The 144,179-nt window shown below is 42.9% G+C and overlaps 2 protein-coding genes and 1 long non-coding RNA gene across 13 annotated transcripts; 1 reads left to right on the forward strand and 2 right to left on the reverse strand.

The window, feature by feature from the left end:
• Positions 1-563: 563 nt before the first annotated feature.
• Positions 564-30,244, forward strand: RDX (radixin). Of its 4 annotated transcripts, XM_083736813.1 has the most exons (16): positions 2,440-2,543; positions 3,725-3,841; positions 7,058-7,135; positions 13,288-13,371; positions 13,989-14,084; positions 15,944-15,981; positions 17,040-17,314; positions 18,181-18,264; positions 18,773-18,919; positions 19,199-19,295; positions 19,867-20,030; positions 21,241-21,371; positions 24,124-24,284; positions 25,142-25,234; positions 25,944-26,192; positions 27,620-30,244. In XM_083736813.1, exons 6-16 carry the CDS (start codon positions 15,979-15,981, stop codon positions 27,782-27,784), a joined length of 1,569 nt encoding a protein of 522 aa, XP_083592939.1. In that variant the 5' UTR covers positions 2,440-2,543; positions 3,725-3,841; positions 7,058-7,135; positions 13,288-13,371; positions 13,989-14,084; positions 15,944-15,978; the 3' UTR covers positions 27,785-30,244. The 4 variants fall into 4 exon arrangements, with proteins under 4 accessions (XP_083592936.1, XP_083592938.1, XP_083592939.1 ...); XM_083736812.1 differs by lacking the exons at positions 2,440-2,543; positions 3,725-3,841 and adding an exon at positions 609-961; XM_083736811.1 differs by lacking the exon at positions 15,944-15,981.
• LOC310844037 lies at positions 28,222-35,421 on the reverse strand. The gene is made up of 2 exons (XR_014563904.1): positions 31,795-35,421; positions 28,222-31,188 (listed from the first exon to the last, which is right to left on the reverse strand). It is a non-coding gene; the product is annotated as an uncharacterized lncRNA (long non-coding RNA).
• A 3,776-nt stretch (positions 35,422-39,197) lies between these two features.
• Positions 39,198-91,150, reverse strand: ZC3H12C (zinc finger CCCH-type containing 12C). Of its 8 annotated transcripts, none has more exons than XM_083734985.1 (7): positions 90,626-91,150; positions 83,175-83,337; positions 55,614-56,377; positions 46,756-46,895; positions 45,384-45,618; positions 44,103-44,209; positions 39,198-43,469 (listed from the first exon to the last, which is right to left on the reverse strand). In XM_083734985.1, the coding sequence occupies exons 3-7, from the start codon at positions 56,303-56,305 to the stop codon at positions 42,073-42,075; spliced, it is 2,571 nt and encodes an 856-aa protein (XP_083591111.1). In that variant the 5' UTR covers positions 56,306-56,377; positions 83,175-83,337; positions 90,626-91,150; the 3' UTR covers positions 39,198-42,072. The 8 variants fall into 8 exon arrangements, with proteins under 8 accessions (XP_083591111.1, XP_083591112.1, XP_083591113.1 ...); XM_083734986.1 differs by lacking the exon at positions 90,626-91,150 and adding an exon at positions 90,296-90,361; XM_083734987.1 differs by lacking the exon at positions 90,626-91,150 and adding an exon at positions 90,042-90,226.
• Between the last annotated feature and the right edge of the window lie 53,029 nt (positions 91,151-144,179).

Here is a 144,179-nt window from a genome sequence, read left to right on the forward strand (position 1 = left end):
GCAACCCCAGAGTCGGCCACAACTGGACCTAATGGTCAGGTGTCCCTTTACCTTTATGCGTGTGTCCCTTAACGAAACATACAAGCTTTGCTTCTTGACTCTCCACAATGTTAGCCAAATCTTAGCACCCTGTAGCTTCCTGGACCAGCAGGTTAAGGAAGGCCAGGCCCCCCTCCTCGGCTCCAGCAATTCAAGCACCGAGTTCTTCCCAACTAGGGCTCCAACTTATCCACCGGTTACTTGGAAGCAATTCCCATTTAACCACGTGGGACTTAGCTCCTGAGTAAACATGCACAGGATCCTAGATGCATTGGTGTGTAGGTGGCTGCAGCCTTACAAAGCTGGACCCAAGACCCGCTTCCACGTGACTCTGAGCAACGGTCCTTCTCGCGCGCCGACCTTTACCGCCAGCCGTTACTCACACCATCCCTCCCCCCGTCGCGCGCGCGCCTCCTCTTCTCCCAAATTCAGCTCAGGGAAGACCAGCGGCTTCACCCTCGGAAGGCGCATGCTCCCCCGCCTCCGTCCGCGCATGCCCGGTAGGGAAGCGGAGGCGCCAAGAACTCTGATAGGATGGGGAGGGGGAGGGAAAAGGAAAATTCTAAACCGACTGCCGCCGCCATATTGCGGACCTGTCAGCGGCCACTTTCTGGCGCGTCTCCGGCAGCGAAGCTGTAGCAGCACCAGCGAGGCCCTGACGGAGAGGAGGAGGGACAGGAGCGAGAGCGCGCACGGGTGCGCGCCCCTCAGCCACGCTCGGAGCTGCCCTGCAGCGCCTCCTGGCCGGCTGCGGAGGGGGCTGCGCGGGCGCCGTCGTGGTGGTGGTGCGTGTGTGGCTCTCCGTCTCCCACCTCCGGCCCCACTTGGGACCCAATCCTCTTTCCTGGAAGCAGAGAAGAGGAGGAAGAGGAAAGCGAAGAGCTCGCCGCCCCCGGGCTGCCTCAGCCTCCGCCGCCGCCAGGTGAGGGAGAAAAGCGGGCTACTTTTCGGCCGACCCCGGCGGTGCTGCTTTGCCAGGCCTCGCCCTTTCCCTCTCGCGCTCCCTGGCTTCATCTTCACGCCTCACACCTGGGGGGCAGAAGCTCAACCCCCCCCGGCGCGCACTAGCGGCTCCTGCGCAAGCTTAACGGGGATGTGGGCGGTGGGGATTGTAGTTCCGGAATACTGTTTATGTATGTATCTGAGGGGGAGAGAAACTCTTCGCTTCCCTTCGCCCCCCTCAGCAGCGATTATTCCTCGTCTCTCTCGCCCCCCCCCACCCGACGGCGATCCAACTCACTCCCCGCCCCCCCCAAAAGGTATTTCCTTCCGTGGGGACTCCCGACTCCCTCCCCGCTTCTCCGTCTTTTTCTTCTCCACCCGCCCACTCCCCTCAGCCCCTGAGGAAGGAAGGAAGGAAGGAAGGGCTGGTGTGAGAGGGTCACTGGTCCGGGAAGGCGTAATTGTTATATATAAGCGTGTTTACATGTGTATGCATGTATATGTCTTTATATGCATATATATGCGCGCGTGTGCGTATGTACACACACACGGTTAGTGTCATATGCTGCAGGCTGCCTCTAATGTTTACATTTCCAACTAACGGCATTTTACAAGACCACCTTCGCTGCTGATGATTTATTTCCTTTGTTAGCAAAAAAAAAAAGAAAAAAGAAAAAAAAAGGGAAAGGGCAGGCAGAGCGGGGGCTCTAACGGCAGCAGCCCGGAGCGTGTTTACTCTCTAGTAACCTCCCGCTCCCACAAACGCACGCAATCTCAATAGGGTTTACGATCACTGCCTACTTAGCGCTGGCTTGAGGGTTGCGACCGAACAACCTGAACTTAAGCACGTTTGCGTGGAATTAATTTTGGTTGGATATGCTTGGCTTAAGGGCAGGCTGTACAATCCGGAGCTGGGGAGAAAGTTGCATCTCGGAAGTCGGTTGTGGGATCGGGCTGCAAGTCTTTTAACACCCCAGGCTTAATGCACATCTGCTTGTAAGGAAGCTCTGTTGGAATTATTTGCGGGGCTTATTTCCCAGTTAAGCTTGTTTAGCAAATTGCTGTACTAGAAGAATCGAGTGTCGTCGCCGTCGCCGTCCCCCCCCCCCCCGCATGTGTAGTAATACTGGTCGGTATTATTGGGGAGAGAATAGAAGAGATGGGGCGGAAATGGGGATTGAACTTGAAGCTTCTTCTGTCATGCGGCTCAGCTACTTGTTGCGAACGGGGACGAGTACATTTTTAACACGTTCCTCATGTCAGCAGCTGCCAAACTTCTACCCAACCCATTGCCTGTCACCGTTTCAGGAGGAGGGGGAAAGTCCATAGAAGCATGCAGCAGCTGAAGGAAATGGTGACTGCTGGAGCGCTGCAGAGTCAGAAATGATCACCAGGCTCCATATGCCCTCCTTTGCCCCCCCCCCCTTATTCTTCCCATTCTTCCTGGTACAAGTTCAAATTTGGATCCTAGAATCAGACCTCAGCTAGCTGCCAGTAGACCAAGAATCTAGAGAACTTGAAAGTATTCCAGATTGAAGTGGGGATGATGAAGCATTTAAAAAGTAATTAAATGCAAAAGTTCTGCAAAATCCAACACAAGCAGAATTTTAGCCACAGTATAGCTCACCCATGCGCCAATCGTGTTCATGATAAAAGCACCCATAATAGACAAATAAAGAATGACATCATATGAAACTGATCCAGAGACTGATGCTGTCCATTGTTGAAAACAAATCTACTTTTTCGTGTTTTTTGGCTTTTTAATGTATTGATTTACATAACGAGCACAATAATTGTATTGTGAGTTATTTGGGTCAGTGTTTTATGCAAATCTCCCTTATGGTGGTAAGCTTATGAACAAAGTAATTAAAGTTAAAAGTTAAGGCTTGAGAACTTTGGCTGTAATTCTCCACATAGGCGTCCTAAGTCCCTTTGACTTCAGCGGGATATATGCAGCCTCTATGCTTGCAGTGCTGAAGAGCTTTAAGACTACAATTCCCGTATTAAGAACAAGTGAGAATCAGTACTGGATCAGATCATGGGCCAAAGTAGATGATATGGTGGCGCTGTGGGTTAAACCACAGAGGCTAGGACTTGCCGATCAGAAGGTTGGCGGTTCGAATCCCCACAACGAGATGAGCTCCCGTTGCTCGGTCCCTGCTCCTGCCAACCTAGCAGTCCGAAAGCACGTCAAAGTGCAAGTAGATAAATAGGTATCGCTCCGGCGGGAAGGTAAACGGGATTTCCATGCGCTGCTCTGGTTCTCCAAAAGCGGCTTAGTCATGCTGGCCACATGACCCGGAAGCTGTACGCCAGCTCCCTTGGCAATAAAGCGTGATGAGCACCGCAACCCCAGAGTCGGCCACGACTGGACCTAATGGTCAGGGGCCCCTTTACCTTTACTATATAGTGCACCTGCTTTTTGTTATTTAAATAGCAGTTGGGAGGAGTGTAAGGATTGGTAAGTAAGCATGGAGTTTAAACCCCTTCCCCCTGTATCATGCCCCCCAGCCCCTTCAACTGCTGTTGATACTTACCTTGATTTATTTGTGAAGACCCCAGTTCAGATCCCATTAGTGGTTAGTGTATTTTACCCCAGTTCACCTCACTTTACAAATTGTTTTGCTATTTTGTTGCCCATTCACCCAGCTTGAAAAGATTGTTTTGGAGGTCCTCACTGACTGCTTGGTCTTCACTGTCCTGAGTTATTTGTTTTCACCTATAAATCTCTGTTTTCAAATAGCTTATGAATTTCTTAAATAGCACCAGTTCCAGTGCTTCTTGGGAGACCCCAGTGCTTGCTTCACTCCATTGTCTGATTTTTCCTGCCTTTGCTCTGAAGTTTACAAAGGCATCTTTGGTGAGAAACTTCAAAGCTTTGTAGCAGTCTTATAGTCATGTTTACAAGACTACTCCTGGTCCCATGTTATTTATTATACTTCTTGCCTGCCCTTCACTGTGAGGTCCCAGGGCAAGTTACAGCAATTTAACAACAGGATATTAAAAACAGCTAAAACAAATAACAGAAGAACAGTAAAAAGAATAAGGGTGGATCTTAAAGTAGACATATTGGATTTCAAAGGCCCAGGTAGACATACTCAAAGTATTCTAAAAGTCTGTCAGGCAGTGATTTTATTTGCAGAAAGCTGATCCTTGTCAGTGTAATAAAGGTTTCTTCAGGGCACTTTGCATGTGGTGCCTCTGTAGAAGGTCTTAACAATTTTTTTCTACACACCGTATTTACTCAAATCTAATGCTCACCTTTTTTTGGTCAAATTATGTTGCAAAAATCAAGGTGTGCATTAGATTTGATGGCACATTTACTTTTGCCAGCAAATACGGTACTTTTATGGGTTTCAAAGTTCAGAAAATTGAGGTAAAATTGGGAATATAAAATATTTTTCTTATTCTGGTTAAGAAAACATAGTTTGTAGGAGTCCAGAGTAAGGAATTGAAGAAAATGAGCTACCAGCACTAATTTGCTGAGTAGCCAAGTGATGCAGTCTTTATATGCTTAACCTTCTTCATTCATAAACAGAACCTGGTTTATAATTTTATATTATGTAACAGATTTTAAGGGACGCAGGTGGCGCTGTGGGTTAAAGCCTCAGCGCCTAGGGCTTGCCGATCGAAAGGTCGGCGGTTCGAATCCCTGCGGCGGGGTGCGCTCCCGCTGCTCGGTCCCAGCGCCTGCCAACCTAGCAGTTCGAAAGCACCTCCGGGTGCAAGTAGATAAATAGGGACCGCTTACCAGCGGGAAGGTAAACGGCGTTTCCGTGTGCGGCTCTGGCTCGCCAGAGCAGCGATGTCACGCTGGCCACGTGACCCGGAAGTGTCTCCGGACAGCGCTGGCCCCTGGCCTCTTAAGTGAGATGGGCGCACAACCCCAGAGTCTGTCAAGACTGGCCCGTACGGGCAGGGATACCTTTACCTTTACCTTTAACAGATTTTAATGAGCCTTTTGTGAAGTACTTTATCAATCTGAAGCTGGTTTGGAGAACCTTTTTCAACTTGAATGCTGCTTTGAGGGGGACATGGGGGGGGGGGAGGGTGAGAGCTGCATTCCTGTGGTAGGTTTAGTCCGAGAGGTGAAAGTGGATGCAGCAATGGATGTGAGTCTGACCTTTGTACAGTAGACCATCCTACAGGCAGGCATTGGCCAGAGGTTTATACACACCCTTAAGACAAAAAAAAAAGGGGGGGGGATTGCGGGCAAGGGTTCCCTTCCTGTGTACCTGGATTTATTTTATAGAATAAATACTAAAATAGAGAAGAAAACCATTTTGGTCTAGTTCTTGGTTCTGATCCTGCCCATTTGTGACAGTGAGTGAGATTTACTGGATGTGTGTTATCTGCTTTTTGAACCCAAGTCTGTAGCATGAGACAGAGCATCTTTCTAGTCCTTCCTGGAGACAAGTTAGCAAAGTTTGCTGATGATACCAAGTTGTTTGGGGTAGTTGCAATCCTCCAAATACCACAAATTGCAAAAAGAACAAAATAAATTCTCTACATAAAGTTGTTCTCAAGTTTTTAAAATACAGGTTTTGACAAACTACCCCCTCTGATTGAGTAAAAGAGGTTTGGTTTTTTTCCTTTTGCTAGAATGAAACTGCAGTCACATCTCTTCTAGACTGCTTTTCCAGTGCATCTTCAGCTAGATCCCCCATCTTGGTTGTTTTTTTAAGCACCTATAAAAATAATAATAACAATAATTTTATTATTTATACTCCCTACATTGGGTGGTTCCTAACCGGATATTAAAAACCACGATAAAACATAGACATATTGTGGTGACCATTTGGTTCCTAGCTTTTATATCTCAGTTTCTAACATTGATTGTCATTTTTATGGCAGGCAGTGCAACATCCATTTTTTAATGTTGTGTTTATTGTAGGTATGTGGTTTTTTTTGCTTAAGATATTGTATGTTGCTTTGAGTTGCCATGACAAAAAAGTGATTAATAACTTTAATAAATAATAATACTAAAACAATTTATTAGCTTTCCCATGCGCATGAATATGTAAGATAAAAACAGATTCAACAGACACAAAAAGGTTATATTTTATAAATAATAGGCTTTTGGCAAACATTATGTGGAAATGTCTATTAAAAATAGCATTTTCTGTAGTTTGTAAAATGACGGCTGATGAAGAGTTCAAGGGCAGAGGAATGGATTTTCTGCCTTGATTATAAGATGCTGCAGTCTTACATCCACAATGTAAGACACCACAGTGTAGTGGACTGAATACATATAATGTAGGTCAGCCTTCCCCCAACCTGGTGCCCTCCTGATATGTTGGTCTATAGTGACCATCAGCACCCCCGTCAGCATGGCCATTGGGTAGGAATAATGGGAGTTGTAGATCAAAGCATCTTGCAGACATTAGGTTGTGGAAGGCTGAGGTAGAGCAAGGCACATTGTACAAGCTGGATATAGACACTTGAATATGATGATGCACTAACTCAACAGTTTATTCACATCACTTTTAATACAGCTAAGACTGGGGTTGGGATGGGTGTGGTGAGGGAAGAAATCTGCTTCTATAGCCTGTCTGGCATAGTGGGTGTCAAAGTGTTTGGTATTGGATTTGTTTTGTTTTTATTAACATTAATTTGGAAGCTCCCTGTGTGATTTTCAAAACTGAAAGATGACATATAAATGTTCTAAATAAATGCTATTATACTTAAGTAATAAGTAGATAGTGTAGATTTCCTGAAATACCATAGAATTCTTCCAGTAGCCTTCCAGTAATCTTTACGTGGATCTGTCCAGCTTCAAACAAAGAAATAATAATGTTTTTTGTTTTGGTGCTCACAAGCAAAATGTTAGGACCAAGTGCCAACTGTAAAGACTAGAATTTTCTCTTTGTACATGTCTAATTAAGCACAGTCTTCTGAAATTTTCATGCACCAATTAGTTCTGCTCCTTCCATGTAAAATCAATGTAGCTATGCAAAGCAGATGCATATGTATGTACTTAACAGCATATTGAACATTTATAGTATTAATGGGCCAGTTATCTTATTAGTGAAATGTGAACTGCATGTAGTTATAAATAATTACTTTGTTTCAACAGAAAAGTACAAAGATTGTGGTATAGCAGATGATTTAACTGAACCAGAAACACAGAAAAGGGGGGAAAATGCCGAAACCAGTAAGTAATCTATTTCTTGTACTTGATTGGCTTTCAGCTCATTGTGTTGTCTGCTACTCGTAGCAGATGTTTTTGTAAGGTAATAATCAGTGGTATTTTTCTAGAAACAGAGGTGTCGGAACTCACAATGAACACCTCCCTTGTTCTATTATATAGTGGTACCTCTGGTTGCAAACGGGATCCATTCCGGAGGTCCATTCACAACGTGAAAAGCCCGCAACCTGAAGCGCCATATCTGCGCAGGTGCACGGTGCGATTTGGCGCTTGCGCAAAGCGCGATTTAGCATTACTGCGCATGCATGAGCAGCGAAACCTGGAAGTACCCCTTTCCGGTACTTCCGGGTCTCCTCAAGACGCAACCTGAAAAAACGTAACATGAAGCAAACGTAACATGAGGTATGACTGTATTGGCAATGGCACCCACCTGAGAAGTGCTAGAACTCAGCTTCAGTGAGTTCCGGGTGAAAAAAAGCCCTGCTAATAATTACTATTAATTATTGCTGCTGATATCTTTTCTCTCAGTTGATATATAGAAACATAGGAGACTTCCAAAGGGAGGCTGTAATCACAGAATTGTAGAATTGGAAGGTACCCTGAAGGTATGCACTCCAACCTGCTACAATGCAGGAATCTCAGCTAGATCATACATGACAGATGGCTGCCAAACCTCTACTTAAAAAGCTCCATGGAAGGAGAGTCCACTACCTCTTGTGGGAATCTGTTACATGGTTGAACAGCTCTTACTGTCAGAAAGTTCTTCTTGATGTTTAATCGGAATCTCCTTTCTTGAAAACTTGAATCCATTGATTTAGGTCCTAGCTTCTGGAGCAGGAGAAGCAGGAGAAAACAAGTTTGCTCCATCTTCCATGTGACAAACCCTATAGATATAGGAGAAGAGCTATCATAGCTCCTCTCAGTCTCCTCTTTACAATGCTAAACATGCAGTCACAAACCAGATGACTATGGGAAGCCTGCGAGAAGGCACTGAACTTAATGATGCAAGGATCTGTGTATGTTTTGTTTGGTTTTCTAAATGATTAGTTCTTGGTCAAGATTTGTGTATGTGTGAGAGGGAAAATTATTATTTATTGAGACATAATTTTCTGTAGCTGTGGGGTGGTGGTCAATTAAATCTTACTTAGGTCCATTAATTTCACTAGGTATACAGTACTAACTTAGTCACACTCATTTACTTTAATATGTCTGCCCCATGTAAAACTTATTTTAATACCACACTGTGTAATCTGATGAAAAACTACTTGGTATATTGCAACTACTTCCTATGAGTGCTGCTTCTTGGCATTGTTTCTGATACCTATTTTTTGTTTCTACGTTTGCTTACGTGCAAGTCTGGTTTGATAATATTCTTCCATGCCTATGGCCTTGAATAACCCATTCTGACTGCAGCTTCATTTTCTATATATTTAAAAGGCAGTTGATCAATATTATTGTCTGGGTGCCATAAAGGCACCTTTGTTCTAATCTGTAGCTATAAAGGAGTCTTGCTGTTGTGTAGAGTACAGTCTTGTTTTGTTTTCCTTATTTAAGCGTATATCCAAATATAGTGAGCTAGTTTAGAAAGACTTGTATTCAACCCGATGAACTGTAGTGATGATGCATGGATCTCTGATGAAGATTACTGCAGAAAATGCGTAGCTTAGAGAGTAACACTAGTAGCACTGCCAGAGTGCAATGAAGTGTGCAGCTTTCATGAGTATGGTGGGTTGTAACAGCTGCACATTTGATAATCTTTTACAGTTTGTGTGTGCCTGCATAAGATACAATCTTTTCCTGATCTGCTTTCCTACCTAGCATCATTTAGAGCTGGAGTGGGGAATCTCTTTTGGCCTGAGCGTTGTATTCCCTTGTGGTCAACCATTCAGGGAGGGGGCCCATGCCAGTGGTAGGTGGGACAAAAAGCAAGAGCAGGTTAACTTTGTACTGTAGGCAGTGGTGATTGCTAACATTCTGACTTGGCAGGGCTGCAGTTTTTAACCTTGCTGTTTTCATCACAATAATTTTCAGACAAGAGTAACTCCATGCCTCTTGTTTAAAAATTAAGCATACCACATAACATCAGTTTTTTGATTCATGTATTGATTATACCTACACATCCATTGTAAAAAACAATAACACCTAAACACATCAATATGTTAAAAATGTGAGGAGCGCTTGCTTTCAGTTGCATTCGGTTTCCTCCTAGTTAATTTAAGTTTTTATAATCTTAAACAGTTTCCCTCTAGATTAAAATAACAACTCTTCTCTAAATTAAAAGATCAAAGTATTAAATTAATAGACAAAAATGATGTGTTTCATTTGAGCCAGTGTACATAAGAATGTACCCTGTAATGCATGGCTCAGTTTTGAAAATTTGAAGTAATAATCTCTGTTCAAGTGCCAAGTACATCACACCAGAGTAATCATGATCAGCCTCTTATATCTGACATTAGGGAGAATATCTACCAGGTTTAGGAAATGAAGTGAAGTCAGTGTGGTATCCAGAGAGGCATAGAGCCCAAACCTTTCATTTTAGAAATACAGTGGTACCTCGGGTTACATACGCTTTAGGTTACATATGCTTCAGGTTACAGACTCTGCTAACCCAGAAATAGTACCTCGGGTTAAGAACTTTGCTTCAGGAACAGAAATCGTGCTCTGGCGGCACGGCAGCAGCAGGAGGCCCCATTAGCTAAAGTGGTGCTTCAGGTTAAGAACGGTTTCAGGTTAAGAACGGATCTCCGGAACAAATTAAGTACTTAACCCGAGGTACCACTGTACACTGACAAACCCACAAAAAGCAAGCAAGTAATAATAGCAGCAGCATTTTATTTCATTCTACATTCAAGTACATTTGTAATTATTGACAAATAATGTTTCTATTGCTATTAAAGGAGTATCAGGATTGAGGCTTGAAGGGCTCAATCTTACCTGGCACTATAAGTTAAATAAGTACTTCTGCATTTTCCAATGGCTTATACTATTCAGTACATAACTTTTCTGTACTAATTCAAAGCAGAATGTTCAGAATCTCAATGTCCTACCACGTGTCTGCATTTTGTGTTTTGTCTGGTATGTTAATCATTTCCGTTTGAGTCTCAACCATACACAAAAAGAATATTTAAAGTGCCTTCTGGAATGCATGCATTTAAAATGAGTGTGCAGCTTTCATGAGTGCAAGCTTTCAGCTTGCATGCTCCTTAAATACATGCTAATTAAGTCAAACAACCCAGTTATTAAAATTAAAACTCCTTTTCAGCTTTAGCAGTGCATCTGTTTCCAAATACTATGTTACTTGTGCACATTAGATAAGTGTTTATATCAAAAAGCATTGCAATTAATGTAAGCCAACAATTAAATGCATCAGTTAATCTAGGATTTCTTATGAATCCTGAAGACAAAATATCACTCTTTGATAAAGTAAATTGTCCTAGAAAGCAATAGTGCCAAATATGAAAGATTATTTCATGTTATAAATATTAGCACACAAGTGTTCAAGGGAGAATCATTGGCCTGATTAACACATAAGTATGGTTTATTAAGCAGTGAGTAAGAGTTATGTCTCAGGCTAGCAGTTTAACTATGGTTTATTAACTATGGTTAAAGGACACTCATTAATCAAGGTTTGTAATTGTGTTATAAACCTTAGTTAAATTTAACAGTAACTTATTGTTATGTTTGAATACATCCCACCTCTTAACTATGGTTAAGGAGTCATCAGCGTTCCAAAGCTACAGAGCCGCAAGTGAAGGGTGACAAAGAATTCAAACCACTCTCAAGGTTCAGCTGCTCTTGTTGTTGCTTTTAACTTTTCTGTGACACAATGAACCAAGGTTTAACTGATCATCTGTCAGATACCTCAGCTTTAACTATGGTTTCTGCAGTTGTCAATCTTTTTGTATCAATGGGCACATTTTGAATTTTGAGAGCATGCTGTTGGCACTAGTCACAGAATGACTGGCCCAGAGGCATGTGATAACACAAAATAGCTGTCATGGTGGGCATGACATAAAACAAAATTAGAGAGTATAGTCATTGGGGAGTTTTCGGCTTAACTATTTCATGCTAGAAAGGGCTTTCCTTTTTGAATTTCTTACTTCACTTACAGAAGGGAGCAGCTAGCCTACCTCATTTAATATAGATTACTTATAAGGATACATGCACATTCTGTTTTGTAACCTTTTTAGGAGGTCTAGATACTTATTATTATTATTTTAAAATGAAAGCTCAGTGTCTGGGGGCCCCCTACCCAGGGTTGCCAAGGGAGATCAACACAAGCCATGGTGCTTGTGGGTACTGCATTGGTGACCCTTGGTGTATATTAACTACAGGCGGTGACTATTTTAGGTGTGTCCAATTGACACACAATCTCTGACATGTGGGTCCTTTTGGACACAGAAGAGGGCAGAACGGGGGTGTAATGGGGCATAACAGAGGCGGGGCTCAGTGGGGTGAGTGAAGTGCTAAGTGAGATCCACAGCCACTCACTGTCTTAATTTGCACAGAGGCAGTTGCTCAATTTTAGTAGGTTGCAGGTGCAGTGTACTGGGCCCAGAAAATACTGTTGACACCTCATAGCTGTAAGCCCTGACTGCCAGTTTTATTTCCACCCCCCTCTGAACATTTGCCCAAATTTGAATCTATATATGTATATTAGCTTAGCACATGAAAAAGTTTTTGTCATAGGTCTATGCTCCAAATGTGTTAGAAACAGCAATGCTTCTGTAAAGAGTTCAGAATGGGAGAGCACAGTAGGGCTTTTCTGTGCCCTACCACTGACCTTTGAATGCAGCCTATGGCCTCTGATACATACAGCAAGAGGGTTGTAGTTAAACCCATGAAGGCTCTGAGGTATGCACAAGAAAAGGTGTCTTTGGGTCCTGGTAGCATTACTGCTGGGTATTATAAGGTCAGCAAGAAATTCCTATGCTCCTGTCAGAATAGAACAAAATATTTATATCCTCATGACTGTTGTGAGACATTCTGTCGGGAAAGACAGTCAGCTTACAAAGCTTATGCTAGTCTGCTAAATTAAGTATGACATTTCTGTGGTTGTCACTGAAGGAAACCTATTCCGATAACAACAACTGAGAATCATATTGGAGGCTGGGCTTCAAAACCCCCAACATGTTGCCATAGTTCAAAGAGACAATGTACGTACAGTGCATACATGCACCCTGCTAGATCATTAGAGACAAAGGCATCTAATTTACAATGGGGGCAGAACCTTGATGCTCTTTGTACAACACAAATGATCTGTTTAAGGCAAGCTTCTTTGACTTCTGCTCCTAGAAAGCAAGTCATCATTCTCAGCTAACTCTGAGGAAGCTAATCCTGGAGTGCAGCAAACTTGGACTGTGCCACTTCTCTCTAGTCATTTACCACTCCATTATCCTTACTATTTTAACTCATTCACTGAATTGCCATTTTAACTAAAATGCATGGCTTGTGTATTTGCCTGTTTTTCAAGGTATAGAATGTCCCTTTTTAAAGATATCTTTAAAATCTAAGCATCTTTCCCCAGATACTTTCTTGGGCTGCCATCTATCTCTTCAGAGATTAAAATTGGCTGTAAATTAATCCCTCAGAACGCAAAACAGAGATATTTTTCACAATTTTTAAACTCTTCCAAGCATAAGATTTTGTGTTCAGTGCTTGTTGGAGTACCAGGGTTAATATCCCAAATGAATTTATGATACAGCAATCTAGTTTATTGTCTAGATTCTTTCAAGCTTAATTTCAGTGGTGGGAGGGGTGAGCAACCTGCAGGGAAGCTTTCAATGGGTACATTTGTGCCTACAAGAGCTGAGTTAGTGACCCGTGGCACAGAAGATGTTCATTGCAAATCTGAAAGAGTTGGGGCTATCCTTTAGAATGAGTTTGGATAGATCAAATAGATACAGTAAGTTTCCTGGTGACAATGGAATTTAATTGTTGCATATCAGGTTGCAATTTTTAACTCCTGGCAAAAGTCACAAAACTCTGTGTTGTTTTTAAAAAACCTTTCGTTCTTACCAGTTCTTAGTTTGGTTGTTTAACCTTTTGTTTAGTTACATGGAATGTGTAAGATGTTGTGTCAGTTTATAATTTGGCACGGTAATGCTGATCAAAGCATGAAAATCTATTTAGACTTAATACCTTCTTGTTCTATGCAGATTAATGTAAGAGTCACCACAATGGATGCAGAGCTGGAGTTTGCCATCCAGCCCAACACAACAGGAAAACAGCTTTTTGATCAGGTAATCGTCTTACTATGGGCTGATTCAGACATGACATAGCAAACTGTGACTTACGCTTAGAATGAAGAGGTAAAAACCTCTGACCTACGTCGTACATACAGCTTCATGATTCCAAGCAGCCATTGTTCCACTTAAACCAGCTTGCCTGTTCCATCATGTACAGCATCGGTGTACTAGCACTTATAGCACTTATTGTACAGCTACTCATGGATCCTTGGCTGATAATGCTGCACCTGTAGGTACTAGTGTCCTGGTTTAGACATGGAAGGCTTTTACAATGGGAAGTTGGGGGTCACATTTTAACCAGCACTTGCTGTTGCTATCTGCAACAAAATGGCTTACTGCTGTGGTCATTCTAGCCCTTTAAGAACCATATTGCTGTTAAGTTGGCCAGCCATTTGCTTATTTAGCTGTGGCAGACCTTACTACCACCCACCCCCGTACTTGAGATTCCCTTAATCTTAGCTTAGTCTCATATATAACTGGGGTTTTTCCCTTGACGTAAGAGATGGTAAGTCCAGGGAATCATAGGGTGTCTAGCTTTCCCTGATAATACAATGAAGGGTTAATAATGAAGCTTTATGTGACTAGTATTGATGTTATTCTTCTTTTTTAAGGTTGTAAAAACAGTTGGCCTACGGGAAGTTTGGTTTTTTGGACTACAGTACGTAGACAGCAAAGGATACTCAACTTGGTTGAAGTTGAACAAAAAGGTAATGTATAATTTGTTTTATTTAAAATAAATCAATTTGCAATGAAGGAATGGTAGGTGGTGTTTAAAAAGTATTCTAGTTTAGATTTCACTTTCATTAGAAGAAAGATGCATGTACGTGCTGTGATGTTAGTTGACCAATTTGACATCTTCAGTTTAGATTTATTTTTTATATTTTTTCTTCAGTAGAATAAAGATTTTTAGTGATTGAACTGATGGACTCTGTGAAGGCCATTTTACAAGTCAGGTTACCATATTTTTCACCCCATAGGGCGCACCGGCCCATAGGACACCTAGTTTTTTGGGGGGTAAATAAAGGGGAAATTTTTTTCCCCCCCAGGCGCGGGGCTGGGGTGGGGGAAGCCCAAGCTTCCCCTGACCCCAGCCCCCAGAACAGGCAGCTCTCCGCGAGCCTTGGGAGACCAGCGCGATTTCCCACCGGGCTCCCACGCCTTGTGGATATCTGCCTGAAGCCCAAACCAGGTCGGGGAACAGCGGGATGGCGGCACTCCGCCTCCCTGCTGTCCCCCGAACTTGTGGGGCTGGCGGCAGGGAGAAGCGTGCTTCTCCCCGCCGCCAGCCTCCAAACCAGGTTGGGGAACTGAAGCCCGGGGTGCGCTGTGCAGCGCGCCCCAGGCATCAAGATGCAGGCTGCTATCCGCAAGCCTAGGGAGCCCGACGGAAACTTCCGCTGGCTCCCAAGGCTTGCGGAGAGCTTCCTGAAGCCTGGAGAGCGAGAGGGGTCAGTGCGCATCGACCCCTCTCGCTCTCCAGGCTTCAACGAAAGCCTGCATTCGCCACATAGGATGCACACACGTTTCCCCTTCATTTTTGGAGGGGGAAAAGTACGTCCTACAGGGCAAAAAATACGGTAATTTTGATATGAAGTCAGATGCCCATTTTCTTTTCATTCTTTTTATGGTGGCCGACTATAAAGAAGCCCTGCTCTGAACGATTACATTTCTAAACTAATTGATCCAATTTCTTCTGTTTATATGGAGAATTTAGTTCATACTTGAAATCTTAAGAGGTTTCTGGATTTGTTTCCCATAGGGTGGTATTAATATTTGTGATGATGCACAACAGGGAATCAGTGTTAGAAACTGAGATATGAACGTTTAGAGCTAAATGGCACCTGAAACCTAGGTTATGGACGCAACAACGGAATGTCTAGGCACACTTTTTATAACAAGAATACAAAGCTGAAAATGAATGAACTGCAGCTAAAATATTACATTCATTTTTCACATGGTCTAGTCCTTCCCTTGCCCACCCCGCTAATATTCTTAAGAGGGTCTCTTCTCCAGTCTTCAGAGAGTAGCTGGAAGTGGCGAGGCAGAAAAAGATCCTCCTTTCCTTCTACTCTGCAGTTTTAACTTGAAATCTTAGGTGCAGTACTGCGCCCACAGCTCAGAAACAGCTCGTGCTAATGAAATTCCCTGTCACAAAATGTGTCTAGAACAATGGGAGTTTCGAACACTGCATGGAATACATTGGAAGTGGAGAAGTTATAGAACCTGCTTTCTTTGTCTTCTGTAGAAATGTTTTCATTCAGATCTTAATCTTGCTGAGACTGATCCTGGGAATTTATCAGAGAGGGTCTTACATTGGTGCAGCTTCACATCTGCCTGATGTGTCTCTGCAATCTGGAAGAGCTATGTTCTAATAAGTGTGGGATCAGTTTAATCAAATATTTCTCCCTGCAGTCAGAGAAGCTGAGGGTGGAAACAGAGTTCGGACAGGGATCTCCTGTGGGTGTGTTTGAAGCCAGGTAGAATAACGTCTGTTCAGTTTCTCTGAGTTCTTTCTACTTTGCTCTAAGGCAATAATTCTAGTTGTTTTTGTCTTTCAACTCATTAGTTCTTTTGAGGCACTTGAGATGGGGTGCAGCAAAAATGGTAAGAGAAGGGTTTGACATTCTTCTCTCATACGTTGCAAATTATTCTAATGCAAACATAACTGGTTAGTGCTGACAGGATTGCAGCCCTGTGCAGGGGCTTCTACAGGATTTTTTTTATAGAGGGAGGGGCAAACTGGCTGGTTTCTCACAGAAAATAAGAAGAATAGCTCCAGTACATTTTATCACATGCCAGGTACAAGTTGCTCTTTTTAAATGAAAGCAGAGAAATGTGAGGTGATAGCTCATTAGGTGTGTGGGGGGGGGGGACATTCCCCCTTGCTCCCCTCTAAAGATGAGCACTCTACTGAGAAAAACAGGATGGGAGGCATCCACTAGTTTGGAAGAACCCCAAAGTTTGCCATAGTTTTTTTTAAAGGAAAAGTTTGAACCGAGAACCCACTGATTGTCTTTTTTTTGGGGGGGGGGGGGTTAGTGGAATGGGAAATCCTGATGTGCTATTTATGAAAAAGCAGACCGCTTGAATATATACTGCAACTATTATTCCTTTTCTTGCATTGTTATCAAACATTAGGATTTAAAAAATCTTTTTGTGCAGTTCTTGGTAAACCTCTCAGATACACACACACACACACACACACACACACACACACACGGAAGCTTGCCAGATACCAATTAGTGCACTTTACTTGAGAAATCTGGTGTACATGATGCTCATTAGCTCATCAATATCTGGCAATCCTGTGCAAGAGACTTTTTGCGGATAAACTTTTAAAACCACTGCTATGTTGTGTACATCTTTGAATGCAAGGTTGATTTTCCTAAATCAGCCTGCTGTGTAGGTCTTCAGAACTGAATTTGTATAATGAAAATTGGAGTAACACAGGGATACAATAAGGACTTTAAATGGCTTTATGTAGCCTCTGAAAGCTGTCATGTTTTCCTAATTCACAATTAATTATTTAGATGTCTGTGTGAATCACAAGTCCTTCAATGTTGTGCTTCCTAGAGTTGAATTACAGTATGTAACAACTGGTGACTAGATTGCTTTCCCAATACTCTCATATTCTCTTTACCATTCTGCAAACTCCTTTTCAGGTAACACAGCAAGATGTAAGGAAAGAAAATCCTCTTCAGTTCAAATTCAGGGCAAAGTTTTTTCCTGAGGATGTGTCTGAAGAGTTGATTCAAGAAATAACCCAGAGACTGTTTTTTCTGCAAGTAAAAGAAGCCATCTTAAATGATGAAATCTATTGTCCTCCTGAAACTGCTGTTCTGCTAGCTTCTTATGCTGTTCAAGCCAAGTATGGAGATTACAATAAAGAGATACATAAGCTAGGATATTTGGCCAATGACAGACTTCTTCCCCAGCGGTAAGAAACTGATATGGTGCATCAAAAGTCTGGCAGATTCTATGGGTACAGCATATAACTTTAATATGAAAGCTTGTCTAGTGGCCTACACCATTGGTCTTCAATTTGGAAATTTAAAAAATGCATCTCCATCCCAGAAACTGTGGGCAGTTTCCAACTAAAGACTTCTGCTACTGTAAGGAATGTTGGCTGAGCCGTGGATGTTTCCCTTCTTCTCATCTCCCTGTGTGGCCTCTAAATATGTTCCTGGGGTTCTTATGACAATCCCGAGCACATTTATGGGGTGTACAGGGAGAGGAGAGAGCAGGGAAATTGCACAGCTGAAACTCCTCACAATAGTGGAACTTGTTGCACTAGTTAGATACTACCTGATTTTCTTAACTAGCTTGACTAGTAGCTTAAGTCAAAGTCCTGCCAAGCCAGTTCTCAGATGGGCAAGCCCCATTCTAGCATCCACACCTTAAGTACAGAGTTTATGATTTCTTTTGTTGTTGAAATTTGTTGGCATTTTTCAAGGAGTTGAATACAATTGGTGATACACACATTGTTCTGGTTTACTGTTGCTGTTTATAATTAGTTTTGTTTCATTGTGGTCTTCAGTTTAGTATTTTAATTTACTTAATTGTTTTTTTAAAGTTGTAAGCTTCCCTGCAGGCTGTGAATACAGTGAAAGGGCAGGGTATTGCAACGTATTCGAATTTACTTATTGTAAACCACGTAGAGGTTTTACTACAATCAAGTGGTGTATAAATTTTGTTAAATAAAAATAAATTTAAATCTAGAAAGGTGCCGCTGATTGTAACTTTTGTGTAAAAATAAAATAAATAGTAGGGTACTCTTTTCATGATTATTCTTTATTTTGACAGCGTTTTGGAACAGCATAAATTGACAAAAGAGCAGTGGGAAGAAAGAATACAAAACTGGCATGAAGAACACAGAGGGATGTTAAGGTAAGTTCCCCGGTATAGTTAGCCCGCCTCTTTTGAATTTAGCTTGCTTTTAATTAATTAATATATCCTACGGACAGAATAAGTGCTGGTAACTGAAACATATTACTCCAATGAGCCATTTTAGCTTACTTCTGTACATAACTAGCTTAACTTTTTGCTACTTTTCCCTGCTTCTGTTTTAAATCTATCATAAAACTATAAATAAAAACACAGTGGGTCCAATCTATTATTTAGTAATTGGCCTCTGTTAGGGCTACAGTTCTATCTGCATATACTTAGGGGTATGTCCCATTGAAATTGGTGGGAGATCCAAATTATAATGCATAGAATTGGGCTGTAAATCCGTTTGGAATCAATGGATGAAAGTGCACAGTTAACCCACTTAAGACTTAGTTTCAGGATACAATTGGTAAGATTGGGTGCATGATCCTTACTACTTCTGCCTATACAGTGACTATAGAAGTTTGCATTTTATCTGTTTTTCAATTATGTTCTTTTCATTGATCAGGGAGGATTCTATGATGGAGTACCTCAAAATTGCACAAGATTTGGAAATGTATGGAGTCAACTATTTTGAAATAAAGAACAAAAAGGGAACTGAATTATGGCTTGGTGTCGATGCTTTGGGTTTAAATATTTATGAACATGATGATAAGTAAGTAATATTAAAACTGTTTCAGTATTCCTGAAGAACTGTTCATGGATCATCCTCCTTAATAGAGTTTGATGTACATTGTTTTTAATTGTGTGCTCTTCGGAAATGAGCTGTAGATGTTATTGTGGGTAGAGAAAAACCTGTTAAATGAGTGGTCCTGCCTGTTGGACAGAGGTAGATAAAACTGCACACTGTCCTTTCACCCTATAACTTAAGTTTGTTTTACTGTGGTTGTTCACAAAGTGTGTGTGACTAAGGATTCTTTTGTGTTTGCTAAAGGTTGACTCCCAAGATCGGCTTTCCTTGGAGTGAAATCAGAAATATTTCATTTAATGACAAAAAGTTTGTGATAAAACCCATTGACAAAAAGGCCCCTGTGAGTAAATCTTTTTAATTCCTTTTTTTAGACCTGAACTATCAATATAGGACACATCTGTAACCCCTTCCTCTCTAGCTCTTAACTCTCCAAAGAGTTTTCTTGCTTAACTAATGTAACTTTTGCTAATATTTGTGTTGGAATTTCTCACTTACTTTGTTTAATTGTTCGCTGTAGGGTTGGTGCTAATCCATGCCTGGAATTTTCTTTTCCCCGCCTCCAAAGTACATAACTTTCAAAATCCTGTTTGAGTTTCCTCTGCCAGCCTGTTAAAGTCACCAAGTTCAAAGAACCTTTTAGAGTTTTTCCCTCTTTCATTGGGATTTAATCATTCTTAATGCTTTGGTGTCAGTTCTTTCACTGATCACACCTAATTCCAAGTCATTTATTGATCTCTTCTGGAACAGCTAATGACTAGTCCCAAAGATTGCTTCATTGGAAGTGAAAGTGTTACGCTATCTATTTAAGAAGTTAGAATCTCATTAAGAAGAAGCTAAGAGTGTCCGTATTCATAACAAGCATTTGTTTCTAGAACATAAATGGGATTTCAATAACTTATTTTTTTTATTAGGATTTTGTGTTTTATGCACCACGTCTGAGAATTAATAAGCGGATATTGGCACTGTGTATGGGAAATCACGAGCTGTACATGAGGAGGAGAAAGCCAGACACAATTGAAGTTCAACAGATGAAGGCCCAGGCTAGGGAAGAAAAACACCAAAAACAGATGGAGAGGTATGATGTTGACAACTGGGTATGAACAGTAGTTGGAATTCTTTTGTCATTCATAACTTCAGACAAACAAACAAAAACACTCTAGCACATGTGACCTAGAGGTAGACTTAAGGCAGAAAAAGTATTAAGTTCTATTTTTGCCCTCATGGACAGAATTCTCTAAAAACAGATATTATTCCTATTAAATCAGTGCCAGTAGTGGAAACTGTTGTTGTCTTGGTATCGTACTTAACACATGGATGCACAGCAGTTCTAAGCAATGACAAATTGGTTTCATGAATTATATATAGAGAAAGAAAGGGTGTTTGTCAAAACCCCTGGTTTTCTTTAGCCCTGGGCAGTGTCTAGGAAAGCTCATGTCCTTATCCAGCTTTGTGTCACAATTGGATTTGTCCTCCGGCAAAGTGCACTGACAGCAGGCTGCCTGCTTAATTGGACTCTGCTAGAGTACTGATGCTTTGGGGAAAAACAAGCGGCATGTACTGGCATGTTTACCGCATGTTTCCACAGTGATTTCAGAAGATTTGCACTAAGTAAACTAAATAGTAAAACTGCAGCTGCTGTTAGTGAGTGCAGACAAATATGTAATTGCCACTTGGAAGTTACCATGAGTTAGCTACTATATACTGCCAGTGTGCAAAGTGTCTAGGTAGAGGTGAGGAGCAGATACCTAAGCATCACAGTTTTGGGTCGGATTGTTTGTTGTCTTTTAAATTGTTTTGTGAGGTACCTAATATTGTGTTATCCTATGGGTTACTACCTGATAGATTGAAGTTTTGTAGGTACTTGATTGACGTGTAGAACATAAGCACCCTGGTGGATCAGACCAATGACTCCTCTAGCCCAGCATTATGTACTCACAGTGGCCAACCAGACGCTCATGAGAAGCCTGCAGTTTAGAAGCACCATCTTCCCCTACTTGATGCTGATCTTTAGCTAGATTGTTTGCCTATTTTGTTTCATTCCAGCTTTCACCTTGTTTTTTTTAGATACTTAGGATACAACTTTGAGATCATCTGCCAGAACAAACCTTTTATTTTTATTATTATTATTGCTGCAGGGCTTCCACCCAGCATATCATGTTGTGACTTTTATTGTGAGAATAAATTTGGCATGTTTGGGTAAATGGATTTTGATGGATCCACTGTAAACTCAGAATGAAAATCACTTCCTCCTCTGCTATGTTGATGCTGGCATTTATTTAATTTAGGGCACAGCTAGAAAATGAGAAAAGGAAAAGGGAAATAGCAGAAAAAGAGAAGGAAAGAATAGAGCGTGAAAAGGAAGAGTTGATGGAACGGCTACGACAAATTGAAGAACAGACGATGAAGGCCCAAAAAGGTGAGCATGTTCATCACATCTATTTCCTTTAATAAATATTAAGTTTGTGTGTCTGTTAGGTTTATTATGTTACATTGCTTATCACATCATGTAAGGAAGTTAGCAGCTAGTTTAACTAATTTAACTTGCATCATATTTTAAACTTCAGGCAACTCTCAAAATACATGATTTTATGAAGCCAAAACCATGTATAGTCAAGACACATTGGGTTCCGTGGCGGGTGGGATTGCCAAAGTCTTTTTTTCCTGGATTCCCCCCCCCCCCCCAAAAAAAAAAAAAACCATTGGCAAGCACATAAAGCTGAATGCAGGCAATACCTGTACATTGTTGTGTCCCTTTTTCCTTTTGTTCCTTTTTGCTTGAGTGCAATTTATGGACAGTGGCACACAGACCTTATGTGATATTGTGAAAAGTACAAATTTGCAGTGTCTAAACCTTATTGCAGACAGTCACTTTATAAGAAATAGCAGCTTAGATTAAAATCAAATTCAGTTATGTAGTGGTAAACCATTTATATTCTGCCACTAGGTGTGCAGTAACCTTTAGTTTCAGAACTAGCTGTTGACTCTGTCAGGGAAAACAGATAAAGGAAATGAAGGGAAGAAGCATGTCAAAAATGTAATAGATATAAACCCACTTCCATAGTGAGGTGCTCTATTTTACAGTCTGCTAGAAAAGTACAGTTAAATTGGATTTACTTCAGATGTGTTTCTGCTCTTTAAGGTTAAAGTCTTTATATCATTAAACATAATAGCTTTTGCAGGATTTTGCATAGATTTCTCTAGTGCAGCCAATTACTCTTTTTGTGCTTGACTTTCTGAATCATAGCACAGCTATTGAATGGAGTGACTTCTTGCAGCTCCTAACATTTTAATGTTCTTTCATCTCTTTTAATAGTTTGCATTAAGACACTGAAGGCAGTAATTCCCACACTGGGTGCTTTGTGAGAACTGCAGTGTGCTGCAACAAATAAATGATGTAGTGAATGCACCTGGGAACCCAAAGAACTCACCCACAAAAGCCAAATGCATGCTATGGATGTGCCAAAACGATGTTGGGGAGGGGATCTGAGTGCCTAAGGCTTATACTTTGCACAGTGCAAGTCAGAATACTTGGGAAGATTACAAAAACTTAAGTCTCCCCAAAAAATGTAAATGAGAAGACCCCCAAATATCTTAAAGCTTTTTTCCAGAAGCATGTGCAAATCTAGGGCCTTTGAAATTAGACACAGATGCCTGAGAATGGGAAGAGTTTTTGAAAACCTTGACAGAAATATGAGAAGCAACTTTTTTCACGCCAGACTAACTGTTCATTTAGTCTAGTGCTGTGTATTTTGACTGATAATGGCACTCCAATATCCCAGAAAGAGGCCTTATCATATGCTTCATATAACTGGGGTTGCCTGGGATTGACCCAGGGACCTTCTTGTGTGCAAAGCATGTTCTCTGAGCTTTCGTCCTTACTGCTATGGTTTGTGTGCCTACTCAGCTATCACGGCTGCCATGTATTTGGGAAACTGGCTTGCATTTGAGCTTTCTTTGGCTTTTATACCTGATGCTTTTATAATTCCTCCTGAGAAAAATGTGAACAGTTTTGACGGTTAGTGGATTTGTATGAGAGCCAGTTCTTTTTGCAGTCTGGGCAGTAAAGTATTGCTCTCTTCTCTTGAATATCTATAAAAAAAATTAAGTGAAATGTATCCTTTTGCATCCTTTCACAAGAGTAAGTTCCTGCCAACACGGTCAAGTGGAGAAAACATTGGAATATTCCATTACAGTGGTACCTCCACTTGCGGACGGGATCCGTTCCGGAGCTCTGGTTGGGTCCCGAGGTTTCTGCAACTGGAGGTGCTGCTTCTGCGCATGCTCACGGTGTGTAGAGCGCTTCTGCGCATGTGCGCGCAGTGAAATCTGGGAAAATACTTTCGGGTTTGCCACGTACATATCCTGAAGGAGGTGAACGCAAGTAGAGGTACCACTGTACAATGTAAAATTGACATTAGATTATAATCTGATGTGTTGGATGGCCATCTTACATGTATGTTTTAGTTGAGATTCCTGCATTGCAGAGGGTTGGACTAGTTTACCCCCGGGGTACCTTCCAACTTTACAATTCGATGATTCTGTAATTCTGTGTATGATTTGCGGTGTAAAACAAGTTGGAAGACATGTAATCCTAGGTCTGTTGAACTTGGCAGAAATCAGGATTGAACTCCCCTCTCCATTGGCTTATGGGAATTCATTCCTGCTTGGTTACTACCTCCCCCAAACTCTGCTGCGAACTGCCTCTCAGAGCTGATCCATGGGGTTTAAGATGAAGATCTGCCCACTGGGTCAAAAAGGTTTCCCATCCTTGTCCTAGGCAATCTCCATTGAAAGCAATTGAGACCTTCTATTCTTGCTCTTAGAAGAATAACAGAGAACTCTTTAATATTCAGTGTTGGAAATATTTAGTTTTACAGTGGTACCTCAGGTTACATACGCTTCAGGTTACAGACTCCGCCAACCCAGAAATAGTATCTCGGGTTAAGAACTTTGCTTCAGGATGAGAACAGAAATTGTGCTCCAGCGGCGCGGCAGCAACAGGAGGCCCTATTAGCTAAAGTGGTGCTTCAGGTTAAGAACAGTTTCATGTTAAGAACGGACCTCCGGAACGAATTAAGTATTTAACCCGAGGTACCACTCTATTGACTCGGTGTAACACAGTCTGGCTGCCTTTTAGTTCATCTGATCTCTTCTAAACTTCTGCATAGAATTGGAAGAGCAGACGAGAAGAGCCCTAGAGCTGGATCAGGAGAGGAAGAAAGCAAAAGAGGAAGCAGAGCGCCTGGAAAAGGATCGGAGAGCTGCAGAAGAGGCAAAAGCTGCCCTGGCGAAGCAGGCTGCTGACCAAATGAAAAATCAGGAGCAGCTGGTAAGACGTTACATGTGCCTGATTATGTTAGGATGTATTGTTTTCAATGAGTTTGTTAAAATTCTGGCATCCAAAGAGGAAACGGTATTAAGAAAACCATGCAGGTTCATAATTGCATGATGTCATCTAAGTACAAAAAAAGGTAGATGCATGTACTTCCTCTCCCCATATAGTTATGTACTGTGCTGTGAGGAGAGAAAGGTGTATGTTGCATTTTGAATCAACAATCCACTAGGTTGCATCCAAACCAAAGCACACATAACAGGGCGTGTAGAAGCTGACTTCTCTCCACTCACCAAGGTTGCCTCTCTCATTTTGGGGATCCCCTCAACCCCTCTTGCTATAGCCCACCACTTTTGGCAAAGTACCCCAACCTTAGGGGAACCTCTCCGACCAGGTTGGGGGGGGGGCTGAGGAAATCTGTTTCCACCACCTCCATTACATGTCTCTGGATCCATTCTACCATCTTGTTAATATTAAGTTCAGATATTCCTTATACAACCACCATTCAAATGGTGGCACTATCCTTATGAAATACTTTCTCCAAAGGATGCCCTCATGACTCTCCCCCCCCCCCCCAAGTTTTGGAGTCACATGATAACCAGGCTCAATTAAAAAATTTTTTTTTATTATATTGCTATTGGTGAATTAACTGGTCAGTATTAAAGGAATATTAAGTGGCTTTATAGTTTGGTTATTTTCTTATTCGTCTAGCTATTTTATTTTTGAACGGTTGCCTGTTCATTTATACGAAGCTTATGAAAAGGTAACTAAGATTTCTTTACAGCTTCATCTTTAATGCAGACCAATACATGATGTTGCCTTAGAGCTAATAACTTTTTCTTCCTACTTCCTAGGCGGCAGAACTTGCAGAATTCACAGCTAAGATTGCACTTTTGGAGGAGGCCAAGAAGAAGAAAGAAGAAGAAGCTTCAGAATGGCAGCACAAAGTAATTATTTTTAATGTACTAAAGCTGGGATTTGTGAATGGGCAAAGCATTCTGAACTGCACGCCAGAGCTGAGAACAAGACATTTCCCAGCATCGGGTGTCAAATTCTCTGCTGGAAAATGCTTTTTAAAATCTTCTGCCAAGCTTACAGTACTCCTTGCCCCAATGTGAGATGAGAGCAATACTTGGACTTGCATATGTCCTGTGCTTTCTACTTTCTCTGGCTAGAAGGCAGATTGACTTGATGGAATATAGATTCATCCAACCCCAGGAGGGAAACAGATGTCTTCATGAGCTTATCTGTACCTACTTCTTATGCTTTTCTGAAATCTCATCCTAAATAGGTATCCTACTTTTCTCCTAGAGACAGGGAAAGCTGTTAAGAATCTTCTGAAAATGCTGTTTGGGCTAATCATTTTAATGAGTAGTTGGGGTCTAGGGATGTATCACAGTTCCTTTGTATTAGTTGACTGCAGCTGACTTGGTATTCAGAAAGGTGTGCGGAGCTGCTTGAGTTGACTTCTGGTCTGCTCTTGAGATTTTCAAAGTAATTTTAAGTATATATTCTGTGGCCCGTAAACATGTTAAAGGAACGACAGGCTAAATTGGTTCAATCTCATTGACACCAATCTCATTAAAGTATAAGGCTGGGAGATTTTGGTTGTTTGTGGAGCGTAAGTGTTGACTAATCCTCATTACTACCTTTTAGGCCTTTGCAGCCCAAGAAGATCTGGAAAAGACCAAAGAAGAGCTAAAGACTGTGATGTCTGCTCCTCCTCCGCCACCTCCTCCGCCTCCCCCTGTAATTCCTCCCACAGAAAATGAACACGATGAACAGGATGAGAATAATGCAGAGGCCAGTGCTGAATTGGCTTCTGATGGCGTTGTGAATCACAGGAGCGAGGAAGAGCGTGTAACAGAAACGCAAAAGAATGAACGTGTAAAGAAACAGCTCCAGGTAATGAAGGATTACAGAGGCACGTAATATAGGCCAAAACCCAAAAACCTCTCTGCTGGTTGAGCATGCTCAACTTTGCTTTGCACAGTAGTCCCCTGCAAAGCTTTTGAAATGACTCCTATCGATCCCATCTTGGTGTGGGTGTGAGGGGACGTTTCTGCTCAACTTGCAGAGGAAGTCATTTGGTTCAGTGGGCCCTGGGCACAGTACATACTGCTTTGCAAAAATTCATAATATATCCTTCCACACATCTAGACAGTCTCCTTCCGATTAAAAGAAACATATTTTCGTGATGTGGCCTATATTTTGGAAAATGCAGTCGGGAGAACAGTGTCGTTCGGTTTGTCTCTTGTGCTGCTTTACAAATTTTGTGTGAGAACTAGGTACTGCAGCCCCATGAGAAAATAACAAAATGTTCGTAATGCCCAACACAAGCAAGTTCCTTTATATGAAAATTCATACCACAGAGTGCAAATGTTGCTTTTATTTTCTTTGGATTTTGAGCATTAAGCTAGTTAACTCAGCATTTTGAAAGCTAAGATCAGATTCCGACTTAATTGAAGCTCTTGGAGGGGGCCATTCTGCTGAGCTTCCTTTCCAGCAGCCTTTAGGCCCCTTTAATAATGCATGAAGAGACACCATTTACTTTGGAAGGCAATCAGAACCAGTGAGTTTCCTGGCAATGCTGTTGTACAAATCATCATTCTGAAGGATAAATCCTTACAATACAGAAGCAGATGATTCCTTCATCTGATAGGTAAATAAGTTAGTTTAGTAGAGCATGATGGGTAGTCAACTAAGGTGTCCCATCAGAGCAAGAATTTCTCCTTCTGTAACAAGACTCCCTCCCCCCCCCTTTGCAGTCTCCCTTCCCAAATTTGTGCAGAGAATATGGGGTACTTCTAGAACAGATTTCAGGGCACACAGGAGGATGGGGGGAATGCTTTGTTGTGCAAGTAGAAATCTTTGCACTAACAGAATGTTCACTAAACCCAATGTAATTAAAAAAAAATAAAAAATCTTAACCTGCCTATGTTTTGCTGTATCATAGGTTGGCCTGAGCAGTGAATCTGGCAAACAGTGAACACAAAAGTTAATACAATATGTCTGCTTCTCTGCACCACGTTATGTCCCCTTCTGTTGCAATTCTTTCTAAGAATATGTGATTGAGGAGCTATACATGAGAGACTGATAACTGTTCTCCAGAAAAAAAATATTCCAAACCTTGTTTTAAGTTGAATTTACTGAAAATAGTCCACTAAAGGAACAAGAATATATCATCTCCCCTTCTGCACATGTATACCCCTTTGTTTTATGTATGTATACGTTCTGGCTGTTTGGTTGGAAGATTAATCCTGTACCGCAAATGAAACATTGAACTTGACAGAACTGGCAGCGTCTAAACTGGCAATGCTTTTGTTCCACAGGCCCTGAGTTCCGAGCTGGCCCAAGCCAGAGACGACACCAAGAAGACCCAGAACGATGTCCTTCATGCGGAGAATGTTAAAGCCGGCCGCGATAAATACAAGACTCTTCGACAGATCCGGCAAGGCAATACGAAGCAGCGCATTGATGAATTTGAAGCAATGTGAGAGCTGTTACTTTGCATATATGTTCTTCATTAAGCTTGAACCACCAGCAGAGAAATGCAGGCCTTTCTGAAAGGAACACACCCCACCTTGCCAAAGCATTTATACCAGTTTGTGGTTAAAACTCATTTCATGAAAGCCGTTCAACAATAAGGCAGCCTGTCCGCTCTGGCGCTCTGGGAGAGGTGGTGTGGCCACATCTCCATGATCTCATATCACTTTTTTTTTTATTCTTTGTCCTCTGGAGGAGTAGCACCATCTTATACTGACAAAGCTGTTAACCTAAACAGGAATGATTTGAAAGAAGACTAGCTTTTACCTTATAACTGGCCACAGTTTTTGGCATGGGTGCACTTTGGATTTTTCTTTTCTTTTTTCATTTTAGTGGATTTGCAAGAACTTGCTTAATTTATCAGGGGTTACGGGGTGTTGTTTTTCTTCTGTTAGGTGGAGTTCTTTGGTGTTTCACCTCCTGTCATCATTTATGGTTTTCTTTGCCTGCCTGTTCACAAAGGTCTAGATGACAGGTAGCTGTTCCAGCATACCTCCCCCCCTTTTTTTTAAGTGGAACATTAACCTGTAGAAAGTCTTTTGCTTATACGTCTGTTTTACTGAAGTCATCAGTTCTTCAGATAAAAGTAGGAAAAAGAGACACTCTTTAAGGCAGGGATAGGTAACCTTTGGCCCTCCAGATGAACTACAACTCCCATCAGCCCCAGCAAGCATGGCTAGGAAAGCATGGGAGCTGCTTAGTTCAATAACATCTGGAGGGCTCAGGTCCCCACCCCTGCTCTGGGTTCTCCTTCCCTTGCATTTTGTTAGCTGTCATATGAATTGCAATGTGGGAAACCTGGGCCTTTCTGGCAAGGGAGCATATGAAAACATCAGTCCCACGGAGGGGACAATAGCCTACCTCACTACGATATGCATGATGACTGGTCTTTCAAACACCATATAGAAGCGCAAACTGCATTATGCTAGGTTTCTGCATAGCTAAACACTACACAAATCTAGGAGCCTTTACTCTTTAAACAATTTGTTCTATTGCAGCATAGATTTGTAGTATTCAAACAGTGTTCAGCTGCCTTTTTGTTGAGTAAAATTCTACACCATGTATCTTCCATTTATTTTATTTTTTAAAATGTAACCTGGAACTGGTATACGATCCACTGAGAGGGGTGTGAAACATTTGAGCATGTTTTCTGGGTCTTGGGTTCCTTTGTCCTAAATTAATGTTGCTCTGAGGCTCATTTCTTAATGAAGTCTGCATAAAACAATGCTGCCTTGTACTTGCTTTGAGGGCCCACTTACACATCAAGGTTGTTCCTTCCATGATAACTGAAGATGCAAGGGAATTGCGCATGCATATATATATATATATATATATATATATATATATATATGGGCTTTTCAGGGAGTCCAGTCACAGGAATTGTGACAGAACAGGGGCAAATGAGTTGTATGAACAAACCTTTAGGCTGAAGTTCAGCATACAGTCAGGTAATATTGAATGTATGTTTAGAACCATTGCTGAATCACCCTTATCTAATGCTCTTTGGGATGATTAGTTGGCATGTTGACTTTTGAGGACCATGTTTATGAATGAAATTACGCACCGTTTTTATAACTCTTTAATTAGTAGTTGGGAGAAAGCCCTGCTTTCCCTGAGGATGGTTCAGCTAACCTTTTGGTATTATGCACTCAAAATTTACACTTCCCTATTAAAATTGCCATTTTATTAAATATCCTTTAATAAGGATTCCTTATTGAACCTTCTTGAAGGTTGTCCCCCACCCCACCCTTAAATTTAAGGGAGATCTTGGAGAGAGGACATCATGAAAGGAACACAGACACACTGGTAGCTGATTTTCCTTGCACGGGTGTGCAAAAGCTGTGCACATGCTCAAATGTTTGCCCTGGGCACTTTTGCTTGCAGTCAGAGAAATTGGGCAGATGCCTTGCACATTTTCATGCAGCAAATCATGAGACCTATATGTCCAAAGTGTTCAAAATATTTTGCCATAGCAAATGGAATGCAGTGTATGGCTCTTCCCTGAAATGTGTGTTCGTGCATTGACAATGCCAGACTATCAGTGTAAGGGGGGGAAATACGAGTTAGATTTGCTGTTCATAATATACAATGTATAGATTAGAGTTTAAAATGGATCTAATCCATATATAAAACTGTGTGACTTTTTTCTAAGCAACCAGGAATTAACATCTGTAATGAGGTTTTTCACTGTGAACAAAGTGATGGTGATGGTTGTCACCAACTGTTGAGGAAACACATATTGATGCAGAGGCATTAAGAAAATAACTTGGTGAAGGAATTTTCAACACGCTTCCCCTCTTCTTCCCCCTCCCCTCCTTAGCATCTTTTGTGTTGTAAAATTAAGCTACAGTTAATAACACCTATTATTTTGGATAACATTCATTGGCTAACAATAAAGAGACTACAGTTCATTCTTCTGAGATCCATTGTTGTTATTTAATCTCATCTTTCCCAAGCAAAATTGTTCGGTTTTGCTGGAAAAAAAATATCACAATTTGCTTAAGACTAGTGAATGGATGTCTGGAACACAGCTGACAAATCTTGTAATGGGAATTCATTTAAAATGTAAGCAGAAATGACACTCCTATGGAGGGAGGGGGCACTAACTGCTCACTACAGATACAAGGAAAAAGGGTAATTGCAGGTTCGAAAAAGAGGAATCACTGGCACAGAATTGCTGTTGAGGACGAAGAGCTTATTTAGGCAGCAGGTGTTCATATGACAAAAATTGAGGTTTTTTCCTTGATGTATGCTCCATGTATGTGACATGGAGTTGCATGAGTAGCATAAGAGCTCACTGCTAGCATCACACACAGATTTGAGAGGGAGCTCATTTGAACATCATTGACTTAATGTTGCATATAAAATGGGACTTCACTTGTTCGTGTGTTTTTTTAAGCTATGTAATTTGAGAAATCAAGAATGCCCAAAATATTTTTTCCTTTTCATATATGCAAGCCAGTCTGGAACATAGGAAATTGCCTTCTACTTACTCTGACCATTGGTCCATCCTGTTCAGTATTTTCTACATTGGCTTTGCAGAGCACTGTCCTAGTTGGAGATTGAACTTGGAACCTTCTGCATGCAAAGCAGATGCTCTGTCACTGATGCGTGTCCTGTCTCATGCTCGTCTGTTTTGTAATACATCAACAATTCTCAAGTCCTTGCAGTCCGAGTGCACAAATTAAAGCCGTTCACCATAGTTGTGACTTGATTCTGTTCCCCAGGTAGTGTGCAGGAGGACTCCAAAATAGAACTTTTCCACTGCCTAGGAGATGCAAGGGGAGCACAGGATGTAAAGCTGAATACTGGGAAGTTCCCTAAGGCTGCTCCAGTCCCATCCCCGCCCCCCTTGCTTGTGCGCTGGTCCCGTGGGCCAACCGAGAGGCAAGGTCCGAGTCCAGTCCAAGGTCGAAGGTGCAATATGGAGGCAGTCCATAAAAGCTGGAGCTGGGTGCAGGGCAGGGAGTCGGGTGAGTTCAGGAGCTCCGGCAGGAAAGCAGGACAGGGTTCAGGCAGGAACTGACAACCAACGATGTTGCTCCCGCAACTTGGGACTGGGGCTGGCTGGCTTTTATCTGCCCCTAGGCACAGGGCGGCCCCGATCCTCAGGTGACTCGCCTTTCCTGGCCTGGAGGCGAGCACTCCTCCTGTGGGAACTTAGTTCCCTCCGCCTCTCTGCCCTGAGCCTCTGCAGCTCAGGAGAGGCTGGAGGGTTACCCGACCCAAAGGCAACCTCAGCTTCCCCTGACGGGGCTGAGAGTGGAGCACCCGCAGGCAATGGGTCCTCCATCACCTCAGGGGCCAGAGCAGTCTCAGCTGGTGCCTGCACCTGAGGATCCAGCACAGGTGAGGACCCTTCAGGCTCAAGCCTCTGCCCCGGCTCAGCTGGTTCTGGAGGCGGGGAATCCTGGGCAGGCTGGGATTCTTCAGGTTCAGCATCCGAATCCCAGGCCATCACAGCTTGTTTGCAGAACAAGCAGTCCATTTGGCTGTCCTGCACTGATCATTGAGTTAGCCAAGGCATTGGCTTTTATAGCTGATACTCATCTTGGATTCATTGTAGTTCACTGCCAGGGTCCCGGCTGGTGGCCAGCTGTAGCAAGGCAACTATTTGGCTCAGTCAATGGACAACAGAGAAGAAATAAATGAGGCTGAGGATGATGATGATGATGATGGAGGTTGTAGCACTAGACTAGATTTTCCACAGACCATCTTCAAACAGAAAATCACTACACATACAAAACAGGCATGCATACATTTCTATGGCCCTTTGTGCAATGTATTTGTTGTTTATCATTGTGGACTGTTGTGTGTAGGTTTTCGTTGTTCAGATCCTGGCTCCTCAACCATGCACTGCATTTCACACACGTTTTCCACCTAATGGGATAAGATGCATGTTCTCCGCCTCCCCCTTTCCTCGCCGAAATAGAATCAAGGTAAGGCTGAAGAAACGTCCAATGTATATTTTATGTTCTGAGTTTCAGAAGCCCTTTCTTTGGGCGGAATAAATATTCTGAATCCACCAGGCTCTTTCCTACTGTTAATGTGACTTTTCCACCTCAAAATATAAAGATGACTTCTCCCACTATTCCCAGGGGGAAGCAAAAAAAGAGGGCAGGCGATGTCAATTCATTACCAGGAGAAGACAAGAGGTGAAATAAAATGATTCCTTCATAAAACAACGCTGATTTTCTGTTTTGCCTGGTGTGTGCAGTTGGTTACTCGTAGTTGCTTTGCTGGAGAGGGATATGCAAAATAACCTGTGGGCAAAGCATACATCCCACTCCATTTTCAGTCCTGCCAGTTCTGTGTTGGACCTCTGTTCTGTTTTCCCTTGGGGGCCATTTCTTGCAGTGTGGATGTGCTTTCACAAAGCCCCTTGCCTTATTGAAAGCAGCAGGGCTCGGCTTTGTCTTCAGTGTCCCTTTTATCTCCATAATGATGCCCACCCCATGCATCATTTGTCTTCTTTTTTTTGCCATCGTACAGAGACACACCTGCTTTTCAGTCCACAGGATGCCTTGTTGCAACACTCGGCATCCATGACATCATTTTTAGCCCTCAATATATAGTAGGTCTTTCAGGAGAGAGACATTAAAGTGAAGCAGCAATATGCAGCTCTCTACGCGTAATATAAATATAACCATACTTTCCACCTATTTAAGTGTGCACAGTCCACCTTTGATGCTAGCAGTGTTTCCATACAGCTGCTACAGTGTTTAAGAGGAAACACAGCAAACGATAACCAGCAGATATTCAGCCCCACCACTAAGGAGGAAAAATCCTTTTCACATTCAGGAGGTCTCCAATGTGTTGCTTCCACGTGCCAGGATACTAGTGTTAAGAGACGGGGGTTCTTCAAAATGCCCTTTTAAAATCACTTTTCATAGGGCTTTTAGGAAAGCGGAAGTGTTCTTGTAGGGCTGTGTCCAAGAGATGTTCTGCAGACAAAATGGAGCTCTGGACAGGGCATAGTGATCAGTACATTGGTATGACTGATAGGGTGCTGATGTCATGAACTAGCACCAGAAGCTGGTATATCTTGGTGCCCCTTTACCAGCCAATTGCTGCCATCAACAGAAACAGCAGAGCTTTTGAGAAACAGGGCAGAGTCGACAATGATCTGATTGTCAAACTGAACTTTTTTTTAGGCAATAAGGCAAGTGGAAAACAAAAGGGTGAGTACTAAAAGAATAGTTATGGAAGGCCTCAAAACTTACCAGTGGATATTTCCAAGACTGTCATATTTAGCTTTTTGCCTGTCCATAGCTTGATCAGTGTTTTTGTTGCATTTATAAGGTTCGAGGTACAATCTGTGTTCTGCCTTTTTTAAAAAAGGGTTTTGAAAACTGGAAAATACCTCGAATAACCACTGTCAGCATACCAAACTGCTAGCTAACCTTCGAGGCACTTTAAATATTTGGCAAGGATAGTCAACGGTTGGTATGTATGCTAGCATAGCACCCTATTCAGGTTTTCCCGAAACTTTTGGAGGGGGTCCAGGGCTGTAAGTGCCCACCCCACCCCCAAATCCCCATTGGCTCTGCTGCCAACTGTTGCACATTGAGGTCAAAGTGATTGGTCTTTGAGCGTGTTTGAACTCCTCTGCAACAGAGTTTTCTGCATCACTGGGGCCCTGATCTTCGGGAGGCTTCTAAGTGCATTTTCCTGAATGCTTGAAGAATCCCCTTTGAGACCTTTGGATTCAACTCACAAAGGTTAGAGGTGAAGCTGGTGCGTCCTTTGAACATGCGAGTAGGGCTTATGGTAGCTCCTTGCGCTCACTAGGCTAGTCAAAGCGTAGGAGAGCCTTCCAAAAGTCACACTTTTATTGTTAGTAGTATTGCTGATGTTTGGCTGCATGCCAAGTCAATGCACATTTTAGCTGGAACGCAGTGTCCATTTATGAGCTCTGACACCCTCTTGATTTCAACGGGACGCCCAAGTGCATGCAGAGTTGCCACTGCTGCCAGATAGGCTTCAGAGTCTAAACTTCTTCACACTTCTTTTGAAAAGCAAATTTTGAACTTCTTTTGGAAACAACCCATCTCTTTTCATTCTAGGCGCTTCTGCAGATATAAATGTGGTGGGTGTGGCTCTTTTCTGTTTCCTTATTTAATTTGCTTCTTCTGTGTCTTTGTGCAGGTTACAAAAGTACGATCTCTTGCAACCCTTAGGATAGAAACTTATTCAGGAACAGCAGAAGAACCGGAGGTCTATCCAGGCCTGCCTCTGTGCTTCTGTTTTTTGGGAAAGTTTACAATCCTTTAAACACACAAGAGGTGCAAAGTATATGTCAACTTTCTTGATGGAGAGCAACTCATGCTTTGGAGATCTCTTGGTTCAGTTCTCGTAACTGGGTTTTTCCCTAAGCGTTGGATCGGGGGCATGTTTCCCCCCCAAAAAAATATGGCTGTGACTATTTCCTCAAAGGCTGAAGAATCAGAACCTTTGTTTACTATGCAGCTACAATGGAAATCAATATAGCAGATGGCAAGCTGTTCTTTAAAAGTGGGATCTTTTAAATATTCTCTGCATGAACCGTGGCAGAATCAGAAATGTAAAAGTAACTGCTGTTTCTCTTGCCTTTACATTATTCATTTTTACACATTTTATATTAAGCCTTGATGGCATATAAAAACCTAAATCAACATAATTTGTCACAGGCAAGTGAATCTTCCTCTTAAGGTGCTACAGCCGATTGATTCCCCTCCTCACTATCGCTCAAATGGGCATTATATGCATATAATGCAAATTGTCTCTACCTATGTACTTGAATAAATGCATCTTTGATGCTTGTGTGTCTGCTTGGTGACTTTAATTCTTCCTTATCTGTAGCTGTTGTGCCAGGAGTGGGAAACCTACAGCCCTTCAGATGTTGTGCCCCAACTCCCACCGGTCCTAGCCAGGGATGTGGGGTTCGTTCATCAACATTGAGAAGGCCCCACGTGACCCATTCCTGTTACGCAGTTGCTGGAAACCTTGCTGTGTATAATTGTCTGAACCTCAGCAAGCGACAAGAGGCAAGGAGATGACTCAGCTTGTAACATTTACTTTTGGCCTTTGCTTGTGAATGGTCTGCCCCTACGCGAAGGAGTACAATTACATGAGAGCCAGAGCGGTGCAGCAGCGTAGAGATTGAAATGGCTTTTTGAGCAGAAATCTCTGGCCTGCCAATCTCTCTAGATAGTGAATCATTTGTCTTCAGCTTTGTTTCCTCCAGTATGAATACCTCGGCATCCTTCAGGCAAGTTAGAGGCACAACCGCAGTTCTAGAATATATTCCAGCCACACAAGAACACTGGGTGGCCGGCGGTGTGTGTGTGTGTGTTAAGGAGCAAGGCTGCAGAGGATGTAGGGAGAATCCTCAGGCCACTGGGCCTCAGATTCCTCACCCTTGCTGAAGAAAAGGCATAGTTTGCTCCAAGGTCACACAATGAGTCCATGATATAGTGTACTTCATATATGACAGCAGCACACAGGAATGAAAAAGTGATCTCTCTAGCCTAAGGTGCTCATATAGGATCTCCTACTGCATGGTTCACCTCTCATTTGAAATGCCAGGATATACTTTTTGCTCCTAAAGAAGGGATGGGGTGGGGAGACACGGAGTGAAAGTGTCAAAGAATTTGACCTTAAAATGATCCAGATTTCTACTAATATCATGCAAAGTGTTCAAAATCCTTTTAGCTCTGTGGAATTTCCTTGAGACAACTCAAGCAAACAGTTCCAGAACAGATTTCATGCTGTTCTGGAGAGAGCATCAGTATGAAATAAGGAGAGTCTAACCATAAAGGGAGGGGGAACCTAATAATTTTTTATATTTTTGTAGAATCCATATACATGCTTTTTTGTCCAAGAATAGAATCCATGTACATGCTTTATTTGTTTTTGTAATGCCCATGTACTGCTTTATTTGATGTGAATAGCCACAACTTAAGAACAGCCAGTGAAGAGTACACAATTGCTGCACCAAACTTTTCATAGACATGTTTGATCCTCTTTTTTTTTTTTTTACAGATATGAGTTTCCAAATAGACAAGATCCCACCAGTTCAAATTGAAGGGAATATGCAGGGACGACAATGACGATGACCCCCACCCAAAAAACCCCCTTAAGAACACTTGTAACTAAAACATCTCATCACCACCAGAAGCAATTCCTTACATTTAGCTCCAGGATAATTGCAAAATGCCCATCCAACTAGGAATACAAGTAGATGGAAAGAAAATTCAAACTACTGCTATAGCACATAGTTAAGTATTTTAAAGCTGTACAAGTACAAAACTTCAGTAAGTTTGAAGGCTATTATTTTGTAATCTTGGGGAGCTTTGTTGGGCTTTCTTCTAAACATTATTTCCCCCCCACAGGCACACAACATGTACATTCCTAAGGTCACAAAATGTTCTCCCATAAGCGCACGCTATAGCCAATGCCCCAAATGTGAATACTGTTGATAATTGTGAAGGAATTCTGATAAATATCACATGCCTCTGAAAGTCCAGTAAATGTTGGTAAACATCCAAAGGTCTCGAGTTATCAACACCTCAGCAGTGCAATTCCATAATTTTGAACGACGATGTTTCAAGTCTAATTAAAGCTCTATTATCAAGCAAAGTTTCATTTAGAACTGATGAATGCAGATCAATCTGCACTCAGAATAAGGTGTGTGTGTGTGTGTGTGTGAACTCATGAACATTTCTGTCATTTACAAAGCATGAAAAATGCAAATCACTTTTTGGATTTTAACCCTTTTAAGATGTATGGCCAAAAAGGTTTGTTTTAAAACCGTCTATTAAAATACGTACTTCCTTTCTGCTCTTCCCCCAATTTTAAAACAGAAGATCAAGTTCTCCTATTATTCTCCCTCAAAATGTTAGGATCAATAAATTTCCCAAATAAATATACGCAATATATCAAAATAAATATTCCCCCAAGCTATTTTTAAAATACAGATGAACAATCCGATTAACATACTGGATAGTTACCATTCCAATACTACTAAGCAATATCCACTCAGATTTATCCAGATATTTTCAAAAACTTAAACTGTATCTTCTCTAGGAAGATGTCGGGTTCAGAGGCCACAGCAGTGGTTGGCTTGGGGAAAAGCAGGGAATACTCTATTTGAGACGCAAAGGGGCAGAAAGATCTCCCAAGAGAGGATGGATGCGGGGCAAAAAGAAAGTCAAATCCTTACGGGAAGCAGGCACTAAGATGCAGCAAAAAAGAATGTGGAAAGACTGAAAAGGAAAACAGAGGAATGAAAAGTCTGAGAGTAATAAAAACAGCAAAAGCCATAAAGACAGAGAAGCAGCAGGAGGTGAAAGAAATGGTAGGAAGGGGGAAATTTAAATAAAAGGCAGAATAAAGGCACACAAGGAATGAGTCCTTAATCACGTTCCATTTTAATTTACACTTAAAATGCAATATAACACATACAACCTTTGCGTTGTCTCTCAGAAGAGACTTGGGAAGGATTTAAACCTGCTGACTCACCAGGAGGTGTAATCATGGATGCTGCAGAAATTGCCAGAGTCTCCAAAGATGCTACAAACCCCCTTATTTTGAAAATTCACATAGTGTATATTCTCATTTCTTCTGAAAAAACAAACTACTGTCTTTTAGACTGGGAGAGGACAGGAGGACTGGAAAGTGAAGAGCTCCGCTTTCAGAAATGAAGCCTCATAATGTCAGAATTTGCTAAACACGCACACGCAAAATCTAATGGAGTTAAACTCTCAAAACTTTGGAGTCATATTAGAAGGTAAAAAAAAAATAGCCAGAAGTTCCAAACATGTTAATGAGATGCATGCACAAAATGGCAATGAGTTTAACCTTGCCATCATATGTAGATCTAAAAGGGGCTTCTATGTGGTTGAGCATGATATAAGTACACTGTATAATTGCATACATGCACACATATGATTTTGTCCATAAATCCAAAACCCTGAAATGTTTCCAGGTAAATTTTCCATCCCTTCTGTTAAGTACTTCCAAACAATAGTGATGATAACAATGGCATAAAACTCAGCTCAAATTTCAAAGTTGGAACTGAGCGCACCAATGTCTGTATGTTGCAATAAATTAAAACAAAGCAGGTATTTGACCTCCTAAGATCATATATCACATATTTTAACTTCACAGTTATAACACCCTCTGCACATGGGTGCTCTGCTTGCTTTCCAGTTCCATCACCATCCCCTCAAGACGCCTTCCCCAAAGAACAAAATGCCTCTGCCAATTTTGTCCCTTCCACCATATACGAGTAGGCATGCTTTTTCACTTACACTTGGTGTGCAAATTTGGATCCAACCCAAAAGTTGCATCAATAAATTGGCATAAAACAAACCTGACATCTTCCTAGCATTTCCCTTTTCTATGTTGTCCTACAGTTGCTGCAAACTTTTACCATATATATTCTACAGAAAGCCATCCCGGGAGGAGGGGGGTTGCAGCGGGTCCCGAGTTTTGGAACGTCAAAGGAGAAAGAGAGCAACTTAGAAGAGCCAAGGTTCACAGGAGGTGGTGTGCATAAAGAAATGTGGTTAAAATGCAAAGCAGCCATGCTGCTGCCTGCTGGCAAGAGCTGCCCAATGACTCCAGTTCTTTTGGTGTGTGCAAAACAACATGCTGCTCCCTGGAGAAGCAGATAAGAAGTTTCTGAATCCAGAAAAGCTTGCTACCGGTCATAGTCAAATCAATGGAGACAGTTGAGTATCCGCTTCAGAGATGGCACAGCTGTGGATATACCTGGCCAACCATTTGCTTTCAGGGAAAGGGCATACGGAGGACAGGAGCTTTGAGTCCTTCAAAGCCTGGGAGCTCCTTGTAAGGTAAAAAAGCACACATGCAAAGTTCTTGCAGCAGAAAACAGTGTGTTTTTGTTTTTTTACACCAGCTTTTAATGGAGCCCAAGGAAGTCCACAATAACAAAAGACCAGATATCAACACTGAAGGAAGATGCTTCCAGGAGTTCTGGGATCTTTAGCCCAGCAAAAGTCACAAGCTGCATCACACATTCACGGAAGACGCTCACTTCACATTGTAGTATACAGTGCAGGATCAGGCTCCACGACGCAGTCAGACATAAGCATGTAAAATACGGTAAGCCGGCCAACAATAAATACGAAATGGTGCCATTCCAGAAGACAGGAGTTCTGCATTCTGCAGACACTGGGTCAGGAAGCCACCGATACTTCAGGAGGAATATAGAAAGTCAATACAAGTTCAAGGTTACAGTATAAGCTATAAACAACACACAAATTGCATGTGGAAACTGTCCACCGGAAGCCCACCGCGATGAACGAGACCTGCTTTGATGCAAACCACATTCGTTTAATGGAGGGCTTACACAGGAAGAGGTATGCAGCGTACAACCATCTCCATTTAAAAGACATTCCATATAGACAAGAAACAGTGAAGCCGAGAAGAAAGAAAACAGACAGGGCAAGAAGTTCTCCCCAAGGGGAGACAGAGGGAGTGTTAAGACAGTACCCAGAGGAGGGCAGCTGAATTGACAGAACTGAGATCCTGTCTCACTAGTCAACAGTGAAAGCTGTGTAGAAGAACAGTTCCTGAATTAAAGTAGCTGAACATGGTTCAGATTATTGGATACATCTATAAGCACAATGCTTTGCAGGAGCATTTACTGTATACCAAAATCCTACTTCTTGCAACACACGGTGTTGCACGAGTAGTGAAAAATGTTTTCCTATTCAAAAGGTGCTTGGATATTCTTTTCAGGCAGCATTTTATCATTATTTTTTATATATATGATCTCATTCAACGTGGTTTAAAAGGAGAAGGAGAAGGAGAAGGAGAAAGAGAAGAAGGAGAAGAAGAGGTATATTTAAATAGGTGGGTGGGGGAGAGAGAATATTGTTTACAATAAGAACCCAACTAATTGCCTATATGACTGTTTAGGATTTGAAAGCTACAGGGGTTTTTCTCTCTCATTTAAATAAGGAATAAAATGTTGCCCAAAGTCTAAAATTATCTTTACACATTTGTGCGTGGTTTTTCCTTTTCCTTTTTTTTTTAAAGTTAGATCTATAAATCAAAATAATTATCATAGTTAAAGATACAATTTGTATCAACAGTAAAAGGTAACTTTCTGGTTCTATAGGGTCTTCAAGTTGCAGCTGTGCACCTGGTTTATCAGAAATAAGATGATCAACTAGAGCAGCCTTTGCAAAGATGGCGCCTTCCAGATGTTTTGGACGTGCTGGCTGGGGCTGGAAGTACAAAACATCTGGAAGGAGCCAGCTTGCTGAAGGCTCAAGTAGGGAAACATCACATTAGGTCACTCTGCAGGGAATCCTAGTGTGTAAGATTACGCTCACTATGTATAAGTTACTGTCTGCAAGATCTAGTACTATTCTATCTATGCAAGATTACATTTTAGAAGAGCTAGCAGAACCCACGACTTAAAAACCAGAAATCTCCCTTACTAATACTAGAAGAGACGGTTCTGTCTGCTTCTAAATCTATGTTGTTTGCAGAAAGAGCCATGCCTGCACAATACAGCAGGCCAGACAAACTAACTTTGAGAACATCTACAGTATTTTACAAAAAGGATGGACTGTTCTCAGTTACAATGCTATATTATACTATAGTGCAGTTTATAAAAAAATGTTGCATATCGTCAACACAACATAAAACCTTCTCAGGCCAGCCTTGATAAATAGCATGAAAAATACACAGTATCTTATATACAAAAAAAAAATTGCATTGAGAACAATTAGTTTCATTTAAAAACAGGTATAAAAAACCCACACATTTTGTCCAGTATACCTGCGTATTAATTAGAGGAGCAAGAGACACAACAAAAACAAATCTCAGTTTCTGACTCATGAAGGTGTGGATAGGTTGCCTAAACTGATATATTGGTAGCCTAATTCTAGACAGTGTGAGTCGGATGAGCGCAACATCTTCAAAATCTGCATCTAAGGCTTTTGCCTTCTACATAATAAATTAATCATGGCAGATTTCTCCATCAGTGATTGCTTTTGCGTGCACCAAAAATTAACAGTGATAAACAAATAATGTCACTTAAAACCAAAAACCAACAAAAAAGTGCCATACTATAAAGTACTAATAACACACTGTTACCCATTTCAACATTAAAACTGGTAACTCAAAACTTGTTTAAAAAAATAGTCAGTGCTGTAAAAGACCTTTGTTTTCTATAAATAAAATGATTATAGCAAAAAGATCACACAATAAAATAACTTAATTGCAATTTTTAAAAAGTTCATAGTAAGCTTAGCTTGGGGAAAAAAACCATTTGCTGGGTGCATAAAATCCTCTTTAGTTTTCTGCAGCTTTTTTTTTTTTAAGAAAACTTTTGTTGCACTCTGAAGGACAAAAACACCCATTAATTTAATAAACACGTAACGACGTTATAAAAAGTGCTGCATATAAAACCCCCCGATGCACCAAAGAAACGTATTAAGAGACCACAGATATAATAATATATTAAACTGGAAAGATTCTTATCCAGTCATGAAATATTCTTCAAAAATAAAAAATAAAATCCAAGTGAGAATTTAAATTTCCAATGCACGGGGTTGCACATACAGATTCCATGGCACAGTTATTTCACATAAATGGATTACTATATAACCTCCTTGCTGAGAAGGAGATCACACATGCTATTGTAGCAAACCTCCCTCAGCGTTACAGCTGAAACGGAACTATTAAGACACCGCAAAGATGCATCATCCTCATGTCCTCAATAACCGAGCTGAGATTTCTCCACCAAAATGGCGGCAGCGAGTTGCTGAGCGTCCGTCATGTGAGGGTTCCTTTTCATGACAATTCTCACAAGATCGGGAGGGAAAATGTTGCACAGGTTGATGTAGACCTTCTCTCGGTTATCCTGGTACCGCGGCGGGTCCGGGGGGATCCCACAGTAAGGGATCCGCCAAGGCTGATCCTGCTGCTCAGGCAAGCTTTGGAAGGCAAACTGCTCATAACACGGCTGGCTGGGATTGGTGGGCAAGGAGTAAGTTTGGCGGTAGCCGTACGCGTCAACCCCGTAGGCTTGCCTGTCCCAGCTGCTGAGTCCGTCCTGGCCGGAGTACGTTTTCCGTTGCCTCAGCGGGGAATTATCGTACAGACGCGAGTCCGATATGCTGTCTACTCGGGTGGACACGAGGGCTCTCCCCAGATGCCTGCCCTTGGAGCAGGGTGAGCTCTGGGGAGCCGGGTAATCGCCGGGGCAACTGGACCGAGCGCCAACGGCGGGATGCTGGAGGTGGACCGCCATGTAGGGGAGCGGAGATTTGTGGTGGTGCTTTGGTTCTTCGTGACCGTAGCTCTGCACCCTGGTCAGCGTCTCGTGGTAGCCCTGCAGGAAGGGCTGCGAGCTCAGGTGGCCGTGGGGGTGCATGTGCTGGCACTTCAAGTTCTCTTCCAGCTGCGGGTCGGGAGAGCTGACGTAAGACCGGTCGCTGTAGCCCATGTAGGAATCGCTACTGCCGCAGCTGGTGCTCCCTTCGCTGCTGCAGTCGGAAGCTACCGAGCTAATCCTGTAGTCGGTGTCCAAAGAGAAACGCCTTTCGGGACTTCGTGGGCCAGAGATGCTTAGGTTGGAGTATGCGTTCAGCATGGAGTAGTAGCCGGCGTCCACAGGGGAGTCACATTTGGGATACTGCTCATAAGGCATTGGCGTTCCGTGGTTTTTGGTTGCCATCAACACTGGAGGATACGCCCCCTGCGCTCTTTGATCCTGAGGTGAGAAATGAACTCCGGAGGGAAGGCCGTTGCTCAAAGGTGCAGTACTTTGGGGTTTTGCAGCAGCAGAGTTCGGTATACTAACTAGGGAAGGTACAGACCTGGTTTCCAACTTGTTTTTGGTGGGAAGCTTTTCCTCCAAGTCTTGGTAGACCTGAGTCCTTATGCTAGGATCCGACTGCCTCTTTGGAGTGGTTCGCTTGAGATCCGAAGTGCTATCTATCTTAGTGCTGCAAGGGACGCTGTTGCTCTTCACCAGACCTCCTTCGCTAGCAGCTTTGGCAGCTGTGCTCCTGGACATGGCGCGAAGCTCGTCCGCTACTGACCTCTGAGGCTGATTTCCTCTTTCCGGATGGTAGTATTTGCATTTGTGTCCATAAGTGCATTTCTTCCCTGCAAATTTGTCGTTTGGAGATTTAAGTGAGCGAAGGGAGGGGGGGGGGGAGAAAGAGATAATGTGATTCTACAGCAGCATGAAGACAAAAGGGACTGAAAATAACACTGAATCACAGGTCAAGGATGCTTTCAGGATAGTTAAACGTTCTGCAGTTAGAGAAGATGTGGCATCAGTAATACCAGCTGAACATAGAGAGAGAGTGTGTGTGTATGTTTATACACACATGTACACAATTTCACAGCAGCACAATAAAGCATATGCTGGTCTGTTTGCTGTTTATCATTCTGATTTCTATGTAGCCGCTATATTGCAGGCTACTATTATTCTCTCATTTTCAAAATGAGGAACTCATGCTGTCTTCATCAGGCAGGTATTTAAATTTAGGTCTGGGGAATATTATACGCTCATGATCACAATGGTTTTGTGAACCACAGTTCCAGAAATATGCATTCCAACTCTGGGAATGTCTTTCAGCAAAGCCAACAGGACAAGAACCTATTATTGAAAGGAAGTTGTAACAAAATTCCGCAGCAACGTTTTACAAAGACACATTTTACAGAGACCCAAACAAGCAATCAGGCCTTGTTTATTAGAATATAATTAGTGTTTAGTAAGGAAAAAAAGGTTACCATATGGACATGGTTGCTTCTTATGTTCTGGTACAATAGGTTTCTTCCTCAGAAAATTATCCAGGCTTGGGCCATGGCGGCCAAGGGGGTCATCAGGAGGCATAAATCTATCAAGATATATACATATATAATAATTAAATGAACAAGGCATTCAGTAACCCACATTCTCGGTCTTAACATCTGAAAAGAATACCACTTTCTATTTCTAAATAGGATATTAAGTATTCCCAGATTATTTCAGATGCATTCCATATATTGTTCTGGAAAACAAAACAGCCTTGTAAACTAAAGCTGCAATCCTAACTCAATTTACCCGAGAGTAAGCCACACTGAACTCATAGGACTTATTTCTGGGTAGACATGATTAAGACTATGTTTTAAGACTGAAACTCTAGCCTCACTCAATTAATTCACAAAGCCAGGCTACTCTAGCTGCTAGTGTCATAGCATTACATATTTCCCCCTTAAACTCAGTTCCGGCTTGTGGATCTCTACACAGAAGACTTTTCAAACCAAATGTCAAGGTTGGCGGTTTACTTAAAACCTAACCAGTCAGCACTATTTAGAAATCTTTACAACAGAGGAAGCAGTACTTGACTCGAATGTCATAGCAATCTACATTCATGAAGACTCAGAAGTTTAAAAGGTCTCATCAGTTCGAGAAATTGTTTTCCAAGACAGCCTTTGCTAACTTGGTGCAGTCCACATTTTTTGGTCTGGAGGGCGAGGCTGGCAAAGGGTGTTCTCAGACATTGATCCTATCTTTGTTTTGAGAAGCAGCCATGAACATAGAGTCATACAACTAACATTTACACTGTAGACCCATTGAAATTAATGGACCTAGTGTAGTTACATTCATTAATTTCAATGGGTCTGTTCTAAGCATGTAATCGTTGAATACACACATGCAACTATTTGCCAGGGGGAAAAGGCTGCTTTGGTTCATGTACCGAAAGACCACTTGCACATACCACAGTAAAGAAGTGATTTGTCTCTGAATAGGTGAAGATTACACTAGAGCTGCAACTCTGTATGTAGCTACAAGAATTTTCAATGGGGCATGGGTCTCATAAATGCTCTGCATGAAAGGAGAGCAGGCTGCATTTTTATTATTGCAAAAAGCTGACCACCAACGAAGCACAAGATCCATTAAGCTTATTGCATGCGCAGAAATGTTACCAGGTGTGTATGTGTGCCTATAAAATCCAGTATATGCTCCAAGACCTGCAGCCAATTATTTTCCAGCAAGATTGTTTTTTTAATAAAAAAACTACAACTTACTTGTCATTGACAAATGAATACATCAGCAGCCGTTCATCAATGAACTTCTTCCATTCTGGCTTTTCATTTGCAAGATCCCTGTAGTTATCGTTTGACACAATTATGCCATCCGACTCAAAGGCCAACTTCACTATGAACCGGTCGTCATAGCACACCACCCTTCTCCCCTGAACACGGCGGGATGGGGTGAACACCAAAATTTTCTCTTTCTCTAATTTACGCAGGATTTCTTGGTCTAGATATAGTAAAGTGGGGGGAAGCAGAGCACTGAGGTCAGTACTTTATTCGGCCTGCAACTGAGCTCTGTTACAAGAGAGCAGATGTTCAGAGAAGAATGACTTAACCAAAGCACATTCTGAGTCTGCTGGAAGAAGATGACTAATATTCAGCAACGCATTAAAAATATACAAACATAAATTACATTTGCCAGAATCTACAGCCATGCTTACACTTAGGAGCAAGGACTACTGAAGTTAATTCTAGTAACACATATTAAACAGGGGTTCTTGATTTCAAAGATACTTAACAGAAGAACAGAAAAAAGTTTCCCATTTAAAATATAATTAAGCACAAGCTATGTTTTTAAAACACATAATTAAGCACAATCTATGTTTTTAAACCAAATGTCTATCAAAATCAGGATTTCAGCATCTTCCCTCTCCCAATGATACAATCTTCCCAGAAAAATGCACACTAAAGAAGCTTTGCTCACCTCATGTATACTGAGTGTTAAAGGGAGGAGTCTAAAATTTAATGGCATTATGTGCATACCCTTTTCCAAGGATTTATGATTCATAATCATTATTTAGTAAAACTCAAATACAAGAAACAGAATAGAATCCTAGGACTGGAATATAAGGCTTTCCATTAAAACTTTGGAAGCAAATAAGATGAAAAATAAGATGAAAATAAGATGTTCTAACCCTGAAAAAAGTTCAAAAGGGCCTTACATAATTAACAAGCAGCTTTTGAGAGGCTCTACAATCCTGCACAGACTCATTCATATGAATTTTTCTCTGTACAAGCAATATGTTACAACCATAAGGAGAATGAATTATTGGCCACTTTACATGTTTATTTATTAGTCTCACAGTACTTTAGCGGGGAGGCAAATCACAGGATCAGAAGCAAGGTAGTGATATTATTTCATATGGTGTCTGGATTATAACTCGCTGCTCTATGGCAAAATGTATGAGGCCAGCCTGATGTGTATTCCATGCAAAATACTGTGCACTCTGGAGTCCCATAGCATTGCACCCAACTTTTACTCAGAACAGACTCACTGAAATTAATGGATACTCTACTCTGAGTAAAAGCTGGTTGACCAGCAACCCTTTTCAAATCAAGCTGTTGAAGGCAGAGCAAAGTATACCTGTGATGAGAGCATCCGGTCGGGACTGTTCTTTCCTCCATGCTGGCACAAACACTGTGACATCTTTGTGGCCTCTTTCCAAAAACCAGTCCACCGCCAGTTTGATCCCCCGACAAGAGAATACTTCTTTGTTTCCATGGCTGAAATAAACACCCCCAAAATCACCATCCTCCTGCATTACAACCTTCACTTTTCCCATGCGAGTATGAATGGAATATACCAAATACACTGGATTATTACGTTTGTTTTATTAATTTAAGAATCACCTTTTGCTTAAGTCCCAAGGGGATTTGCAACCATACAATAGTACCATCTAAGAATAGGTTTAAGAACTGTATAAAGAACCACCCAAGGCATAGAACGTCCAGATGGAAGAGCCTGATGAAACAAAAATGTTTCCAGTTGCTTCTGGAAATTATAAACAGTGGCTGCATTTTGTATCTGTTAGAAGAAAGCAGGGGCAGCCACAATGCAGGTCCTGTTCCAAGATGCAGTGGAGGACACTCCTGCTGAAAGCAGTGACCTCTTGGATACTTAAAGGATAAGGTGGGTCTCTCAAGTAGCCCAGCCACAAGCTGTATCAAACCTGTACAAGACAGCTGAATGGCTCTTGTCAAACCAAAGCGAATAATAAGTAGTGTACATACTGCACAGCCAATAATATTAACCCGTAACAACTGGCCTTTTCATTTCATGTGTCTCTCCCAAAAGCAGCGCAATTATCTAATAAAGACTATGCTACTTACACAACAGATACCAAAGCTCTGAATGTCAGCATATGCAGAGCCCAAATCACCTCGACTAGCCACAAATATCTGAAAATGGGACACATTTACCTCTCACGTTAAACCAGAAACATGAAGCCTATTTCACACCAGCTGGTAACAACTCAAAAGGGAGCAAACCAAGCCACACACATGCAACAGTGCACTTGAGTTTGGGAGTTCCTCTCACACACAGCTGCACCAACTTGGAATTAAAACAGAAAGCAGGGAGTCCGGCGGCAGCCAGGAACATACATATGCTTGCAGAACAAACTATATTTATTAGAATCCAATAAAATTTATTTTGATCTTATGTCCTCAACATTCAAATCTGAAAAGATGACATCTGAGTGTTGCACAAAGTTACATTTACCTCATGGTACATCCATAGCTTTTGTAAACTGCAGCCAAGACTTGGCAACTCTCACAGAAAGGGCAGAAGTGCTGTGTAGCTGCAAACCCCTGCAACAGTTTTATCAGGATATTCCCCTATGATCACATATTTCAATATGGCTAAAATCTGGTTTGGATACTTCCAAGTGACTATGCAAGTTTGTCCTAATAAAACCTGGGGTACAGCTATATTAGAACTATTTATAAGTGGGTTTTGGGTTGCCCGATTGAAAACTTGGGAGAATACTGTGCCCTTGGGGGGGGGAAAATGTCTTGCTAGTACGAAAGAGAGCCAGTGCAGTGTAGTGGTTAGAGTGTTGGACTAGGACCTGCCAAACCAGGGTTTGAATCCTCACTTGGCCACCAAGCTCACAGGGTGACCTTGGGCCAGTCGCTGCCTCTTAGCCTAACAAACTTCATAGGGCTGATGCGAGGATAAAAACAGGGAGGAGAACAATGTGTATCACCTTGAGCTCCTTGGAGGAAAGAGGGGCTAGAAATGTGATTAATAGTAAATAAATGAATACTAACACCTTGGTGGCCCCTTTTCCAGAGCCAGCTCACCGGCAGTTTCATATCCCAACAGGATAATTCCTCATTTCCAGGGACGAAATATTTACAAGAGTCTTTCCGTGACCCGGCTGCCATCTTTCACCTCCCTCAAGGAAGAGTGTGGCTTCCCCCTCAGCACCAGAAGTCAAGGAGCAGGCCTCAACAAGTTAAGAGAAAGGGCTGCAGCTTACTGGTACAGCGGACGCATTGAATGAGGAAAGGCCCAGGTTCAGTGGCTCCAGACAGGGCTTGGAGACTGAAATATACTCAGAGTCGAGAGTTCTGAATCCTATTGTTCTAGGACCAACCAGACTGCTGCATTCTGAATCCTATTGTTCTAGGACCAATCAGACTGCTGCATTCTGAATCCTATTGTTTTAGGACCAATCAGACTGCTGCATTTTGGATCCTATTGTTCTAGGACCAACCAGACTGCTGCATTCTGAATCCTATTGTTTTAGGACTAACCAGACTGCTGCATTCTAAATCCTATTGTTCTAGGACCAACCAGACTGCTGCATTTTGGATCCTATTCAACCCAGTACATCTCTGGATGCAGAAATAGTCCCTGTGTTACCACAAAAATAGTAAAGGTGGCATTTTCAAGAGTTGCTTATATGCACTTTTGTCTTTGGACAGCTCAAAGAGCAAATAATGGAATATATACTACCTGTGCATGTTTCTGAGAGAAGACTCGCATACCTCAGAACAGCTCCTCTTTGAAGCAGGTGTGCACTTCACAACTCCAATATTTCATATACTTCTTCAGAAACAACCATGCTTACCAGAAGCACACGTCTATCCTTGGAAAGTGAACATGAGGAGCATCCTTGCAAACAGTGGTTCTTACGGATTTGAGCGTTTTGGAAAAAATAGCAGGATGTAATACACAGAATTCCTTGTTAAGACAACATTCAGCCAGCATATGGAAGACAATCTTACTCGGCTACGAGTGATCGCCGAAGAAGAAGGAGGAGGAGGAGGAGGAGGAGGAGGAGGCTTAAGCGCTCTGTTCCCTTACAAAGTATTTACTCAGGCTTCAGTTAATTTCCTCTTTCTAGTTTAATGACACATCAGTTTAAATGATCTCACTTTCATATCGTCAAATCTTAGTGCTTCTTAATCCAGGAACACCCTGTTGAATTTCATATTGGTATTTTCTGACTAGCACTTTCTCCTTAATGCATAACTGTTGAAGTCACTTTCCAGTCCACGCATAAAATTCTGATGTCGGGAATAGTGGTGGGATTGAGTTCCTTGATGTGGGGGCCACACATCATTAGAAAAAGTCAGAAGTATATAAAAAGTTATTTATCAAGACAACACCAACAATACATTCCCAAAAGCAACCATGCTTTAAGTTTGGAAACATCTTTAGTGAATACAGAACAGGGATGTTGTTTTAATCCCTTTGTAAGTTTATTCATTTCAACCAACATATCAGAAAAGAGAACTCAGCAAGCCAATTGCTAATAACTGCTAGCAGGATATCTCAAATGTTATTCATGCTACCCTGGCTCTTCAAAAGGAAACTTCCCATTGAAATTATGGGTCCAGAAAAAAGCTGGGATGTGTGCTAACTTTAAAGCACCTGGCCAAAGTAGTTAGAAAGGTACTAACTTAAAATCCTAAAAGATCTGTTCTGAAATGTAGTCTATGATCATCCCAATATGTGCTAATATATGTCTACTTTATATTGACCATAAAGTTCTCATTTGGGAGGAGTTCAAGCAATATCAGCTATGCAAGACTTCGGCAAACTCCAAAGAATAAGGGACTAAGGTGGCTTTTTTATCATTTGAAACGGAAGTTTTATTTTCAAGGAATCATCAGATAGTTCTATGCTGGAATACATGGAGCAACTATACCATTTGCACACCAGAGAAGCCCATGTCCCTATTTCAGTGTAGTGCTGTATAGTATATTACCAACATGGTATTTTTTTATTTGCAGACTTTTCAAAATGAGAGCAAAAGCATCAAGTGATATTGAGTACAATCCTAGCTGTGATCCAGAATCGCCTTTCAACAGAGTGCTGGAGAATATCTTGACTATTCTTCTACAGTTCTCCATGCCGTGTTGTTGTGAACAAGGATTTTCAACTCTTGACAAATATGAAAGATCAGAAAAGAGAAAGGTTCCTTTGTGTTGATGAGGTGAATTTGTTTGTCTCAAATTAGACCTAATATAAATGAGATTACCCACCAAAAGCAAGCTCACGCCTCTCATTTGAGTTTATGTGCATACTTAAGGGACACATGTAAGAGGCTTGTTTATAATTTTATTTCTGGAATGAATATTGTAGCTGCATTGTTTTATACTTCCTGGATGCCCCACGATCACATTATAAAGCAGTTGTGTTCTATGTTACCAATCAAGCACTGCATTATCAGTAAGAAATTTGGTGTGGGGTGAGCAAATTGTTATTCTGAAAGCGCGGCTCAGAGGGAAAAGTTTGAGAATCACTGCTGAAAAGCCTTGCTGGCTTAGAGCTGGAACTGAAGTCAAGGCTCTTGCAAAAATCACATCAGTGATGAGTCACCCTCGTTCTTTGTATCCAGCAAAATGCACAATTACTTTGAATTCATGCAATTAAGTGTCAGTCATCTGCTGCTGTAAAGAGAAAGTATACCTGAACGGTGAGCAGCTTAGCTCTGAAATATATTGCCACTAATTTTATAACTGTGTTTTCCCCATGACTTGTAGCTATGAGATGTTACAGCAAAGTCACGATTATTTGGGCGGGGGGCGGGGAGTTATTCTTTTGGCAGCAATGGGAACAAAAGGCACTTCTCTGTACCCTGAGCTAGGAAAACAAATATCATGGGGATGTAAAAGTCGATTACTTTAGCCACCAGCAGCTTCTTGGAAATGGGAACATGTCACTTGACATAATTGGATGTACTTTTAAAAACAAGCTTAGCATGGTTCAGTCCTCTGAAGGCAGCTATAAGGTCAGCTCAACGAAAGCCTGATTCCATTAAAGGCAGTGGGGAGTCTGCAATTACCTTCACTAGGATTTTAAGATCAGTTCTTTATCCTTACTATAGGGCTTACTAAAAAAATAATTTGGTTGTATCAGCTTCAGCATTCCGGCTAAATGTCAACTATTTAATTACATTCTATTCACACAAAATTGTCCTTTTAGCAGATAAAAGATATTGGGTTATATTCGGGAGTGGTTCTGCATGTTGGAGTACCCAATTTATGCCAGTTCTCCTCAACTAGTTAAGCTTCCCTCCCAAGGCTGTTCTGGGGGCAGGGAGTAAAATGCCAAACAGCTTTTCCCAACATGCTGCCCTCAGATGTTTTAGCTTACAACTTCCAGTATGGCTGATCATCAGATAAGGGAGACTGCAATCCAGGCATCTGAAAAGGACCAAGTTGAAGAAGGATACTCCAGAACATAACGGGAGAGTCACAGTGGAGAGTTACAGCAGGTAGGTGGGAGCGGTGGAAACTGGGTGCCCCAACTTGCCAAAGCACTTTCCATCTGGGCAAATCCACCAGTGGATGCCACCCAATATTTCATTTGTGGTTCTTTGAGTTGTTCCAATAAAATAAGAGGCAGGCTAGATCAATTTGATGGTGGGAGGGGAGAAGTGAAGTTATCTAGTTATACGTAGCTTTTCAGAAAGAGTGTCAATTAGCATTCTGCCTCATCTACCAGATCCTGGAATTCCTTAGGGAACTGTGCATAGTCAAGGTTGCCATGCTACAGGGTGAAGAAACCTGAATTAAGCACCAGAGGGGCTGGGGGGAACGACCTATATGAAACCAGGAGTTGGTGTCTGAACATTTGGATTCTAAAACACGATACGCTTCGGCATAATGTCTATATCTGCCAGTGTATTATGGGACAAAATTACTATGAGAAGTGCTGTAGGCCAATATACCTGCTTGGGAAGGGTAAAGGTAAAGGGTAAAGGGACCCCTGGACCATTAGTTCCAGTTGTGACCGACTCTGGGGTTGTGGCGCTCATCTTGCTTTATTGGCCAAGGGAGCCGGCGTACAGCTTCCGGGTCATGTGGCCAGCATGACTAAGCCGCTTCTGGCGAACCAGAGCAGCGCACGGAAACACCATTTACCTTCCCGCCGGAGAGGTACCTATTTATCTACTTGCACTTTGATGTAATTTCGAACTGCTAGGTTGGCAGGAGCAGGGACCGAGCAACGGGAGCTCACCCCGTTGTGGGAATTCGAACCGCCGACCTTCTGATTGGCAAGTCCTAGGCTCCGTGGTTTAACCCACAGCGCCACCCGCGTCCCTTTGGCTTGGGAAGGGTAGATGGAGATAAATCTCCAAGTTTCCGAAGCTGTCCTGCTTGTGCTAACCTCTTGATGTTCCTTCAGTGTTAGACATGCAGCTGCTGACCTGACCTCACTGCCTCTTTTCCTTCATGCCTCCCTCGAGACAGAATGCACTCTCAAATCTCTCTTCATCTGAGCTGCAAGAGCAAGCATGGCTCAAGCCATCTCCACCTTAGTTAGAAGGAACTGGGGATGTTTCCTATCAATCACATATTTGCCAGTAATAAACGTAGTTTTCCCATTTTACCAAGTCAGAATCTCAGTTTGATTGTCAAGCATGCTCTTCCTGCAGGAACTCTGCACCAAGCTCATCTCTGCTAAGCTTTGAAACGCCAAATAACATCCAAGAAGAATATGAAAACAGTCACAAGTGATTAGTTCAGTACAGTCTAATATAATACTTTGAATACATTATATGTCATAAAAACAGACTGGGGACACTTTTGTGATGTATAAATTGGATCTGCTATATTCATCTATCATCCTATCTTCCTATTTCCTGACATTTCACATTCTGTTTTGCACATCCCAATAGTGGTAGAAGGAGCTTTGTTGAGCCAACATGGTTAGCTCAATATTTATATGTGCGCACGTGCATTTACCCTTCTGTATTCCCCCTTGCAGTACTGTTAGTGTTACTGAATATCTGCCATTACTTTGGATAATCTTGCGCATGCAAAGAATCTTAGTTCGGTTTTCATTCTGCTCTCACGGTTAAAATACAGAAAACCCCACACGGAACGTGAGACAAGTCTGCTGAGTCAAGCAAACAGCCCATCTTGCTCAGCATCCTGTTCTCAAAGGGGCCAATCAGATGCCTGTAGGAAGTCTGCAAAGCTGGACATGAGTGAAACGGCCCTACACCCAACTGCAATTTCCAAACTTGTATTAAGAGACATATTGCCTCTGACGGTGGAGGCAGAACATAGCCATCGTGGCTAGTAAATGTTGATAGCTGATAGCCTGTCCTCTTTGAATTTGCCTACTCCTCTTTTGAAGCATTCGAGTTGGGAGCAAGTTCATAGCTTAAGGTGCACTGTGTACAGAAGTACACAATTTTATCTTTCTAATAATAATAATAATAATTTTTATTTATATTTATATTCCACCCTCCCCAGCTGAAGCCGGGCTCAGGGAGGCTAACAACAATCAAATAATCCAACATTCTAAAAACATTTCATTATAAAAATTAATTAAAATCAAATTGATTGCAACCATTAAGCTAAAGTTCTGTGAAGATTGCCAAAGGAGGGAGTCAGGCTGTGCCCAGACCAAAGGCCTGTCTTGCAGGCCCTGCGGAAAGATGTCAGGTCCCGCAGGGCCCTAGTCTCTCGTGACAGAGCGTTCCACCAGATTGGAGCTGTAGCCGAAAAAGCCATGGCTCTAGTTGAGGCCAGCCTAACCTCTCTGTGGCCTGGGACCTTCAGGATGTTTTTATTTGCTGACCGTAAGTTCCTCTGTGGGACATACCATCTTAAGTTGTCCAACAGTCTTCATTGAATGCCCAAGAGTTCTAGTGTTGAAACCAAGGGAATCTCTTCCTCAGTTCTGAATACACTTTCCCATGGAAAGGGAAAGCAAGCTCTCATGTACGGTTTTCCAACGCAAGGGGGATTCAAAATAACCATCTCAGAGGGAATGCCTACTCTCTATAGTGAAATATAGGTTTCCTTATGCTTTCTCAAGCAGTATACATCTCCAGCCATTAACCATTTAGGAATTTTTCACAGTGCAACTCTATACATGTCTACTCAGAAGTAAGTTGTGCTGAATTAAATGGGGCCTGCTCCCAGGTAAGTGAGAAAATGATTGCAGTCTAAGTCTCGTGAATGTTTTAGAAGCCCTTGGTAGTTCAGGAGGTAGGTTTCTTTTTCTAAATGTGTATAGGATTGAGTTTTATTGCTACTGTTGTGCTTTTGGAAATCTGTGACTAATCTTGTGTGATAACAGTAACAAAATTTTTATTTTTCCCTTCTACAGAAGGTGTGTATGGTCTAAATGTTTGAGGATGTCTCCTGTGCACTGCTAATAGTATTCTTTGCACCAAGCTTTTGTTTGCTACTGTGACATTGAAGTTGATGAAGGACTCAATAACCTCTCATATTTTTCAGCAAGTTTTATCGTTGGAATTTTAAACTCTCTTTAACAGGTTGTCGCTCAAGTTCATGAAGTAATGGTGCACATTGTGATTTAGCAATGTAAATGTTTGCTTACTGTTCTGTTTGCTTCTTACTTGATGGGGGAACTATTTTGAGTGGATTATACTCTACCTATAGGTAAAAGTAAAAAAAGGTAAAGGACCCCTGGACGGATAAGTCCAATCAAAGGTGACTGTGGGGTGTGGCGCTCATCTCACTTTCAGGCTGAGGGAGCCGGTGTTTGTCCACAGACAGCTTTCCGCTGCCCGCATGACCCAATCGCTTCTGGCGCAACGGAACACTGTGATGGAAGCCAGAGCGCATGGAAACATCATTTACCTTCCCGCCACAGTGGTACCTATTTATCTACTTGCACTAGTGTGCTTTCAAACTGCTAGGCTGGCAGTCTACCTATATGCAGGGGTAGCCAAAGCAGTGCAGATGTTAGAATCAGAGCTGGAAGAAGGGACCCACGTTTGTCAGAGCACCAACTCCCATAAACCCTGGTTAGCATGGCTGATCGTCTGGGATGAGGGCAACTGTAATCCAACACCATCTGGAAAGCACCACATTGATTATCCCTGATCATGTAACGTCACGAGTAACAGAAGGGCAGTAATATGCTCATCTGTTACAACTCAAACCCCAAAACACAACAGCTATCATTCTACTATAGCATATCATTCCACTGTAACATACCTCATTGCCACATTGCTGCCATCAATAACTATAGGTCTGAGGTTATCACCATCCACTGGCACATCTTCCGGAAGCGGGGAGTCAGATCTCTGAGACTCAACAGAAGATGCTTCTCGCATTATGCTAGCGTTAATGCTACTTACACTCTGATCCGTCTCAGTTTTATTTCCAAGTTTGACAAGTTCTCCCAATATATCATTGATTAAAGCATCAGTACCAAGCTTATTCAGGACAAGTTGAACCTGTTCCTCAGAATAACCTAACTTAAGTGCAAACTCCAGTTTGGTTTGATACTCTTTCACCACGTCAGGAGGTTTCTTCAGTTCTTTAGACCCTATCTGAGCTTCCTCCAGCTTAAGGTCTTGCAAGATTTCATTGCGCTTTAATATATGCGGTTCTAAGCAAGGAGACCTGCACAGTGGTCTGTGAGTCTTAGGTAAGAAGCATGATTCTGGTCCAATTATACCTGGTCGTTCCAATTCATTATCGGAATTTGTGCTCTCCTCAGAATCACAACTGGAGCTTCCAGTTTCTTCAGAAGTCTCCTTGTTAGCATCCTCCTTCCTAGAGTTAACTTTATCCATGGTTGGTTTCTCTACCATTGACCAAGGTGCAATGGCACTTATTTGAGTCTCAGTGCTGTCCTCATAGAGGTGGCCTAGGTCATGCCTCAAGTGATCCTTCAAGCCCATGAAGCTGCTGCATGTACTTGACTCCACTTTGTTGGTTTTCCTGTATTCCGGGATATAAAGTATCCTGTATTCCTAAAGAAGAAATAATAACGTTAGAACTAGGGATTTTCTTGCCATTTGGAACTTGTCTTAAGATTTAGATTTTTGCCTTCCTAAAGGGAGATTCAAACCATTCTCTTTTAATCACCTCCCGGTGAGATCTATTTGGAACTCAGCTCTGTGAAAGGTCCAATACATACTTGTATCACAGGCAAATATTAAATTGTCAAGGTTCCAAAATGAGTTTGGCCAAACTAGTGCTGGCCTTTGACCCTTGTAAAGGCTTTCAAGCAGATGTCAAGGCCCCAAGTCAATAAAGCTCTTTTGTTTCAACAATGTGACAACTCAATCATAATGTACTTTAAATCAAGAGGACTCAAAATCCTTACCAATGAGACAGAATTTACTAAATGTTTACATTATTATAGTGCAGCATAAATGTCTAAATACATATTTATCAGCAAATATGAATTTTCAATGAATTATTATCAAGTCATATCAATTCCTGCCATTACAGGACAGCACATATGTGACATTCAGTGTTTACCACCATTCAGGTTAGGAACTCTGACATACTGTATCACTCTCATCTATAAATAAGCTGGGAGTCCGCCTCACCCATTTTTTCTATTTAGCATTTTCTATAAACCTTCTGATATGGATGTGAATTATACCAATTTCCAGTGTCCGGCCAAGATTCTTAGGAGCAAAAACCAGGATGTTCATCAATTGTCTGCTCTTAGTTTTTATGGAGTGTTGAAGTTATTTCGAGCATTCATGCTATATTAACTGACAAGATCTAGACTATGGTGCAGGAGAAAACAAGAGGCACAAGAGTAGAGCAGGCAAAAACTACAGGTGGAATATCAAGGATGCCCAGTGTTCACAAAATTCCAGATGTCTCAAGCCACAAAGCAAGGAAACAAGACATTTTACCTGTATTTTTTTAAAAAAACTTTGTTTTTAAGTAAGAATTCTAATACAAAAGCAGAACAATTACCACTGTCAGAAAAATACTGCCTTCCGCAGTAAGTCAACATTTGATGATTTAAACACACCAGGAAGTCTAAACCTACAGCACTTCAAGCAGGGAATATTTGGGAATAAAGCTAAACCAGTGGTTAAGAAGGCTGCAATTCCAAGAGCTGCTGTGAAATCTTCATTTATTTTAGCAAGTAGTCAACAAAAGGCTTCAACTCTGTACACAAGATGGAACAGGACTGCAGACATCAAGACACCGTGTGCCCGTCCCACCTGATACAACAGTTGGGATGTTTGAATACACAAGCATCTATGCACACTGATTGCTTTAAAATGGACCTTGTTTAAAAGTATAATGCCATTTATGTGGCTGAACATTTAGATAAAAGAAGAAATGCTTTAAAGACACCTGTCCCAATCCAGAAATGGCAATAAGTGCAAAGGAAGATTGGACTTGGTGAATACTCTTCCAGATGAAGTCCCATGTGCTGTGTGGAGAAAATCCTTGTGCTATTGTGCTATTGGATATGTGCAATGTCAAAGCAATAAACAACTACCTGACATTCAGAAGACATCTTAAGGCAGCCCTGTTCAGGGAAGTTTTAACGTGTGATTTTACTGTATTTTTGGTTTTTATGGAAGCCGCCCAGAGTGGCTGGGGAGGCCCAGCCAGATGGGCGGGGTATAAATAATAAATTATTAAGGGCAACAGCACTTATTCCATGAACTCCCTCTCTACTCAACAGGTGACTAACACTTCCATGCTTGATAGTACCTACCATCTGTTTGGCACAGGAAATCTTCACATACAACAGCCTGTGGATTGAGGCCAATAATAGAGAAGAAATATATTTTTATTATCATAACACAAAGTTAGGAAATTGCTGCCTAAAAATGAGTTCCAAAGGATGACATATTTTAAAAGGTATAGTCCATCTTCTGAAAACTCAGGATGGGTAGCAGTAATTTTTAAACCACCATACATTTCTGTCCCCAAAGGACTCACAATCTATGTAATTTAGAGGATTTTTTTTTTTTAGGGGGAGGAATCCAAACAGTTATAATTAAAATACTGATTTGGTTAAACTTAACAAGATGCACAATTTGTTCTCATTTCAGAATTCATTTTTACCCCCAATACTTCTTTGTCCCCTCTCCTCTCAAAGTCCTTCATAGGTGCTTCTCACCAGCTTTTAAAATTTAGTTCTAAAAGTTGCATCATGGTGGTTAATAAAGCAAAGTTTTCCATCCTAAATATACAGTTTCTCATTTAAAAAGACAAAAGCATTTTTACTGTCCAATCTGTTTGAATCTTACAAAAATAACTGTCCCCCCCCCATTTTCTTGGAATTCTTAATTTTGTTTAATGAATGCACAACCGCAGTAATACCTGTTAAGAGGATATCAATGTGAACAGGCTTGACTTTATAAAAATAACGATCTCCAGGTTCATTCAGACAGTGCTGCAGTACAAATACATGGTGAATTCAGGAAGCCGAGCTGAACAACGTTGTGATTTACTAACTGCTGCAATTCACTCGTAGCCCCATCGCCACTAACAAATCACAACAGTATCCTAATGAAAGAATACAGTTCAAAACCCACACTTTGGCGGCCTTCATAAAACTACCACCAAAAAGTATCTTAAACAAGAAAAACCTATGGAAAGCTATGTTGCTTAGCAACCAGCCTTGCGTTGCTAGGATGCACTCCTTTAACAAGCCATCATGAATGCTAGCAGAGTGCAAGAATAATTTGGTATGAACAAAGCCTACAAAAAAAAGACGGGGACTTAAGTGCGTCTGGTATACCCTCGGAGAACAATGCAGCTGCCAAACCAATCTGGAAGCTCCGACATCATTGTTCCATAAACCCTGCAATCTGCTCAGACTGGAGGAAGTATATTTAATGGGCAACACTTTTAAGATTGGCTGGAAAAAAGTTTAGGTTGGCTCATGTATCGCAATAGTAATACACTGAGATAATGGCTCACTCGCCAAACCCATCCGCTGCAAAATGCTTCCTGGGCACTGAAAATAACATCACCTGGAAGCAACTACCATTGGTTTCCACTGTAACCCATTTAAGGTGTAAGCATTTTTTGTCTGATCCAGAGTAAAGTCAGTGAAGAGATGCGGACCAGAAAAGGAAGCCTATTTTAGAAATAAACTTTCGCTGGAATTTTCAGCATTTGGAAACTTTCTGAGAGAATGTGAAATGGCTACTAAATGAGGAAAGAGCATGGCATTTACAAATTCAGCCATTGCACACAAGTCATATCTCTCCATCCAGGCATTACAAAGAGGGCTTTTTATAATTAACGTGCAACTGTATGCTTAATAAACCTCCAAATCATACTAGTAACACATTTGACAACAGAACTAAGGAAATATAATGGACAACATGCTTGTACTCAGACACTTCGGAACATTTTTTTGAGGAGATAAGTACTGATCAACAGCTAACAAACCAACATAAATAGAAAAGCATAGCATTTTATTCTGACATTAAGAACAACCCCTTTTGTGCAGCAGAAGCCGGCACATGTTTACTCAGAAGTATGCTCTACTGATTTCAAAGGGATTTACTAGGAAGTGCTAAGCATTATATAGCCTTAAGGTAGTTATCTATTGAGAGTCCACTGCAAATAAAACTTAATGATGCCATGGCTTCTATTTCCCAAACAGCAATCCCACTGGTACATCTCTATTCTACAGCTGTGTATTTTATCTCTTCCAAGAAATCTGCAGCTGTAACTTTACACAAGAAATTTGCAGCTGCACCTCCCTAAGATGTTAGTCTTTGGAAACAATTTCTGATGCATTATATGATATATAATGTATATTACCTCCAATGAAACCTTAAGTCACAAATGAATGCAGTGGGGTCAATTGCCCATATACTGAAAAGCAGGGGAGCACTTGTCCAGTCACATCTTGAAAGTGGCCTTATTGGGATAAACTGAAATCCTGACTTGAATTCACAGGGATGTGCACTAAAATGATTACTTAAAATTTAAGCCCAGTTACCGGGTTTTATTTACATTTTTGCCTCTTGAGTCAAGAAAGGCAAGTGCTCATCAGTATGTTGGAAAGTAACAACATCAAGTAAGTTCATGGAAATATGTGCCATAACTGCGTGGCTTGTCTTTTGCTTTTCAGCAGTAAATGTTCCCACTAATCAACAACGCTAAGAATATTAGTATACTTTAAATGATATGTTTTGCTGGGGAAAGGAGGGATCGCTCAGGTTATGCATTATTAAAATAGCCAAGACATAGTAACAATGCAAATCAAAAAAATAAATATGTAATAAATATCTGCTGCAGGACTTTATGTATTTAATTACCATTGTATTTCAGAGAGTGATGCAGACAACAGCCCTCACTCTAACAAAGGAAGGATGTCCCGTTGAACAGATTGGTTAATGCTCTAGGGCAACAGATGTCTACTGGAACTGCAGGAGACCAGCAACTGGTGGCCTGCCCATCTTCTGAAAACTTTCAATAGACTTATGCATATGTTCACACAATAGGGCATTTGGTAGAAATGCAAACCTCTTTTTAACCCTTTCAGGTGTCCCCTCCCAGGAAGATATCTCTCCTCGCCCCCCCTAGAGGAACTCTGGCATTGGCTCAAAGATTAAAGTGTTAAAAGTGTTCTTCAGCCTAGTATCTGAGCCCAAAATATAAAACAGGCTGAACAGCAAATCAAAACCACCAGAAAAAAATTCAACACACACAATATATATGAGACACTCACACATACTCTACATCCCCCCTGCACCTTCAGGAAGCTGGACTAAATTCTTTGACCATAAAATAATTTATGTTGTCACATGAAGGTTAATTTAATTTATCACAAAACCATCCTTTCAACACAGGTAACTGGTGTTCTTCCAGCTGCTCATCTTTACCAAGGATAACGTTTATCGAGTCAGCAAAATGCTACCAAAAAAATAATCAAATTCACTTCTAATGAAATTTTTTGTATTGAACATTAGCTATGTACAAGCTTCTGGTAATGTGTCACTCTTATTTCTCTTACATTTCTTCACCTGAATGAATGAGATTTAAAATAACACATTTTTAAAATGCCATTTTTTTTGAAGGGGGGGATTGCAGCTTTTACAACTCCCCCCCCCCAAAAAAAAATCCCTTACACATATTGTGCTTCTTTTATTTAGGAACATACTGATGGGTCAAAAGGAGTAAAAGCGTTTAATCCCTGGCTAAGGCAAGCCCAAATACTTACGTTAACTGGAAAGTACAGAGATATTGAGGTGGGCAATTATTATTTTTTTGCAGCAGGTCCAGAAGCAACTCCTTAACACGATTTCAGCTGCAAACTTCCAGGCAGGCAAGCAGAACAATGAATGGTTGACCAGATGGAACAGCAATGTCTTTGCTTAACCTATTACCGAGCAGAACAGCAGCCAATCGGAGGCCGGGAAAGGCTGACAATTAGTTGGCCAGGCAGATGCAAGGAAAAGCCTCCCCACCCTGCGTCAGGTTTGTAGGTTTCTAAGAGAAGCAAGTTGATGTCATTCTCAGGGTCTGCCCCGGGCAGCATGTGTATTAACGAGGGGTGTGCAGCAACAATAGGCCATACAAAAGAGACTAGCAGGCAGCTGCTGTATGAGAGCCAGAGTCATTAGGGAGCAGGCTGCCAACAAGAAACACCTGGCCTGGGCAGACTTCAGCTTTTCCTCATTGTTTCTAATTCACGAAACAAAGAAAGGGAATTATTTTTTATATAGTAAAAGTTGCAAGGTTCGACTAGAAGAGCTCAAAACAAAAAAACACAGCCCACGCCGATCATAAAGGACATTTCACTTCTATTATTGGGGGCGGGGGGGTTAGCGCAAGAGTACCCAGAGCAGCAGCACAATTATACCTGCATTCTTTTCCGGCTTAAAAAAGAAAAAGAAAAAGTAAAATCAAACAGGCATGGGAAAAGCACTCAGAGTATTTATGTGCGGAATTACTCACCCAAGTGTTCGATTTCCTGAAGCATTTGTTTGTGTGGTTTCTTGAAAAACCTACATAACTGCAACGCGCATGAGGTTAGGTGCATCTGAGTAGCAATGGAACCAGGAGCTGACAAACGTGAAAACCAAGCGCCCCTTTTTGCAGTCTCTATGTTGGGAAATTTCTAACAGCATGTGGAAATAAAGAAACATTCGAGGAGGGGCAGATAATACTACAGTGAGTTTGCTTAGTGGGCTTCATAATGTTTAATGGGTTTTATCCAACAGTGTCCCCTCCAATTTGATCCAGAGGAGGTTTCAGACAGTGGAAGGAGGAAAGAGGCAATTTTTTGCTTATTTCTTCTTCCCCTCACACCACCTCCCATGGACCCCCAAACCTTCTGGAAAAGATGGAGGGGTTGCACAGGGGGCTGCGAGGAGAAATGGGAATTTGCAGAAATTACCCCCGCCTTTGATGACAGAAGTACCTTTCGTAAATGGAAGGGCACCATTGGTTAAAATCCTCTACGCCTGTAAGAGAAGTAACAGTCAAAATTCAACATGCTGTTTTGATGTGACCGTCTACTCGTTTTTGACATTCAGAACGTGTGAATGACAAGGGCAATGACAAGTACAGCAACTCCTTCAAGGGGAGTTTCGTGCAAAAGAACCTTGTAGTTTTTACCCTCCTGCATGGGATTTAAGAACACACTATGCTACAGAGAGATAAATTCTGAAAATTGTAAATAACCTTTTGCTTATCCCTGCAGGCACAGGAGATCAAGAGAAAAATAATGATTGGTGCTTAACTGAAAGAGATAAAATGATATTTTTTTTTACTGTGAGGTCTGGTTCATTAAAATCAGCTAAATGTTGAATCATAAAAAATTCAAAATAAAAATATGAATTATTGCATATACAATGCAATGCAATGTAATATATGCAACTCTTCCATTTCTTCACAGTTATAGATCTCAAACTTCAGAATCCATTTCTATAGGCACTGTTGTATGTACTTTCTCTGGTAGTAGTGGTGGCAGTGAACAAATTCACAACTAACTAACTAACCAACCAACCAACCAATATATTTTAAATGATCCAGGAAAAGAAAACCGCCCAGATCCTGAGACTGTCATTGACTATTTTGAGGTTTTCAATCAGGAGCTGGAGTCCCCCTCTCTAATTTCTGCCACTATGGATACAAAGAATAAGAGAATACTACCTCAAACCACAGCAGGAAGCCTGGTCGCCAGCACTGGATTAAGCTTCTTTGCAAACAGCAAATAAAGGCAGTGATCTGAAAAAGCTAATCAGTCCCTGCTGTGGTATTTAGACTACCTCAGTTACTGGTATTGGATAATGTTAAGCGTATTAAAAACATCTGTAGGTGAAATGAGGGATCCCAGTCTGTTTTACCTAGCTGCAAAAACCTTTATAGTCCTAGTAGAATCACTGTTCTGGTGTAGCTGTTACTAGTTGCTTTTCATAGGGCTGCGCACCTCTCCATGTGTGCAGCGTGTGAACAACAGAACAGTTCAACAGGGCTCTTAGAAACTAAAGGAAATGTGTTTTGCACCTGAGAAAATGCAGCATATCCAGTTACTGGGAGGAATTCAATATCACGGTCTTTTGCTGGTTCCATTACTGCAAGCAATTCTGCTTCTTAGGGGTATCACAAGGTTCTTTCCTGGGCTCATTGTTGTTCCACATCTTTACAAAAGACTTGGATGGAGGAATTGAGGGGATGCTCATCAAATCTGCAGATGACACCAAACAGGGAGGGGCAGCCAATGCCACAGAAGACAGAATCAGGATTCAAGATATCCTTAAGAGATTGGGCCAAAACTAACAAAATGTATTTCAGTAGGTACAAATGTAAGGTTCTACACTAAGGAAGAAATAACCAGATGCACAAATATAAGATGGGGGCCACCTGGATTGCCAATAGTACATGTGTAAAGGATCTAGGGGCCTTAGTAGACAACAAGCTTAACATGATTCAACACTGTGATGCAGCAGTAAAAGAAGCTAATACTATTCTAGGCTGCATTCTATCTGCATTGTGTCCAGATAAAGGGAAGGAATAGTACCACTCTATTCTGCCTTGGTCAGACCACAACTGGAATACTGTGTCCAGTTCTGGGCACCACAATTTAAGAAGGATGTTGACAAGCTGGAACGTGTCCAGAGGAGGGCAACCAAGATGATCAAGGGTCTGGAAACCAAGCCTTACGAGGAACAGATGAAGGAGTGCTGGGTATGTTTAGCCTGGAAAAGAGGAGACTGAGATGATCGTCATCTTCAAAAACTGAAGGTCTGTCACATGGAGGATGAAGCAAACTTGTTTTCTCTTGGACTTGGACCAATGGATTCAAGTTACAAGAAAGCAGATTCCGACTAAACACCAGGAAGAATTTTCTGACAGTAAGAGCTGTTCAACAGTGGAACAGTCTCCTTCGGGAGGTTGTGGACTCTCCTTTCTTGGGAGTTTTTAAGCAGAGGTTGGATGGCCATCTGTCATGCATGATCTAGTTGAGATCCCTGTATTGCAGAGGGTTGGACTAGATGACTTCAAGGGTCCCTTCCAATTCTATGTATTTGAGGGAGCTGTGGGTGCTTGGCGGGGGCGGGGGGGGGGAAAGCCCTACCGTGCTAGCAGAAGCTCTTACACTGCCCTCTGCTGGTGCGCTGGATCAGTTGAATCTGGGCCATTGTTATTGTGCATATTGTGGTGTTTAAATTTTTGAAAATTATATTCAAGGGGAGCGAGTGATGAAGTACTTAAAATAACATAAAATTGATGAACTGCTTACTTTGGAGTGATGGGAAGGCTGACAGACAAGCATAGTGGTTAGAATGTCAAACTAGGACCTGCGAGAGTGGTTCAAATCGTTGCTCAGCCCTGAATCACACTGGTGACCTTGGGTCCGTCACCATCTTCCAGTCTAACCTACCTCATAGGGTTGTTGTGAAGACAAAATGGAGAGGGGGGGAGAACCACCTTGAGCTCCTTGAAGGAAAGGCTTGTCATAAATATAATGAATAAATCTTGTCAACTGCAAAGACATCTGGGAGTATACTTTAGAAAATAAAATAAAATTAGATTGCATATATATATATATATATATATATATATATATGCTTTCGTAGATTTTCACGGGTACAGGAATGCAGGTTTTGGTGTCCTCGGGTGTCTTCCCGTGTAAAAGTTGGGGTGTCTAGGCGACGTTTCGACGAGGTCTCACTCGTCATCTTCAGGCTGGTGCTTTCGGCTTCTTGTTACTGGAACAGAGCGGGATCTCAATGTTTGAGTTCCTATAAATACTGTAGAGGGGGTGTGGTGTCTAGCCTCCAATGTTCTGGGCAGAGAGGAAGTTCCCAGGCTAGTGTGCCTTTTCTTCTTTTGTTCCTTAATTACTTGAGAGATACCTTGAGTGATTTCTTGAGTGATATCCTGAGTACCACTTAGGTGGGTCATTAGGTGTGGATTAGTTGCTAAAGTCTTTGTGTCTTGACCTCTTGAACTTTGTGAAGAGTTTTCCTGAGAAGATGGCTGTATTGCACTTAGTTGTGCTTTGGCTTGGCTTCGTGTATAGGGGCGAGCTGTGGTTTTGTGGCTTGTGTCAGCCAGATCTGTGTAGGGATTGCAGGGGGGTGCAGCTCCCTAGGACACACTATCTACCGGAAAAAAACACACACCAACCGCTACTTACATGCACAATCACACCACCACCCTGCACAAATAAACTCCGTAGCCAAGACTCTCATCTCCAGAACCAAACGCCTGGCTGACAAAGACCACTTGACAACTGAGTTACAGAATCTCTCAAATGTGTTAATTGCCAATGGATACCAGCAAAACAGGATTACGAAGCTAATCCAAAAGGAAACACCCCCCAAAAACCAAGACACAGAAGAAAACAATGGCATGGCCCTCCTTCCTTATATCAAGGGCACTACAGATAAAATTAGCAAAATCCTCCATAAACACAATATCAAAACAGCCTTTTGCACCAACCAAAAAATAGCCAATATCCTCAGAAACCCCAAGGATAAAATCCAGTTGGAAAACCAAGGGATCTATGAAATACCCTGCAAAGTCTGCCCAGCCACGTACATTGGACAAACAAACAGACGAATAAATGCACGTATCGCAGAACACAAGAATGCCGTCAAAAAAGAAGAAAAAACTTCCTCTCTTTTCCAACACATGAAAGAAACAGGACACGAAATTAATTTTGCAGATTCCAAATTGCTCTTTAACACGGAACATCACCACAAGAGAATAATCATGGAAGCCATCGAGATAGAGAAACACCCTCACAACATGAACAAGCGTGATGACACATCCCGCTTGCCAGACATCTGGAAATTAGCCCTCTCCACAAAAACTGACACCAGATCCAGAGGCACACAGAACGCCAACACCAATCAACCACACCAGACCCAAACCCAGACCCTCTCCACAGATGAATTACTGACACCATCCAGTAGCCAATCCATGGTGGCACCTCCGGATGCTGCACCCCCCTGCAATCCCTACACAGATCTGGCTGACACAAGCCACAAAACCACAGCTCGCCCCTATACACGAAGCCAAGCCAAAGCACAACTAAGTGCAATACAGCCATCTTCTCAGGAAAACTCTTCACAAAGTTCAAGAGGTCAAGACACAAAGACTTTAGCAACTAATCCACACCTAATGACCCACCTAAGTGGTACTCAGGATATCACTCAAGAAATCACTCAAGGTATCTCTCAAGTAATTAAGGAACAAAAGAAGAAAAGGCACACTAGCCTGGGAACTTCCTCTCTGCCCAGAACATTGGAGGCTAGACACCACACCCCCTCTACAGTATTTATAGGAACTCAAACATTGAGATCCCGCTCTGTTCCAGTAACAAGAAGCCGAAAGCACCAGCCTGAAGATGACGAGTGAGACCTCGTCGAAACGTCGCCTAGACACCCCAACTTTTACACGGGAAGACACCCGAGGACACCAAAACCTGCATATATATATATATATATATATATGCTTTCGTAGATTTTCACGGGTACAGGAATGCAGGTTTTGGTGTCCTCGGGTGTCTTCCCGTGTAAAAGTTGGGGTGTCTAGGCGACGTTTCGACGAGGTCTCACTCGTCATCTTCAGGCTGGTGCTTTCGGCTTCTTGTTACTGGAACAGAGCGGGATCTCAATGTTTGAGTTCCTATAAATACTGTAGAGGGGGTGTGGTGTCTAGCCTCCAATGTTCTGGGCAGAGAGGAAGTTCCCAGGCTAGTGTGCCTTTTCTTCTTTTGTTCCTTAATTACTTGAGAGATACCTTGAGTGATTTCTTGAGTGATATCCTGAGTACCACTTAGGTGGGTCATTAGGTGTGGATTAGTTGCTAAAGTCTTTGTGTCTTGACCTCTTGAACTTTGTGAAGAGTTTTCCTGAGAAGATGGCTGTATTGCACTTAGTTGTGCTTTGGCTTGGCTTCGTGTATAGGGGCGAGCTGTGGTTTTGTGGCTTGTGTCAGCCAGATCTGTGTAGGGATTGCAGGGGGGTGCAGCATCCGGAGGTGCCACCATGGATTGGCTACTGGATGGTGTCAGTAATTCATCTGTGGAGAGGGTCTGGGTTTGGGTCTGGTGTGGTTGATTGGTGTTGGCGTTCTGTGTGCCTCTGGATCTGGTGTCAGTTTTTGTGGAGAGGGCTAATTTCCAGATGTCTGGCAAGCGGGATGTGTCGTCACGCTTGTTCATGTTGTGAGGGTGTTTCTCTATCTCGATGGCTTCCATGATTATTCTCTTGTGGTGATGTTCCGTGTTAAAGAGCAATTTGGAATCTGCAAAATTAATTTCGTGTCCTGTTTCTTTCATGTGTTGGAAAAGAGAGGAAGTTTTTTCTTCTTTTTTGACGGCATTCTTGTGTTCTGCGATACGTGCATTTATTCGTCTGTTTGTTTGTCCAATGTACGTGGCTGGGCAGACTTTGCAGGGTATTTCATAGATCCCTTGGTTTTCCAACTGGATTTTATCCTTGGGGTTTCTGAGGATATTGGCTATTTTTTGGTTGGTGCAAAAGGCTGTTTTGATATTGTGTTTATGGAGGATTTTGCTAATTTTATCTGTAGTGCCCTTGATATAAGGAAGGAGGGCCATGCCATTGTTTTCTTCTGTGTCTTGGTTTTTGGGGGGTGTTTCCTTTTGGATTAGCTTCGTAATCCTGTTTTGCTGGTATCCATTGGCAATTAACACATTTGAGAGATTCTGTAACTCAGTTGTCAAGTGGTCTTTGTCAGCCAGGCGTTTGGTTCTGGAGATGAGAGTCTTGGCTACGGAGTTTATTTGTGCAGGGTGGTGGTGTGATTGTGCATGTAAGTAGCGGTTGGTGTGTGTTTTTTTCCGGTAGATAGTGTGTCCTAGGGAGCTGCACCCCCCTGCAATCCCTACACAGATCTGGCTGACACAAGCCACAAAACCACAGCTCGCCCCTATACACGAAGCCAAGCCAAAGCACAACTAAGTGCAATACAGCCATCTTCTCAGGAAAACTCTTCACAAAGTTCAAGAGGTCAAGACACAAAGACTTTAGCAACTAATCCACACCTAATGACCCACCTAAGTGGTACTCAGGATATCACTCAAGAAATCACTCAAGGTATCTCTCAAGTAATTAAGGAACAAAAGAAGAAAAGGCACACTAGCCTGGGAACTTCCTCTCTGCCCAGAACATTGGAGGCTAGACACCACACCCCCTCTACAGTATTTATAGGAACTCAAACATTGAGATCCCGCTCTGTTCCAGTAACAAGAAGCCGAAAGCACCAGCCTGAAGATGACGAGTGAGACCTCGTCGAAACGTCGCCTAGACACCCCAACTTTTACACGGGAAGACACCCGAGGACACCAAAACCTGCATATATATATATATATACACACTACCTCTGGGAGTATACTTAAAGACTCAATGAAATATATTTACACACATTCATCCTTGTTCCGAAGACTAGGCTAACAGTATTGTATACATTGAATACAAAGTTAATCACGTACAGAAATCATTCCTTTTACTATTATTCCACACGTGTGCATATCTGATTCATTGCATCTTACAGATTGAGCTCTAGACCAGTGTTTCCCAACCTTTTTTGGGCAAAGGCACACTTGTTTCATGAAAAAAATCTCGAGGCACACCACCATTAGAAAATGTTTAAAAAATTAACTCTGTGCCTATATTGACTATATATAAAGTAACTCTCGTTAATAGGCATCAAATAAACACAAAGAAAGTATTTTATAATTACTTTATTATGAAATAGTAAGTACCGTATTTTTCCTTTATTTCCCCCCCAAAAAAACCAGGTTGGGGAACAGTGGGATGGCGGTGCTGCGCCTCCCCGCTGTCCCCCGAGCTTGTGGGGCTGGCCCATGTCTGCCTGGCGCGAGGGGCGCTCTGCTTCAGGGCGCCCCGCGCGTCGGGCGGCAGGCTACAGTCCGCAGCATGGGGAACCCTCTGTTTCAGGGCGCCCCACGCGCCCCCCAGGTGCGCAAGGCTGGCCAACACCAGCGCGGAGCACGGGGTGTCCTCCGAAGGGCGCCCCGTGCTCCGCGCTGCCAGCTGCCGCCTGCAAGCCTTGCGCTCCCGGGGGGGGGGAGAGATCCCCCGGTGCGCAAGACTTGCCAACACCAGCACGGAGCACGGAATGGCCTCCGAAGGGCGCCCCGTGCTCCGTGCTGCCAGCTGCCGCCCGCAAGCCTTGCGCTCCTGGGGGGAGATCCCCCGGGTGCGCAAGGCTGGCCAACACCAGCGCGGAGCACGGGGCGGCCTCCGAAGGGCGCCCCGTGCTCCGTGCTGCCGGCTGCCGCCCGCAAGCCTTGCGCTCCTGGGGGGAGATCCCCCGGGTGCGCAAGGCTGGCCAACACCAGCGCGGAACACGGGGCGTCCTCCGAAGGGCGCCCCGTGCTCCGCGCTGCCAGCTGCCGCCCGCAAGCCTTGCGCTCCTGGGAGGAGATCCCCCGGGTGTGCAAGGCTTGCCGACACAAGCGCGGAGCACGGGGCGTCCTCCGAAGGGCGCCCCGTGCTCCGTGCTGCCAGCTGCCGCCCGCAAGCCTTGCGCTCCTGGGGGTAGATCCCCCGGGTGCGCAAGGCTGGCCGACACCAGCGCGGAACACGGGGCGTCCTCCGAAGGGCGCCCCGTGCTCCGCGCTGCCAGCTGCCGCCCGCAAGCCTTGCGCTCAGGGGGGAGATCCCCCGGGTGCGCAAGGCTGGCTGACACCAGCGCGGAACACGGGGCGTCCTCCGAAGGGCGCCCCGTGCTCCGCGCTGCCAGCTGCCGCCCCCAAGCCTTGCGCTCTCGGGGGGAGGTCCCCCGGGTGCGCAAGGCTTGCCGACACAAGCGCGGAGCACGGGGCAGCCGGCCGAAGCAAGCGGCGATGGGATGTGGGAGGGAGGGAGCTCGCCGCCCCGCGTGTGCTCGCCACCGCCGCCCAGCCTCTCGCCCCGACTCGCCCGCCTCCCTCCCACGGCACACCAGGCAGCGTCTCGCGGCACACTAGTGTGCCGCGGAACACCGGTTGGGAAACACTGCTCTAGACCACTGCATCTTAATGTGACAATAAATATATGCATCTTTAAGATGCCACAGGACTCTTGTAAATAGCATTTTGCAGAGATTATGTACCTTTTACAAAAATAAAATATAGCTTTATTTATTTATGCTTGATTTAAGTTACTGGAAATGTTTGTCATACAAGTCTAATAACTACTGGAGTGGTGGTGGTTCTAAAAGCACTTCAGTTACAGGATTCCAAATGCTTCATTCTAAAACAATCTATCCCTGAATATCCATTGTTCACAAGATTATTCTAGTGATGAGCTCCCCTTGATTTACCTTCTAATTAGCATTACTTCTCAAACAAACAAATAAACAGCAGGGTCTGTTTAAGAGCTTGTTAAAAGCCCAGAGACAAAGGACCAGGAGATTTCACCCTCTGCCTTCCTGCCCATCCTACCCCAAGCAAATTTACTTTATGAGAGGCAGAAATGACTGGCTAGTAACAGTAGCTTTGCAAACCAATTGTCTGCCTAGAACAGTAGACTTCTAACTTTTTTTTAATAATAATATTTTTATTCATTTTCCACAAAAGAAAAAACAAAAAAAAAACAACAAAACCATTTTATACAATCAATTCACATTTTATCACACATTCATCTCTTTTTTTGACTTCCCTCAGCTCCTCTGCCGATCTTTCGTTTGCATCAATATTATTAATGCATTTCTTAACTTAGTATTGCCTTTAGATATCTTCTTCCCTCCTCTTATTTTCTTTTTAACAATATTCCTCTATTTTTCACAGAGTCTCTTGAAAACCAACAAACGTTATCTGTTCATCACATATGCCTTTCAGATAATCTGTAAATCTTCCCCAGTCCTCGATGAACTTTTGGTCTCGTTGATACCGAATCTTCCCTGTTAGTTTGTCCAATTCTGCATAATCAGTCAATTTCAGTCTCCATTCTTCCACCGTCGGTAATTCTTCCTGTTTCCATTTTTGGGCCAGAAGTATTCTCGCTGCTGTAACTGCGTATTGAAAAAGTTTACAATCTTTCTCACTTATCTCATTTCCTACCAATCCCAATAAGAAGGCCTCCGGTTTCTTAATAAACGTATATTTCAACATCTTTTTCAATTCATTATATATCATTTCCCAGAAGCCTCTCACCTTTTTACACTCCCACCACATATGATAGAGTGTCCCTTCTTTTTCTTTACATTTCCAACACTTATTACATGTTTTGTACATTTTAGCTAGTTTTACTGGCGTTATATACCATCTATATACCATTTTCATCACATTTTCCTTTAACGCAGTACATGCCATAAATTTTAGTCTTTCATTCCATAATTTTGATCATTCATCATATTGTATATTATAACCAAAATCTCTGGTCCAATGTATCATTACCGATTTAACCTCTTCATCTTTTGTATACCACTCCAGCAACATTTTAGACAATTTTTTATACTCATTATTCAATATCTCTAGTTGAAATTTTGATTCTTTTTCTCCATATCCATACATTTTACAGTCTCCCCCACTGGATTTCACCCTTAGAAGTGATGAGCGTAAAAAAGATCAATATGAGGGGGAGGTGGATAACATATGGAGAATTGACAGTTAAAGAGGGGGGGGGGGAATGGAAAATGAAACCCTATGAAGAAGTAAAAGAATTTGTCTATGATTGGTTGCATTACTATCAGGTCTGTGAAATGTTTAAAATAGACTTCTAACTTTTCAGACCCAGAACTGACTCTTAACCCAAACATGAATTTTGAGACCCATCTTGGATCAAGGCTGAAGACCAGTGACCTAACCCACTGTTGCCATACAGTGACTCTCATTAGTGTCTTTTGTGCCACAGGCTAATCAATTACCTTTTTAACTAAAGATGGTGAGGACTGAACCTGGGACCGTATGTCTGCGAAGTATGCACCCCACCACGAAGCTATGGTCCCTCTCCAATTCACTGAACACAAGGCTGCACTGGAAACTGTATTTCCCATTCAGCAATGGACATGCTTGATCCTGCTCTGGAGACCGCTGGCGTTGATGATGAGGCTTTTAAGATCTCTCAGGTCATGCCTCCAGTTGCTTGTTCCACTCCCTTTGTCAATTAACTAAATGGTTGGATGATATAAGCCCATGACAAGATGAGCCCAAACTTCCAAACGGGATTTCAGTCCGAGCTCTTAAAGGGCCCAGGAATTGCAAATTGAGGAAATCAGAAGGAAAGAAGCAGTTCATAGTTCAATTTTTTTATTGCCTTTGGGTATGTAATACCATGCTGGATCAAATTCGGAACGTTTCAGCCAGTGGATCATTTTGGGCATAATATAAAATATTGCAACTATAGGCTGGAGATTAGATATGCATGCAGGCTCGTGCATCCTGCCTTTCCCCTTCCTCCATAGGTAATTCTAAAGCTAATACATACCGCTGTTTCGTTTTGAGTCAGGTGTTGCAGGAAACGAAGATTAACACAAGCCATGGAAACAACAATGAACTTTCACACGAAAGGGAAGGAGAGAAAGCACATGCTTCATGATCTCCGCACCATGGTTCTCCAATTGGGTACTGTAACATCTTAACTGAGCAGTATGTGGGTGGGTGATTTACAATCAGCACACTTGCGCATATGATAAAGTTAACAAACCATATTGCTACTATATTATTTAGATGTGTCTTGATAGCTTTCTCTGAGTCATTTCTAAATTCTTCCTAAAGATCCTGGACAATGGCCAACACACACACACACACACACACACACACAAATGTTAGTGCAATTTTATTAAATTATGCTGTAAAAGCGTTCATGTTAAGAGTTTTAACTAGTATACTAGATTTCCTACTGGAAACATCAAGGACAACAAAGAAACCTAAGCAGGAAACAATGTGGGTCTCTTGTCACATTGGGGACGGGGTATAATGGCATTACCAGAAAGTACACAGAGCAGATGGAACAAAGAAAGCTCCAGTTCTGCACCAAAGCCTTCCGATCCAGCAAACTGAGCAGTCTAGCCATTATCCCACTGCTATATTTAAAACACAATGCTGAAATGCAAGAGGTTACTCCAGGTCATCGGAAAAAGTGGCCTGCAGAGTGGATATGCACACTTCTGTAAGGAACCAGAGATTCTCCTCTGTTTTGCTAGGACAATCAAACAAAACAAAGAAACTGAAGAATATATACATCAGCTTGCATCTTCTGTCCTGAATTACATTGGGATGCATATACAAGAATAATAAAGATTTTAATACACCACCTAAGAATTTGATAACTCAGACTAAGGTCCACTCAATCTAGCACTCATCTCTGAGAATGGGTACTAGTCAGATGACATAGGAAGGTATTAAGACAGTGATCACCATTGCCTGTTTTTTGTCCCTAGCGTGATTTGTCCCTAGAGATTCCATGCCTATGATTGTGGGCCTCCATTTTTAGCTATCATTGTTACTAGCTATTTCATTCTCTAATCATGATACAGATTGTGTGTGTGTTGGGGGACCCGACATGTATAAATACTGGCACTTGTCAGGCGTATCTGAGAAATGCATTTCCACCAAAGGAGCCACCAGGAACTATTTTTTCACATAGGCACATACATGGTAAAACATCTAAATGCCTGACACTGATAATACAGTTATAGGCAGCAAACTGTTTTGTAGGAATAGAAAATAGCTTACAATCCAGGTGGAAACTTTAGTCGCACACGACCCACATTCTACAAAGCTATCTGGCCCTTGATAACCTCCCCGCCCCCCGCCCCCCCGCTCCCAAATCACAGAATAGTTAGAAGACTGCTAAAAGGATGTGTATCCACAAGTCGTTTGCCAGAGTGACCACCACTCACACATGCACCCTGAGCCAGTGCCCCTTCCCTGCACACTTAGCGCAAATATCTCAACTCCCACATTCTCTATTTACTGCAGAGAACTTGGGCAAGAGGTGGACAGTTTCTCTGCACTTGAACACGGAGAGGAAAGGAGTGGTTTCTCTGTCTGTGGGCTGGGCTTTTGCAGAAGGTACAAGCAGTGCTTTGCTGCCTCCCTCCTGCAACAGCCTATCATAAAGGCAGAGAAAACATCCCTCCCATCTCCTGAACTGCAGAGAACTCAGAGGGGCACAGTTCTTTTTATTATTACTGCAAGGGGAGGGGTAAGTGGATGCCAAAAATAATGGCTAAACAAATTGGGCTCCTACTTATAGGCTGCACCAGTTGATTGGCAACATAGGAAGAACACTGATACTATGACGTCGGCTTGTGATGCTGCTGGTGCAGCAGCTGATGCCCCCCCCCCCCCAGTTTAAGTGATTCTTTGTTGCTGCATCAATTTTAGGATTGGATCAGTAAGTCTCACCAAGTTCAGCAGGGCTAATCTGATTTATACACAAATATGGCAGCGTTAAATGGTTTCTAGATAATACCCTTATGTTTAACAGTGTGCTTTTAATTTATAGCGTGAGGAATTCAAATCGTATTCTCTGTTGAGAACATTGGGCAGCCAGTCGCCAAATGGACTTCCAGCAAATTCAAATTTCCATCCAGAACAGTCAAAAGCCTCGCCAGGTAATTAAACAAGCAAGTTTTGGCCTAGATTAAATTATTAGGCGTGCATGTTTTTGTTTCGACAAAGACTGAATCTTAAAGTTAATACAAGAGGGACATGCCAAATCAATTTACAATTTGTAAACCACAGAGAAAGACACAAACCTGCTCTCTAGAAGCAAAGCAGCAAGTGTCACTGGGTAGATTTCAATTACTTCAGTAAGTGGCACTGCAAACGCAGCACAAGCGACATTCACATTTAATCCAATATTATGCTTCTCACAATAGCCAGAGCAGATTGCCTTAGGAGAAACCTTAATACTCTCCCCTCCCCTCTCCTCCCTGGCCCCACTGCCTTTTTTAGTATTGTGCCGGGAGCTAGATTTTCTATGACCTCAGCTTTTATCAACAGGCCCCGAGGCAAAACTACTGTTCACCTCTGCGACCATCCTCTAGTTGGAGGAAGTCAAAAGCACGCTTCTTATTCAAGCCCATCTAACGGAAGCTTGCAAAACCCAAAGAGCCGAACAGTAATAAAGGCTGAGACTTTTACCTATGTAACAAAATCACTAGTGCAAAAAAAAATTTAAAATTCTTAAGTTGCTTTTGGTTGCAGAAAAAACAGTTGGCTGTATCCAACGGGATTCTGCTTCCACGACTCCCGTTCTCTATTGTCCTAGTGTCCTCCTGCCACATTTGCTGCAGAAGGTCCTGTATCTCCCTGAAGGCAAATTTGAGGTGAGCAGGGTAGGAGACTGCAAACATAACTATGCATAATTGCTAGCCAGTGCATGAAGGGGCTAAGAACCACATGGTTGTAATTGCTAGATAGATGCAGTTAGATCATGCCCCCTCTCCTCTGGAAAGAAAGTGAAGCTTCTTTCTTCTTCCGCTCTCTCTCTGCATCATGTAAGCCACGAGAAGGACATGTCTGTGCTTATTCCCAAGCCCAGACCGCATGTTTGAAGTGACTTTTCTATCCAATGCTATTTTGCCTGTATTATCCTTGCTGTTGCACCGAACAATGTATGATACAGATCTTGAATCTGTAAGTAAAGAATTTTAAACTTACTTAACAATGTGTGGTTTGCTCTTTGCAAGAGGTAGAAAGAGATCAGCTGCTGTGTGCAGCTGAACAGGTTAAAAAGGCTTAACAACCTATATTCCTAACACTGTCCTGTGCTGCTTATTTTTATGAGGTTAATGCCCTGCTACTGGGGCTGTGTGCTTGCCCTGCATTTTGAATCCAAGCATCCAGCCGATTCTTCTGTTGTTCACCCACACATGTGGGTCCATAGGGGTTCATAAACAGATTCTCCATCATATCCCAAGCCCTGTTGGTTTGCACTAGCCAGGACAGAATGAGGATAATGACTTACCTCCTCCCCATCATGCAGAGATCCCCCCCTTTATTCTCCTCTTGCCACTGGTTGCAATGGAGCGGGGGATTATTTGCACCTGCACCAGGCTTGAGAGGATCCAAAACCTGACTGTTCCACCCCTGTTCAGTTCTCAGAACTCTCCATTTCAGGCTGTAATGCTTGCTACTGGCAGGGCCTGATAGTAGCTGCAGAGCTGTCTGTGCCAAACTTTCTTCATTGAAAGTTCTGGACGTTTACATCCCCCAATCCTAGCCTTGTTTACTTGAAAATACTTCAAAGTGGGCGCATAAGTTTGCAGCCTTAGCCTTATCTTACTTTGAATGCTTACATGTTCACAAGGACAGGCAAACAAATGCCTCTCTTGGTTTCTACGCCAGCATTATTCAGGTTGTAGAAATCGTATTTAGCGCAAACTACGGTAATAACGTTAAGGGTTACAATATCCAGCAGTATAGATGCTGGTTCAGGAAACAGAGATTTCAACATGGAAAACAATAACATTTTGTAATAATGTCACAATAATATTTGTAAGTGTTCATGCCCACACCAAGAGCTGAGTTTTGAAGGAAGATCTAGCAAACGAAAATTCAACACACCGTCTGCTGTGTTCTGAACATACACTGGTGATAGTATATATTGTTTCTTTTTTCTTTTTATGTATAATTTTCATTTATATACGTTACAACAATTATTTAACCATAATTTTAACATTTTCAATTTTGACTCCCTTCCCCTATTTCTGCATTTCCTTACATTTGTTTTTGACTATCCTGCATACTCCAAATTGCCTTATTCTTTTAATAATCTATTCTCATATATATCTTATATACATTTTTGAAACTGCAGGTTTTTTTACAATAATCCTGCCAATGTCTTGATCTGTTTATGGTTTGCTTGTAATATACTGTTTCTACATTCTATAAATGTAGCAGTGACCATTTCTCAACCAAGAGTTGTCTCAGAGGTCCAATGAGATACGAAGTCAGTCCTTTAGATCAGGGCAAAACTGTCAGACAACTGTCAAGGCATTCCTCCAAGTAAGCCCTCCTCAGCAAGCGAATGTGAAAAATATATTCGGTGACCCTTTATAATCAACATGTACTTTTACTTTTGAGTAGAAAATATCCTTTGAAATAAATTCAGATTTAAGCTTTCTGATGTCTAGAAATACCTTCACCAAACCCAGACTTAAAGTGGTGGGGAAGACGCACATTTTTCTGAATTATACATATGCCCCCTGCCATTCTAATACTTCAAATGACTATAAATGGGAGATTATACAAAAAGCCACTTTGTTAAAGTTTACTTTATGCATAATGATCAGTTTCTACTAAAGAAAATAATAGATCATCTGCAAAATCTCTGCTGATTTATTCAGATTCCCAAACTTTATCCTGCTATTTTCCATCACAAAATAGAATATGAAGAGTGTATATTAATTAGGGTGAGAACCCTTCAATAAAGTATTTCTTGCATGCCACTTAAACATGCACAGACATTGCCCTGCCAACTTGTGTTCAAACCTCACAACTTCTGTCAGGGCTTCTCTCCCCTCACTCCCAGCTGTCCTTTTCTCTTCCTCTCTTCTGAATAGGAATGCAAAATCATATATTTATGACTGTAGGCAACAACACTAAAACATTCAGCTCGATGGGACTGGCTTGCAAATTAACATGCATTGGGTTGTGCTGTTAAAATCTAAATAATGTAGTGTATGCTACTGAGATGCTATATTTTAAATTTTTTTACAAGCATTCCAAAATGAGTAATTTCCATGTACAAGTCTGAATACAACACTCGAACCATACCAGGTTCACTTTCAGAGCAATCCTAAGTGGAGTTTGGAGAAGCACTTTTCTTGTCATTTTCACTATACCAGATCCAGCTTGGTGTAGCTGCGGAGCCTTCAGAGGTTTGAACCCTGTGTATCCAAGGCGACTGGCACCACAACCCCAATGGGCAACCCTTGTCTCAACGACAGCAGTAAATCACCAACACACCTTCCTAACCCCTTCAGTCATTAACATGGGGAGGTCATGACTGCACTCCTAACTGAACTGATTGGATACAGAAAATATTTCAGTTTCACTATTTTAGCTATGAGAAGATATTTCAGAAACTTATGCAGCACATAAAATTAATATGCTTTTTTGTTCTAGTTGTTAAATATGGTCAAACATGCTAAAATATTCTCAATTAATGTAGGAAATTAGAATTTTTTTCTGATTCAAATTTTGCCTGAAGACCTAGATAATTGATTTTTGCTGCTTTAGCACTGTATTTATGCTGCTTCTAATAGTCAAAAATTTCTCTCAACCAAAATTGATTTGAAGATCAATTTACCCAACATATTTAAGATTACATGGAAACTTTCTTGTTTTGTTGAATAATCCGTTTACTGTCAGCACATCATAAAGTTTCTCTGTAGAAAACTGAGCATGCAAAATCACATTCAGAATATTTATTAGATATTTGCATTTATGTACACCTTCTATTCTTCTCTTTTCTGTTTTCGACTCAACCGTACTTCTTAAAAAGTTCACACTTGCCAGCTTCTTGACAATGATAAATGCATTTGGAAACCATTCCCTTGAAACTAGAAATGGCAATTCAATTAACATCAATATATATTAATTTTTGCAACATCTTGCATTGCAGAGAGATGACATTCAAGCGTTTCTTTACACTACCAATCCCGACTATCAACAGATGGTTGGTGGGCCAGTGTTAATAAAAGCTGTTTCTTATAAAAGAAGGGGGAGTTCAGTGGGTTTTTTTAAAAAAAAACTTACCCATTTTTCTGTACCCATGGGAGAAACCTACACATTTTTGAGTGCTCTTCAGCTGCACTGAGATAAACACTGTAAGTGCTAAATGAACAGCATGGCGTGTAGATCTTATCAAGATTTTAAGAGTACTTATCACCAGAAGCTGATGGGCTGTCTTTTTTCACAGGCAAATGAAATATAACTGTATATGAGCTATAGCTAATGGTATATGCAATAATATATTGTATGTGCATTGCAGGTAGTTCCGTCGATTCTGATCTAATATGAAGTCAGTCTGTAGTGGGCTGTGCCACCCTCTCTAATGTTTAATAATGGCTTGTATCTAATCTAGTGCTCAGGATGTCCATTTCCTCTAAATCTGTTCTGGGGTTTCCCCCAAGCCCTTCAGAACAGGTTTGGGGAGGATGCATGGTGCACCCAGGGAGAGAACGGGGAAAGTCCCATTGCACAAGTGGAACTCCTTGCACTGATGGGGCGATTATGTAGTGTGGCACTGGATTCAAGCCAATGCTTCCCGTTATCAAGTAACAGTCTGTTTTAGGCTTTATTCAGGTTCGCAGCTAATCTAAAACTAGTTTTTGTCAAGGCGTGGTTCTGCAAACTGAGCGTCTGCCTTGTGCACACACTCCTTCCTGCCCTCTCAAAAGTAATTTCCCCTTCCACCTCCTTCCCAATATTAATGTGTCTTTTTTTAACCAGATGAAATTCACCATTTACAAAAAAAAGGAGGGGGGGAGGTTCTGCATAACCATGGCTTGCAAACCCAATTCAAACTTTGGTTTCAACCCCTGGTTTACATAGCATAGCTGGTTTTACTTATGGTTTGTGTCAGTGGTCATTTAGTGAGTGGGTAGCTGAATATGGCCATCTTCTTTCTTTTGTATCATGTCTTGTGGATTGCGTAAAGGTAAAGGGACCCTGACCATTAGGTCTAGTCGTGGCCGACTCTGGGGTTGCGGCGCTCATCTCGCTTTACTGGCTGAGGGAGCCGGTGTACAGCTTCCGGGTCATGACTAAGCCGCCATTTACCTTCCCGCTGGAGCGGTACCTATTTATCTACTTGCACTTTGACGTGCTTTCGAACTGCTAGGTTGGCAGGAGCAGGGACCAAGCAACGGGAGCTCACCCCGTCATGGAGATTCGAACCACCGTGCTTCTGATCAGCCAGTCCTAGTATCTGTGGTTTAACCCACAGCGCTACCCATGTCCCTGTGGATTGCATACCCCTATGTAAATCGTGTTTGGCAGAATGCACCTGCGAGTAGAGCATGTGTAATCTTTTCTATGGGGCTCTCTGTGTTTGCAAACGTCTGAAATAACACATGTTCCTTGTCTCCATAAATGCTTGTCTTAACTGACTTCTGCACACATTTGGCTCTCTGCAAGGTGGTATTCTGCTTTCCTGCTTTGTTTTTAAAACAAGGACAGACAGCAGGCAGGCAAGTAATTTTGTGTGTTTATTTTGCAAGGTTGTCCTAAGATAGATCTCAGGGGGGCTTAACTGAATCTGTTTGGCAGGCTGGATCCTCACGTGTCCAGCTGCCTCAGGCCATGCTGACAGGATGTGGGGCAGTCCATCTGGCAGTCACCTGATACTACAATGCCTGTCGGATGAAGCACTTCCTTTGCAGCAGGGTTTGCTCCACCTGAGATTTCCCAAGTGGCGTTGATCCCAGCCAGGGCTTGCATTTGGCAGCAAACTTTTAGAGGAACAACCAGGAGCACAGTTTAAGGCTCTCAATTGTTGCTTTGCAGCTGAGGCTTTACCTGCCCCACACCTAACATAATTACGATAGCTTTGCAGGCCAAATAGGATAATTTGGTCCATGGACAGGTTCCCCATGCCTGATACAATGGGTATAAGCATTATCATCAGCAGAAGCAGAAACTTCAAATATGCCCAGAAGCATAAAACGCTACAATCCTATATTTGTTTACTTGGAAGTAAGGTAACTGAACTCAATATGCCTTCCTTATGGTGAGAGATGCATTGCATTGCACTGAAAGAGCTTTACGTCTGCCATGAAATTTTCTCCTTCACTGGTTGCCTGGATAACACACAAATCCTCACCAGACGAGTAGTTAAACTATATGGATGGCGCCATGATTGTTTTTGCAAAGGACTGAGGAACTTCCACGGAAACATTTTATAATGAGAAATGGGGTTCTTAAGAGTAATTTGTTAAAAATTATTTTATTTTCCAAGTAATTTTCCAAGTTAAGGAAGAATCCACTTCAAGGAAAGTTGTCGAGGAGATGAAGCTCTCCTCTGGCGCAATGGGTCAGTGTGTCTGGCTGTTAACCAGAAGGTTGGTGGTTTTGAGCCAACCTAGGGATGGCTGTGGGCAGGGTTCCCGCACTGCCGGGGGTTGGACACTGCAATTCTGTGATTCTATATACGGGAATTAAGATAGTGACAACATGATGGGAAATGTTCTCCATTAAGGTGTTAATACCCAAGATAGCAGACTGCCCTAAGTTATCATTCAAGGATTTCAGGTAAAACATAACAAGTAGACATGCCTAGGATTGTGACGTTAATGTGCTTTCTGTTGTATTGGCTGCTAGCTGGCTTCTGGACATATTTCAAGGAGGAAATTTGACTCATCAATTGGGACTTTAACAAGAGATTAAGCCTTCTTTGTAGACTATAAACAAAGATTTTACATGACCTATATTATTACTGTCCCTTTAAAAACTTTGGAATGTTTTCTCATGGTCGGATTTATTTCCCCAATTCTTTACAATAGAAAGCTTCTAAAAAGTTAGTCTCAAGGAACCATCAATCATATTCATTTCTCTTTACTGAAAATTTAGATTTAGGCAAGTGCCCAAAGGAGAAATTTGGAGCATTAATTTTAACTGCAAAGAAACAGAAAACAGTTCTTTCAATTCCCCAAATTCTACTGAAATGCTTTAAAGCACAAAATCTTCCATAGTTTGAGTTTCCAACATCACCTGCTTATACAGATATCCCTTTCGAACAACATAAACAATCAAATTTGGTTTCTCTGTGAACTAAATAGAAATGATAATAGTTTCCATCAATGCAGTTGAACCATTAATTTTTACTTAAATAGTCTAAGCATTACAATTAACAAGTAACTCAGTGAAATTCTAGAATTTATAAAGCAGCTGAGTCGCAGCCCCTTGATCACAGTAGAAATACACACATTTGTTAGGAAACGGTTCTCAGTTGTGTGTTCTAGCCAAGAGCTGTGGATAAAAGAAAGAAAACTCAACATGCTTATGGTGAATTTATTTATGGAGGTGTTTTCTGCATGCTCTTAGTTGTTGGGTTCATATAGAAATCTTTTCTAATAACATCTGAAGGACTAGCTATTCAACTGACATTAGGGACTGCCAAAATGATTTAGAAAATACAGTCAGAACAACTAATTGCATCTTTTAAGCATCTTGGTAAACAACAGGCCCACTGCTGTAAATACTTGCCAACTCAGGGCTTGAACCACTTAGATCACCACTGTATAAACCGCAAAGATACTGGGTTTTCCCCATCAACAGCACAGCTATATTTACATATTAATTTTGCACATACAGTACTTTTCAAGACCAGCATGGGTCCCTTCCTGCCACATCTCAGATGTTCTTACCTAGCTGAATGGATTTCAGGGCAAACGGACCATCATACTGGATGCTAGCATCTTGTTCTCTGGAGTTCCATCCCACTGAACTTGCAAGAATCGTCTTGTGAGAAAATGTGGGCTACTGATTACCATACGGAAAACACAGCGTAGGTTGTGCATATGAATATTCCTGTAAAAGAATAAACCACGAGGAAATAAGGTAGTTGATATGCTTTCGCTGAAGCTTATGCAAAATACCTTGGTTTCGTCTTCAGTTATGCAGGGGAGCAAATTGAAATTCTACCGCAAATAAAAATAACCTTGATGACACAAAGTACGAATCCACTTAACTTTCACAATGGTTTTTTGCCTTGATCAAAAAGTTTAAAATAGGAAACAAGTTTCCTGGACAATAAGTTCTTACACCTCAAACACTAACCCTGATGGAGCCATTCCATCGAGCTATAGCAGAGGGAGAGGAGCTAGTGCAGGGCCTCTTCATTGGCTCAGCTGAGGGTCCATCAACTTTGGATCCGCCTCTCTTTGATTTTTTCTGTTTATACAGGAACCCCCTAAGAGCTAGTACCAGGATTTGCTTTGTTTTCCTCCTCCCTTCCAATCACTTTTCCTTTTGTGCCATGTCTTTTAGATTGGAAGCCCAAGGGCAGGTTTTTATTACTGATATTTGTAAGCCTGGGAGCCTTTTGCCTTTAGGGTGAAAGTGTGTGGTGCGTGTATCCTTCAATAAATAAAAGAAAAACCTTGCCCCATGCCCTTTCCTCTCTATCTGGGGAAATATATGTTTCACATATTATAGTTTCACAATGTTATACAAAGTGAAGATGTCAGGGAATAAGAAGGATTTTTCAATAATAATAATAATAATTTAATAATTATTATTGTACCTTGCCCATCTGACTGGGTTGGGGCAACCAAAGAGGCAGTGTATAAAGAACTGATCATCACTTGCCAATTCCCAATTACATAAGCAGTGGCCAAACATGCTTAGGATTGCAGAATCATCAGGTTATAACAGAGAGACAGATGAGACTTCTGAGCCAACACAATCAGGATAGGCTGCAAGTTTTAAATTGCCAGACCCTCAAAATGTACACATAGGATCAGGCCATATTACAGATGAACATATGAAGCTGCCTATATGGCTCAGAATATATGGCTCCTCCTCTCTGGCAGGACTTCAAAAAGTCTTGGAGATAGAAGGGCTGGGGAAGATCTATCAAATGATGCTCAAGGTCTTATGCTTGCATGCACGCATAATATGCACACTCTTATCGAGCTATGGGCTTTCCCTTTAGCTATCACATTTCTAACCACTGAGGATACTTGCATGTTGCAGATTCAGATAAACATTTGAGGCAGTTACTGAAACAGTACAGTTGCACCCTGGTTCCCAAACGCTGAAAACCCGGAAGTAGGTGTTCCAGTTTTTGAACGTTTTTTGGAAGCCGAATGTCGCAATGCGGCTGTCGGCTATTGTTTCCAGGGCACCTGCACCAATCAGAAGCTGCGCCTTGGTTTTTGAACACTTTGGAAGTCAAATGGACTTCCAGAACGGATTAAGTTTGCTGTTTATTTTGCGTTTTTGTTTTTGAGGCTTTTTCGGTTAATTTGTTTTTGTGACTGTGTGGAACCCAGTTCAGCTACCAATTGATTGATTGATTGACTGCAGAAAGGGATAAAAGCTCCCCATCCAAACAGTGACTATCATCAGTTCAGGTAAGATTTTTTTTTTTTTATCATCTACAATACTGTCTTGTTTATGTTATTATTTTATAATACAGTACATTATTGCTTTCATTTTATGGATCAATGGTCTCGTTAGATAGTAAAATTCATGTTAAATTGCTGTTTTAGGGGTTGTTTTTAAAAGTCTGGAACAGATTTGCATTACTTTCTATGGGTAAGGACGACTTGGTTTTGGAACGCTTTGGTTTCAGAACAGACTTCCAGAACAGATTCAGTTTGAGAACCAAGGTAACACTATAATTTGAGGCAGGAGGGATGATCACAAGTTTGAACACACTGACACAAAACAGACATGTGGAGAAACTGACACCCTTCAACTCCTGGCTCAAATGAAATGTCATTTGTTTTTCTACAGGTGGAGACCCATGTTGATCCCATCCCGGAGCAAAATGCAAAAATTCTTTTTAAAATAATAATAATAATAATAATAATAATAATAATAATAATTTATACCCCGACCATCTGGGCGGCCTCCAGCAAAAAAAATTAAAAATACAATAAAACATCAAGCATTAAAAACGTCTCTAAACAGGTCTTCTCGCAGTGAGTGAACCGGCAGAAGGCCCTTGGCGCTGGACCTCAGTGTCCAGGCTGAACAATGTGGGTGGATATGCTCCTTCAGGTATACTGGGCCGAAGCCATTTAGGGCTTCAAAGGTCAGCACCAACACTTTGAATTGTGCTCGGAAATGTACTGGGAGCCAATGTAGATCTTTCAGGACTGGTGCTATGGTCTCGACGGCCACTCCCAGTCACCAGTTTAGCTGCTGCATTCTGGATTAGTTGTAGTTTCTGGGTGACCATTGCAGTAGTGCATGCGGGAGATAATTAAAGCGTGCACCACTCTAGTGAGACAGTTCACGAGCAGGTAGGGTCTCAGCCTGCATACCAGATGGAGCTGGTAGACAGCTGCCCTGGACTCAGAATTCACCTGCGCCTCCATGGACAGCTGTGAGTCCAAAACGACTCCCAGGCTGCACACTTGGTCCTTCAGGGGCACAGCTATCCCATTCAGGACCAGGGAGTCCTCCACACATGCCCTCCCCCCATCCCCCCAAAACAGTACTTCTATCTTGTCAGGATTCAACCTCAATCTGTTAGCCGTCATCCAACCTCCAACTGCCTCCAGACACTCACACAGGACTTTCACCGCCTTCACTGGTTCTGATTTAAAAGAGAGGTAGAGCTGGGTATCATCCGCATACTGGTGAACACCCAGCCCAAACCCCCTGATGATCTCTCCCAGCAGCTTCATATAGCTGTTAAAAAGCATGGGGAAGATGACAGAACCCTGAGGCACTCCATAAGTGAGAGCCCAGGGGTCTGAACACTCATCCCCCCCCCACCACTTTCTGGACATGGCCTAGGAGGAAAGAGCGGAACCACTGTATAACTGGGCCCCCAGCTCCTCAAAACGGTCCAGAAGGATGTTATGGTCGATGGTATCAAAGGCCACTGAGAAATCCAGCAGAACTAGGAAACAGCTTTCACCTTCGTCCCTAGCCCACTGGAGATTATCAACCAGTGCGACCAAGGCAGTTTCAGTCTCATGATGAAGTCTGAATCCCGATTGGAAGGGATCCAAATGGTCCGCATCCTCCAGGCGTGCCTGGAGTTGTTCAGCAACCACCTGCTCAATTCTCTTGCCCAAGAATGGAATATTTGAGACTGGGCAATAGTTGGCCATATAAGTAGATTTGGGGTAGGGCAGCAAATATGAAGAAAGATAGTGATTGTATTGTATTTGGGTAGTTATATTTGGTGCAGAAAAACTGACTGACCTTAGAAAACCACCATTTGCCACACTGACTTTCATCTATGAAACCAGCTCTGATGTTGAATCAGTGGAAACAGAGTTTATTTCGTAAGGTATGTGAAAGAATAAGCTCATCTAGCTCAGCCTTACACTTTCTAAAAGCATTTCCCTCTACCTAAACATGCAACAGCTGGGCAGTCAATCCTGAAAAGGGGAAAAAATACATGTGCCACAGGGCTAATTAAGTAAGTAATGCATGTCTACTTGTGGACAAGTATGCTCAGATAACACAAAAAACCCAGATCGATCTCCTGTTTAGATTTCTGCCATCTGCTCATGATTGCAATGAATCACCCAGCTACTTCACCGCCTGTTTAAAGCAGCTTGATTCTAGTAGGCATATACAATAAATCTGGGTGCCTTGTTTCTGGATTCCACTTGAGGTATCAAGATCTGTAAAACTAAAATTAAGGTAATAGCTAATATAATTATGAAAATGCTTGCAAGATCTCAAGACCCAATGCAGATTGTGGACAAACAAACAAACAAAACCACAGTGACCCTGGGCTGATTTTTAAAAAGTTCTCTTAGATATATACTTTCCCAACAACAACAGAACTGGGAGAAATAAAATTCTGTCCCTTGAGCTCCAAATGAAGCTATCTGAAGAGTTTTTACTCCACAGAAGAATGTAAAAAAAGACAAATAAAGAAACTATCCAATTATGTTGAATAATTATTGATAATTAAACAACAGCAGAACATGAACTTTGGGGATTCATCACAGTTGTTGTTTTTTAAACCTAAGGAACATACCTTTTTAAAGACAAAAGACTAGAGGCACTATAGTTTAAAAATGTATTTATGAGAAAACCTTTCAGCTCAAATCATGATATCTTTACAATCATTGCAGATGCAGTTCTCACCAACTTAATTGAAATTCATTATACAGTATTGAACTTTCATCCATACAAAAAGTGTCAGCAAATGGCATCTCAAATATTTGTGAGTCCTGTATATAATTTCACAAGATGAGACTTCCAATTATCATTCAGAACAGCAAGCAACTCTCAAAAACTGCATAAATACAATGTTTAATAGTGCTATTAATCAGATGGATACATATTTTTACTATTTATTTTTACTCCTAAAATAGTCACACTTTAAAATAGTATATACATTAGCCTCAAAAGAACACTTGTTTAAAATATTGGGTGGTGTTATACCTTTTATTCAGAGTAGACCTACTGAAATTAATGGAACAAACTTAGTCATGTTTGTTAATATCAACGTGCAGCACAGCTAGCCATTGAGTTAGAATCATATCTGCCACATTCCAGCTCTCTCAAAACTAGATACCAATTAAGACTGTGGTTCTATACATAAACATTTCTGAGAGTAAGTCCCACTGAAGTCAATGGAGTTTACTTCTGAGTAAAAATGTATGGACTGCATTGATCACCTTTGTGTTCTGTGTATGAAGAAACACTAATCATTCTGTTTTAGTTCTTGAAAGGGGATGGAATGTTGAAATATAATCTATTTATTCAATAATTCTGTCATTTAGATTCTGGGTCAGGTGGAGCACCCACTGATTTTCACACAGCCACAGAGGAAATACGGTTGTGGGCAGAATGTTGCACTGGCTAAGGAAATTCAAGACTTCAGTTATGAGTTTGCTAGGTGGCTTTGAGCAAGTTATACTCTCTCGGGTCTGATTCACGATTTGCATTCTGGCACAATATCAACACATGTGCACCAAATCAGTGCATGCAAATTTACAAATACTGTTTTATCACACTGTAAATGGAAACACTAGCTTTTTATCCTACCCTTCCTCCAAGAAGCTCAGGTTGATTTATCTGTTCCCTCACCTCTATTATCCTTACAACAAACCTATGAAGTAATTCAGAATAAGATCGGCTGCAAAATCCCACATTGAGTTTCAGGGCTGAGTGAGGTTTTAAAAATGGATTCTCCAAACCAACTACTGTCACCTGTACCTCACTGATTATCAGTAGGAAAATATACCCAAGGTATCCAAGAGGAAAAAGTTGAGTGTGACCTACTTTGCAGGATAGCTGTCTGCCCCTAGCAGCCCAATTTAATAATGAATTCAATAGGGCTTACTCCCAAGTATGTGAACATTCAGGATTTCTGCCCACCAGTACAATCCTATAACCAGACTCACTAAGAAGAAGATAATAATAATAATAATAATCAAGTAAATGATGATGATAATAACAGTAACAACTTCATTGTGACATACTCTTTCCAAACACTGTTTAGGGCTTATACTATAAAACACAGCTCCTTGGTGGAGAGGCGATTAAGTCCTCAAATAAAGGAATCAAAGGACTTAAGAAGCGGGAGCAGGGGAAAGCAAATAAATTCATTTTGAAGCGAAATAGCCTGATTGGGAGGAGGGGGCCTGGGAAAATCCTAGGAGAGAAAAAAAAACACACCCTACAAACTTTCCGGGGGAATATGGGCAAAAAGCGTTGCAGCTGAAGGGGTGGGAAATGCAGGTTAGCGGGTGGCAGAGAAAAAGAGGGAAGGCTCCATTGTCCAATCCCTGAGCTATATATGAGAGGCTCGGGAAACGGTCTCTCACCTTCCTCAAATTCAAGGCGAAGCGGCCCTTTCCCCCCTCCTCTTCCTCCCCGCCCCCCGGAGGGGCTGCAGCCCGGCCTCTGTCCGCGCCACGACCTTTTCGCGGCCGGGGGTCCGGGGAAAGCTCCCCTACGCGACCCCGGAGTCGCCGGCGCCCGCCTCGGCCTTGCGAAACCACCGGCGCTCTCCCGGCTGGGCCTCCGCAGGACCGCCTCCCGCCTGCCCAGTTGCAACGGGAAGAGTCTCCCGGCGGCCTCGGCTTTCACTCGCCACCCGGACAGGGTCACCCGGGGAAGGGGAAGCCCGCGGCCTCCTCGGCTCCAGACGCCGCCCGCCGTCGCCAGGGCCTCGTTCGCCCCACCGGAGCGGCGGCGGCGGCCTTCCTCGGCCAGACACCTCCCAGCGGAGCCACCTGCTAGGAAGGGGGCAGCTATAATAAACCAGGGGGAAGGAAGGGCCCCATGGCGTCCGCCTCCCTCCTCTCTTGCTCTCGCCACGGGGGCTTTCAGTGGGGCGCTCCCCATGTAAACTGCCCCAAACCCCCACAAAAAGTAAGCCACGGTCCTAGGCGGGGGGGGGGTACACACACAACAACAACATTTGTGGTGGTGACCCGAGCGTTGGTGTGGTTGAGGCACTCTCTGCACATGCTCCAAGGCCAGGGGGCTGAGCTCTGGCACATGCAGCCCATCCCTTGCTTGCCACACGTAGAGACTCCAGTGACACACCAAGAATGAATGAATCAACCCAGCATTACTACCCTCTGAGACTGTACTCTGAAATTACTGGCGGAGATCATATATTATTATTATTATTATTATTATTATTATTATGCTTAGGGCATGGTTTGAAAGCCCACTCGCCCTGCCTGTCCCTACACCACTGCCCCTACACTCATTCACCCAATATTGGGTGCGCGTCCTTGCCCTCCGACGGCCCCACACACCCTGCCACCCAGCCCATGCCTTGCCCCGCTCTGCCGCCCGCCTTCAGGATCCCAAATGTTGCTTTTACCCTACAACCCGTCACGCGCCAGAAGATTCCTTTGCATTCCCACGAACTGGATCCCTGGAAGCTTTTCCCTCTACCGAACCTCCCTCCCCCCGTGATCTCCGTCCACGTCCAGGAACCGACTTCCCCCACCTTTTCTGTACGCCCCACCCTGCCAGAAAAACTTCAATCTCCCCACTGATCTCTCAAAGCACACAGTCCCACCCCCACATCGCGGACCCACCCCATAAGCTTCTAAATCACCTCAACCCCCCCTCGCCCCAAACTTATCCAGCCCCAGCAATTCTGCTCCCCTCTCCTACCTTGCTGTACGGCCCCACCTCCAAACAGCACCCCTTACCTCTGCCTCCATCATCCTCTTCCCTTGGATTCTCATGGGAGTCGTCCAGCCCTTCGATCCTTTCTGCCAGTGCTCGAATTACAGACGGGGGACCTTTTGTGAGGATGCTTTTTTAAAAAAAAAGCTATGGTAGGGTCTTGATTTGGTTAAAATTTGGAAGAATAAAGAGGTGGGGCTTGCAGACGGAGCACCCCGCACCCCTCACAGCACCTGCCCCCATCCCAATAATTCCTCTTGTCCGAAAAAAGCCCCAAGCGAGTCCTTACTGAACGTGGGAAACCAAACTGGCTCGTGTCAGTAGCAGATTGGGGGGACCTTTTTAAATGCCCTCTCCTGTAGCACCCAGGGCTCTGGGACAAGCCTCTCTCCTTCTTCCCTGCGAGGCATCATGCTGGTTTCTTTGCTTCCTCTCATGCCGCCGTTTAGTAAAAGGAGGCTTCCTCTTTGCCAAGGGAAGGCAGTGCTCAAAAGCTGCTCTCTCAGCTCAGTGCTAAACCTCCTCCTGCTGGAGGGAGGTTGGTAAGAATTGCATCCGAACACAAATGCTGACAAAGTGACAACGTTGGGGGTGCCTGGCGTAGGGTGGGCTGGCAGAGACTGGCACCCTAAGACGTCTGGCGGCTTGTTAGAGCTAAAGCCCATCATTTGTTTTTAGCATCAGTGCTCACTTACGGAGCAGGTGAAGTTGCAAGAGAAAAGAAACTGCTTTTCTTTCCGCATTAACAAATCCTCTTCTTTCCCTAGGGCTGGATGACCCTCAGGGGCATCGCTGTCAACCTTTCCCTTTTTTAAAGGGAAATTCCCTTCTTCCCAATAGGATTCCTCACGAGAAAAGGGAAAAGTTGACAGCTATGCTCGGGGGTACCTTCCAATTCTACAATCTGTGAAACCAGTCCCTCAAAGCTGGAAGTAAGAAGAGCACAGCTCTAGATCAGAGGGCGTGTCGTCCAAGAAGTGTTGAGCCAGGTCGAGCCCAGCCCACCCATATGGCAAAGTGATCAGGTAGCAGGATCCACTAGAGCAGCAGATCCCAATGTTGATTTTTCTTTACCGCCTCTCCCCCCCCCCCGATATTCCCTCACCCATTTTTCTCTGACAGGCAAGGGGTCGCCATTTTGGGTTCCACCTCAGATGCTGAAATGTCTTGGGCCAGCCCGGCCTTGAGTTCTGGTGGGTTTTCACTGCAGAATTTATTTATTTATTTATTTATTTATTTATTTAATTTGTAGGCCGTCCTTCATCCATAGATCTCAGGATGGTTCAGCAACAACATTAGGCCAGCTGCCTTAGTTAATTCAAAGTGCTAATGTCTCATTTATGGAACTATTTATGCCCATCAGTACACTTTAAATGACCAAAATGCTTAACATCTATTGAAAACTAGAATATGATTTGGATGGGTATATTCATCCAAGTATTGGTCCAAGCTGGTTCACACGGCTACCACATTTATGTTTGGAGTCACTGAATTATGGAGGAAAAAGTAGGATGGGTGGGTTACTTTATTATTATTAGTGTACAGGTGGCAACCATTTTGTGTGGGGATTCCATTCCTGGCCCCTGTGTGCGTTCGCCCCGGTTCTGCCATCTTTCGGGTCCCAAAGGACCCACATGTCGGCAGTTGCGCATCAATTAGAAGTGAGCAAAATGGTCGCCTCCTGTATACTGTATAGCATTCAAGGTGGTTCTCAACACTTTTAAAAAAGGGAGTCTACAGGAACTATTTCAAAACTGGCTTGAATTCAGTGGCATCCAGGTGTGAATGGAACAGAATTCTCTTTGCAGCTGCCCACCCCCCCAATCAAGTAAATAAATAAAAATACTTACCTGACCAATTGCATCACAGATAACTTGGTTATGCGCCCCCCAACATAAAGCCTGCCCCCCACTAAAATTAATCCTGGCTACACCATGCCTGCACAGCTCCCAGAATATTTTCCTGAGGGTTGGGGGGTCCTCTGGAGCAGATTTGAGGACTGTGACGGGAAGAAGGGGAAGGAGAAGTCCTGTTGTGCAAGAAGATGTCTGCTCACATGAAGTTGGATATCACCCTGAAAGAAGAATAAGCAGCGACAACATAAAAGACACACAAATAATTAAAGACATATATTTGAATTGTTGTTGTATGCTTGACATTTTGCCAACCACCATATGTACCCAAAGAATGCAATTTCAGAGCTGTCAAGTGCAACAGCCACATACAGACAATCAGACCTACACACTACACCTATAAAGCACTCTTTAAAGTCTGGTCATTGTGGTTTACCCATCCCAGAGTTACAATTCCTAGCAACTCTTAATGAGTTACATTGCACAAAATTATTTGAGAGGGGAAATGTGCTTTAAAGGTATAGTGGGTATGTACTGTAGCTTCGGTTGGGACGCAGGTGGCGATGTGGGTTAAAGCCTCAGCGCCTAGGACTTGCCGATCGAAAGGTTGGCGGTTCGAATCCCTGCGGCGGGGTGCGCTCCCGTTGCTCGGTCCCAGTGCCTGCCAACCTAGCAGTTCGAAAGCACCTCCGGGTGCAAGTAGATAAATAGGGACCGCTTACCAGCGGGAAGGTAAACGGCGTTTCCGTGTGCGGCTCTGGCTCGCCAGAGCAGCGATGTCACGCTGGCCACGTGACCCGGAAGTGTCTCCGGACAGCGCTGGCCCCTGGCCTCTTAAGTGAGATGGGCGCACAACCCCAGAGTCTGTCAAGACTGGCCCGTACGGGCAGGGGTACCTTTACCTTTACCTACCGTAGCTTCAGTTTGAAATGTCGAGATATGAGCAATCTTTTTGACTTTGTGTGCAGCCTCCTTGTTCTTCTCTTTGCGTGAGTCAGCAAATAAGAAAATCTTTCATTTACAATGTAAGCAACAAACCAGGAAGTACTTCATTAACTATAGTTTCTCATTTTGTCTGAACTGTGAAACTATGGTTAGCAGCTTTGGAATAAGACATGATACTAGCCCAACTCAAACAATGGCATAATATCTTGGCTTGTTCAGAAACCGTTAACCATACTTTCCACATTTAGATGACATGGGAAGCTGTATTAATTGAAGACCTGGTGGTTATTGTTAACTGAAGACTCCCCTCACCATTTCTTGTCTGGGACGTTTTGCCACTTGAGACAACCTCCTGTCTCTGGGTTATTTTCAGAATGTGGGAATAATTATACTATAATCTTAAAGCATGCTGCTACTGCATTTCTGTGTTCCTTGTCAAGGTAGATAGCTCATCTATCAAAACACCCTACAATTACGGTCCCTTGTGTATCAATGAAACCAGCATCAAATAATAAAATGTTCTTTGTTAAAAAAAGCAAACATCTGCTGACAGCATTAGAAAAGCACAAATTAGAGCGCTTAAACTCATGCCAGGATTGGGAAATAGGTCTTAAAATAATGAAAGTATTTGTTTCTCTGGTTTTGGTTGTCATGGATGAAAGGTGACAGTGATTTGAGTGTGTTGCAAAGCAAGCCATTCTATATAATTTCCAGTGGCAATCTCTTACACAAATACTTCCACAGAGCTGTATTTTGAGGACTATGAAATACACTTAATAGCCTCTGTAATCTAAGCCCTTGCAATTCTGTCCCTTTATATTGTGTGACAGCATGTGACACTTCTGCTAAAACATCTGTATTAGCTGCCCATATCCTACCAGGACTGGTTCAATGTTCTTGTATTCATACACAAAGCTCCGGACAACTCAAGCCCACTTCAATCACTGAGAGGAGCACTCTGTCACCCATGTTACAGAGGCCCAAATGGCCTCAATGAGAAGTCTGGCTTTTAGTGTCACCTGACCCATGTTGTCGAACACTCTCTTCCAGCACAGATTTGTTGGTGACATCTGCACTAATGTATATTCTTGGGATATATGACTGCATTTGCTTCAGTATACACCATTGAATTAGGGCGATTAGAGAGTGTCTTTGTTTTATTATCACATTGTACTTCCATGAAGTTCAGGGTCCCATAGTATAGATGCAATCCAACCAAATTTTAACACTTTCAGGTACTATCCATTTCATGGCAGGCCTAAGAAGATCCAAGAAACTACTGACTGGTGAACTTGACATTGACACCAGGAAAGGTCCTAGAACAGAGTCTGTGAGCACTTAGAAAAGGATACTGTGATTACTAGGAGCCAGAATGGGTTTCTCAAAAACAAGTCATGCAAGACAAATCTCCTTCCTTCCTTCCTTCCTTCCTTCCTTCCTTCCTTCCTTCCTTTCTTTCTTTCTTTCTTTCTTTCTTTCTTTCTTTCTTTCTTTCTTATAGAGCTACAAGCTTGGTGGATCAGGGGAATGCTGTGGATGTGGTGTATCTTTATTTCACAAAGCCCCCCCCCCATGATATTATTGCGGAGAAGCTGGCAAATTGTGGGCTGGATAAGGTAATGGTTAGGTGGATTTGTAGCTGGCTGGCTGAACAAACACAAAGAGTGCTCACTAATGGTTGCTTGTCCTCCTGGGAAAAAGTGACAAGTGATGGGTGGCACAGGGGTCTATCCTGGGCTCGTTGTTGTTCAACATCTTTATAAACTGAAATACTTTATTGTCACTTGTACAACTTGTATACAGTGAGATTACATGAGCACCCCCCACTTAGTCTTAATTTCCCTCGTTTACTGACGCACACCCACCAAACCCGAAAGTCAGTTGCCCTGTTGTTATCTTGTCATACAGCAGCCTAACAGCCCACGGATAGAAGCTGTTCTTTACCCAGTTGGTGCGACTAATCATGCTTCTATGTCTTCTGCCTGAGGGCAGGAGATCAGTGCCAGCCAGGGTGTGAATCATCCCTGAGAATTTTCCTCACTCTCCTGAGGCAACGTTCTTCCGCTATTTCATCCAGCGGATTCACAGGACAGCCCATAATATCTTGTGCTGTATTCACCACCCTCTGTAGGCACTTCCTATCAGATGATGTAAATGATGTAGATGAAGGAATTGAAGGGATTCTCATCAGGAGACTGTGAGGAGATACGATAGGCATCTTCAACGATCTCAAGGACTGTCACATGGAAGAGAGAGCAAGCTTGTTTTCCCCTGCTCTAGAAGGTAGGACTCAAACCAATGGTTTCAAGTTACAAGAAAGGGGATTTTGACTAAACATCATGAAGAACTTTCTGACAGTAAGAGCTGTTCAAACAGTGGAATGGACTCCCTTGAGACTCTAAGAGCGGTGGACTCGTAATCTGGGGAACCGGGTTCGCGTCTCCGCTCCTCCACATGCAGCTGCTGGGTGACCTTGGGCCAGTCACACTTCTTTGAAGTCTCTCAGCCCCACTCACCTCACAGAGTGTTTGTTGTGGGGGAGGAAGGGAAAGGAGAATGTTAGCCGCTTTGAGACTCCTTAGGGTAGTGATAAAGCAGGATATCAAATCCAAACTCTTCTTCTTCTTCTTCTTCTTCTTCTTCTTCTTCTTCTTCTTCTTCTTCTTCTTCCTTCCTAGGAGATTTTAAAGCAGCGCTTGGTTGGTCATCTGTCATGTACCATCTAGTTGAGATTCCTGCATTGCGAGAGTTGGACTAGATGATCCTCAGGGTCCCTTCCAATGCTACAACTCTATGGTTCTATATGCTCCAGCTGAAATCAAAGGGATTTGAAAGTGCTGAACTTTGGTTGATTTGTTGCAGTTGTGCATCAAATGTAAAGTTGTGTAACGACAGATATGTAAGAGCGTCCAGTCAGCTGGCTATTTGGAAAGGATATTATATGCTGCGCTTGACCCTGACACAGAGTATATTCATTTTCCACAACAGCAGCCTTCCCGTGAGCAGAATATCTCTCATCCCTGTTTACGTATTCTGCACATTAATAATTCTAACACTTTCCCCTCATGAGTTCCTGGAAGGCTCCATAAGCCATGAATAATTTGGTTCCTGGATGCAATGGTTTCCTCTTTTATGCAGAAGAAGAAGAAGAAGAGTTTGGATTTGATATCCCGCCTTTCACTCCCTTTAAGGAGTCTCAAAGCGGCTAACATTCTCCTTTCCCTTCCTCCCCCATAACAAACACTCTGTGAGGTGAGTGGGGCTGAGAGACTTCAGAGAAGTGTGACTGGCCCAAGGTCACCCAGCAGTTGCATGTGGAGGAGCGGAGACTTGAACCCGGTTCCCCAGATTACGAGACTACCACTTTTAACCACTACACCACACTGGCCTGCCTCGTTTTTCTTTTTCTAAAGAGTTTCTGTCGCAATCATATTGCAAAATATGATTAGAAAGATTTCAAATTGGAAACTTTGTTTTAAACAGTAACACTTCCCCCACCCACAGCCTCTAGCTGCAGCACATTGTGTGGTCCCTGTGTGTGGTTTGGGAGCTGCACAGTCAGGAGAAAAACAATGCTGTCCAGGGTTGTAAAGACTAGAGAATAATTGGGTGCACTCTTCCCACCTTGGATCAAATCTATGCTTCCAGGTGTCATAAGAAAGCTGCAGAGATAGTGCAGGATAGTACACACCCCGGAAATTATCTCTTTCAGCTTCTGCCTTCTGGAAGAAGGTACAGGGTTATAAAGACTAGGACTAGCCGCCTGAGAAACAGTTTCTATCCAAATGTAACCTGAAGCGTATGTAACCTGAGGTACCACTGTACTGGGAATGAAAAAATGTGAGGACAGGTGTATACAGTGGTACCTCAGGTTACAGACGCTTCAGGTTACAGACGCTTCAGGTTACAGACTCCGCTAATGCAGAAATAGTACCTCGGGTTAAGAACTTTGCTTCAGGATGAGAACAGAAATCGTGCTCCGGCAGCGCGGCAGCAGTGGGAGGCCCCATTAGCTAAAGTGGTGCTTCAGGTTAAGAACAGTTTCAGGTTAAGAACAGACCTCCAGAACGAATTATGTTCTTAACCTGAGGTACCACTATTCCTGCTTCAATTCTTTTGGTCCTCAGTGAAAAAATGGTTTGACAAAAACCCATAAAATAGGAAACCCTTTTCAGAATAAGTGCCCTAATAGCTTTTTTTAAAGAGTACATGGAAAGATTGCATGAAACTGATTACTTATTTTAAAAAACAGCTTGTTCCAGTTCTTCTTCTTTTTTTTAAGGTAGCTGTTCTATTTGGTAATCTATAAATGTGGTAAGATAGTTAGCGTTCTATTCAAGCAAAGCAAGCATGTGAGCCCTGTGTTTTTGTGCCTGTGTTTTATAGATGAGTCAGGTTTAATCGCCTTGCCTGAGTTTAAAAGGGGGGAATCAGCAGGAGGGGAAAATCACCAAAAGAAAGCCTTATAGACACTCAGATCTAATCAATGTCATTACTTCTGGGAAGAAACATTGTTATCAGTGAATAATCATGTCAGAGGAGATTGTAACATCTGCAGGGGATAGCAGCCCTTTAAAAACCGTGTTCTACAACTTTGATCTCTTTCAGACATAATCTGAACTATATAAAGAACAGATACCAATTGATCTTTATATCCTTTTATGCTTACAGCCTCCCCAGGATGCACATTAGGCTGAAAGGAAGGAAACCTAAGGTTTGTCCAAGCCAGAGTTTACTGCGTGTTTGCCGCTGTTTGTGTTTCCATTTAATTTGTATATTCCACATGATGTTAGCTCTCAGATGACACCAATCTTGATGCTTTCCCTCTGTAAACTTGGGTTTGTCTGATATGGGGATAATCCCAAAAGCTGGGGAAAATTGGGATCAAAACTGTTCCATTTAGGGTGACAGATTATTTGTTTTGATGGTTTTTGATGAGCGGATCAATTGTCACTTTCTGCTACTCTCTTTTGTACACTCACTCCTTTCTTAGTGTATTTCTGAGAAAGTCCATGTACAGTGGTACCTCGGGTTACATACGCTTCAGGTTACATACGCTTCAGGTTACAGACGCCGCTAACCCAGAAATAGTAACTCAGGTTAAGAACTTTGCTTCAGGATGAGAACAGAAATTGTGCTCCGGTGGTGTGGCAGCAGCAGGAGGCCCCATTAGCTAAAGTGGTGCTTCAGGTTAAGAACAGTTTCAGGTTAAGAACGGACCTCCAGAATGAATTAAGTACTTAACCTGAGGTACCACTGTATTTCTGAGACTCAAAAGTACATATGGCCCAGAGCCAAGGCCACCTCTTTTCTTCATGGATCTATAGAACGTCATTATTTTCAGATAATGAAATATTTATTTGCTGGAACACCTGGTGAGGTGAAATGCTGGAGGAGGACTAGTTGTTCAGAGCCAACATCGCCTCCTTTCCCTCAAGTAGCTCCACTTCTCTTTAAGAGAGCCTCATATGTATGGGATTTGTCACTCATCACGCGCACACACATACACACACACACACACACACACACACACACACACACACCACACATGACATAAACGCTGCCTCAGTTAATGCCTCCGTCCATATTTTCCCAAGGAAGAAGTGCCAGGACATTTCATTCAGGGAAAAGAATAACAACTTATACCATGGTGGGGCAGTGGGCGGGGGGGGGGCAGAATAGGCATAACTACATAGTAGTCATAACTTCTTTCACTTGTTCAGTTAAAAGCCCCTATCGTTCATGAGTTCATAGAAGATCTGATGAACAAGATCCATGAAACAAAGGGGAATGATGAGCTAAATTTCCATATCTTCTGCCCCCACACTGAGTGGGAGAGTGTACCTGCCATTCACAAGTAATTGTCATCAATTTTCTGCTTGCTTTTATGGGAGCTTTTAAGCCCCATGCACAATTATTTTGGGGCTTGTCATTTCAATAGATGGTTGGTTTTAAGATCCTGGAGTCTTAGTTGTGAAGGCCAAAGGCAATGCATTGTATTTTTCTGTTACTTTCTTAGACATACATCCCAGAGTCTTCAGTATGAGAAGAAAACTACTGTACCTTGTTTTCCTATTTTAAAAGGAGTTTTTAACATTCCTATTTGGTTTCCGGAACTTGGCTGCATTTTTGTTCAAATTCTTTTTAGCAATAAAAAATGCGTATTCTTCTAAATCTTCTAAAGCCAGTGTGGTGTAGTGGTTAAGAGCGGTAGTCTCGTAATCTGGTGAACCGGGTTCGCGTCTCCGCTCCTCCACATGCAGCTGCTGGGTGACCTTGGGACAGTCACACTTCTCTGAAGTCTCTCAGCCCCACTCACCCCACAGAGTGTTTGTTGTGGGGGAGGAAGGGAAAGGAGATTGTTAGCCGCTTTGAGACTCCTGAAGGGGAGTGAAAGGCGGGATATCAAATCCAAACTCTTCTCTTCTTCTTCTTCTTGCTAATTTTCTCCCCTCTTTCTTAAAGGACATTTGCTCTTCCTTTCCTTATTCTTTCTACCCTCTTTGTCATGCATCCTGATGGCTGTTGAAACTTGAGCCCTGTTGAAACTTGATCCCCCACATGTGGCCCAACAAGGGGTGGGTGGGAAATGTACAGGACAATGATAACCACATCTACTCAGAAGTAAGTCCTACTGAATTCAGAGAGGTTTACTCCCAGCTAGATTGCAGCCATAGATATCGAGATCTAAAAACAACTTCTTGCCAGAACTTGTCAAATCAACACTGAGTATACAAACAGCACAATCAATTATCATACATTTCCCTAGAATATGCAAGTTTAAATAGTATAATGGTGTGTTTATTAGTTTATATTTTAATGTTCCCCTGCGAAAGACAATCCTACACCTAGAAAATCAGCATGTTAAGGAGAAGGATTCAGAATGCTTTTCTCCTTGATGTGCTTGTTGCTGTGTGCAGAGGATTTGAGGGGTGGGGTTTGGTGGTTGGGAGCATTCAGACATGGAACCCAAAAGAAAGGTTGCAGTTTTGCAGTTTCTGAGACATTCTAGTTTAGGGGAAAGGTGAGCGAGAGGTGACATGATAGAAGTGTATGAAATTATGCCTGGCATGGATAAATTAGATAGAGAAAAGCTTTTTCTCCCTCTCTCATAACACTAGTATGTTGAAAGATTCAGGACAGATAAAAGAAAGTACTTCTTTCTTCTTCTTCTTTTGAGTTTTATTTATTTATTAACATTCTTATGTTACATCGGTAAACGTCATCATATTACATCACAAGGCTTATTATAATTTTCAGCATGTATACAAAGTTTATATACTAAGTTTATATACCTAAAAAAAATAAACACAAGGACAAAAAACTATTCCAAAATCATATATGTACCAACACTTTGGACTTCCTGTCTATCCCATTGTATATTCCTTTTTTACAAATGAACTCTTATTATTGTATATTTCTTTACATTTTAGCTAATACATTCCTATATCAATATGTACCCTTGGTCTTATTTCTCAAACTCAGTCTCTCTCCAACGTCAATCGAATGCTAGCATAGATAGCGAACCTTTACTGTATTTTTGAACATATATCTTATATCTATCCCACTTTTCCATAAAACGAGGGAAATTAAGACTAAGAGAGCTGAGTGGGAGATCCTCCTGTAATCTCACTGTATACAAGTTGTACAAGTGACAATAAAGTATTTTTTAAAAAACAACAACATCCACCCCCACTTTTAAAATAATATTTATATGAAGCTTTCCAATTTGATTCTGCTGCTTGCCTACACAGGCTTTTGGTGTTTGAATGGACAACATTAAAAGCATTATTTTCTTTTCTTCTCGCTTTCAGCAAACGAGTCATTCAGCAAACAACATCATTGCTATGCTGGGAAAACAGGAAGGGTGCATTACAAGAGCATATCAGTCAGCGGCCTTGCAAAGGGTTGTCGTTCATGAAACAATAACAAGGAAGGGGTAATATTGCTTTGCAGATCTGTAGGCTTCTAGGTTTTGCCTGCTTACTGGATTTCCTTGGCAGGCAGCAGAGATGGGTTATATCAATATGACAGCTCCACCTGCTCCCTCTTCAGCTTGCAGTTTGATTCTGCATGATGGGATGAGCTCCCGTTGCTCTGTCCCAGCTTCTGCCAACCTAACACCAGTGCAAGGAGAAAAATAGGTACTGCTGCGGTGGGAAAGTAACCGGAGTTTCCATGCGTTCTGGCTTCCATCAAGGTATTCCATTGCTCCAGAAGCAGTTTAGTCATGCTGGCCACATGAAAAGCTGTCTGTGGACAAACACCGGCTCCCTCAGCCTGAAGCAAGATGGGTGCCACACCCCATAGTTGCCTTTGACTAGACTTAACCCTCCAGGGGTCCTTTACCTTTTACCTTTACCAATGTGACATCTTAGTACAATCCTAGCAGTGCCTGAAATGATGAGTAACCACATCCATTTGAGAGCATAAATAAAATGTTCTCATTAGAAAGACACTTGGAGAAGTGTATGAATTGATTCCAAGTTCCTCTGAGTGGGCTCTGAACATTAACCATTAACTTAAAAACAGGCTGTCATCAAGCTGGTTAGATAATCACATGAATATACTGAGAAGTCAAATTCTCTAGAGAGAGCTTTTTGTTTTCAACGGAAAGGATTTTCAAACCCAACAGGATAGATTCAGCTACATACCTGTAGTTGCACCACTCTTTGAAGCGTCGGTCTCATCTGTGACACTGACAAGGGAGCAGATTTTGTCGGAAATCAAGCCTATATCAGGAGTAACTGGCAGCACTCCCAGGCACCCGGCTTGCTTTCCTGTTGACCTCCCTGGCTGCATTCCCCAGCAAGATCCAGGCTAGGTCGCGTTAGGCGATTCTTCTCAGCATGAGAAGAACACCCCTCCTCTTTCCTGCCCCCCCCGGCAGGGGAAAGAGATAGACAGAAACGTATTTACATCCCTTTATTTCTGTCTTTGCAGCATTACAGAAAACATGACTGCTCTCTTCAAGCTCCAGCAGTCGAGAGACAAACACCTCCTGTACTTCCTGTACAGGAACAAGAGGAAGAGCTCATATTACACTCTGAGCTAATTCCGGTGCATTGCCCTGTGAGCTGACTGTCCCTCTGTTCCCCACGGACAGTCACAACATTCCCATCATGTTTACTTTTCAAGCTAGCAGTTTGCAGCTGCATTGCTTCTATATCGTAACAGATTTCACCAGTTGCCTCTGGGTTGCTGCCGTTTAATTTTCCCAGCATGCACTGGACTTTGCACATTGCCCCATTCTGGGACATTTGGAGTGGGACATGAAGTAGCTGTCACACACACAAAATGGTAGTACACTCAACACATACCACCAGTCCCATTGTTTCAATTAATCATCACAGCTGTACCTATTTGATTTCTGTAATATGGATGCCAAATGCAGTCAAAGTGTTTGAAGATTGAGACAAGGAAAAAGAAAATTCCTTCCTTCTTCGAGAAGTCTCCGAAAAACAGAAGCATTTTCAATGTGTAGTGTTTTTTTCTTTTAACAATCCTTATTTATTGATTCCCCCCAATGTTTTATTGATGTTTTTATTTATCTTATTGTAATTCGTATGCTGCATATTGCCTTGCTGCATTTTTATGAAAGCTTAAATATTTCAAAAAATAAAGAAGATATGGTGGGTTTGGCTTAAACGGCTGAATGGGACTCGTGGCAGCCTCACTTTGGAGATTCCTCAGCTGCATTGAGACCAAGCTATCCACCATCCAATTAACACAGAATGGGCTAGATCAGGCCTGTCCAACCAGTCGATCGCTACCCACCAGTCGATCACAGGCTGTCCCTGGTTGATCATGTGATCTCCATTGATCGAAACTCCCCCATTTGAAAAAATAAAAATAAAAGAGCTCAACAACTTTGGCTCATCCTCCCCCCAAAAGCTCAACAACTCTGGTCTCTCCCGCTAAAAATATTTCAACAACTTTGGTGAAGCCTCCCCACAAAAAGCTCAACAACTATGTTCAATCCAATGGGTAGAGCACTGACACTTTTTTATAGTGATAGTAGATGACATCAATAGAAGAATTGATGCTTTTGAATTATAGTGCTGGAGGAGACTCTTGAGAGTCCCATGGACTGGAGGAAGATCAAACCTCTCCATTCTTAAGGAAATCAGCCCACTGGAAGGACAGATCGTGAAGCTGAGGCTCCAATACTTTGGCCACCTCATGAGAAGAGAAGACTCCCTGGAAAAGACCCTGATGTTGGGAAAGATGGAGGGCACAAGGAGAAGGGGATGACAGAGGACGAGATGGTTGGACAGTGTTCTCGAAGCTACCAGCATGAGTCTGACCAAACTGAGGGAGGCAGTGGAAGACAGGAGTGCCTGGCGTGCTCTGGACACGACTAAACGACTAAACAACAACAACAACAAGTAGATCACATTCTCTTGGAAGTTGGACACCCCTGGGCTAGATTGCTGCTTCTATGATAAAATTGAAAACAGACCCTACTAAAGAAAGAAGAATTTTTGATAATGAAGGGAGCCTTCTCACTTTTGCTCAACGGATAACAAATTAAGTAATAAGCAAGATCAGATGAAACGGTTGTTAAGTACGCTTGATCTCAACAGGAGAAAATAGCATCTGCTCAAAATCTCTCCTCTTGAAATCAATTCTGTTCCCAAGAGCTTCATTTGCCTGGACTCTGCCCATTTTCACCAGCAAACTTGTAGGGATTTAAGGGAGGTGGAGGAGTAAATGCAACACGAGCTGCCATTTCACTTGGTTTTGCTTCTCTAAGCTTATGGGATGGTGTCCTCTAGTGGGTAGACATGAGTATTTCTGATAACTACTAACAATAGAAATGTTAACAGTATTGGTTCTGTAGCATCTTTAGGACTATCCAAGCTGGGGGTTGTGCACATTTACTCTGAAGTAGGTCCCAATATATTCAACAGGGCTTGCTTCCAGAAAAGAATATATAAGATTGCAGTCTTAAATAACACTACTGAAATTAATTTTCTTTATTTTCTTTAAGGGATTATTTCGCTGCACAAAACTGCTCACAACATGTTTTAATAGCAGAGATTGTGCTCTGATTGATTTGTTGTAAGCAGGAGCCGCAGAACAGATACCTGTATCCCACCCTGAAACCCCAGTGTTTGCATATCTCTGCATATAAGACCTCTGCTTAGAGGCCTCCACTGGTTGTCTTTTTGCTACCAGGTCAAGTCCAAGGTGTTACTGTTATTATACAGTATAAAGCCCTTAAAGGCTTGGTACCAGTTTACTTTCAGGATCACCTTACCCCATGCCAACTCAGTCCTTTGATCTGCAGAACTGGCACAATTAGAGGTGCTCCATAATACCAGTGTGGTGTAGTGGTTAAGAGTGGTAGACCCGTAATCTGGGGAACCGGGTTCGCGTTTCCGCTCCTCCACATGCAGCTTCTGGGTGATCTTGGGCTAGTCACACTTCTTTGAAGTCCCCCAGCCCCACTCACCTCACAGAGCGTTTGTTGTGGGGGAGGAAGGGAAAGGAGATTGTTAGCTGCTTTGAGACTCCTTAGGGTAGTGATAAAGCAGGATATCAAATCCAAACTCCTCCTCCTCCTCCTCCTCTTCTTCTTCTTCCTCATCCCCCTCTTGTGAGAAACCAGTCTGTTATTGTGGTGGCGCAGGGACTTCGGAACTCCCTGCCTAGTAACACCATAGCAGACGCCTTGACTGTATTTTTATAACCATCAAGCTCAGTATGTATTTACTTCTAGTTATAGTCCAATACATTTCATAGAACAGAAAGCAGACCCTCCAAGGGTCCCTATTTTCCAGGGACAATCCCGGATTTACAATAGCCATCCCGGTTTCTGATTTGATACCGAAATATCCCATTTTTCTTTAGGACGTCCCTATTTCCATCAGAGAAATGTTGGAGGGTATGGAGTTATGTGACCCTCGAGCAAAAGAGATAAGACTTATGAAGGCAGCCCTGTACAGGGAAGCTTTTTAATGTTTAATGTTTTGTTATGTTTTTATATAGGTTGGAAGCTGCCCAGAGTGGCTGGGGCAACCCAATCAGATGGGTGGGTAATAATAATAATAATAATAATAATAATAATAATAATAATTGAATAGGACATCCCTATTTTCATTGGAGCAATGTTGTAGAGTTTGCTGAGAAAGCTGCTCTCAGATTTCCATTGCCAGGCAACTGTTGCTACCCACAAAGAAAGTTGTAAGGAAACTCCTATTCTCTCTCTCTCTCTCTTTAATTTTATTGATTTTCTTTTTTCACATCACAAATATACTTATATCCATAATGTACAATTTGCGTAACTTCTCCCCCTCCCTCCCTTTAGACTTCCCTCAACCTCCATTTCTTATTTCTTATCCTCATTATTATATTCTGCTGTTTTTTTTAAGGAGACTCCTACAGTATTCTCCCTCCATTTCTGCAATTCCCAGAGTTCCCTGGGACAAGGAATTGACTGTTAAACTGCTCTGAAAATTATAGCTCCATGTGGGGACTAGGGGGTCTTATCTGGATGCAGTTGGGCCAAGGCTGGGACTGTATTGACATACTGACATGGACACAGGATTGGCTCCAGCACTCGGTCACACCAAGTATGCTGCAGTTAGTGCTGGTGTTCGAACCACCCCGCAAGCTGTTGTTGGTTGCATATTAGACTGCTTCCTTCAAAAATGGAGGAACATTTCTATGAGGGAACTATATTTTTTTAAGACATCCATGTCGCTCAAAGCAAATAGATTTTATTTACGGTTTGGTGGACTTTTATTAAATATACTAATGACAATCATGGGGCAGACCAATTACCATCCATTCAGAGACAGATATGGCTATCATAGCATCAATGTATGAGCATCAAATAGCATCACAAGAACAGGTTGTTGGTTTTCTTCTGTATCTGTTAGAATTCCTGCTCCACGATTGCAGTCATGGGATTGTTGTCTATCACAGGACAGTATATGTTTTGACTCCACAAAGTGGGAAGTGATGGAGACAGGATGTTTGTGTTACTGTGTTCCGTGAAGTGGGACTATTGTCCTTTGTCCTTTTGCTGTCTGATGCTAGAGAGAGAGGGAGCCATGTTGCAGTGCTCCGTGTGTATTTATATGCAAATAAAACAGATTAGACAAAATGCTGAGTTGCTGAAGTCTGTCACACAAGCTGCGAAGACTCTGAGGATCCCTAAGAGTGCCGATGTCTGTTGGCATCGGTCGCTGTGATGTTCGGGCTGAAGAAAGCTAATGAAGCTCCCGAACAATTGATCAAGAGGAAGAGAACATGCCAGTCGGGCATGTGTCTCTGCCAAGGTCCTACTCAAGTGTAGGACAATCTCCTGACAATCTCCACTGCAATGGAGAAACGAAACTCCACCCAGCCTCCTTCCGATGACTCCAAGTAACAAAACAAAACAAAACAAAACAAAACAAAACAAAACAAAACAAAAGAGCCTAATAATTATTAAGTAACTTGTAATCTAACTGTATGACTGAGAGCTAGGGAGGTGAGGGGGATTATGGGATGCTTCTTTTTCTGTTACGTCTTATTTTCATTTTTAGCTCCATAAAGTTATAAAACGCAACAAAAAGAAAGAGACCTGTCTCATGCTCAAGCCCCACCCTAGGCAGTGGTGGCAAAATTACCTTCTCTTCCTTTAGCTGAGATTCCTGCATTGCAGGGGGGTTAGACTTTATGACCATTGGGGGTCTCTTCCAACTCTATGATTCCTTGCCAGGTGCTTCAAAGATTCCTTGCCAGGTGCTTCCAATCCATTCCCTGCTCCATGGCCTGTGAAGGAATCTTCTACTACTGTGTCCCTGAGAGCCGTGGCAAACAGCCTTCTGCTTTAAAAACCTCGCTGGGGGAGAGTTAACCACCTTCCAAGGCAGAGAAATCCCTTTTGCCTCAAAACATTGCGATACACAGTAAGACAGAGGCAACATAGAAAGAAAATATTTTGCTCTTAGGAAGGCACTAGAGGGCACTGTGGCAACGTCTAGGACAGCAGCCTATGTATCCTTGGATGAGGGGTACCGGAGTAGAAAAAAATAAAAATCATATTTCTGCCTTCAGTGCTGATGGAGAGCTCAGAGAACAAGCCAAAGAAAGGGGGAAGAAGAAGAAGAAGAAGAAGAAGAAGAGGAAGAAGAAGAAGAAGAAGAAGAAGAAGAAGAAGAAGAAGAAGAAGAAGAAGAAGAGGAAGAAGAAGAAATATATTTGGCAGAGGACAGCAAAAAATCTACAGGGTCTGCTCCTATCCTCATTCATCTTATAGCCAAATAATCCCACAGTGGAAAAACCTTGTGAGTGAGGGTGAGCAAAGCTGTCAATGTCTGTTTCTCTTCCTTTCTCATTTTTTCAACCTTCCAAGTTCACATTTTGACAACACTCTACAACTTTTCGAAAGGCATTTCAGTGTGAATTCCTTATACTATTTTTGCACGCCAACCACAGTGCGAGACTCCAGGGGTTTCCAGACACTTTGCCCAAGGTTCGTGTTTCCTTTTGGAAATGAGGCATAGCGGAGACTGGTCTTTGGTTTATTTACACATATATACAACCTGAGCCTACGGAGGAGGGGTTCACAGCATTAACACCCCAAGAGTGTCTTGTTTCTTCCATAGGTGCCTTGATGGATTCAAACAAACACCAGCCATTGTGCACTGACCCTCTCTCCAGCTTCCAGACCCTCCAAGTGTCCCTATTTTCCAGGGATGTCCCTGAAAAGGGATATTCCACTTTTTCTTAGGATGTCCCTATTTTCATTGGGGAAATGTTGAAGGGTATGGAGTTATCCGACCCCCCAAGCCATCTGAAGGGAAGTTTTTTAAAATGTTTATTTATTTTATTTATTTACTATTTTCATTTCTATACCACTTTATATTTTTAAGAAAAATCTCAAAGTGGTTTACAGCATATTAAACATCAATTAAACAATCCAGAACCAAACATTTCTGAAGAAAGTCAAATATAAAGTATACAGTCAAGGCAACATAATTAACAGGAAACTAAAATTTTATTTTAAAGCTTTCGAAATAAAACATTACAAAGGACAAGAGAATAAAATATCATCATGACACAGCTGTTTAACATTTTATTATGTTTTTATATATGTTGGAAGCTGCCCAGAGTGGCTGGGGCAATCGAGTAAGTTGTGTGGGGCATAAATAGTAAAATTATCATTATGGAAGTGTGGGATGTCCCTATTTTCATCGGAGAAATGTTGGAGGATATGCAGCTGTGTTTTTCCCACTGTTCCAGTAAATGGTGATCTGTGGGCACAAAAATGGCTCAGACATCAACTGCTGCCGGAGGCAGAGACAACTACAGGTGGGACTAATTAAAAGCACTCTCTTTCTTTCTCTCTCCCCCTGCAAACAGGAGATCAGTCCTGTCAAAGCTGATAGAAGAGTCCATCTGCTAAGCTGGAAGCTCTTTGCCCTCTGAAACAACCACAAAGCTCACTGCTGCACATAAGAATGTTTGGATGAGGGCCAATGAGAATACAAAAACTAACCAGTTATGTTGGCAGTTCAAGTTTCTTCATTTTCCAGTGACTTGGTAGGGAAATAGGAAGTTTGTTTAATACCAGTTTAGATGGCCTGGTCTGCAGGATAAGCCAGAACTGCGTACTCTTGGATTAAAGAGGAAGGAAGAGAATCCTATTGTTGTTGCTGTTGGATTTCTATCACACTCTTCAGGCAAAAAGGGCTCCCAGAGCAGCTTCCAATCTAAAAAGACATGACACCAAAGGAAAATGGATCAGGAGGGAGGAGGAAATAAGAAAAGTCAGGCAGTAGTTAGTTACATGTTCAACTATTGATCAGCTGGGGTGGAAAAAGCTGAAGGCCTTTCAGGTGACTGGGCTGGAAAGCTCTGGAAGGTTGGAGGGCAGCCCCCAGAACAGATTTAGGGGGCAAGAGGCAGGAGGAGATGGGAGAAAGTTGTAGGAAAATCCTTGCACTGCTGGAATATTCTCTTTAGTGCTACTTTGAATACAAACCATTATGCCTCCCTCCCCTTTAAAAGAAAGTCTGTTGATTTTATCTGCATTTTCTTTTGAATGTTTTATATTATTTTATGTTAAGCACACACACACGTCTCATTAACTGGTTTATAACTTTGGTTAAATAAAAAGCATAATGCTACATGCTTTTTATTCTTGAAGGTGCATGAAGGCAGCACTTACAAAGGAGTGCAGAATGCTTCTCCAGAATAATAAGGTGTGCATTGTTGTGTGCTAGTGAAGAAATGGAAAAAGTTGCACACGGTGATAGTGATTATCATTGCTGCCACATGCAAATGAAGTTAGGATCTCCCACAATCCTTTGGCCCCCTTCTCCCCAAGTGGGCTGTGGTATCCAGCCAGATGGGTGCCATTTGTACTGGGGAGGGCAGTTTCTCTTGATAAGAAAGAACTTCACGTCCAGCTGCCCATCTGCTATTTATCCACACTCCTCTGAAATAAAGTGGCCTTTGCATATTTATACTTTTGCTCTGCCTGCTGCTCTGCGAGAAACAATTAAACGATCACTCAGGCGTTTCTCTCCCCTCAGGCCATTAGAATGAAATTAGAAGGCATGAGAGGGGATTGTATTTTCTGCCACACATAGATTGCTGTGAGTTCTGCAAAGGAGTAAGGCTAGAGACAGATGCAACAGAACAGCAGTCACAGTTTGCACAACAGACAGACGCACCAATGACTAAAGCTGAGCAAATATGTCAGTTTTGGTTTCTCATTTCCCCACCCTTCACTTCTCCACATTTCAGCATCCGTTTGTGAGCATACATAATTTTGCAAAGCAGTTTCCCCCAGTATTATGCTTTTGGGCACACATGTTCCCAAAATAATATTGCTGTTCACATTGCAAAATTAGGAGACGTGTGAATTTCAGAGGGTGGCTGCATTTCGATTTGCAAATTGATTTGGTTCTCGGCATTACAGACCTTGGTGTCCATTCAAGAAACAGAGAGAAGAAGAAACTCTTATTTGGACCAGAATAAACACACCTGTTTACAAAAAGCAGGAAAACATCGTTGATACTACCTAAGCCTTTGCTGCAACAAAACCTGTAAATTATCTTTGCAATTCACATCCCCATTGGTGAGTTTCCCATCAGCTTCACTGCAGTCTATATGTTTACCTGCCAAACTCTAGGACAAAGTGTCTCTTTGACCAGGGTATCAGTGATTCAGATATCCATGATTTTTTCCCCTCCCTGCTGCTACATGCCTGCTGAGAAACACTGCATCCTTGCAAGCATATCTATTTCAGATCCGGATCTTTAAAGAAAAACAACATTCATTTGTTCCGAGCCTTGTCTGGTTTATTGGGGGGGACAACACCGTTTTAAGAAGGATGTTGACAAGTTACAAGGGGAGAACTTTGAAGATTCTGAAAGGGTTAGAAGACAAATCACTCCTTGGTCTGTTTAGTCTAGAGAACAGATGAGCGTAGGGGAAATATGTTGACAGTTCTAAAATATTTACAAGGATGTTGGAAAGAAGTGAGGGAACAAACGTTCGCACTCTCCACTGAAGACAGGAGACGAAGCCATGAGTTTGAACTATTGGAACCTTCAGCGAGTCTTCTAACTTTAATTCCATTTAGCATGGGAGTTTGGTGTTAATCACTAACACACATACGTAGATTGCACCAACCTTGGTGATTGTGAAAATTTGGAACAGGGGAGTGGGGTGGGGAAGGAAACTGGAAAGTAAAGAAGAGGCATATTAGCACATAAGCATAGGTTGGATGGCCATGGATGCTTTAGCCGGGATTCCTGTATTGGGGTCTCTTCTAACCCTACAACTAGACACTGACTGTGGGGCTGATGATAGAGGAGGAATGGAGAAGCCACAGGGATTAAATGTTTCACAGATGCAGTTATATGTACCTAGGCTTCATTTCAGCAAAGTATGAAGACTAATTCATCATTATAGCCATATGGTAGGGTGCACAGGGACATTATAAATATCAAGGTTGAGCCGTAGCAGAGAGAACTGTTAACTTCGGTACAGGAGCAAGCAAGTGGAATCAAACCAAACTCTGATGAGAGTTACGCTTCACCCCACCCCCATCCCCACTAGACCCAGCTAGGCCAGTCCTCCTCCTATCAACATTTTGCTGGAAATGTTTCTAAAAGAGAAAGGTGCAGATGATGGAGAATTCTATGTGGAAAGAGAGGACCTCAGGGTTACACCTGTCTCTGTACATCAGGATCCTTTTCAGCCCAGTGGGTTGGATTCTTAACTCCCTCTCACCCCTGGGGAGCCACTTTGAGAGGTGGGCTGAGCCTCCGACTGTGATGCTAGCTGACCCTTCCCACCCCTGCCACCCAATTTGCAGCAGGGCTTGAGTTCGAGTCATGCTGCAAAGGAAGACCTCAGCTAATGAAACCAGGGCTTGAAATCATGATTTGGATCAGCTGCGCTCTTTTTTTAAAACAACAACAACATATTTTTTATTAAAGATTTATTGGTTTACAAAAGTATGTGCAATGTCTCTTTTTCAAGTTACATTTTCTACATACTTGTATCACAACATCTTCCAAGATAATAATGCCCACTCTCGCCATAAAGAGCTCATAACCACCTACTCTCAGCAGACAGAAACATCATAGCCAGACACTGGAGAGATCTATCAGGAGCAAGCAATGGTACCAAATAGTGTGGGAAACAGCCTTATTAGAAAAACTAACCAATAAACTGAAACTGACATGGGGACAAATAGAAGAAGGTGCCTTCACCTCGCCATGGCTCCCCTTTATCACATACACAGCCCAACAAGATGTCAACAATAATCCACCATACGAATCAATATGTCTAACCTGATTCAAAAACACCCACCCACCCCATTCACACATGAAAACAAAGTTCACCGCAGCCAATCACAAACAAACAACCACACCCTGGGCCAACCCCAACCTCTCTCACCACCAAAGGAACACAAGCGAATACAGTCATACCTCATGTTACATTTGCTTCATGTTACATTTTTTCAGGTTGCGTCCCACGGTGACCCGGAAAGGGTTACTTCCGAGTTTCGCCGCCCACGCATGTGCAGACATGCAAAATGACGTCATGCGCATGCGCAGAAGCGACAAATCGCAACCCGCGCACTGCTGCGGGTTGCATTCCTTTCATGTTGCGAACGGGCTTCCAGAACGGATCCCATTCGCAACCAGAGGTACCACTGTAGTAAAGAGAACCCGCACGAGCAAGGCTGACACAAAACGCCACGCATACATCAGCTGCGCTCTTGAGTTCTTGATTAGAGAACCTTTGGAGTGGAGCCGGGCCCAAGGAGGCTTAAAAAAGAGCTAATTGGCTGATTAGCGCTGACATTGCTCCCTGCTGTTCATCAGAGATTGGAGCCACTCAGGAGCTCTAATTGGGAGCTCCCACGTGAAACCGGTCCCAGGAGCACCGACATTGGCTGCCAAATTCAACAGATGCTGAACACAAGTGCCACTTGCTAGGAGCAAGCCGGAGCTCTTTCTAAGGCTCCGGACGGTTCCTATGCAGCTGTGTCTTTACCTGCCCTGAATCTGACATCATTCTAGATTCAGGTAGGTAGCCATGTTGGTCTGACATAGTCGAAATAAAAATAATAAAAATTGTCCAGTAGCACCTTATATAGACCAACTAAGTTTGTTCTGGTATAAGCTTTTGTGTGCGTGCACACTTCTTCAAAGCTTATACCAGAACAAACTTAGTTGGTCCATAAGGTGCTACTGGACAATTTTATTTTTTAATTTTTTTATTTCGATGTATATATGATATTAGATGTTGGGTGTGTGGGTGTGGCTTGGGGGAAATGGCCTCATGAGCCAAATTAGGAACCCCGCTTCGCCTAATGAGGCCCACAAAGCCACCAAATTCTCTATGCCATACATCTCTCTCTCTCTCTCTCCTCCTTAGCATCTGCTCTTTTATATTTTGTAAACAATATGTATTGCTTTGTAGAATTTTATTTCATTGGTTTCAGACTGATGCATTTTTCAAGCAACTTTTTGTAAAAAAAAATTGTACTCAAAACACCTTGCAGTATTTTGTTCTACATGAAATATCTCTGTTGCTTTTGAATGGCACCCGCTCTGGGACCGTCACTTAAGACCCCGCGTTCCAAATATCTTATTTCCGACAAGGAGAAAAGAAATGATAATGAAAGCAACAGGAGCAGAAAACGTGAACAATAAAGATCTCTACAGGGCCTTGGCGGTGCACTGAGCCTGAAACCCTGCAAGATTCCATTGATATCTGCATTATTATGATGCAGCTTTTCCAACTGTCTTGTCAGCTGGCAGGATGCGCTGCATCAACGGCGCAGACAACGGTACGGCAATGCTCCATTGCCCTTCTCATGCGCCAGCCGCATGATTTGTAGTATGATGCAAGTCTGTGGAGCAATGGTTACTTTTGCAGTGGCAAACCCAGCCGGTATCAGAAAAGGATACAAGCTAATAGTTTGTCGATAGGGTGCTTTAATTGAGATTCCAAGCATTGCAGGGGGTTGGACTTGATGACCTTAGGGCTCCCTTCCAACTTTGCAATTCTACAAATCTATGATTCTAATATGCAAAACTCTGCCAGGATATTTCCTTCCAACCCTAATGGCTGTACAAGTTGCTGACATCCATCTGTGTCATGCATAGGCCAAGGCCCAAGGCTCCTCAGCTTCATAACGTTGGCACGCCTGCCCAGCAGTCATTCTTCCTCTGCACCTTTTGTGTGTGCTTCACTATCGCATGATATTTTAGGGTTAGAAACGTAGGAAGCTGCCTTATACCGATTCCAGCCCCTTGTCCATCTAGGCCAGTGTTTTCTACACTGACCGGCATAAGCTCTCCATCCATTCAGGCAGGAGTCTCTCTCAGTCGTGTCTAGAGATGCTGTCTCACTGAGCTACAGGCCCAACTCAAAGTTACAAAGAATGGGTTACCCAGAATGAGTGTTGGGAGTGAGCCGGCAGTAAAACATACCAAGTAAATCAAAGTTAACATTTTAATAGCAAAAACAGGATCTGCACAAGAGTATCAGGCCTAATGAGCATAGCAACTCCTCTCTGGTAGGTCTTGCCTTCATGAAGCAGCTGCTGAGACTGAATGTCCTCACCTCCCCACAACTGCCTAAGTCTCCTCTCCAGGGTTTTCCCCAAGCAATCGGAAACTGTGTCTGCATGAAGCTACCACCCTCTTCACACCTCTCCTGGTTCTGGGAGACCAGGGGGAGGGGAGCTTGTCACAGCAGGGAGGGAAGACACCTGTGACTCTTCACCAGCTGGACTCATCTCTGCCTCTTGGCCTCCCTCCTCTGCAGCTTCAGCTTCTGCCCCTGATTCTGGACTCCTCTCTGCCACAGACTCCCTCCGCTCACTAAGTCCTGTTACCTCTTCAGCTTCCTTTTCCCTCTTCTCCCTCTGACCACTCATCAACGTCCAACCACCAATCCACAGTCTTGGGGGTTTCCCAGCTGGTTCTTTGCACCATTTCTCTGAGTCCAACCAGTCCAGGACAACAAGCTGATTTTTACCTTTACATTTAATAAAGTACAATGCATTAAAAAAACTGCACACACACACAAATAATTTGACTCTACTGTACTTACTGAACAGCTGGCACCTCATCACTGCTTAGGAGAAATGGACACCTGATGTCAAAGTGTCATGGTTAAAAAACCCACGCTTGTTAATACTGTATATCACAAAGAGACTGCAGGCACTCATCACTACTGCCTACATGACTCCTTTTTCTTGTTTTCATCTCTACCACAAAATCTTGTAGAATTTCCTGAATGGGAAGCACTGCATCATTTTCGGTAACAATGATTTGGGAACGGAAGAATTTGCATTGGAGATGTGCAATGCTTTCACTTGGGAGCCTCTTTTAATTACGGGCCTGTGTTTCACATTCATTTTGCTCGACCATTAGAAGAGAGATAAAAAATCATTACCAATAATTAATGGCATTCTTTGGCTTTTTCTTCTTGTCAAAGGACAGCATTTGTTTTCAATAAAAGGAAAAAAAAATGCTTGTAATTGCATTACTGTGATTAAAATGCGGTGTGGCGTTTCAACCAACCTTGCCATCGTTGTAGTGCCTCTTGATTCAGCACAAACTTATTAATTCTTTTCTGGAGATTATCCTTAATTATATTGGACAAATTACAATTTATGCCTGCCGTTAATGTGCACTACACTCACATCACAGAGCACAAAAGGAAAGATGTGCTCTGGATTCCGGCTTCCCTGAGCATTGCCAAGTCACTGTTAAAGCTTGGATCATAAATCACCACCAAGATTTCACCTATGGCAGAAAAAAAATCACTTTGGTACATTGTTCCGTGGTGCTGCTTCACAGAAGAAACAGAAGCTGTGATATTAAAGCAAGGAGTAGATCTTTTAAACCTTGCAATTTAATGCTTTAGCCATCTAATCTAGCTAACTGCGTCATCTAATCCTGTTCAGAGCAAGTTGATATGACTTGGGAAAGGCACCTGTCCTCTTCTAAGGTTATTTGAAAAATCTTTACTAGAGAAGCAACACTTAATTGAACAATTGGTCAGAGAATAATAGATTCTGCTAAAATATAAACACAAAAATACTTTTAAAAGTTTTGTTTAAAAGCTAGACTGGCTGCGTTTGCATGTAATGCTGAACTGTGGTTTGTTTTAACTATGGTTTGTGGTTCAAGGACCTGATCCCCGCGTAGTGGAATGAAAACACAAGGACACGTGATATAAGGTTAATGGGCAAGAAAAGGCCACAACTTTATTGATTACAGCAAGTGAAAAGGTACAGTGGTGCCTCGCAATACGAAATTAATTCGTTCCGTGAGGCTCTTTGTATAGCGTTTTTTTCGTCTTGCGAAGCAAGCCCATTGACAGTTTAGCGGATTAGCGCTATTAGCGGTTTAGCGGCTTTTAGCGATCAGCTGTTAAGCGGTTTATCAGCGGATCAGCTGATAAGCGGCTTAGCGGCTTAGGAAAAGGAGGGGGGGAAAGGGAACAAACCCCGAAGGAACTCGCAAGACTTTTTTGTCTTGCGAAGCAAGCCCATAGGGAAATTCGTTTTGCAAAGCGCCTCCAAAATGGAAAACCCTTTCGTCTAGCGGGTTTTCCGTCTTGCGAGGCGTTCGTCTTGCAGGGCACCACTGTATTGGCTTAGGCATTGGATTACGTCAGCTGACTCCACCCCCTCAGAGAGGGGTGAGTCTAAAACAGGGGGGGTTTATTCACCAGTAGGTGGAGCCTGTTGATGCTAATCCAACTATAGGCTCTCCCCTGATGTCACCGAGGGTCGTGCCATGGCCTCCCGCCAAGCTGGCATCGGACAGATTACATGACCTCCGGATTCCTTTAATGGAATACCCAAAATTGAAGGTGCAGGCGATGGCCACACCTAGCCCTTCGACACACCACAACACATTATTCCAATGCCTAACCTACCCACCAATACCACGAAAGTTGTGACGATTGCTACGAGGTAGGCGAAAAAACCAAAAAGCCTAATGCCAAATGGAAAAATTCCTACCAGGCCCCCCGGACAACCAGGGCGACCAACCTAAGGTCCATAGCAAGGCCAAAAGAAAACTGAGACCCTGAGCTCTAAGGGAGTGGAGGATGGTTGACTCATGACGGGATGACGAAAAGTGAGGCTGGAAGGCTGGTGCCGCAGCAATTTAGGCAGCTAAACATGCCCCCTCGCAGGCAGCTGGTTGGGTGCCTGCCCGTGGGCGTGGGCGCCAGCCAGGTGAGTGGGAGGCAGGGGGCTAACGCCCCCTGTTTGAGGCGGAGTCTGGCTCCCGACCACAACCACTCCCCTCTCTTCCAGGAGGAGAGTCTTTGTTGCACAAACCAGGATTAGCCTTGCAGACAAAGTAATCATAGCTTGTTTTGCCTAATACTGGTTTCATTTTCTAACTGCCCAGGCTTCATTCCTTCGCAGCCATATGGGCTGCAGGGATGAGGCGCTGACAGCAACCAGGATTAGGTTTAGTGGCTTCAGACATACCAAGGTTTTTAAAAGTATTATTATTATTATTATTATTATTATTATTATTATTATTGGTTTGTTGTTGTAAATATAAACATTCCATTCCATTGATTAATTATGGGCTTTGGAATTATACCTGATGGTTACTCTTTGCCGCATAAGCATGTCATTTTATTCTGATATGTCATTGCAGTCTCAAAGTCATGTCTTCTTGATAATAGTAAAGGTAAAAAAGATAAAGGACCCCTGGATGGTTAAGTCCAGTCAAAGACGACAGTGGGGTTGTGGCGCCCATCTTGCTTTCAGGCTGAGACAGCCAGCGTTTGTCCACAGATAGCTTTCTGTGTCATGTGGCCAGCATGACTAAACCACTTCTGGCACAAGGGGACACTGTGATGGAAACCAGAGCGCACAGAAACGCCACTTACCTTCCCGCTACAGCAGTACCTATTTATCTACTTGCACTGGCATGCTTTCAGGCTGTTAGGTTGGCAGGAGCTGGGACCGAGCAACGGGGGCTCACTCTGTCAAGGGGATTCAAACCGCTGACCTTCTGATTGATAAGCACAAGAGGCTCAGTGGTTTAGACCACAGCGCCACCCGCGTCCCTCTTCAATAATAGTAGTATTTTGTGGAAGAAGTCAGATCGCTGAATGGAGGCATAGGTCCTACTTCTGCCCAGCTGAAGTCTAAACCTTCTGCTAAAAACTAAGAAGAAATATGAGTCACCTTTCTTTGACTTGCTTCCATAATCTGAATGGTTATGTTTCATTTATTATTCAGCAATATGCTTTCCCTTTTACTCATGTTACTTTTCTCCAAAGCTTCTGAGTGATTAGATTCAAAATTGTTGTTTTGCAGGCCAAAATAATAATCGATAGCTTCTCATACAGCAGCAGCCACTCACATTTGAGGGCAAATAGGATGCATTAATAAAGTATTAGGTTGGAGCACATTCTAAAAAAAAATCAGTGGGACTGTGACTGGGCACATACCTGAGAGCTGCACTGTGCATAAGAATATCGAAAGAACATTGCTGCATCAAACCAAAGACCTGTCTAGTCCAGCATCCTTTCCCCTTTAGTGGCCAACAAAATGTCTCTGGGGAAGCCCATAAGCAGGACATAAGGGCAATAACTCTTTCCTGTGTGGGTGTCTGGAGGTCGGATGGCAGTCAATGGATTGAGGGTGAATCTGTTGTACTGTTTCTGGGGGACAGGGTGTGGGCAGGTGTGGGGGACTCCCTGGTCCTGAATGGGTCTAAAGAACCAGGTGTGCAGCCTGGGAGTCATTTTGGACTCACACCTGACCATGGAGAAATAGGTAATTCTGTGTCCAGGGCGGTTGTCTACCAGCTTCATCTGCTACATCAGCTGAGACCCTCCAAGTGTTTCTGTTTTCCAGACCCACTTTCCCTTAGGACGTCCCTATTTTCATTGGATAAATGTTGGGGGGTATAGAGTTATGCAACCTCCAAGCCAAGGAGATAAGTAACTATACAACCTTTAGAAGACATCTTAAGGTGTCTTCCCCTATAGGGAAGTTTTTTATGTTTAATGTTTTATTATGTTTTTATATATGTTGGAAGCTGCCCAGAGTAGCTGGGGCAACCCAGCCAGATGGGTGGGGTATAAATAATAAAATGGTGATGACGACGATGGAATAGGACGTCCCTATTTTTATCCGAGAAATTTGGAGGGTATGTGAGACCGACCCTAACTGCCCACGCACTCTCTTGTCAGAGGGGTACATACTCTAGTTATCTCCCACTTGGACTACTGCAATGTGCTCTGTGTGGGGCTACCTTTGAAGGCGTCTTGGAAACTGCAATTACAACAGGCCTTTGCTGCTATTATTTGATTAGCCAACCACATTAATGATTCTTTTGTACTGTTTTTTAACAGCGTTTTGTGTTTTCTTGTGCTATATACCTCTCTAATATTTTATGAGAGGGTGGCAAATAAATACTTTTATGAAATAGATAATAAATAGCTGCAGTCTTCCGCAGTAAGAACTAGATCAAACTAAAGGATCACCCAGTCCAGCATTATGATTCTAGGAACAGTTTTCACACCCACACCTGCTGTTCATATACAAAGCGCAGACACAATGCTCTTGGGTGAATTCCTTATCCGTAATTTGTTAATTCACAGAGAGCACCGCATATAAGCAAGCAGCTGAAGAAATTCCCCTAGCCAGGCCGCAAGCAATAAATCAATCAAGCCCAGGCAGTGCACGAATGTATTACATAAGCAGGTAAATAAACAAGCACTGTAAACTGTAAAATACTGTAGCCATTTTCACCTTGTCAGCCTGAGACATTGCAGTGCAATCAATACAGTGTGTAAGAAAGGTCACCTGCTACTACCTGAATAAATCCTTTCTAAAAATAAGGCCCAAATGGCCTACTTGGGTATGAGAAAAGAAAGGCATAACCTTTTTGTGGGATGGCAAGAACCAAACAACAACAAGGAACAATCCTGTCCAATGGCTGGGAGGCTCACAGACAAAATTTAGGAATAGGAATCATTTAAATATAGGGTTGAGCCTTGGTTTTCTTTGTCAAATATTTGGGAAAGATATTTATGGGGTAGAATGGAGGATGAGCACACCAAAATGATCCTAAATTATGAACTACTTATATTTAGGAAAGTTGTGTGTTCGTTATGCATTGTAAATCTTAGGCTATAATTACGTTTTGCATGATGGTTAACAACAACAACAACAAATTTATATCCCGCCCATCTGGCTGGGTTTCCCCAGCCACTCTTCCTAAGATCAAGGAGGAAGTTTTCGTCTATGTCTGAATATATTTGGGTGCCATTTTGATTCAAGATGGCAGATTGAACCTATCAAAACTGCTCTGATTTTAACCACTGATTTAAAAGCCGCACTGAAATCTTTTGGTTTCTTAGAATTCCTAAGCAACTGGAAACTTTATTACTAGAGTGTTGATCATGGGCAACACTCTGTGTTTATCACCTGCTCAAGATTGTGGATTGATTTAGGAACCTGTTGTTTTTGCGCAGGCCATTCTGTCCTTGTGGTGGTTTTTTGGGCAGGAAAGCTCAATTCAACAGCACTCTCTGCCTTTGTCTTTGCCATTTCCATTGACGGACCGGTGGAGATGAGGAAGTGTCGTGGGACCATGGTACTTGCACTTCCAGCTTTCAAGGAGTGGAATATGAGACAGAAGCAGTGAAAATGCAATGGGGAGGGGGAAACAGCAGCTCTTTCATACCCTCCAACATTTCTCCAGTGAAAATAACAATCCCATAATGAAAATTTTACTATTTATACCCCACACATCTTACTGGGTTGTCCCAGCCACTCTGGGCAGCTTCCAACATATATAAAAACAGAATAAAACATTAAACATAAAAAAACACCTTTCCCTATACAGGATTGCCTTCAGACAGCTCGGGGGTCAGATAACTCCATACTCTCCAGCATTTCTCCAATGAAAATAGGGACAGCCTAAGGAAAAGTGGGACATTCTGGGATCAAATCAGAAACTGGAACGGCTTCCCTAAATCAGCGAAGTCCCTGGAAAATAGAGACACTTGGAAGGTGTGCTTTAGGACCTTGGTGATTCTTATCACCTGGTGTCCAAACATCTCACTTGTCAATCACAACTCTGTCTTCACTTATTGGCTGAAAACACTGAAAAGTAGAAGCAGCAAGACTGGCCCATTTCACAGAAAGTTACCTGCACATTTTGCTTCATATCTTTCTTTCTAGGAGGGCAAGAGACTTATTCTTTTTCAGAATGAAAGCTTCGTGCCTCAGGTCCACTGCTGTCCTTAGGCCTGGTACACCAGTACCCTCTGGACCTGCCTCTTGGCTGCCCCGTTGACAGCCAATCTACTTATTTCCTAAAAACATAGAATGAAAGAGTTGAAAGGGTCCACGAAGGTCATCTAGTCCAACCCCCTGCAGTGCAGGAATCGTTTGTCCAACCTGGGGCTTGAACCCACAATCCTGAGATCATCAGCCTCATGTTGTACTGACTGAACTATCCCATCTTATTTTGAAGATTTTATACCCTGCCTTTCAGTGAAATGATTCTGAAGGCAGCTTACAAGAAGCTCATACGAATAATAACAAGCACAATATACATTTTAGCCCTCTGAATGATGGATGGAAACAGAACATGTATTACAGACCAAGAATAAGCTGGCCTTTGGCAAGGATGGGAGTTTCCCATTCCCGGCAGCTATTCCTTCTCAGGCCAGTAGATGGGGTCAGGGGAGTCTTTCTCTGCCTTTAGCGCAGCAGGACCTGCCTTATGGAACTGAGTGCCTGTTGCCATTAGGCAGGAGGTACAACCTTTCAGTGGTTCTTGGTCACCTGGCCCAAATGTTTCTCTTTAGCAAATTGGTCCTCTGTGCAAGACTGTGAGATGGGGGATTGCAGTCTTTCTGTTCTTCTTTCCAGATTTGTGTTTGACTCTGCAGAGCTTTGGAATCATACATTGAGGTCTCGGTGGCGCTGAAGTGAGATTCTTTTTGAGTATACTCTCTGATGGTTTGTGGTCTGTTTCCAGCGGGACAAGGTGGCCATGAAAGCTCTAGCACCAAACGTTGGCTGTTGAAACTTAGCTACTGATTCTGGCTTCACACACATGTTATATAATAAAACAAGTCAATTTAATAGGGTTATATGCAATCCCCCACAGGACTCTAAGGTACAGACCAATAGAAGGGTTTCTACTAGACCAAAAGGAGAGAGAGAAGCTGGGTTGTTTTCAGAGGGATAGTTACAATTAATTCACTACACCCTAAATCTGCTGTTGTTGCAGCTGCTGCTAGATCTACCTGGCTCTTCCGAGCTCAGTCAGTAGAGCATGAGACTTTTAATCTCAGAGTTAATAATAATAATAATAATAATAATAATAATAATAATAATAATAATTTATTTATACCCCACCTTTCTGGCTGGGTTTCCCCAGCCACTCTGGGCGGCTTCCAACAAAGTATTAAAATGCTTTGTCTGTTAAACATTAAAAGCTTCCCTAACAGGGCTGCCTTCAGATGTCTTCTAAAAGTCTGGTAGTTGTTCTTTTCTTTGACATCTGGTGGGAGAGTGTTCCACAGGGTGGGTGCCATTACCGAGAAGGCCCTCTGCCTGGTTACCTGTAACTTGGCTTCTCACAGTGAGGGAACCGCCAGAAGGCCCTCGGCGCTGGACCTCAGCATCCGGGCAGAATGATGGGGGGGGGGGAGATGCTCCTTCAGGTATACTGGGCCGAGGCTGTTTAGGGCTTTAAAGGTCAACACCAACACTTTGAATTGTGCTTGGAAACGTACTGGGAGCCAATGTAGATCTTTCAAGACTGGTGTTATGAGGTCTTGGCGGCCGCTCCCAGTCACCAGTCTAGCTGCCGCATTGTGGATTACTTGTAGTTTTCGAGTCATGGGTTTGAGTCCCACGTTGGACAAAAGATTTCTGCATTGTGGGGGTTAGAGCAGATGACCCTTGGGGTCTCTTTCAACTCTACAGTTCCATGATTCCATGATTCTACCATGTTATTGTTTTTCACTGTTTGTAAGCCACTTTGGGATTTGCATGAAAAGCGATATAGAAATATAATAAATCAAATCAAGAAGCCTAGGCAGGATTGCAACTGGTCCTTTTAAAGGCCGCTGCACAATCCTGCCAGGTTGCATGAGATGCAGGGCCTGCTGAGATCTTGATCATCCTGTGGAGGTAACACTCTGCTTTGCGAAGGCAAACCTCGAACCAGACATGCAACAGTATGTCAAGGAGCATTGCACCTACTTTCCCTGACCTTTTGCTTTCTTGGCTAGAAAACAGGGCTTCCCCCCTGACCTTTTGTCCTTTCACAATTGGTTTGTTAGCCATATTGCTTGGCTGGAGTATGACTGGGGACACAGACGTAATCAAGTATCGGGGGGAACATCTGAGGGAAACACCTGCTGACACGTGTACTTGCTAATCCTGGAAATATGCTTAGATGGAAATACGTTAAGTTTGGGGTGGTTTCACTACTGTTTCCAATTGTTGACTTCTGCTAATAAAAGGCGCCTCGGCAGAGCTAGCCAGCAGCTTGCTTGGAGCATGTTTGCCAGTGTGCTTCTGAACAGCTCACCTGCACCCAACCTCTTGTTGTTTCCATTATTCGTACATCATCCCTCATCTCCAACTACAGCAGTCATTGCCCTTCCCCGCAAACCAACAAACAGCGTCAACAGGCTCCCCAGGCTGTAAGTTTCGAAATCCTTTCTAAAGGCCAGCCAGCGGGATCTTTTATTTCCTGCCTTAGCACCAAGCACTAGAGACCTGAGATTCGAGATGATGCCCTTTGCCTGCTCCTTACAAGTGAAAAAAGCACCATTTCCCCTTACGCCCAGCCCGGCACCAGAGACAGGGGCAGTTGCAAATGCTGCTTTTAAAAACCCTGCACAGATCCTTCTGCACCAAGTGACAAATGGGTGGTGCATCATTTCCTGCTAGATCTAAAGATGTTCTGTGCCTAAAATGCTGGCTTTCTATTGCCACCAATAACTAGGATATAAATAATGCACCGTGCGGCCATGGCGAAGCTCCTGTCTCTGAGATTATTTTGTACACTTTTCCTGAACAGCTGTCAGTTGTGACTGATACTCCAGAATGCTGTTATCCAATGAGGTGCCAAACTGTCAGCATTTCATTAAGATATGCAGTGGGGAGCAGCACAGGCAGTTACTTAGCATGCCGGAAGCGTAAGCTGCACCAACATATTTACTGGGTCCTTAATGTCCTTAAATGCTGCATGAAGTGGTTGCTCTGGGGTGATCAATTCCCTCTTCTTGGGTGGAATGGGCCTGCAGGTACCACGGTGCGGCCATTTTAATTTATTTTTTTTAAGTTGTGGCAGTGGGGAGCGTGTGTGCAGACAAACTTCCCGCAGCAAGGGCGAATAAGATCTCGGCTCAAAGAACCTCCACAGGAGAAACCAGAGGCCTTTCTCCTGGGCATGGTCGGCCAATTGGTGTCAAAGAAGGACAGAACATTTTTTATGTATGCTACAGCAGCAGCAAGAATACTCATTGCAAAGTACTGGAAGACGCAAGATTTACCCACCTTGGAAGAATGGCAGATGCAAGTAATAGACTATATGGATCTGGCAGAAATGACTGGCAGAATCCGAGATCAAGGAGAAGAACAGGTGGAGGAGGACTGGAAGAAGTTTAAAGCCTATCTACAAAAACATTGTACAATTTATGAATGTTGAAGGCATTGAAAATGAAATGAAGGGGTTCTAGTGATTAAGATAAATAAGAGTATAAAGGGAGGGATAAAGGATGAAAATATATAATGAAGGAGCTTGCTGAACTAATTTTTAAAGTGGAATACAAGAGAGGAAAGAGGGTGGAAGTAAGGAAAATAAGGTTTTGAAGGTTATTAAATTGAAAAAGAGTTTTTCTTTTTTTGTGCTAAAATTTCTTTTTCTATGTTTTTCTTTTTTCTGTTTTGTCTGTATTGTTGATGTTTGCTGTTTGTTGTTTTTTTGAGATTTTTGTTGATTGTTAATCTTTTGTAAAACTTAATAAAATATCATTTAAAACAACAACAACAAAGAACCTCCACAGGATCTCTCTGTGTTTGGCAGAGTTGATATATTATTTTAAAAATAAAAGAAGCGGTAACTTTTGTGCCAAAAAGCAGAGACATCACTTTGCCAACAAAGCTGTGGTTTTCCCAGTAGTGATGTATGGAAGTGAGAGCTGGACCATAAAGAAGGCTGATCGCCGAAGAATTGATCCTTTTGAATTATGGTGCTGGAAGAGACTCTTGAGAGTCCCCTGGACTGCAAGAAGATCAAACCTCTCCATTCTTTAGGAAATCAGCCCACTGGAAGGACAGATCGTGAAGCTGAGGCTCCAATACTTTGGCCACCTCATGAGATGAGAAGACTCCCTGGAAAAGGCCCTGATGTTGGGAAAGATTGAGGGCACAAGGAGAAGGTGACGACAGAGGACGAGATGGTTGGACAGTGTTCTTGAAGCTACGAACATGAGTTTGATCAAACTGCAGGAGGCAGTGGAAGACAGGAGTGCCTGGCGTTCTCTGGTCCATGGGGTCACGAAGAGTCGGACACGACTAAACGACAACAACATCCTTTGTGCCTGAAGCTAAACATTGTGCATGTTCTGCAGAGGTCACAACAACACATGATGAAGCCAAACAAAAGCAGTCACTGTGACTGTTTATAGCTCATCAACTTCATCAAACGGTGAAAGATGCATCCATGTGCCAATGCAAGTTCTTGAGCCAGAATCGACCGAGACGGGTCCAGCAATCCTTGTCCTCTGCCTGAATATGGGGGTGTGCTTCATCATCAGTTTACTAGATGTCAGCAATTATTATTTTGTTGTTGTTTAGTCGTTTAGTCGTGTCCGACTCTTCGTGACCCCATGGACCGGAGCACGCCAGGCACACCTGTCTTCCACTGCCTCCCGCAGTTTGGTCAGACTCTTGTAGCTTCGAGAACACTGTCCAACCATCTCGTCCTCAATTATTATTTACTTAATATTAATAGAATAATTTATATGCTGTCTTTCATTTCAAGAAGAAAGACCCAGGCAGTTCATGAACAAATGAAAGCAACCTTGTCATGTTGGTTCCAGGAAGGAAACTTCTTTTCTGGTGATCACTCATAGCCGGGTAGGATTGTCTTCCATGAACACGGTCTTAACAGTGAGTCCCTAAGTGATTGTGGAGGCCAGTTCTGGATCCACACGTCCTTCCACAGTGGGGACCTAGGCTTCTAGGCGGGAGTTGATCATGGTGAGGGTTTGCCAAGCGTGCCTTCCTCTTGGCACGTTTCTCTCTTGCGTCCTGAGTTTGAGTGTCTTCAAAGCCCATGATACCTTTGGTAAAGGCTGTTCTCCAACTGGAGCACTCGCAGGCCAGTGTTTCCCAGTTGTTGGTGTTTATACTACATTTTTTAGATTTGCCTTGAGAGACTCTTTTGCTGACCACCAGCATTACACTTTCCATTTTTATGTTCAGAATTGAGTAGTTGCTTTGGAAGATGATAATCAGGCATCTGCACAACATGACCAGTCAAACAAAGCTGAATGCTTGTTGTTGGCAGACGGTGTCCCTTGAATGCAGGCCATGCACAGTTGTTACTAACTTCTGCACAAGGCTATATACAGCTTCCTGACAGGGCTCCCAACACAGGCATTGGGGGTAAGAGAGAGAAGAAAGTCTGAGGTTTTGACTGCGCTCCAACACATGCAGAAAGTGACTCTTACTGGTAAGTATGGGAGAGAATTTTATTCAGTCAAGTAATGGTAGAGGCTCAGCAGCTGACACAAGCTGCACTCACATGACAGTCCCCTCCCCAATTTTAACGATGTTTCTCTAACTCAGTGTTTCCCAACCTTGGGCCTCTAGCTGTTTTTGGACTACAATTCCCATCATCCCTTGCCACTGGTCTTGCTAGTCAGGGATGATGAGAGTTGTAGTTCAAAAACAGCTGGAGGCCCAAGGTTGGGAAACACTGCTCTAACTGATTTAAATAAATACACCCCCAATAACTGCTGTCCCATTTCTAGGTTATTTATAATGAGAACAGTTAGCCATGCTAACCTAAAAAATTGGTAAAAATTGTCTCAGTAACGTCTCTCAGGCTTAAATAGGTGACAATTTTGCAAACAAATGTCATTTTCATGAATATATTGAATTTTATGCACGATTCCCTCTGATAGGTGTGTTTTTTTTTGGGGGGGGAATTCTTTGATTGGAGTACTATATTGTAATATTTTCATATAAGCAAATTTTGAAGGATGGCCACGGTTCTGTCTTCAAATTGTTTCAGAAAGTGTGAACTTGACAGATTTGTCTTTAAATGTAACCTGAATTGAATTTATCCCCAGCTCCTATCTCAGACTACTACCGTGGCCCAGCCCTGACATTTCGATAGTTCAGCCCAGAAAAATACATGGGGAGCATCCCTTGCCAGGCACATTTCCACCGGTTGGATTGGGGCAAATGTTTTCAGCCTGACGCTAAACAAAAAGCTCAAAGCTGAATAATCAGAGCCATATTTTATTTTTAAAGAATGCAAATCCCGTCCTCTGTGGAAGCAGGAAGAAGAGGGGTGGGAGAGAGTTAGATTAATGGTTTTACCCTTAGCTCTTTGACAGAAGGACAATCTATATCCTACCAGAGACTTCAGTAAGATGAGGGTACGGCAGCAATTTATTGCAAATTAATCCTCGATAAATGTTTTCCAGGATGAATGGCGCATTGAGAAGATATGAGGAGGGACAACGGAAGGCACCCTGAGAAGGATTATAGGAAGTAAACAATAGCTGCCTGGGCAGTGGCAGAGCCAGGTTGGGAGTAGGGAAAGCTTACAAATCAGAAACTCATTAGGCAAAAACAGGGAAGGAATATTAATGTGCTCAAATGAATAATATCATAACGTATAACTTGAATGTCTCCATTATGATGGACAGCCTAGACATTCCTTAGTGACAGCGACATGGGAGGCAGACTGAGCATTGCAAAGCAGGTGGAAAAGTGGAAGCGAGTTGACAAAAGCCCACCTTGAATCCCTTGGTGGGACCTTTCAAAGGAGCAAGTCCATCCTCTTTGAAGGATCGGTGTATATTTCATGGAAGCAGATTGCCCTACGGAACAGAAGAAACAAAGGAAGAAGGGAGCTGGTTCTCATTCGGGGCTGTGCCACTAGTGGCTGAGCTTTGATTGATGGGCGAGTCGAAGCACCCGTTTCCGTAACTTGATGCTCTTGTGTGGAAATCGGGGAAGAGGAGCAGAGGAGGATTTAGGGCTCAATCCAATATTGGTTGTACTCAGAGTTGACCCATAGAAATGAATGAACGTGACCAACTTGGGTCTATTACTTTCAATGGGTCGACTCTGAGTAGGATGAGCATTGGGTACAACCCTTATTCTGCTCAGGATTGCATGTGTGCATTCAAGACACAGTTTGTTAAGAGTGCAAAGCACCATTTCTAAGTTGCAACGTGAGAGAAATTCCAGGGGAATATGGTGAGGTTAAACTTAGGAGCATCTTGGCTTGGCTTGTGGGTTTCATGCCATTTCCCCATAGTTCAAGTCCTCGTAGAATTTGACGTTGTCTTTTCCATTAATAAATATGGCAGTGTGTGTGTGGGGGGGGGAGGATATTCACTAAGAAGAAAGGAACTTTTCTTGGCAACCCCCCTTTCCACGGCATTCTTGTGTCCATTTTGTCCTTTATTAAAATAACCTTGGCTATAACCTCTGCTTACTGTGCAAGTCTCTGTAGGACACCTCGCTGTTTAATTAATGCACTCTTACTGTCTGTCATTGGCTTAAGCTTCCACAACAAATCCCCTTCTCTCCTAAATATCATGCTGAGAACTATTAACATTTTGCAGAGGATCCTTGGTACTTAACTCTGTCGGGCTCTTTCCACTTACTTCTAGGATTTCCTCTGGTGATTTCCAAGCTTCTCAAACAGAAGGCTAAAACAACAAAGCAGAGACCAAGTACAGAGGACAGGTTTCTGAGGATTGGGGGGATACAGGTGTCCATTGTGTGCATATCCACTTTTTAAAAAAATCTCAACATGGTCTCCAGTAAAGCTGGTCTTTGATTTTGCTCTGTTCCACTGCCCATCATTGGAGCAGAAACCAACACGGTAAAAATACAAAGACAGAGAGGGCTTCTCAGGACTGAAATCCTCTTTTTGTATTTGGGGCAAGCATTTCTTCCTCCTCCTACTCCTCTTCTTCTTATTATTTGTATACTGCCCTCCATCCCTAGATCTCAGGGTGGTTCAAGATTTGTGTTCTTAGACCAGGAGTGGCCAAGCCTGGCTAATGTTTATGTTAACATATACTTCAATTAACATAGCACAAAAAAGTTTTATTGGAGCATTTTCAAAATTAAACAGTCCCCAGCACCTTGCTTCTATGTTTCTGATTCAGTTTGTTTCCTCTCCTTTTTGAGCCTTGTATTATCTCTTGCCTGATGTCTTTGTCCATGGAGTTTTCTTGGCTTGCCGGTTCCTGCTCCAGGTGGATCACATTTGGTCAAAACTCTCCACTATGACCTGTCCATCTTGGGTGTCCCTGCACGGCATAGCTTATAGCTTCTCTGAGTTATTCAAGCCCCTTTGCCACGGCAAGGCAGTGATACATGAAGGGGCAGTGATCTTGCCAATAAAGGTCCGTATAGTTAAAGCTATGGTTTTCCGAGTAGTGATGTATGGAAGTGAGAGCTGGATCATAAAGAAGGCTGATCACTGAAGAATTGATGCTTTTGAATTATGGTGCTGGAGGAGACTCTTGAGAGTCCCATGGACTGCAAGAAGATCAAACCTCTCTATTCTTAAGGAAATCAGCCCTGAGTGCTCATTGGAAGGACAGATCGTGAAGCTGAGGCTCCAATACTTTGGCCACCTCATGAGAAGAAAAGACTCCCTGGAAAAGACCCTGATGTTGGGAAAGATGGAGGGCACAAGGAGAAGGGGATGACAGAGGATGAGATGGTTGGAAAATGTTCTCGAAGCTACGAGCATGAGTTTGACCAAACTGCGGGAGGCAGTGGAAGACAGGAGTGCCTTGTGTGCTCTGGTTCATGGGGTCACGAAGAGTCGGACACGACTAAACGACTAAACAACAACAACATTATCACTTGGCCTGCCTTCAATAGCATTATATTATATTCTATTTGTTATATTGCAATGTTAATGGGAGTTCCTTGCTTGCAGCGCTTGCAATGGTAGGGTGAGTTTGTGTGTGAGAGAGAAGCTGGAAATGGACACCCACTGAGCTGAATGAGCTCCCTGACCCAATTTTGCAGTTCTAGAAAAAGCTTTGCCACTTGATTCTGCTGAATGAACAAACCAGCCTTTAAACAGCAACAATTCAAAGGAGAAACCCAGCAGCCTCCTGTAATACACTCATAATTCAATCCTAGCAGAACCATAGATCAACTGCTGAGCCAAAACAGAAGATGGCAGTGTTCCATTCTACCCAGGGCTGTTCGCTTTGACTTCCTTCGGCCGGTGATGAATATGATTGCTCTCGTCTCTGTAGAACAGAAGGTCATACTTACTTAATGTGAATTACATTCTTTCGGTTTGGCAATTGCCACTGAGTTGCACGTGCACAGAGAAAGCTATGCCTGGAAGAGCCAAAGATATAGCATTGCTAAAAAATAATAATCCCGAAATGTTTATGGGACAAAATTGCAGTGTTAGGCACAGCAGGGCGGTTTCTGTGGGAGTCCGCACACAAATGCGTCACAAAATGCAACAAAGGATACTTTCAGTGGTTATCGGAGAGAAGCTGTTATAGCTACTTCCTTGCGGAAATAATTCTGAAATTCCTTCATGCCTATCAGCTGCCACAGGCTATTCCTATGTCAACTAAGTGCACCCTTCTCTCCATCTCAGAGGGATGTCAGTGCCCTAATACTGACAGAGAAATGGAGACAGGGAAGCTGTCTACTGGCTCCACCTGGTACGCAGGCTGAGACCCTACCTGCTCACGGACTGTCTTGCCAGAGTGCTGCATGCTCTAGTTATCTCCCGCTTGGACTACTGCAATGCACTCTACATGGGGCTACCTTTGATGGTGACCTGGAAACTACAACTAATCCACAATGCGGCAGCTAGACTGGTGACTGGGAGTGGCTGCCGAGACCTCATAACACCAGTCTTGAAAGACCTACACTAGCTCCCAGTACGTTTCCGAGCACAATTCAAAGTGTTGGTGTTGACCTTTAAAGCCCTAAACGGCCTCAGCCCAGTATACCTGAAGGAGCGTCTCCACCCCCATCATTCTGCCCGGACGCTGAGGTCCAGCGCCGAGGGCCTTCTGGTGGTTCCCTCACTGTGAGAAGCAAAGCTACAGGGAACCAGGCAGAGGGCCTTCTCGGTAGTGGCTCTCGCCCTGTGGAACACCCTCCCATGAGACGTCAAAGAGATAAACAACTACCTGACATTCAGAAGACATCTTAAAGCAGCCCTGTTCAGGGAAGTTTTTTAATGTGTGACATCTTAGTGTATTTTTGGTCTTTGTGGAAGCTGCCCAGAGTGGCTGGGGAACAAAATAATAATAATAATCATCATCATCATCCAACATGGTGACTTTCTGTTTCAAGGCACACCACAGCACACCTTGAAGTACAATAGCATGCCCTATATATTTATTTAGAATACTTATATCTAGGGATGGGGGAGATATTGGACTCTGTTCATCTTTCAGGGCAAATCTATAAAATTTGCCCTTTCTTAAAATGTACACTGAAACCAGCTAACCTTCAAAACATGCAGTTAACTGAATAATACGACACAGTTCTCCAGCCAATGGTTACAAGAATGCCAGGGTTCCCTGAGAAGAGGGATTGATTGTTAAACCACTCCAGAAACTGCAGCTCTGTGAGGCAAATAGGGGTCTCTTAACAACTCTTAGCTCCCAGAATTCTTTGAGGGAAGCCATGGCTGTTTAAGGTGGTATCACAGTGCATTCAGTGTACGGTTTGAATGTGGCCTTGGTATGAGGCAGCTGCCTATGTATTCAGGCAGCATTTCCTGCCCTTGTTCTTATGTGGTGTCATACAAGGCCCTCCAATCCAAGGGAGTGGGGCTAAGCAGCTTGTTTCTTGACTCAGTCCATGATGGAACTGAACTACATAACCCACAAGTGTTCCTGAAATACTGAGACATTCCATTTTCCCCCACGAGAGCATGCCGGCCATTTTGGTCGCCAGGATTTTGTGTGATTTTGCCCCAATATCGCACCTCGACAAAAGCACTTTTTGGTCTATCTCAAATGGCACCCTGCAATGAGAGCACGTCCCCTCCAAAGTGTATCTTTTGGGCTCTGTGATCTCATGCAGGTCACATGACTCATGCAGGCGCATGGATGGGAAGATGCATGTCCTGGTTTGGAAACTGAACATGTTTGCGCGTATGAGAACTGAATTAGCCTTGCTGGCGCTAACCAGTCATCAGGTCTTGATACCTTGGGAATCACTGACTTTGAAGGAATAGATCTGAAGCTAAGCATTGGAACCATTGCAGTTAGTATGCTGGTCTCAGCATGAGGAGGCCCAGGTTCAAATCCTGACTCAGTTATGAATCTCATTGGTTGATCCTGAGCTGCCAACCACCATGTGATTGGCTGAGCCAAAGAGAGGGGGGACGGAATGTTGCGTACTATCCTGAGCTCCCCGGAGGAAGATATAAATGCTGATAATAATAACAACATGAAATATTTAACCATCACTGTTCAAGTGGTCTGTTTATTTCCTCACTCAGAGTGACAGATGACTAAATAATGATTTAACAGTTTACTTTTGACAATCTTCTTCTTCTTCTTCTTCTTCTTCTTCTTCTTCTTCTTCTTCTTCTTCTTCTTTTCGAAGACAAGATTCCCAGATGGTTTGGCTCCTTCCAGCGCACAGGCTGCATTTCTGGCATGTGCTAATAGATAACAAATGAACCAAACGGGTGTTCTTTGACATGGCAGCAGATGAAAGCTAGGATGGTGCAGTTCACCCCAGGACTGTGTCTGTTGCTAACAAACCGCCCGATATGTTCTAAATGTACAATGGAAAGAAATGTAGAAAAGGATCAGCGGTCTAGTCCCAGAAGAGGAAGGTAGATATCAAAAGCGTAAGATGAATTTAGAAATACTGGAGGTATCAGGCAACTACTGTATGTGGCAAGCGGTCTAACTGAACATCTTTTTGCACATGCATGTGTGGACATAGAAACACACACTGCCTAATCCTGAAGTTGCATTCAGATGTGGGGATTATTGTATTAGTTTTCCTGGTTATAATGATAGTCCTGGTTTATAACATTCCTTTCACCCTGTGTTACCTTTTGTGTTATGGACCTGTGACGTTTTGATCAATACACTGCTAAAGTGGTACCTCTGGTTATGAACTTAATTCATTCTGGAGGTCCGTTCTTTTTTTTTTTTTAAATAATATTTATTGAACATTTTCAAATATAACAGAAAAAAGGAAAGAAATAAAACATCCATTTTATAACCCTATTTTCACCAGCATCTTTCCAGGACTTCCCCACCCCACCCTCTCTTGTATTCCAATTCCTTCAAATAGATTCAGCAAGTTCTTACCCCAAATTTTAAACTTATTATAATTAACCCAATGTTAAAAATGTTTTTCCATCCCCTAAAATCGATCCCGCTCCCTTCCACGAGTTCCCCTCTTTAATATGCAGAACAGATTAAAATAAAAGAAAATAGAAAAAAGAATAAAGTATAATTTAACACACTTTGGATTCCAAATTTCCCTCCCCCCTTTCCCGGTTGCGTTCCCCAATGTCCATCAATGCCTGTTGTCATCCTGGAGATCCCACATCTAGGCCGAAATCCTTCACAAGTCCACTTTGCCGTCTTTTTGATCATCTTTAGTTTCGAGCGTCCAATCTTAGAAAAACTCTATCTCAAAATGGTCCATTTTTTCCATCCAGATCTCTGTATTTAAGAGTAAAAACTCCAATTTTGTTTCTTTAGACCTTTCAAATCTGGATGTCCCAAATGTTCCCACTTCCAACTTTGTCCAGTTCTTGTTGTTCATGTTCTTATTATTCTCTCTCCTCACTTTCCTCTAGTTTCTTTTCCTGCTCTGCTGCAAAAATGTTCCAATTCCAAAAGCTTCTAAATCCCCTACAGAGGCTTTGTTATTCAGGAACAAAACTTTACGTCAAGTCCCTTCCATTCTTCAATAGATAAGTCTATTGTCTCCTTTAGTGTAGAGACCTCTGTAGACAAAATAGTGTTCCATTTCTGCAGTTTCCCAGGAGATAAAAAGTCCAATTCAAATTCCATGCCAGCAATACTTGTAGTGTCCCACAGCCCCTCTAGAGGGATTATAGTAACTCAGTTTCCTTCCAGATCGCACCCAACAGTCAAAGTAACTTGTTATTCCTTGTTTTAAACAATTTATATCTAATTTGTAACAAATGTAACCGGCAAAGTCCTCATAACAAAGTTCTCTTTTTATTCTTCAGCTTTGACAGCTCCTTTGACAGCTGTCAAAGCCTCTGTTTCTCCTCTCCCGGCACTCTCGCGGATCACTCCCGGTTCCCGGGGGGGGGGGGGGTTGCATTTTAGCTCACGTTCTACTTTTCTCCTCCAGCCCAGTCTTATAATTTTCCATCGTGAAATTAGTAACTTTATCAAACTTAGGTAGCACTCGATCTTAGTTGTTAAATACTTTGCTTTAAATCCTATACGACAGGGGGGAGACTGACTTCCTTTTTGCACCTCCCCCGCTCGCTCCGAATTTAAAATTTAATTTTTTTCCCTTTTTAAGTCCAGTTTCCTATTACTCACGGGTTGTTCTTTTAATCCAAATTTTCAATGGAAGAAGTCAGCGCTCTCCGCCAAATGGCATGCGGCTTCGCTCGGTAGGGGAAGCGGAGGACTCATAGCACCCCCCCTGGCACCCGCTCCGTAGCCTTTAAAAAGGCTCCTTCGCGGGTCGGGGGGGTGCAAACGGTGCCCGCCGAGTCACCATGCCCATGGGTTTCAGCGCCCATGGTTTTTGAGGGTCCCCGCGACACCGGCGCGGTAGAACCCAGCCCCTGCCAAGCAGGCTCCCTCCGGAGCTCGGAGGGAGTCCGCCATTCGGCGATGGCGCCAACCCGGAAGTCCTGGAGGTCCGTTCTTAACCTGAAAACGTTCTTAACCTGAGGTACCACTTTAGCTAATGGGGCCTCCTGCTGCCAACGTGCCACCGGCATGCGATTTCTGTTCTTATCCTGTGGTAAATTTCTTAACCCGAGGTACTGATTCCAAGTTAGTGGAGTCTGTAACCTGAAGTGTTTGTAACCCAAGGTGTTTGTAACCCGAGGTACCACTGTACATGGCACTAAATGGAACACCCTCCCACCAGATGTCAAAAGAGAAAAACAACTTTTAGATGTCAAAAGAGAAAAACAGACTTTTAGAAGACATCTGAAGGCAGCCCTGTTTAGGGAAGCTTTTAATGTTTAATAGTCTATTGTATTTTAATAGTCTATTGTATTTTAATATTTTGTTGGACGCCACCCAGAGTGGCTGTGGAAACCCAGCCAGATGGGCGGGGTATAAAGAATAAATTAGTCGTCGTCTTCTTCTTCTTCTTCTTCTTCTTCTTCTTCTTCTTCTTCTTCTTCTTCTTAATGTCATTCATACCAGTGGCTGCAGTATGACACGACAGTGGGTGTCATCAGATATGTCACACACACACACACACACACACACACCTTGATGTGTATGTGCCCTTCTGTTCTCCCATGAAAATGTTGATAAATAACTGCATGGATTGCATCACAACGGTGGTGTGATCCGTGAAAAGAGCGGGGTGGTGGTGGTGGACAGCCCGAAACCACCATGATTTTCTGAGTTAACAGGGTTGTAATCCCCCCTGAAGGAAATTAACACAAAAACGAGTGGCAAACTTCCACTAGGTTTCCAGAAGTGACTTTTCTGTCATATGAAAGATCACCCCTCCCAAAAAACCATGAAAATTAACATTGGAAAAATGGAATGAAGTGCTGTCTGAGTGCCACCTGAGTCAGAAGGGTGGGTAGGTGTTGCCACAGTGAAAGATCGATTCCTTACACTTGGCAGAACCTGAAGCAGACCTTTAAGGAGTCCCAATCATCTGAAAAAGGTGAATGCAGTTGCCTGTGTGATGGTCCCCCTCTTCACAAGCAACATGCTCCTCCTTCCACTTCAACTTGTGAATATGTTTAGCAGAGGTGGTTTTAGGGTAGCGTGACCAGCTCAGATGCACTGGGTGCCACAACAATGCTATCGGATGGAGTCTGGGAGGCAGGGGGTGCCGAATTTTAGCATTCCACAATGCTACAATTTGAAAGCCCAAAGCTCTCCACTGTGTTTAAAAATAGCCATTTTGAATTTGAGCGATCGTTCCTGTCAGGCTGCTGCCAGTGACTCCCGGCTGGTTGCCCAGGAACGTACATAGACATGGAGAAGTTTCTTACCGTCCTCTTATTATTCAGTATTTACAGAGAGAGGCTATAGAACCCAGCCTCTTGGATACTGGCCTTGCCCCGAGTGAATCTCCACTCCCCATCTCTCCCACTTTCTCATTCGTCATTCACATGGTCTCTTTTATGGGTGCTGCTATATTCCCTCTGTCTTTCAGCTCTTTGCTCTCCTACTTTCAAGGCTTGCCAGGTTCTTGGGGGTGGGTCTGGAATGCTTTCTAAAGACACTGGGTCCGTCAGCTGTCACCCCCCCCCCGGTGCTTCCTCTTCCTCTCCCTCCTCTTCCATTATTTCCGAAGTTTCCCTCCCTCAAACCCTTGTTGTAAATCTAAACTGTCTTCGTCTTCCACCTCCCTGAAAGGGTCAACCTGGGGAGGCGGTCTCCACCATTCCTCCTCTGCCCAGTCCTTGACAGTTCCTAAGCAGGTTTTGGAAGATCCTGATCTCATCATTTCTCACACCTCTGGTGTGGGTGAGAAGCTGAAAGACAGACTTGTACACAGCTTGATTTAAGAAAAGAAATAAGAATGTATATAAATGTAAGACTACAGAATCATTGGGTGATAACTAATGTTAGTCATACGCAGCGTAGAGTCCATTGATTTCAGTGGATCCACACTGAGTATGACTAAGATTGCTATATATACAGTGGACACTCGGGTTGTGAACGTGATCCGTGTGAGATGCACGTTCACAACCTGCAGCATTCGCAACCCGCAGTGGCGCGTCCTCACATGCGTGGGTTGCGATTCGGCATTTCTGCGCATGCACAAAGCGCGATTTAGTGCTTCTGTGCATGCGCGACCTCTGAAACCCGGAAGTAACCTGTTCCAGTATTTCCAGGTTTCGAAGTGTCCGTGACCTGAAAAAACGCAACCTGAAGCGTCTGTAACCCGAGGTATGACTGAATATATTTAGCTGGGAGTAGCTGGCCTATCACCTATTAGTAGAAGCTAATACATAACAGGTATCAGAGACAGAATGATGAGGGTGGATAAGAGAATGGGGCAATTGATGAGGGCTGTGACAACCTATACTATACCCATGCTGTCATCCTCATAAATATTATTTAAAGTCAAATCAATCCGTTTCCCTGAGTCTGTCAACACTGCCATCAAACTCAATTTCTTGCAACCACTCAGTCAATTAATTAGCTCTTAAGCTGCAATTTGATCAAAAGAACTGTCATCAATGACTCGAGTTTGCTCCCGTCTATCTGAACACAAGCTTAACTGATTTGCCTGATTGGATTACTTTGTATGGATGATATTGGAAATATGACCATTCTTCCATAGACGCCGCAGAACAGTTTATAGAATTTTTCTAACCCAAGGTCTATGCCAGGCATAGGCAAACTCGGCCCTCCAGACGTTTTGGGACTACAACTCCCATCATCCCTAGCTTACAGGACCGGTGGTGAGGGATGATGGGAGTTGTAGTCCCAAAACATCTGGAGGGCCGAGTTTGCCTATGCCTGGTCTACACCATGTTGTAAATGGCCCTGCGGCCTTTTTGATGAAGGTATATAAATTTAAATAACCACTGCAAGAAATGGCACCGAGTTTGGCATGGTACAAAATTTGTACCCGCGGAAGTACTGCATTGATTCTGCCAGTTCACCATGTGTTCCACCAACTGCACCTCAGATGGAGGTGGAACATGCAAAACCACCTCTCCAGCTGACTTAAGGAGATAGACAGGATCATGTGAGGGGAGGCAGTCCCAAGGAGAAAGAGTCCCAAGATGTTTAGGGTTATATAGGTGATAATAACCAGAACATAGAATTGAGCTCAGAAGTGGACCAGCATCTGGTGAAATCGATAAGGAGTCACATGCTCTAAAAACTGTGCATTGGTTTAAATTTGCACATGTTTTTCAAAGACACTATTGTGTAGAGAAACTAAGTCATCCATCCTTGATGGTACCTGAAGCATGAATGACCATGGCTTAAGGCTTAAGGTTTTAGCTCATTATGGTATTGAGCTCAATTGAATTGGGAAGCCAGATTTCCCACCCAATCATGTCTAACCATCATTTACTGGTATATATTGGACCTTTGCCTACTTAGTGGTTTGGCTTCCAGATCTTGACCATGACTGAAATTTTCAGAGTACTTCAGGGTGCCAATGGGCCACAGTGGGGATCTGCCAAAGGACTTCACATCAGGGTCTTTGCCTCTTTGTGCGATCTCTCTCAGAATACTTACTTGATTATTTGAAGATTCCTGGTGCATGGGTCCCCTTAAACCAAAGCAATCTGCATGAAGAAATAGTTAATAATTCAAATGTCCTAGAAGAAATTTCACTTGACACCAGTGACAGCTGGCTAACAATTATTAATCCCTTTGACATTCATGATATCAATAATAATGAGGAAGAATTCATTTTGTTTTGGAGCATTTGAAATACCAGGTTCTCTGTTGCAATTTAGATTAATTAATGTCCACCCTCCTGTCAAGATTTTTTTTCCACGTGAACTTTATAAGCTATGAACAACCTTCAGTGTAGTGACAGTAGCTATTTGAGTGGTTTTTTATTTTGTTTTATGAAAACAATGGTGATCGTAATAAATGACCCCAGTTCTTATTTCCATTTTCCTGGCAGATAATGTAGAACACAGCTTTCTTTCTTTTAAAATAGAGATCGGACCTATTTAACCTGAAGATTCATAAGATTCACAAGGTGGCTTAAAATAGATGGCAATAATACAATGAGAAACAAACACCCCAAATATACCACACAGCAGCCCTTTGTCCTCTGGCTGATGGATGGGGCCGGGTGGTGGTGGCAATGGGACATAGTTAGCCCTGGTTCGTCTGCAACCTGGATTCTCTGCCCTTCCTCCTTTTTTTAACTTAGAAAGGTTGAGGTGGGTGCACTACAAAGCAGTGTTGGTGACACCCCAACCACCTTTCTTTCTAATTTCCCAGAGGCATCTATGCATATAAATTCCCATACGATGCAATTACCAAATTGTGACAAGTTCCCCATCACCACCCCAAGTCTTCAGGGTCCTCAGGGTCTCTCTCTGATCCACCCATCTCATTACCTGGAGAGTCAGTGTGGTGTAGTGATTAAGAAAGGTAAACTCGTAATTTGGTGAACCAGATTCGCTTCCCCGCTCCTCCACATGCGGCTGCTGGGTGACCTTGGGCTAGTCACACTTCTCTGAAGTCTCTGAGTGTTTGTTGTGGGGGAGGAAGGGAAAGGAGAATGTTAGCCACTTGGAGACACCTTTGGGTAGTGATAAAGCGGGATATCAAATCCAAACTCTTCTTCTTCTTTTTCTTCTTCTTCTACCTACTAGGGCTATTGAAGGCGAAGCATGGAGAGTGGTGTTGTATTCTGCCATCTCCTGACACAAATATTCTGTGACTTTGTGTCATGGGCCTGTGCCCTGAGCCCTTTTAGTAGCTGGGAACGCCTCTGGGGGGCAAAGATTTGTCCTCTGCAACTGCGGCCCATCCCGTTTCACCACCTGAGGCAAAATGAGAAGACACTGCCTCCCTGCCCTGCTGCCAGAGCCTCACTTACTGGAGTCACATGGCTCCTGTGGTGGCGACTTCTGGCAAGATCTCACCACAGAACCCTGGTGGTGGTAGGGGTGCGTGGAATCCCCATGTGATTCTGCCGCCTGAGGCAGCTGCTTCAGTCTACCTCATGAGTGGGCTGGTGCTGATCATCTGCTTCGCCAAAGGGCTAAACTAGATCTAACAGGAGTCAGAAGAGGGTAGATTTTGATTTATCACTAAAGGAACTTCCTTGGTGGTTAGAGTATCAGTCTAGGATCTGGGGGACTAGAGTTCAAATCTCATTTGGCGATAAAGCTCACTGCGTGATCTTGGGCCGATCACTGCCTCTCAGCCTATTCACAGGGTTGTTGTGGAGGTTCAATTGAGGAGGGGGTAGAACCATGCATGCCCTGAGCTCATTGGAGCAAAAGTTGGGATAGAAATGAAAAAAGATAAATAACACAAACCAATTCCAGGGCTGCAGGATCACTGGATTCCCTCCTTTGAGTAGCAGTTTTGACAGCAAGACTTTCAAGCCCCCTTCCCACAACTTCTATAATTCTACTCAAAATGTGTGCGCGTGTTTTTTAAATAGTGCTCCCTCCCTGCTTAGCTGCTTAGATTGAATTCTGGATAATCTACTCTTTGCAGTTTTCATCTGAATGTGTCACTTTTGATGACAGCTTCAGCAACGGCGTGTTGCATGAGCCAACACCCCTTGTAATTTGCAGATTGAAGCAGATGTCAAGAATGGCCCCATTTCCACCATCACCACCCTAGCCTATGGAGCAGAAAGTGTAGATATCCTTTATCCCACGCCTCCTGGAACAGATATGGGCCTTTTTCTCTTGTTCTCACAATCCCCATCAATCCATTTATTACACTAGCAGAATTGTAAGGTGACTCCACATAAATCCCTGCGCTCCAGCCATTGCCTTCTGGAAAATGCTCATTGCAAATACAGCCTTACACTTCCATTATTTTCTCTCTCACCTGCTATATATTTTTCTCATTCGCTGCACCATTTCCAAACCGAGTTCTCTGTGGAAAGCCAATGTGTATGTCTAATCAACACACCACACATTTGCAGTGCATTTAAGGCACGTGACTTCCCCCAGAGAATCCCAGGAGCTGTAGTTTGCTATGGGTGCTGATGAGAATTATACCTTAATGAGGGTTAAATGGCAGCTCCTGGGAGTTGCTGGAGGAAGCCATCCACTTTCAATGTGCCTTAAATGGGTGGTGCAGATGCAGCCGTACTCCCATGGCTGCTTGTTCCTGGTCCTTTTTCTTAAAGACCAGCCGATCCAGGCAGGTGAGCGAAAGTCTGTCCATGGAATATATTTAGAAACAAACACATTTGGCAGGTATTTGTGCTGTAGGTGTGGATCCTGGGGAGAGGGGAGAGTTGGCACAAACGTTGTCAGGGGAGTGTGGCAGCACAAGAACGCCCCATCTGCCTCTTGCGTACATGTTGCCAGAGCACATGAGAACCACTGAGATATCAGAAACACTACTGAAGTGCTAACCACTACAGGGATGAAACAACAGAGGAAACGATGTCGGAACTTAGAAAACCTAGCAAGATGGACGGCATGTATTAAACAGGTCTCATATTCATATATAGTTTTAATTCTATCACTGTTTAACTTTTTTATGATTGTTTCTGCCCTGTGTTTTTAGCAGTTCTTGTTTTTATCTGTAAGCTCCCTTGAGTCCTGCTAGGGAAAAAGGCAGGGTGTAAATAAATGAATTTTGTTGTTGTTTAGTCGTTTAGTTGTGTCTGACTCTTCGTGACCCCCTGGACCAGAGCACGCCAGGCACTCCTGTCTTCCACTGCCTCCCGCAGTTTGGTCAAACTCATGCTAGTAGCTTCGAGAACACTGTCCAAACATCTCGTCCTCTGTCGTCCCCTTCTCCTTGTGCCCTCCATCTTTCCCAAGATCAGGGTCTTTTCCAGGGAGTCTTCTCTTCTCATGAGGTGGCCAGAGTATTGGAGCCTCAGCTTCAGGATCTGTCCTTCCAGTGAGCACTCAGGGCTGATTTCCTTCAGAATTGATAGGTTTGATCTTCTTGCAGTCTATGGGACTCTCAAGAGTCTCCTCCAGCACCATAATTCAAAAGCATCAATTCTTCGGCAATCAGCCTTCTTTATGGTCCAGCTCTCACTTCCATACATCACCCCTGGGAAAACCATAGCTTTAACTATATGGACCTTTGTTGGCAAGATCACTGCCTCCCCTTCATGGATCACTGCCTTGCCGTGGCGAAGGGGCTTGAATAACTCAGAGAAGCTATGAGCTATGCTGTGCAGAACCACCCAAGATGGACAGGTCATAGTGAAAAGTTTTGACCAAACATGATCCACCTGGAGCAGGAACTGGCAAGCCACTCCAGTATCCCTGCCAAGAAAACTCCATGGACAAAGACAACAGGCAATAAATAAATAGCAGGGGACAAAAAAAGGGGGCAGATTCGCTTAAAATGTCCATGTGTGTGTGGCAAGGAGCTGTACTGGCACCCTGTAAATTTTTTTTAAAAACACCCCTTTGCCGCACATTTTTGAGCCGCAGTGCAAGAAAGATGGGAAGCTCCTCTTGCCTTTGATCTCACCACGATAGTGGTGATGTGGTGCCACAAACATATGCGTCTGTCAGGCTTGAGGAATTCTCTCCCTCCCCCCACAGTTTCCAGAATCAGGGAGGAAACAAGAAAGCTCTTACTTATGATTTATTCTGTCATTATGGTAGAAGACAAAGGATTCAGTCCTTTCCCCATGATGGGGTTGCTCACTCTGGCTCCTCCCCCTTCCTTCTTTCCCAGCAGCACTTCACCCTACGGAAGCCCCCCGTAGTAAATTGTCTTTGCATTCGTTGCTCTTGCACCCTTAATGAACGCTGCGTTCTAGGGGACGGCGGATCATCTATGCTGTCTAATGAAGTGTCCGCTGATGGGGCTATCTCCCCCAGTGCTTCTTCTAACACTTCGTAACTTAGCCATTAGTCTCTGCCTTGCCAGTTATCTCATAGCTCAGCTGTAATTCAAACTGGCCTCCCTCCACCCTGTCAGCTACAAGAGAAGGGGGAGGCGATCTCCACCATTCCTGTTCTTGTTTCCAGTCCCTGACAGCGTCATACACTCCATAGTCTGATAGGTGATTATTGTAGGGTTACCAGACGTCCCCGTTTCCCAGGGACAGTTCCTGGATTTGCGAATAAGTCCCCGGACAAATTCCATCCCCAGATTTCATTTAATGTCCCCGGGAAATGCAGCGGCGGCAGTCTCAGCAGCCCGGAGCAGTTGGCTCTGGCTGGCTTCAGGAGCTGCTCGGAAGTCCCCATATGATGCTGGTGCAGGGGCTCTAAGATGCAGCTTCTGGGCTGCCTCCACCTTTCCTGACCCCAGCAACTAAGCTGTGAAGGGAGGCTTCATGCTGCCTATCAGAGCAGCCTTCCAACTCCTACTTGCGTGCAAGCAGGAGCGGGGCAGGGATTTCTCCCTTCCCAGCTGAGGGATCCCCGCCCCCTCCTGCTTGCACGCAAGTAGGAATGGGATTGGGGCTACTCCAGTGGGAAGGGAGGCATCTCACTGCCCTAGCCTCGCTGCCACCGCCGCTATCGGCCCTCCTTCTCCGCCTTCCATGCCTGACCCACCGCGCACCGCTTCCCCACCTCCACCACCAAAGAACCAACAACTCAGGGGCTGCCCAGGCTCATGGAGAAAGGAGATAGAAGCCTCAGAGGAAGGGGAAACGTGGCAGTTGAAGTCAAGGTGGTGGCCGCCCCAGTCCCACCACCATCGCTGCAGCATCAACGTAGTATTTAATTAATTAATTAATTAATTAATTAATTAAAGTGTTCCCAGATTCATTGAAAAAAATCTGGTAACCTTAGATTATTGGGCACGTATCTTAGGCTTACGCCCCATGCAGGGGCTAGTTTCGCCATCCCCTAGGTACCCCTAGAGCCTCTGCCTCTTCCAATGAGCTTCAGTTCCTCCCCTTACATCCTGTTCCTTGTAGGTTGCCCTGAGAATACAGTGGTACCTCGGGTTAAGTACTTAATTCGTTCTGGAGGTCCGTTCTTAACCTGAAACTGTTCTTATCCTGAAACACCACTTTAGCTAATGGGGCCTCCCGCTGCTGCCACCACGCGATTCCTGTTCTCATCCTGAAGCAAAGTTCTTAACCCGAGGTAATATTTCTGAGAAGAGAAGCCTCCCTGGAAAAGACCCTGATGTTGGGAAAGATGGAGGGCACAAGGAGAAGGGGACGACAGA

Source organism: Podarcis gaigeae, assembly GCF_964106915.1.
Source record: "Podarcis gaigeae genome assembly, chromosome: 4".
NCBI classification, from domain to species: domain Eukaryota; kingdom Metazoa; phylum Chordata; class Lepidosauria; order Squamata; family Lacertidae; genus Podarcis; species Podarcis gaigeae.

What these genes read in the sequence shown, in the direction of transcription:
- RDX (XM_083736810.1), top strand. An exon ending in GAACACAGAGGGATGTTAAG is followed by an intron (nt 18,265 to 18,772) that starts GTAAGTTCCCCG and finishes TTCATTGATCAG; the next exon opens with GGAGGATTCTATGATGGAGT. An exon ending in TGAAAAATCAGGAGCAGCTG is followed by an intron (nt 24,285 to 25,141) that starts GTAAGACGTTAC and finishes CCTACTTCCTAG; the next exon opens with GCGGCAGAACTTGCAGAATT.
- ZC3H12C (XM_083734990.1), bottom strand. Translation starts at nt 56,305, where the DNA reads ATGGGCTTGAAGGATCACTTGAGGCATGACCTAGGCCACCTCTATGAG. An exon ending in ACCGGATGCTCTCATCACAG is followed by an intron (nt 45,619 to 46,755) that starts GTATACTTTGCT and finishes TACTATATCTAG; the next exon opens with ACCAAGAAATCCTGCGTAAA. An exon ending in GAAGCAACCATGTCCATATG is followed by an intron (nt 43,470 to 44,102) that starts GTAACCTTTTTT and finishes ACAAATTTGCAG; the next exon opens with GGAAGAAATGCACTTATGGA.